The 113,174-nt window shown below is 56.3% G+C and overlaps 8 protein-coding genes, 1 long non-coding RNA gene and 1 pseudogene across 19 annotated transcripts; 6 read left to right on the forward strand and 4 right to left on the reverse strand.

The window, feature by feature from the left end:
* Window positions 1-769: 769 nt before the first annotated feature.
* On the forward strand, window positions 770-33,341 carry GMEB2 (glucocorticoid modulatory element binding protein 2). 4 transcript variants are annotated; one of them, XM_081289847.1, is made up of 10 exons: window positions 770-1,543; window positions 11,634-11,818; window positions 17,906-18,003; window positions 18,657-18,784; window positions 24,189-24,292; window positions 25,865-26,022; window positions 29,309-29,380; window positions 29,629-29,766; window positions 29,976-30,098; window positions 30,621-33,340. In XM_081289847.1, the coding sequence occupies exons 2-10, from the start codon at window positions 11,688-11,690 to the stop codon at window positions 31,259-31,261; spliced, it is 1,593 nt and encodes a 530-aa protein (XP_081145973.1). In that variant the 5' UTR covers window positions 770-1,543; window positions 11,634-11,687; the 3' UTR covers window positions 31,262-33,340. The 4 variants fall into 4 exon arrangements, with proteins under 4 accessions (XP_081145973.1, XP_081145972.1, XP_081145975.1 ...); XM_081289846.1 differs by lacking the exon at window positions 770-1,543 and adding an exon at window positions 4,217-4,359 and having other exon boundaries at window positions 30,621-33,341; XM_081289849.1 differs by lacking the exon at window positions 770-1,543 and adding an exon at window positions 4,670-5,048 and having other exon boundaries at window positions 30,621-33,341.
* On the reverse strand, window positions 21,833-23,109 carry LOC308646635 (large ribosomal subunit protein eL30-like). Its single transcript, XM_081289850.1, has one exon. It carries the CDS (start codon window positions 23,095-23,097, stop codon window positions 22,801-22,803), a length of 297 nt encoding a protein of 98 aa, XP_081145976.1. The 5' UTR covers window positions 23,098-23,109; the 3' UTR covers window positions 21,833-22,800.
* A 10,999-nt stretch (window positions 33,342-44,340) lies between the features above and the next one.
* Window positions 44,341-58,209, forward strand: HELZ2 (helicase with zinc finger 2). Of its 6 annotated transcripts, XM_081293170.1 has the most exons (18): window positions 44,341-44,378; window positions 45,360-46,426; window positions 46,777-46,960; window positions 47,033-47,140; window positions 47,617-48,134; window positions 48,249-48,890; window positions 49,738-50,521; window positions 50,665-50,740; window positions 50,889-54,543; window positions 54,658-54,947; window positions 55,042-55,203; window positions 55,286-55,433; window positions 55,526-55,642; window positions 55,710-55,902; window positions 56,041-56,394; window positions 56,661-56,817; window positions 56,904-57,071; window positions 57,157-58,209. In XM_081293170.1, exons 2-18 carry the CDS (start codon window positions 45,411-45,413, stop codon window positions 57,279-57,281), a joined length of 8,697 nt encoding a protein of 2,898 aa, XP_081149296.1. In that variant the 5' UTR covers window positions 44,341-44,378; window positions 45,360-45,410; the 3' UTR covers window positions 57,282-58,209. The 6 variants fall into 6 exon arrangements, 5 of the variants coding, with proteins under 5 accessions (XP_081149296.1, XP_081149298.1, XP_081149299.1 ...); XM_081293172.1 differs by lacking the exon at window positions 56,904-57,071; XM_081293171.1 differs by lacking the exon at window positions 44,341-44,378 and having other exon boundaries at window positions 45,326-46,426.
* A 2,703-nt stretch (window positions 58,210-60,912) lies between these two features.
* FNDC11 (fibronectin type III domain containing 11) lies at window positions 60,913-75,009 on the reverse strand. The gene is given in 3 exon segments (XM_081290746.1): window positions 60,913-61,023; window positions 61,026-61,977; window positions 74,927-75,009. Coding segments are annotated over 2 exon segments (993 nt in total). The 5' UTR covers window positions 61,969-61,977; window positions 74,927-75,009; the 3' UTR covers window positions 60,913-60,973.
* On the forward strand, window positions 65,898-73,270 carry SRMS (src-related kinase lacking C-terminal regulatory tyrosine and N-terminal myristylation sites). Its single transcript, XM_081292775.1, has 8 exons — window positions 65,898-66,577; window positions 69,767-69,888; window positions 70,276-70,442; window positions 71,140-71,281; window positions 71,362-71,520; window positions 72,146-72,327; window positions 72,415-72,571; window positions 72,804-73,270. Exons 1-8 carry the CDS (start codon window positions 66,096-66,098, stop codon window positions 72,995-72,997), a joined length of 1,605 nt encoding a protein of 534 aa, XP_081148901.1. The 5' UTR covers window positions 65,898-66,095; the 3' UTR covers window positions 72,998-73,270.
* A 1,438-nt stretch (window positions 75,010-76,447) lies between the features above and the next one.
* LOC308647402 (protein-tyrosine kinase 6-like) lies at window positions 76,448-79,246 on the forward strand (annotated as a pseudogene). The gene is made up of 2 exons: window positions 76,448-76,677; window positions 79,102-79,246. The product of its transcript is annotated as a protein-tyrosine kinase 6-like (transcript).
* Window positions 78,743-84,791, forward strand: LOC308647020 (protein-tyrosine kinase 6-like). 2 transcript variants are annotated; one of them, XM_081290743.1, is made up of 7 exons: window positions 78,743-78,876; window positions 79,102-79,262; window positions 79,620-79,773; window positions 80,266-80,427; window positions 81,561-81,742; window positions 82,063-82,216; window positions 82,545-84,791. In XM_081290743.1, exons 2-7 carry the CDS (start codon window positions 79,248-79,250, stop codon window positions 82,730-82,732), a joined length of 855 nt encoding a protein of 284 aa, XP_081146869.1. In that variant the 5' UTR covers window positions 78,743-78,876; window positions 79,102-79,247; the 3' UTR covers window positions 82,733-84,791. The 2 variants fall into 2 exon arrangements, with proteins under 2 accessions (XP_081146869.1, XP_081146870.1); XM_081290744.1 differs by having other exon boundaries at window positions 78,747-78,858.
* A 2,611-nt stretch (window positions 84,792-87,402) lies between these two features.
* Window positions 87,403-88,614, reverse strand: PPDPF (pancreatic progenitor cell differentiation and proliferation factor). Its single transcript, XM_081290747.1, has 5 exons — window positions 88,458-88,614; window positions 88,186-88,265; window positions 88,014-88,091; window positions 87,828-87,924; window positions 87,403-87,752 (listed from the first exon to the last, which is right to left on the reverse strand). The coding sequence occupies exons 2-5, from the start codon at window positions 88,238-88,240 to the stop codon at window positions 87,638-87,640; spliced, it is 345 nt and encodes a 114-aa protein (XP_081146873.1). The 5' UTR covers window positions 88,241-88,265; window positions 88,458-88,614; the 3' UTR covers window positions 87,403-87,637.
* An 8,080-nt stretch (window positions 88,615-96,694) lies between these two features.
* LOC308647313 lies at window positions 96,695-100,698 on the reverse strand. Its single transcript, XR_014021618.1, has 2 exons — window positions 97,199-100,698; window positions 96,695-97,071 (listed from the first exon to the last, which is right to left on the reverse strand). It is a non-coding gene; the product is annotated as an uncharacterized lncRNA (long non-coding RNA).
* Window positions 100,699-103,716: 3,018 nt separating this feature from the next.
* Window positions 103,717-111,198, forward strand: EEF1A2 (eukaryotic translation elongation factor 1 alpha 2). The gene is made up of 7 exons (XM_081291410.1): window positions 103,717-103,866; window positions 105,569-105,748; window positions 106,215-106,511; window positions 107,875-108,025; window positions 109,285-109,541; window positions 110,186-110,420; window positions 110,826-111,198. Exons 1-7 carry the CDS (start codon window positions 103,723-103,725, stop codon window positions 110,951-110,953), a joined length of 1,392 nt encoding a protein of 463 aa, XP_081147536.1. The 5' UTR covers window positions 103,717-103,722; the 3' UTR covers window positions 110,954-111,198.
* Window positions 111,199-113,174: the final 1,976 nt, after the last annotated feature.

The following is a 113,174-nucleotide window of genomic DNA, read 5'->3' on the forward strand; positions in this document are numbered from 1 at the left end:
GCAGAACCTAATTCACCCTTATCCTATAGTGGTCTGGTCTTATTTCCCTCTGATGCCTTCCTGGAAGCTGAGGTGGGCCGGAGTGATAAACAGGGGGACTGGGAGCCAATGCCCACTCTGGCCCAGCTCCCTAGCCTGTCCAGCAGCAGGTGCCAAAATTGCATGAAGTCAACAGCTGTAACATCATCTGTGTCTGTCCCCGCAGGCCTGATCTTGTCCTTAGGGCCATTTCCACCACTCCCCTTTAATCTCATTGGCATTTACTTCTACAACGACAAACACGGAATATTACCAGATAATAACCAAAATAACTGCACGGACAAAAGTTCAACAATTTAACATATACATATTTTCAACACATATATTTACAATATATACTTACAAATTCTAAACATATGTATACTTTCATATATACATTATGTATTCACGGCTTTACCTTATTTACTTATTTTTATGCGGTGCTGAGGGTCGTTAATTTTTGACGACTGTCCTTCGCTGGCTCGAGTAGGTAGACGAAGCACTACTCTCCTTGTTATGATGTCCTGCAATTAAGTCCGCTGGACGCGTCCCACCCCGGCAGCCCTTCTCCTGAAGGCGGCGCGGCCATCCCACGCAGGCGTCTGCTTCCTGTTCTCACTTCACCTCGGGGACCCTGCCGCCTCGCCCCACACCCAGACCCCAGAGAGCCCGGGGCACGGAGGCGCCACCGGCCTCATCCCCCGGGGCGAGCGTCATCTGCTCGCCAGGGCCGGCTGCGCCCGCGCCGGGGAAGGAGCCCAGCAGGCGCCGAGGGACGCCTCCCTCCCCAGCGCGGCACCGCGCCGCTCTTGCAGTCGCGGAGAAGGGAAGGAGCGGCGCCGGGGCGGGCTCACCGGCTCGCGGACACCTCCCGCTCCCCCGACCTTCCGGGCCCGTGAGCGCGCCTCTCGCGCCGCCCGACGCAGAAACCCAAAACCCGAAAATGTGCAGGTCCGACGCGGGCGGTGTGCGGGCGAGGCTCCCCTCCGCCCGGGCCGCCAGGCGGCGGGACCCAGTCCCCCCCGCCCCACGCTGCCTCGAAGGCGGGACCCCCGCGCGGGTCGCGGCCTCCATTGCGCACTCCTGGGGCTGGGTCGCAGATGCGAGGGAGCTGCCGCGTCCCCGTCATACACGGGCAGCCTTCCCGGCGCCGTCCCCCCGCGGACCGTCTTCCCCTGACGCGTCCGCCAAGCACACGGCGCCCTACGGTGCCCGCGGACGGGAAGCTAGCGACGCTAGGACCGACAGCCGGCCGCAAGCGCACGCGCGTCAGGGCCCTCCGGGCCTTTTCTCACAGCACCTCCCGCCTCCGCGGCGAGCGCCAAATAAGTCTCTGAGCCCGCCCGGGTAGTGCGTGCGCGGCCCCGTCGCCTGCGTCACTAGGAAGCGCGCGCCCGAACTGCCGCCGCCGCCGCCGCCGCCGAATCCCCAACAAGGAAAGAAGCCCCCGGCCGCCGCCGCCGCCGCAGTTCTCGCCGCCGCCGTCGCCGCGGCCGGGCGTCCGAGCAGGCCGGCGTGGCCCCAGGTAAGCGGCGCCGGCGCTTCCGCGCCCCCCCGCGGCGAGGCCTCTCGCGCCACTCACGCGCCGCCGTCCAGTCAGGGGTCCCTGCGGAGCGTCAGGACGTTACGGCGGGGGGAGGGGAGCGGGGGAGGGGCGGCGGGCGCGCGAGGGCGGCGGCGGCGGCGTCGGCGCGGCGGCGTCAGACGGGCGGGCGCGGGCGCGGGCGCCGGGCGGTCGGGCGCGTGAAGCGGCGGCGCTTCCGGCCTCCATCTTGCCGTCGCGGAAACGGGCGAGGGCGGCTGGGTGCGGGGCCGGGCGGGAGCGGGCTCCGTGGGCGCGGGGTCTGAGGGGCGCGTCTGGGCGCCGGAGCTACGAAGAAGAACCTCACCCACGAGAACGCCGAGACCCTCCGGGAGCCTTACTCAGGCCCGTGGTGGGGCGGGCTGACAGGAATGAGTCCATGGTGGGAGCCACGTGAGTGGCCCAGCGGAGGGACCGCGCTCGCCGGCCCAATCGGCCAGACCCACCGGCGGAGTCGAGTCCGTGGCAGTAGATGGGTCGCTAGGACCGCGTTGATGTGGACCCAGTGGGAACTGCACTGCCAGGAGCCCCACCAAAGGGACCCAGCGGTGGGACTCTGTGGTCAGGAACCCACCGTGGGGACCCAGCAGTGGGGACTCTGTGGTCAGGAACCCACCGTGGGGACCCAGCAGTGCGGACTGTGTGACCAGGAACCCACCGTGGGGACCCAGCAGTGGGGACTGTGTGACCAGGAACCCACCGTGGGGACCCAGCAGTGCGGACTGTGTGGTCAGGAACCCACCGTGGGGACCCAGCAGTGGGGACTGTGTGACCAGGAACCCACCGTGGGGACCCAGCAGTGCGGACTGTGTGGTCAGGAACCCACCGTGGGGACCCAGCAGTGGGGACTGTGTGACCAGGAACCCACCGTGGGGACCCAGCAGTGCGGACTGTGTGGTCAGGAACCCACCGTGGGGACCCAGCAGTGGGGACTGTGTGACCAGGAACCCACCGTGGGGACCCAGCAGTGCGGACTGTGTGGTCAGGAACCCACCGTGGAGACCCAGCAGTGGGGACCCAGCAGTGGGGACTGTGTGACCAGGAACCTACCGTGGGGACCCAGCAGTGGGGACTGTGTGGCCAGGAACCCACCGTGGGGACCCAGCAGTGGGGACTGTGTGACCAGGAACCCACCGTGGGGACCCAGCAGTGCGGACTGTGTGGCCAGGAACCCACCGTGGGGACCCAGCAGTGGGGACTGTGTGACCAGGAACCCACCGTGGGGACCCAGCAGTGCGGACTGTGTGGCCAGGAACCCACCGTGGGGACCCAGCAGTGCGGACTGTGTGACCAGGAACCCACCGTGGGGACCCAGCAGTGGGGACTGTGTGGCCAGGAACCCACCGTGGGGACCCAGCAGTGCGGACTGTGTGGTCAGGAACCCACCGTGGGGACCCAGCAGTGGGGACTGTGTGACCAGGAACCCACCGTGGGGACCCAGCAGTGGGGACTGTGTGACCAGGAACCCACCGTGGGGACCCAGCAGTGGGGACTGTGTGACCAGGAACCCACCGTGGGGACCCAGCAGTGCGGACTGTGTGACCAGGAACCCACCGTGGGGACCCAGCAGTGCGGACTGTGTGACCAGGAACCCACCGTGGGGACCCAGCAGTGGGGACTGTGTGGCCAGGAGCCCCACCAAAGGGACCCAGCGGTGGGACTCTGTGGTCAGGAACCCACCGTGGGGACCCAGCAGTGCGGACTCTGTGGTCAGGAACCCACCGTGGGGACCCAGCAGTGGGGACTGTGTGACCAGGAACCTACCGTGGGGACCCAGCAGTGCGGACTGTGTGACCAGGAACCCACCGTGGGGACCCAGCAGTGCGGACTGTGTGACCAGGAACCCGCAGTGGGGACTATGTGACCAGGAACCCACCCATAGGGACTGAGCAGTGCGGACTGTGTGGTCAGGAACCCACCGTGGGGACCCAGCAGTGGGGACTGTGTGGCCAGGAGCCCCACCAAAGGGACCCAGCGGTGGGACTCTGTGGTCAGGAACCCACCGTGGGGACCCAGCAGTGCGGACTGTGTGACCAGGAACCCACCGTGGGGACCCAGCAGTGGGGACTGTGTGGCCAGGAACCCACCGTGGGGACCCAGCAGTGGGGACTGTGTGACCAGGAACCCACCGTGGGGACCCAGCAGTGCGGACTGTGTGGCCAGGAACCCACCGTGGGGACCCAGCAGTGGGGACTGTGTGACCAGGAACCCACCGTGGGGACCCAGCAGTGCGGACTGTGTGGTCAGGAACCCACCGTGGGGACCCAGCAGTGGGGACTGTGTGGCCAGGAGCCCCACCAAAGGGACCCAGCGGTGGGACTCTGTGGTCAGGAACCCACCGTGGGGACCCAGCAGTGCGGACTGTGTGGTCAGGAACCCACCGTGGGGACCCAGCAGTGCGGACTGTGTGGTCAGGAACCCACCGTGGGGACCCAGCAGTGGGGACTGTGTGGCCAGGAACCCACCGTGGGGACCCAGCAGTGCGGACTGTGTGGCCAGGAACCCGCAGTGGGGACTATGTGACCAGGAACCCACCCATGGGGACTCAGCAGTGGGGACTGTGTGACCAGGAATCCACCGTGGGGACCCAGCAGTGCGGACTGTGTGGTCAGGAACCCACCATGGGGGCTCAGCAGTGTGGACCCAGCGGTGGGGACTGTGTGGCCAGGAACCTACCATGGGGACCCAGCAGTGGGGACTGTGTGGCCAGGAACCTTCCAGGACCGGGCAGTGGAAACCCCATTCATAGAGACCCAGTGGTGAGAACTGAATCAGTGTGGCTCATGGTTAGTAGCTGTTAGTTCATCTAGTCGACTTGGTTAATAGCTATTAATTCATCTAGTCAATGGTTGCTGACTCTTCAAACACTGTTTTGTCCTACTCAGTTAAAAGGAGCTGGGTTAAATAAAAACTACTTATAACAAGATCAGCAAACTCCCTGCGCAGAATTTGTTTCTAAAGGCTTTGGGAAGACATCCCTGAGGGATTTGTGTGCCTGCCTTGAGCACTTGCAAAACCAAATGCAGACCCAGCCTTGGAATAAAAATGGCGGCAGGTAGCACAGGACTGACTGACTGCCTTTGGGTGTGAGCAGCTGGCTGGTGCCTGTCTACCTGACACTGGATGCCTCCAGAGCTCACTGCTGATAGCTTTTGAAGAAGCTGGAAACTTCACATGTTTTGAACTAATTAAAATGTTTCAAAACACTGAGGATCAAAGGAATTATGCCTGTGGACCGGTGGTCATACCCTTTGCTCTCCACGGTGGCATTTCCTTTTTTTTTTTTTTTTTTTGAGTTTTTGTTTTGTTTTGGGTACCGGGGATTGAACCTAACCAATCTACATCCATCCCTTTTTATTTTTTATTTCGGGACAGGGTTTTGTTAAGTTGCCCACACTGGCCTCCAACTTGTGAGACTCCTGCCTCAACCTCCTAGTTGGAATCATAGGTGTGCACCATTATGCCTGGCTTGTTTTTTTGTGACGGGGTTTGCTGTGTTGCCTAGGATGGGCTCAAACTTGTCATCCTCTTGCCTCAGATTCCCAAGTAGCTGGGATTATAGGTGTGCAACTGTACCTCTGCTTCAAAGGAAAATAGTTTTGATTTGCCAGAAGAAAGTCAAGTCTTGGAATGGGATATATTGGCCAACCGCACACTAGCACTTTTATCTTGTTTTTGTACTTACACCCAAGCATCCCGTGTCTGTCCCCCACCCCCACCCCAGTAGCTGGGGATTGCACCCAGGGCCTTGTAGAGCTCTGGCTCTTTCATCCTTTTGTATCTGGCTCCTTTATTTGGTATAACGTTTTCAGAGTACCCATATACTAGTAGATATCAGAACTTCATTCGGTTTTGAGGCTGAGTAACTGCCGTCTTCTTCTTTTTTTTTTTTTTTTAGAGAGGAGAGAGAGAGAATTTTTAATATTTATTTATTTTTTTAGTTCTCGGCGGACACAACATCTTTGTTGGTATGTGGTGCTGAGGATCGAACCCAGGCTGCACGCATGCCAGGCGAGCACGCTACCGCTTGAGCCACATCCCCAGCCCAACTGCCGTCTTCTTTTTCTTCGTTCCTGTGTGTGTTTGGGTGTTTCTACTTTTGGCTGTTGTGAGGGCTATGTTACAAACACTGGTATATAAGTATCTGAACAAAGTCCCTGCTTTCAGTTGCATATCTCCTAGTTACTCTGTGTAACTTTGTTGGTGGGAGCAGAGATGAACCTAGGATCTGAGGCCTGCTGCGTGCCACATGTTAGGCAAGCACTCCAGCACTGAGTTGTACCCCACCCTGTTTTCTCTTTGGCTGTCTGAGCTTTTCATCCCCAAATCCAGTGTCATGAAGATGTTGCCCTGAGTTTCCCTCTAATTGTTTTTATGGTTTCACTCTTAGGTTTGATCATTTCGAGCTGATTTTTGAGTGTAATGTAAGGTGGTGTGAATTCAGCTTTTATTCTTTCGAATGTGGATGAACAGTCATCCACACCTCAGTTTGAAAGACTGTCCCCATTCCCTATTAAATGGTGTTGGCAGCCTTGCTGGAAATCAGTTGACCATATATGCAAGGGTGCAAGTGTCTTTTGCTAGTTTCAGTTTTAAGAAGATTTTATTATTTTTAAAAATATTTTTTAGTTTTAGGTGGACACAATATCTTTATGTTTTATGTGGTGCTGAGGATTGAATCCAGTGCCTCATGCATGCTAGGTGAGCACTCTACCACTGAGCCATAGCTATAGCCTCAGCCCTTAAGAAGATTTTAAAGTGGTAAATCAGCATCCTGGTTTTTGTGTACAGTTGCATGAATTGTTTCATGAGTAGATTCGTGAAGCTATTCTGTGATTAAAGTACAGAGAGACAGCACCCTGGAAGCCTCCCTGGACCTCCCGTTTGGTCATGTTTGCTGTGGGGTGCACCTGTCCCTGCATTTGTGTGGCCTTGCCTAATAGGAGTCTTGGGGTCCTCTCCTGTGGCACCTCCTATGGGGTTGTCTTTTCTACCCACCTGGTCCTTAGATATTTATCCAGGTTGTTGACGAATCCATAGTCTATTTCCTGCTGCTTGGTGTTCTCTTTTGTGATACTCTCACCTCCTGAAGGACCTTTAGGTTGTTTTCAGCTTTTGACAGGAGTAATGCTGTCATAAGAAATTGTGTACAGGTTTTCAAGTAGATGTAAGTTTTTTTTTGGGGGGGAGGGTACCAGGGATTGAACTTGGGGGTGCATTCAACCACTGAACCACATCCCCAGCCCTATGTTGTATTTTATTTAGAGACAGGGTCTCACAGAATTTCTTAGAACCTAGCCATTGCTGAGGCTGGCTTTGAACTCCTGATCCTCCTGACTCAGCCTCCCAAGCCACTGAAATTACAGGTGTGCGCCACCATACCCCAGTCCCATCCTTATTTTTTCTTTGGTGAAGTTTCTAGTCAAATCTTTTGCCACTTTTAAAAATGGATGCTGTGTGGGCTGGGGATGTGGCTCAAGCGGTAGCGCGCTCGCCTGGAATGCGTGCGGCCGGGGTTCGATCCTCAGCACCACATACCAACAAAGATGTTGTGCCCGCTGATAACTAAAAAAAAAATATATATATATATATATATATATTAAAATTCTCTCTCTACTTCTCTCTCTTTAAAATAAAATAAAATGAGCCTGGACCAAAAATTATTTTAAAAAAATGTATGCTGTGTAAAAAAACCAATAACAAAAAATGGGTGCTGAGTCAGGTGTGGTGGTGCACGTCTGTAATCCAGGAAACATTTGGAAAAATCCAGGAAGGCTGAGGCAGGAGGATCACAAGTTCCAGGTCATCCTGGGCAATTTAGCAAGACCCTGTCTCAAAATAAAAAGGACTGGGGATGTGTCTCAGTGGTAAAGCACCCCTGCGTTCAATCCCTGGTACAAATGAATAAATAAGAAAGTAAAAATAAAATAAAGTTGGTGCTGTATTAGTGTTATTTATTTATCTCAGATGCAGGTTCTTTATCAGACATATGATTTGCAAATAATTCCTTCCAGTCTGTAGCCTGACTTTTATTCCCCTTTATATTCTTTATTAATTCTATTGTAATATACCTACTTAACTCCACCCCCCCCAATACTGGGGATCAAACCAGGGGCACACTATCACTGAACTGCGTCTCTAGCCCATTTAAAAAAAAAATTAAGACAGAGTCTCACTAAGTTGTTCAGACTGACCTTCAACTTGGGATCCTGCTGCCTCAGTTTCCTGAGGAGCTGAAATCATAGGTATGTACCTTCTGGCTATATGCTTAATTTTTAAAAATTAGTAGCTAATCTCTTAGGGTTGTTGTAGGCTCCTAGTACAATTGAGCTGAAGGTATGGTAGGGTTCCCAAAGCCCTTCTTCTCTGCTCTGATTGACATCCCTAGAGTGGGCTACTGATGAAGCCCATGAGCCTGCTGGCCATGCTGTCCCCAAAAGCTCCCTCCCATGTGGACACCCTGTGGGTTTGATGGATGTGTAGTGACATCACTGTTGTAGCCAGAGAGCCCCCTGCCCCCAAGCCCTGTGTTCCCCTCTCTCCCCCAGGCCAGTGAAAGTGGATCTTTCTTTTTTGGGGGAAGGGGAGTTACTGAGGATAGAACTCAGGGGCCCTCAACCACTGAGCCACACCCCCAGCCCTATTTTGTATTTTATTAGAGACAGGGTCTCACTGAGTTGCTTATAGCGCTTTGCTAAATTGTTGAGGCTGGCTTTGAACTCATGACTCTCCTGCCTCCGCTTCCCAAGCTGCTGGGATTATGGGCATGTGCCACTGCGCCCAGCCTTGAACACAGGTCTTTCTAATGTCTCTGTGGTTCTGTCTTTTCCAGAGTGAGGCAGCATGGAATCCTGGTGGGGCCTCCTCTGCCCTCTCCCGATTCAGTAAATGCATGTACATTTCCACCGTGTCCTTTAGCACATTGGTAACTCATTCCTTTTTATCTCTGAGACCTGATCTGATATCTGGAACATGAACAAGTCGTCTCTTCTGTGGAGGGGAGAAGCAAGGGTCCACATATATTCTCCCTCCCTTTGGGTCCTGGCCATGGTGTGCCTCCTGTGTTGAAAATCCCATCAGGCAGTGTTACAATTGTTGCATCCAGGGTTGCAGGTGTTTAGAGAACTCAAGAGGCAAATGGTTTATTGTATTGCTTACTTGGGTTACTCTTCCCTCATTCCTGAGGTTCCAGGCCCCTCTTCGTTGGTCCTGATTTCTTTTCTGAACTTCCATTGCTCTCTCTTGGAGAGCAGATGATGGTGACCAGTTGTTTTAATTTTCCTTTACCTGGAAATACCTTTATTTTGTCTTCACTCCTGAAAGATCTCACTGGTATAAAATCCTGGATTGGCAGTCCCCCCCCCCCTTTCCTCATTACTCTTCTCTCTTTCCTCATCACTCCTCTCTCTCTCTCCTCTTTTCTCTCTCTATTCTGTGGCTTGATCCCAGGACCTTGCACATGCTAGACACTGAGCTACATCCCTAGCCCTTCTTACATTTTTTATTTTTATTTTTTAAAAATATTTTTTTGTTATAGTTGGGCACAATACCTGTTTTTTATTAATTTATTTTTATGTGGTGCTAAGGATGGAAACCAGGGCCTCACATGTGCTAGGTGAGCACTCTACCCCTAAGCCACAACCCTAGCCCCTATATTTTTTATTTTGAGACAGGGCCTTGCTAAGCTTCCCAGGCTGGTCTTCAACTTGCTGTCCTCCTGCCTCAGCCTCCTGGGATTAGAGGCATGCTCCACCACATCTGAAAACAGTTACTTTAATACATTAAAAATACTGTTCCCTGCGGGGCTGGGGTTGTGGCTCAGTAGTAGAGTGCTTGCCTAGCATGCATGAGGCCCTGGGTTGGATCCTCAGCACCACATAAATATAAAATAAAGATGTGTCCACCTAAAACTAAAAAAATAAATATTTTTTTAAAAAAATACTGTTCCCTGGGCTGGAGTTATAGCTCAGTGGTAGAGTACTTGCCTAGCGTATGTGAGGCACTGGGTTCGATTCTCAGCATCACATATAAATAAGTAAAATAAAGGTCCATCAACAACTAAAAAAATATTTAATCAACTACAACAAAACACCATTCGCTGCCTTCCAGCCCTTGTGATTTATGAGGACTGCTCCATGTTGTTTGAGTTGTCCTGTATGGTAATGCATACTTTTTTTAATCTGTTTCAAGATTTTTCAATGTTGTCTTTGGTTTCTGACTTGATTATAATGTGGGCGTGTCCATTGGAAGTGTACTGAGTGTTTCAAATGGGCATGTTTATATCTTTCTAAGTTTGGAAAGTGTTCAGTACTTTGTCCTCTCCCTGGAACTCCAGTGTCACAGTGCTCAGCCTCATGGCTGCTGCTTGACCCTGAGGCTCTGTTTCCTATGTGTTCTAGTATTCTCTGCTGCTCAGGTTTTTTTTTTTGTTTTGTTTTGTTTTGTTTTTTTGTACCAGGGATTGAACCCAGGGGCACTTAACCACTGAGCCATATCCCCAATCCTTCTTACATTTTATTTAGAGACAGGGTCGCTAAGTTGCAAGTTTCTTAAGGCCTCACTGAGTTGCTGCAGCTGGCTTCTAATTCACAGTCCTCCTGCCTTAGCTTCCCAGCTGCTGGGATCACAGGTGTGCACTGCCACACCTGACTGGATGTTTTCTTCTGTCTCATGTTCTCTTTCTCCATCCTCTCTTATCTACATGCTGCTATAGTACCCATCCAGTGATCTTTTATTTTACTTTGGCCACTGCTTATTTTTCAGTGCTGGGGATGGAACCCAAGGTCTTGCATGTGCTGTGCAGTTGCTCTGTACTGAACTGTATGCCCAGCCCTGGTTACTCTACTTGTTGATTCTCAGTTTGGTGGGTGAAAACTTGGGAGTGCTTGCTTACCCTTGGACGTGATGTGGCACCTGCCTGTCTCTTGTTGACTCTAACATAAACCTCAGAGTGAGCAGCTCTTGAGTGTTTTCCCATGAGAGGCGATAGGGCTTTCCTGGCCTCTCTGTGCTAAGCAGTTCTGGATCACACCCTGGACACTTGGGTGTTCTGCCATGAGGTCAAGGCTGTGACCCCTCCTCCCCGAAGGTACAGATGCTCTCACTGCAGCAGGAGCTCCACCTGAGCCTGGAGTGCATGTTTGCAGGCCGTCTGTGGCCATACTCGGGTCAGTCAGTCAGTTTTCAGAGTCTGCAGTGCCCCATCTGAGGCCTGGTCCAAGGCTGAGTGGTAGTCTGCCCTGAAGGGCAGACTGTCTTGGGATGACCCAGGCTTTCCCCCATGGCTGTGTGTAACCAGTCTCACCTCCCTCCTGTCTACTGTGCCACTCTGACTTCGGGACCCCTTCCTTGTCCTCTGCTAGAAACTTAGGACTGTCATGTGTGCCACCACATCTTGTTACTGAGTCTGTCCTGTGCCTGAGGGAGAGCGTACAGTGTGGGCACTCATGCTCTGGGGACTGTTGCCCCTAGTGGGACAGGGCTTCTCTTTCCTGGGAGTTTTGGTGCTTGCCAGGCCTCTGCCATCATTTTAGGGTTCAGGTGGGGGCTTGGGTTTTGCCTGAGGGTGAGACTGGTGAAGACAAAAGATAGTAATGGTAGAATAATAAAAAGCAGGTCATCCCTCTTTCTTTCTGTCCCATATGGGTTTCCCTTTTCACAGCCACAGAGAGGACTTATCAGGTGGCTTCTGTCTGTACCTGTGCTCAGTCTTATAGTTTGGGCTGCCCTTGAGATCAGCCAGAGATAGAAAGGAGAATAGCAGATGGATACCCTGCATTAGAGAATTCACACCTGGAATTCTGGTCTCCCTCCCTGTCCTTTGGGGGAGTGTGGCTCCTGTAGGGGAAAAAGAGTGGCTTTTGCCCCTGCCAACCTCAGACCCTGCAGAGTTCCTGCATTGCTACTGCTGCTTGTCAGAGTAGCAGCTAGGAGCTTGGAGGAGGATCTTTGGAGAAGCAGAGAGGCTGTTTGCTGGGTGTTCTTTTGAGCAGACCTGGAGACCACCCTGCCACCTGTGTTCTGCCTTGTCCAGGATTGGGAACCTGGAAGAGTGACGCTGCAGTCCGGGCGTCCTCTCCTCAGAGCCATGGCAACGCCAGATGTGAGTGTCCACATGGAAGAGGTGGTGGTTGTGACGACCCCAGACACTGCAGCCGACGGCAGTGGTGTGGAGGAGGTGAAGACCGTGCTGGTGACCACGAACCTGGCCCCTCACGGGTAAGGCCTAGCCCTGCGCCTGCTGAGGGTGGTGGGGGCTGGGCGGGGCTGCCTGGAGGTTTCTTTGAATGTGGTGGTTCTCAGCCTGGACTCAGCCTTTCTTTAAGTGCCAGCTATAGAATGAACAGCATTGAATGTGAGGATCAGTGAAAGCTTGGGTGGCACAGTAGCTCCTTGGTGTAGCCACCATGTTCCCAGAAATACCTGGCATTTCTCTTGATTAGTGGAACAGTGGGGACAGCTGGAGACTTTTTTAAAGAGGTGAAGGTGAAGCGCCAGTGTCTGCCTTGACATTCCTCATGAGACTGAGTACTTTCCCACTTCTTGGATCAGAGGTCTGCCTTGAGCATTGGCATCTGAGTGAGTGCTGGCTTCCGCTTGCCACCCACAGGCAGGGTTGTGAGGACGGGTAGATGGCTCCTGCCTGACTGGGGATGAGGCAAGCAGGGTAGTCAGCCTGGAGAGGGCTGCTGAGCCCCATGCTCTTCCCACCAGAGGGCCTAACTCCCAGGCTAAGGCTCACCTTGCCCAGCTCCCGTGTGTATCCTGCTTCCTGGGCCTCCCAGGGGGTGTGGACATGCTTTTGTCTCCTCACTCTTCTGTAGCTTGTTTTTGCAGTGCTGAGGAGTGAACACGGGGTCTTGTGTGTGCCAGATAAGCTCTTCACCACAGAACCTCTCAGAGGGAGGCTCTAGACCACTCCCTTTTGCTTCGTGCTGCTTGTGTGAGTGGCTTGCTGGCAGCTTTGTGGTGGGGCTGGCCTCAGTCTGCTTTCTTCTTCTGGACACTCCAGCATTGGGCACCGTGCATCCATCTCCCTCCTGGGGCAGAGTGGAGGCTGGTGCTGCAGTTGAGCAGGATTGGCCCCAGAACTTGTGAGTCCTGGATGCATGATCCTCCCTGTTCTGTGGGTGTGGCCAAGGCCCTAGCAGGCTTCTGGGAGGGCCTTCCTGCAGAGTGAGGTTCTCCTTTGATCTTTGTCAGCGCCTTGGCAGATAGCTTAGAGGTGTCCTGCACATGCTCTGCTGCTTCTTCTCCAGCCTGACCCAGAGCAGTGCCCATGTCTCCTCACCTAGATCGTGAATGGCTTGATAAGAGAGTGGCAGAAGTGGCACTGGGTCAGGGAAACCTGTGTGGCTTCCTTCTAGCACCTTGGGGCTGCTGTGGGGAGCCCATTGCCACACCTTCCAGCTTCAGCACTTCTCACCTAGGAACTTGGGGAAGGAGCCTCCAGGGAGGGCCAGCTCTACATGGGAAGTCTCCAGCTGCTGGGGATGATGCCATGTAGCCCGCGTCAGGGGCCTTCAATATTATTATCTGTAGGCCTTTCTTCTTGGGCTGTTATCTTCTTATACAGTTGTGAACTTAAAGACCTGTGTCCCCTGTGAATATCCTGCACTCTCTGTAAGTTCTGTGTGCAAGAGAATGGTCATCTGGCTGCTGGTGACAGTGACTGACCCCTGGGGCTCTCCTGAATGTGTACTTCAACTGGCACAGGCCCTCAGAATTAAGGTGTTGTGTTTGTTTCCTTTATTTCCTGTTCTCATTAGAGAAAGTGGCTGCTGTGGACCAGCTTTGCTCTGTCAACACCCAAGTTCAGGTCCTTTTCTATGTTGGTCACTTTTTGTTGTGTAAGGAACCACCTCAAACTTGGTGGCTTAGGACACAGATATGGATTCTTGCAGTTGGACAAGGGCTGCTGCTTTCTGTGGTCTAGCTGCCTGATTGCCCCATGGTGAGCTGGGGTGGTCCTGGAGCCTCAATCACTATCTGGTTGACAGGCTGGTGTCCTGGTGGCTGTCGTGATGGCTCACCTCTGCCTGCCAGCCTCTTGTCCTCCATCTGGTGGCCTGGACTTCTTTCCCAGGTGTCTTTCTTTCTCTTTCTCCTATATATCCCATTGCTGAAGCTTGTCACACAGCTGTGCCCAGGTTCAGGGTAGATTAAGGCTGCCTCTGGATGGGAGAGTTGCAGGATGCTGTGGCTGCTTCTGTAGTCTGCCACCATCCTCTGCACAGCCATTCCATTCCCCAGGATTCAACAGGGTCTTCTCCAGCTGTGGCACCTGGCTTCAGTTCCATAGCCTTGCAGGCCACCTCAGGTCTAGGTGCAGTTGAAACATCTCTTGATCCAGAGATTCTTGAACTGAAACTATAGTTGCTTCCCCTTCCCACACCTAGCATGCAGGGTCAGGCAGGCCAAGCACCAGGTAGACAGTCCTGCTCAAAAGCCACATGGTGAGATCTTTGAGAATGGCCTGTCTTTTGGGGCAGAGCCTTTCGCCACACATGGCCTTGAAAGTCCTTGAACCAAGGCCCTCAGCCCCACTGTGGTGGCATTTGCTCAGATGCCGTTTACTTGGATAGTTGTTGTCAAGTGAGAAATGGGAGATGTGAAATAGTTTGACCCCTGGACTCCCTGTAAATTCTGTGTGCAAGAGAATGGTCATCTGGCAGCACTGCAGCTTGGGAGCCCTTTCTGTACTGTCTGGAGGTGTTCTCCCTGAGAATCTCCCATTTTTAGGCACGTGTTCCACCTTCTGAGTTGCCTCGGTGCAGGGTTTTATTTCTGCACCACGTCACAGCAGCTACAGCTGCCTCTGCCCCTTCTTGCTTCTGCTGATGGTTCTGTGCCACTCACAAGACTTGAGCATCCACCCAGCACGTCCCTGCATTAGACACTTTTCCTGCATAGTAAATCACTACAAAACTTAGTGGCTTGGCCAGGCGTAGTGGCATACCTGTGATCCTAGTTGCTCAGGAGGCCAAGGTGGGAGGACCGCATCCTCAAGGCCAGCCTGGCAACTTAGTGAGACGCTGTCTCAAAAAGTAAAATGAGCTGTGGAGTGTGGCTCACTGTTTATCTAGCGCATCTGAGGTCCTGGGCCCAATTCCCAGTACTACTAAAGAAAAAAAAAACAACTTGATGGTTTAAAGTAACTAGTGTCTGTCATTTCTTATGGCTTGGTGAGTTGGGTCTAGGCCTGGCTACTGGATGTCTGAGTGGCCTCGCTGGGACACTTGCCTGAAGTGTTTTCATAGTATAGTAGCAGGAGTGGGGTCAAGTCGGGTGAGGAGCAGGAGCTGTTCATTCGATGCTGTTCATTCTCCATCATATCTCTTGATGGAGATGGAAGAGCCATGAGGATCAGAGGCCTTTCCCGGCTGTGGTCCTCTGGTGCCAGATTGCTCTGTTCTGCCTTGATCTTTTCTATAGATTAGGAGGGGTCCTCTGCATGCATCTCCTGGGGAGGTACCACATGGCCTCTGAGGCAGGTTGACCTACATGAAGCTCTTCTTTTTTAGTGGGACTTACCTATTTTCTATTAGATTTGCTTTTTTTTTTTTTTTGCTTTTGCAACTGGGGATTGAATGCAGGGGTGCTCTACCACTGAACTACCCCCTGCCCTTGTTATGTTTTATCTTGAGACAGGGTTTTACTGAGTTGCCCAGGCTAGTCTGGAACATGCACCCTCCTGCCTCAGCCTCCTGAGTCCTGGAGAAGACAGGTGTATGTGGATTTGCCCCTTTGTGTGTGCGCGCGCGCACGTGTGTGTGTAAGAAGATGGAGCAGAGCTAGTTGGCTGCATTGTGGACACTGCTCTCTTCCCTGGCGGGTGTTCAGGGAGAACTTAGGAGTGCTCCACCTCTAGATCCTGGCAGGCCTGTCCATCAACCTGCTATAAGCACCCTTGCTGCAGAGAATGGAGCGGCTCTGCATGGTAAGCCCAGAGTGGGCATGTGTACTGTAATGGACATTTTTCAAGTGAAGAGTGAACCAGAATGCCTGTTAATTAGCATCTTACCCAGGGGCCATGGAGGAGTCCTGAGGGCTGTCCTGTGGAAGACCTCATCCTGTCTGTAGGTGTACCTCTGCCTCTGTTGGCACTAAACCTGGTTTCCTCTGCCATCTCCATCTAATAATGCTTACTCTTTATTTGCTTGAGGCCCAGGGTATGTTTCGTAGTGACCCCCAGTAGCCTGATAGAAGCTTCCTGCCTTTCTTCCCTCTCCGACTGCCTCTGAGGAATGTGTTCCACCATCTGCCATGCAGGGCACATGTTCCTATTTGGCCATGTCCTACCCCTGGCTCAGGAACACTGCTTCCTTTTCTGAGTTCCTGCAGCCTCTTTGGAGTTCTGGTGTTTCCAGTAAATGTTATTCTTCATATTGGAGTCACTCTTATGTGAGTATGTCGTGCTGGGGTGGAACCAGGGCCTTGGACATGCTAGCTGGGCAAGTGCTCCACCACTGGGCTACATCTCCAGCTGGAGTCATTTTTTTTTTTTTAAAGATGTTGACGGACCTTTATTTTATTCACTTATGTGCGGTGCTGAGAATTGAACCCAGCGCCTCACACATGCTAAGCAAGCGCTCTACCCCTGAGCCACAACCACAACCCCTGGAGTCATTCTTAACTGCCCTGAAAGCAAGCTTCAAATTTGTATTTTAATCAACTCCCATTTCTGACCTGGTTTGTGGTGAAAATAAAACCCCTGAGCCCACTCAGGCTTCATCTAGCCTATCCACATTGCCTCCCCAAGGCTTCAGAAACCAGAGGATTTCCTGCCCCAGACCCTTCTGCAAGGACTGTTTGAGTCCCATTGTTGTGAGTGTGTGAACTGATTCCTGAGGTGGGGATGTTGGGTCCAGGGCATATGCTTTCTAGCTGTAGGCATAACCCCTCACAGGTTTTCCTTTGCAGTGCTGGGCCATTGCTGTGCCACATCCTTGCAGATCAGTGGTGCTGGTCTGCCTCCTCTCGACCTTCCCCATGTACCAATTGGCCATGCTTCCATGCCAGGACTGTCTGGGTGAAGGAAGCATCTCTTGTCCTTATTTGCACTTCTTAGGAGTAACAAGAGGTCTTTTTGCAGATTCTCCAAGGCTCTGGTTGAGGCCTCCAACCTCTGCCAGGCTGTGGGGCTGACTGTGGCTCCTCTGTGTGGTAGGGAACCAGCCATTTATCTTACCTATATTGTGGACATTTCTTTCAAGTTCTCTCTTTTATTTTTTTCATACCAGGGATTGAACCCAGGGATGCTCAACTGCTAAGCCACATCCCCATCCCTTTTTGTTTTTTATTTTGAGACAGAGTTTCCCTAAGTTGTATATGGTCTTGCTAAGTTGCTGGAGTTGGCTTTGAACTTGTGATTCTCCTGCCTCATCCTCCAGAGCTGCTGGGATTATAGTCATGTGCCAGTGCACCCAGTTTACCTTTACTTTTGATTTGTCCATAATTTATTTGGGGTATAAGATGAAAGTTGACTGTGGTAATTTTTTTTTCTCTTCCAAAAATTTTATATTTTGTGGGCTGTAGCCTCTTTGGAGTTCAGGTGAGAGTGGCTTGTTGGTAGAGGCCCTGGTTCAATTCCCAGCACTGCAGATTTAAAAAAAAAGAGAGAGAGAAAAGAAAAGAAATTATATTTTCTGATAATTTATATAACTGCATGGGATCATTATGATGAAAATAAAAACTTTAGTAAAGAAAGAAATGGAGGTTTAGAATTCTTGCTTTGAGCATTTACGCTTCCATAAATCCATTACGCTGGCCTTGCTTTCCAGCGCTGTTTGGGCATTAGACAGCGTAAGGAGAGCAGAACACTAGGTGTGTGTCCTTGTGGGGGCAGCAGGCAACACTTCTTAGCACATTGGCCCAGACCTGGCAGCAATGCATCTCTGGAGGAGGCCGAGCTGTTGGCACAAGTGTCCTGAGCACATGTGCTCCAGGTATGCTGGGGCTGTAGGTCATGATTGGTGCTCTCATGGTCCCTTTCCTTTTTAAAATATTTTTTTAGTTGTTGACAGACCTTTATTTTATTTATTTTTTAAAATATTTTTTAGTTGTAGTTGGACACAATACCTTTATTTTAATGTGGTGCTGAGGATCGAACACAGCGCCTTGCATGTGCTAGGCAAGTGCTGTACCGCTGAGCCATAACCCCAGCCCTATTTTATTTATTTTTTATGCAGTACTGAGAGTCGAACCCAGTGCCTCACAAGTCGGGCAAGTGCGCTTCCACTGAGCCCCAGCCCCAGCCCCTGACGGTCTCTTTTTTCTCTCTCCTACCCCCCCACTGCTCACCAGGGGTGACCTGGCAGAAGACAATGTGGACACAGAAAACGCAGCTGCTGCTGCCGCCGCAGCCTTCACAGCCTCCTCGCAGCTCAAGGAGGCCGTGTTAGGTAGGGAGCCATGTAAGGTGGGCAGCCACGACAGTGGGGAGCTGGCCTTCTGCCTCCTTTGCAGATGCAGGATGGAACAGCCGGCAACTGAAATGGGTAGTAGCCAGGGCTCGTGAAGCCCTTTTTGGGCTGGGTGGGGCCCCAGGTCCTCCTAGGTGTGGCCAGGCATATGTGATGAACCCTTTCCCTGCTTGTGGCTGGTGGGAGGGCAGGAGGGGTCACCTGTGTCTTGCAGCACTCTTCTTTGGGGATTCTCTGTGCCTGTTGCTGAGCCTGGCAGTGAGTGGCAGTAGATGGTCTTTTAGCACCCGTGGGACTCGGTGTTACCAGATAAAAAGCCCTCAGTTTCTAAGGTCTGGTTTCCCTAACATGGTTCCAACTAAAGCTTGATTCATCCCTGTAGGTGACTCTTGAGTCCAGTCACAGTTACTGGGGTTCCTGAACACTGCTGTAGTCTGATGTGCTCTGTGGATCCCTCTGGAGTGCTGATGGGCTGATGAGGACCCTGCCTTTTTGGCTCACTTGGGTCTTCCTAGATTTAGTGTGGGTTTCCAGGTTGACAACCAGTGCTTTCTGCATTATAAGAAGTACTTTGGAGAGGTCACAACTGATTTTGTGTTTCTGCCCTTCCCTGTCCATGTGCCTGTGAGAAGTGAAGATGGCTGAAGAGGGGGAAAGCTTGGAGGCTGAGATTGTGTATCCCATCACCTGCGGAGACAGCAGAGCCAACCTGATTTGGAGGAAGTTCGTTTGCCCTGGCATCAATGTGAAATGTGTTCAGGTGAGAGCCACCACAGACATTTGATGGACCCCTATTCCGGGATCCTGTGCCTGGGAGGAGGAGGAAGAAGCTAGGAGCCAGCCTCAAGGACAGGATTTCAGCTGTGGGCACAATGGGGAATGCCTCCAGCAGGAGTAGTTCTCATTTCTGGAGGGATGCAGGTGGAAGGCAGCACTGTGTGCAGTGTATGGTCCTGTGGTGGAGACCAGTTGAGAATGGCTTTGTTTGGCAGACTGAGGTGTGTGCTTTAAAGAGACTCATTCACTGGCAGGGGAAGATGATGAGAAAGGCATTCTCCTCTGGCATCCTGCTTGTCCCTTTCCCAGATGCACCTTATGTTGAAAACAGTTAAAATGTTCATTAAGATTTTCACAAAGCAGAGCCAGGTGTGGTGACACACAGCTGTAGTATCAGCTCCTTGGGAGGCTGATGCAGGAGGATTGCTTGAGCATAGGAGTTCAAGTCCAGTCTAGGTAACACAGACATTCTTTTAAAAAAAAAAAAGTCATCTGGGCATAGTGATACATACCTATGATCCCAGCAGCCCACGAGGCTGATACAGGAGGATCGTGAATTCAAAGCTAGCCTTAGCAATTCAGCAAGACCCTGTCTGTAAATAAAATATTAAAAAGTCTGGGGATGTGGCTCAATGGTTAAGTGCCCTTGCGTTCAATCCCTGGTACAAAAAAAAAAAAAAAAAAAAAAAAAAACAAAAACAAAAGAAAGTCAAAGATATATATGTATATGTATGTATATTGAACTCAGGGGCACTTGAACACTAAGCCATATCCCCAGACCTATTTTGTACTTTATTTAGAGACAGGGTCTCATTGAGTTGCTTAGTGCTTCGCCATTGCTGAGGCTGGCTTTGAACTTGCTATCCTCCTGTCTCAGCTTCCCAAGCAGCTGGGATTATAGGTATGTGCCATAGCACCCAGCCCCCAAAGATATTTTTAAAAAGCATCTTCCAGATGTGTCTTTACACTTGACTGAAAGGGAGAAGTTGTCAGGACCCAGGCCTGAGTTAGGGCAGAGTCCAGCTTTTGTTGGAGAGCCTTGCATGGGGTGGGTTTCTCAATCTTGCAGGCTGGGTGAGAAGACCAGACTGTCCTCCACTCCCAAGGGATGTGGGGGCTTGATCCCTCTAGAGCCATCTGCCAGAGAGTTCTGCTGAGTATGTCCTTCCAGCCTCACCTTGCCCATAGCAAGGAGGTACCGTCTCCAGGCTGGGCACCAGAGGCAAAGGGTGGCCTTCTGGCATTCACACATAGTCTGTGTGGCTCAGTGGCTTCTGGCTGACAGTCCTCAGGATTTGATAGAGGCAGATGAAAAGCCCTCTTTGCAGGAAAGCATCCTTATATCAGGCTTTAAGTAATCTCCACAACATGCTAAGAAAAGGAGCAGCTCACAGTGTAACAAGCCAAAACACTGGACACAAGAAGTGGTCACCCCGAGCAAGTGCCTTCAGAGAGGCTCCAGCAGGGGTTGGGACCCACAGAGGTTTCAGCTTGTTCTGTAATATTGGGTATCGAATCTAGGGCCTCACATGAGATATGTTAGACTGAGCTAACCTCTGGCCCTAAGTGTCGGAATTTTAAGACACAGAACATAAAATAATTATGTTTAATTTATTTCAAGAAATAAAGAGAAGCTTGAATATAGTAAAGAATAAACAGATTTGATGAAAGCACAACTAGAAATGAAGAATAGAATTAGAATTAAATACTTGGTTGATTGGCATCAGAGCAGATTAGACATAACTAAAGAGATGACTGGTGAACTGGAAGACACAACCAAAGAATTCAGCCAGAATATTCTCCACAGAAGAAAGAAGGTGGAAAATAGAAGCAGGAGAAAATTCACCATGTCTGTTTGCAAAGAGGGGATGAGTGCCTCATGGCTGTGGGAGGGTGTCAGTCTACAGTTCAAGGGACCTCACAAAGTCCACACTGGATTAAAAAAAAAAATTTCACTGCCTCCACCCGGGACAATTTAACCTACAGGTAAATAACAGTGAGCTGGAGTGCAGCTTAGTGGCAGAACACTTGCCTCTTATATACTGGGTTTAATCCCTAACTCAGCAAAAAAATTTAAAAATGGGGCCATGGGTTTTCACTGAAGTAGGAGCTGGGCATGATGACCACACCTGTAACCCAGCAACTTGGGAAGCGGAGCAGGAGGAATGCAAGTTCAAGGTCAACCTGGACAACTTAGCAAGACCCTGTCTCAAAAGGAAAAAGTGCTTGAGTTGCAGCTCAGTGGTAGAGCACTCCTGAGTTCAATCCCCAGTGCTACAAAAGAAAACCAAAAGCAAACAGCTCAAGTAGGACAGAAATCTGTGAGTCTCTATTTACTGCAATGTACTCCATGTCATTTTCTCGCACACAGTAAGTGCACAGGGTGGAGTGGAGTGCTCATGTTAGAATGCCAGACATGAAGGAGTGACAACTGGGAATGCCAACGCTCAGTCCATCCTCATGGACCACTTGCAAAAATGGAGGGCAGTAGCTGCAGTGGGAAAGCCTGCCAGACACCGCCACGTCCAGGTGAGGGATGTCTGCCTCACCCGCATCGGGATGTATGGGCAGGAGTTTTTGACTGCCCCCGAGAAGATCCAGACACAAATCGAGGCACCTGACCTATATGCTTGGCAATGAGAAGGCTCAGAAAGACCAAGAAAGGCTGGGGAGCTGCTCCATCGTGAGGAGCCTGCAGAGATGCTGTGGCCATATGCATCAGTCCTGGGTCAAGTGACCATCAGGGAAGCGCAGTCACTGGTCTGAACATGGATTGCAGACTAGGTGGTGGTACCCCTGAGAGCTGCCCTCTGGCTATGCTGAAGTACCTTATTTATAGGGAACACATGCAAATGGTCTGGGGTCCAGCATCAAAGGCCTAGAAGAGGGTGCACGTCCATGCACACGCCTGGATGAGGGGAGCATGGAGGGCCAGTCAGTTGCAGAAAGCCTGCTGCAAGGACAGCAGAGCTTCTTGGATTGTCCTTACAGTTAATAAACAGAAAAAATAAATAGGCTGTAACATAACATCACAGTCATGGTGAAATGAGAGAAGCACAGGGATGGAGAAGACCCTCAAGATGGCTGGCAGCAGACCTTTGCCCTGAAGGAAGAGTCCAAAAGCAGTGGGGCAGAAGCCAGAGGTGGTAGGCTGGGTGCTCCCTGTGTCAAGGGAGAACAGGTGCCTATGGCGAAGTCATCTCTGGAAATTCATTTTCAGGCATAACTGAGTTGCTACCAACAGATCCTCACTGAAGGATGTTCTGAATGTGTTTCAGGCAGAGGAAAGAGATCCCAGATGGAAGTGTCCACTGTTCAAGGGACCTTCATGTGAGAGACATGTCCTGGTATCCTGGGAGGGTTTAAAGATAAGCACTGGCCACACAGCAGTGCCCAGGAACCCCTGAGCTCTGATGGCCTAGGCATAGCATACAGGGCCACAGGAGAGGACAGAGCTGCAGAGAAGAACCTGGAACCAGAGAGAGCAGTCATCCCAAAGGAGGGCAAGAAGGGAAAGGGAACTCTAGAGCCCATGAGGCTGGTGGACCAAAGCCTAGAGCAAAATCAGGGAGGTGGGCACTGTCTAGCACAGCCTCAGGCAGGAGAAGGCTGGTGGCAGATCCAGGCTTGCAGAGGTCATGCCTGCCTCTGAGGATTTAAGGCAGCATAATGTGGCTGAGGGGTCTTTCCATCCTGATGGGCTGCATGGAGGTGGCCTTCTCAACTGCAGCCTCGGGTATCGAGAGAGGAGTGCAGAACTCATGGGGTGTGGAGCACCATCCCCACCAGCACTGCCTGCCCAGGCACTCTGCTTGGGTGGCAGGTACCAGGATAAGGCAGCCCCAGGACCCAGCAACTCCTCCATCCCCAGTTTGCTTGTTTTCTAAGGAAACAACTTTTTTTTTTTTTAAACACTCTCTGCCAAGTTTTATTAAAGAAAAATTTTACATGTTTCACTTTTCACCAGTCTGTTCTGGCTTGCTTCTAATGATATCAGAATCACTGGATCAATGATAGTGTGCACACACTGTAGTATTTTCCACATGCTGTGCCCAATTCAATATTATTGCCACTGTAGTGATGGACACCAGTTTTGGCCAACATGGCAAAGTATTCTATTTCAGATTTCCTCAAAGCTGGACAGTTGTTGGCGAGGATGACTAATTTCGTTTTGCCCTGTCTGATCATCTTCAGAGTTTGCTTGTACCTCAGTACATACTTTCCACTTTTCATAACAAGCTGGAGCTGAGAGTTCATCGACTCCAGAGACTTTTTCATCTTTTTTGCGGCCACCATCTTCCTGCCATAGAGCTAGAAAGAGGAAACAACATTTTTTTTTTTAAAGAGAGAGAGACAGAGAATTTTTTAATATTTATTTATTTATTTATTTATTTGTTAAAGAGAGAGGGAGAGAGAGAACTTTTTAAAAATATTTTATTTTTCAGTTATCGGCGGACACAACATCTTTGTATGTGGTGCTGAGGATCGAACCCGGGCCACACGCATACCAGGAGAGCGTGCTACTGCTTGAGCCACATCCCCAGCCCTTTAATATTTATTTTTTAGTTTTCGGCAGACACAACATCTTTGTTTGTATGTGGCGCTAAGGATCGAACCCAGGCTGCATGCATTCCAGGCGAGTGCGCTACTGCTTAAGCCACATCCCCAGCCCAGGAAACAACATTTTTTAAAAAATAATTATTTTTTTAGTTGTAGTTGGACACAATATCTTTATTTTATTTATTTTTATGTGGTGCTGAGGATCAAACCCAGGGCCTTACACGTGCTAGGTGAGCGCTCTACTGTTGAGCCACAACCCCAGCCCCAGGAAACAACATTCTATTTTCATCCTTTGGTTCTAATAATTGCTTACTTACTAGGATTGAATAGGATATTTTACCTTCTCAGCAGGGAGGACGGTCTCCTGACTTTGAAATGGTCATGTGTGAGCCTCATGCAGAATGGGGTGCTGTTTCTTGCTCTGTGGCCTGGCCTGGCAGCAGGGGTCATTCATAGTGCTTGTGATTTTTTATTAACGTTACATTTTTATGATGTAAGGTGTGTATATTATTTTTAAGGTTTGCTCAGACTGTCTGGAGGAAGAGTGTGCCACAGGCTTTTTTGCATTTGGTCAGCTCAGCCCTCCTCATTCCCAGACACATTGCACTTGTGGGCAGCAGCATGCCAAGTGTGAGTACAGGGCTGGGCCTACTCCACTGGAGCACTCTGTGGCAAGGCTGGGGCTTCAGAGCCTCAAAGAGGCTCTCCTCCCTACCATGAACCCTGGTGCAGGCTCTAGTAGCAGAGCAGAGCAGGGGAGGACAGGCTGTAGCTCTCTCAGACCAGAGTCCAGGCTGAGTTGACCCTGACCTTTTTGCTTTCTGCAGTATGACGAGCATGTGATCAGCCCCAAGGAGTTTGTGCACCTGGCGGGGAAGTCCACTCTGAAGGACTGGAAAAGAGCCATTCGGATGAATGGTATCATGCTCAGGTGGGTGCCTGTAGGTGCACATGGGGGTGGCTCACAGTCCTTGCTTTTCCCCTTTGGTTTTGGATTTTTGAAAAGCTGTGTGTTAGATGTGGTGGGTGCATATAGCTCTTTTCCGCTCTGCTCATGCCTTACAGAGTATGGGTCCACTCAGCAGGGACACTGTCAGACTTTTAGCATTGTTTTTGTTTGTTGCCAGATCTCATTTTATTTTTCACCCATTCTTCACTTGGGGACTCTGTTAAAAAGTTAAGGGCTATCCTGGTGTCAGGTAGGCACCCAGATCAAGCTCAGCATGGTCTTTATTTCTTTTTGTCCTCATTTAAAAAAAATTTTCTAGGGGCATTAAAATCATACACAGTGGTGAGATTCCTGATGCCATGTTCATGTGTGCACATAACAGGCTTGTTCCCCAGCAACTTCCTTTCCCTGCCCTCCTCCCTTCCTTCTCCCCTCCCTTTATATATGTGTGTGTGTGTGTGTGTGTGTGTGTGTGTGTGTGTGTATGTGTATATGTGTGTGTGTATATATATATATATACACATATATATGTATATGTGTATATGTATATTTACTTGTAGACGGACACAATACCTTTACTTTGTTTATTTTCTTTAATGTGGTGCCAGGGATCGAACCCAGTGCCTCATGCATGCTAGGCAAGTGCTCTACCACTAAGCCACAATCCCAGCCCCTCTCCCCTCTCTTTTTGTCTTACTTTTGCCGCAGTCTCATGCGGACTACACAGATAGCTGGTAAACCTTGCTGGCTTGCGTTCTTTGTGACCTGTGAGCCATAACTGGTCTGTGTACCTGGAGGTGTGGGTGTTGCAGAGAGGGGGCCCCCAGCTAGTATTCACCTTGCCTCCTGGGAAGGTGCCCTTCTCTGTGCAGAGTGAGAGTTTGGCTTCAGGGCCTGCCACCAGCCCCAAGACATTCCCCACACCTCTCAGCCAGTCCCACCCAGGAGCCTCTGTTTTTCTTGAACATGGTGGGTGAGCTAGGGAGGCGTGTTGTGAGCTGTACATGTGTCTAAGGCCAGGTCTGCCCAAAGGCTCAGCATGGTGGGAGCCCCTGACCTTGTTTACAGTCGTGGCAGGCTTGCTGAGAAATGCTAGACCAGGTTCCAGGACCTGGGAAGGCAGGTCCTCAGGATGTGCAGTGGTCATGAGCACTCTCCGGCAGTTGCTGGCCTCCTTTCCTGTCTGCCTTTTGAAGGCCCAGGCCTCTCCTGAGAGAGTGGCTCCCATGTCTCTGACTCAGAACTGGCCACAGGTGATGCAGTGGACTGAGCCATCTCCCCTGGGTCTTCAGTCACAGCGTGGACTGGGCACCTCCAGATGTCTGCCTGCCAGTGCATATGTCTCCTTCCTATGGACAGGGCCCTGAATGGGTGGGCAGAGCCCTGCATCTGCAGCACGTTCTCATTGGAACTTCATAACTTTATGTGCCCGGGAGAGTGCAGTTCCCCTCCCACCTCAAGAGACCCTGGCAGTTTAGCTGGATGGCCCAAGTCAGGGTGGGGAATGAATTGTATTGGGCTGGGTCTCACCTGGGTTCTTGGTCCTCTTCACAGGAAGATCATGGACTCAGGGGAGCTGGACTTCTACCAGCATGACAAGGTCTGCTCCAACACCTGCCGCAGCACAAAGATAGACCTCTCGGGGGCCCGTGTGTCCCTGAGCAGCCCCACGGCCACAGAGTACCTCCCACTCACACCTGCTGCAGCGGATGGTAGGTAGAAGAATAGGAGGAAGGTCTCATAGGCTGACCCCCTCTGGCTGCCTTGGTGCCTCCTGCCCCTCCCTGTCTCACAAAGGAAGTCTGGTGATTGCTAGGTTTATGGAACCGGAGATGGTCACCTTTGTCTTGACAGGAGTGTGTGGAATCCTGAAGGGACTGCCTGTGTTCCGGCCTCCTCCCTCTCCCAGCCCTTCCCACATTTGGAACAGTGCCCCTCAGTGCTTGTGGCTTTTAGAGCAGCTTGTAGCTCTCTCTTCTGGCAGCTTGGATGCTGGTGATGATCTGGATTATTCTTCCATGTGGAAGCTCAGGACCATAGAGATAAGGTGTTCCTGGGATTCCTTTCAGCTTCTTTTTTTGAAAAATATTTTTAGTTGTAGTTGGGCACAGTACCTTTATTTTATTTATTTATTTATTTGTTTGTTTGTTTATTTTTATGTGTTGCTGAGGACTGAACCCAGCGCCTCGCACATGCTAGGGGAGTGCTCTACTGCTGAGCCACAACCCCAGCCCTTTCTTCCAACTTCAACTTCTTCAACTTCTTCAACTTCTTCTTCTTCTTCTTCTTCAACTTCTTCTTCTTCTTCTTCTTCTTCTTCTTCTTCTTCTTCTTCTTCTTCTTCTTCTTCTTCTCTTCTTCTTCTTCTTCTTCTTCTTCTTCTTCTTCTTCTTCTTCTTCTTCTTCTTCTTCTTCTTCTTCTTCTTCTTCTTCTCTTCTTCTTTCTTCCTTCTTCTTCCTTCTTCCTCTTCCTTCTTCTTCTTCCTCTTCCTTCTTCTTCTTCCTCTTCCTTCTTCTTCTTCCTCTTCCTTCTTCTTCTTCCTCTTCCTTCTTCTTCTTCCTCTTCCTTCTTCTTCTTCCTCTTCCTTCTTCTTCTTCCTCTTCTTCCTTCTTCTTCCTCTTCTTCCTTCTTCTTCTTCCTTCCTTCTTCTTCTTCTTCCTTCTTCTTCTTCTTCCTCCTTCTTCCTCCTCCTTCTTCCTCCTCCTCCTTCCTCCTCCTCCTCCTCCTCCTCCTTCTTCTTCTCCCCCCTCCCCTCCCCCTCCCCCTCCCTCCTCCTCCCCCTCCCCCCTCCTTCTTCCTCCTCCTCCCTCCTCCCTCCTCCTCCCTCCTCCCTCCTCCTCCTCCTCCCTCCTCCCTCCTCCCTCCTCCTCCTCCCTCCTCCCTCCTCCTCCTCCCTCCTCCCTCCTCCTCCTCCCTCCCCCCTCCTCCTCCTCCCTCCCCCCTCCTCCCTCCTCCTCCCCCTCCTCCCTCCTCCTCCCCCTCCTCCTTCCTTCCTCCTCCTTCCTCCTCCTCCTTCCTCCTCCTTCTTTCTCCTCCTCCTCCTCCTCCTCTTCTTCCTCTCCCTCTCCTTCTTCTTCCTCTCCCTCTCCTTCTTCTTCCTCTCCCTCTTCTTCTTCTTCCTCTCCCTCCTCCTCCTCCTCCTCCTCCTCTTCTTCTTCCTCCTCCTCTTCTTCCTCCTCCTCCTCTTCCTCCTCTTCCTCCTCTTTCTCCTCCTCCTCTTCCTCCTCCTCCTCCTCCTCCTCCTCTTCTTCCACTTCTTCCTCTTCTTCTTCTTCACAATATCTTTATTTATTTTATTTATTTATATTTTATGTGGTGCTCAGGATGAAACCCAGTACCTCACAAATGTGAGGCAAGCACTCTGCCAATGAGCTGTAACCCCGGCCCCTTCTTCCAGCTTCTTGAAGGAGAAGTGTTCTTTTTTCTTTCTTTGATGGTAGTGCGGGGTGCTTGGGGATTGAACCAGGCCTCTCAGCTATATCCCCACCCCAAGCCCTTTTTATTTTATTCTGAGATTTTATTTTTCTTCATTCCTTTTTTTTTTTTTTTTTTTGGTTCTGGAGATTGAATACAGGGCATATCACTGAGCTGTCCTTTTTATTTTTAGACAGTGTCTTGTTAAGTTGCTGAGGCTGGCCTAAAACTTGTGATTCTCCTATCTCAGCCTCCCAAGTTGCTGGGATGACAGGCATAGCCACCGTGCCTGATTTGAGAAAGTCTTCTTAAACCAAGGCCGTATCAAGGTTGGGTCCTGAGTCCCCATCATGTTACCTAGCAATGTCTGGCAGTGCTTTCTTTCTAGCACTGTCTCTTGCTATGCCTAAGTTGTCACTCCATGGCATTGGGTGGAGTAAGCTCCTGTGTGATGGGGTGGTCCTGTCATTCATTCCAGATGGGCTGATGGTAGGGGCTTCAGTGGTCCCTGGTGGGAGGAGAATGGGGCCCATGGTGGCCTGAGGCCTTGTTGTTCCCCACATCCTTCTCTGTGTTCTGCCTGGTAGATGGGCTGAGTCCTGAGCAGCACAGAGACGCTGCTTGTGGTGGTCGGGAGCTGGCTATTGCCAGCCTTTCCTTGGTTAGTGGCTACAGTTTGCAACATTCTGAGGGTACCTTCTGCTTAGCCCTTTCCTGGACCACAGCTCCAGGCCAGATGTTTGAAGTCTGGCAAGCATGAGGAGGCATGCAGTCAGCATCCTAGGCAGCATACCCAGGGCTTGGCTCAGACTCTCTGCCCTGCCTTATTAAAGTGGGCTGTGGGTGATCAGCCAGGATAGGTAGGCACCCCTTTACTTATGTCTGTTCCACCCAAGAAAGGCACAGTCAGGGACAAGGTATATCTGGGCTGCTTTAGCCTGAACCTCTGAGAACCTTTGGCTTGTCTCTGGGTAGTCAGAGAAAGGTGGTACACCTGCCCAAGCCATGACAAGTGTTGGCTCATGCCTCACTTGATTCCAACACATCTTTGATGAGGGCAGAGCTGGCATAGGCTGGAAAGTTACCAAAACATCCGTCTGTTTCTGGGTCTGCTTCTTAGCCAGGCCTGGGCCTGAAGCCTGTTGGAAACTCCAGGATGCAAATACAAACTACAGACAGTTAGGGTTTGTAGCTACTGGAAATGTACTTGGGACAAGCCAGAATAGATGACTTGTCTTTCTTGATTTAGAAAAGTAGAAATATGATTGATTCATGTTAAGATCATGGTGGCATAATGAAAGATAGACAGTGGTAAAGAGAAAGCTAGGGTGACTGGTTCTTGTGGGGCCAGATAGGCAGGAATCTTCACCAGCCCCTGCATCGAATCACACAGTGATAGGTGGAGGGCTGTTTCCTGTTCTTTGTCCTGTGTGTGTGTTCAAAGAAGTCATTCAAGTAACCTGGACATAAGGCAGGGGGTCCTTTGGTTGCTCTAGTCAGGCACAGCCTTGGGAGGGAGGCAGGACCTCCAGGTGTGGGAGCTGCCCCACGTCACACTCACCATGGCTCCACTCTACTTGTAGTGAATGGCTCTCCTGCCACCATCACCATAGAGACATGTGAGGACCCCAGCGACTGGACCACAGCCATTGGAGGTATGTCCCTGTAGGCTTTCACAAGTGCACATAGTGGGGAAGCTGTCATCCGTACTCTGGCCATCATTGTCCTAGTGGGGGGGTGGAGGGGTGGTGGTTAAGACAGAGCTCAGCCACTGGCCCGTTAGACATGGGCTGTAACATGCCCTGACCTCCCTGGGCAGTGTCCTTATGGCTGTCCAGGGCAGCAGTACTCTTACTACTCACCCAACCTCTTCCTGCTCACTCGACCTCTTCTTCCCCAACAGATGACACATTTGCCTTCTGGCGGGGGCTAAAGGATGCTGGCCTGCTGGATGAGGTCATTCAAGAATTCCAGCAGGAACTGGAGGAAACTATGAAAGGCCTACAGCAGAGGGTGCAGGACCCTCCCCTGCAGCTCCGTGGTAAGGGAGATTGAGCTGCCCCCTTGCTGGCTCCCCCAGGCCCTGCTGTGTAGCTGGGACAGAGGCCCAGCCTGGACGCAGGACCTGCTGTGCTGAGGGGACTGGGGCGGGGGTTGCGCAGCCTGTGTTCTAGACATCTGTGGAGCTGGCCTCTGAATGGGCTGGATGGGGCCTGGGTGTTCACCAAGTGCCTGCATTGCTCCTTTCAGATGCTGTCCTCCTCAACAACATTGTACAGAACTTTGGCATGCTGGACCTAGTAAAGAAGGTGCTGGCCAGCCACAAGTGTCAAATGGACCGCTCTCGGGAGCAGTACGCCCGGGACCTGGCAGGTACACCAGCAACAGATGGGGGGATTGGGGTCTCCATGGCTACCTCTGGGCTTCTCTCTGTCATAGCTGTGCATGTGAGCTTTTCCTCTGGGGCCTGGCAAGTGAGGACATAGGCATCATACAGGAGTCAGTAAAACTCAACAGCCATGGTCCTTAGACCTCCAGGCTGGAGGCAGAGGTCACAGCGCCTACCGACCTCCTGCAAGGCCAAGTGGCTATTTAAGAGAAGTGGAGAGAAAAGGAAGGGCCACCCTGCCACTAGCAGATGCGTCTTGTATCCTCTGCATCTGCTTCCAGCTCCTGCTCTTGTGGTCCTTTGTGTGTACACTGCACATGAGTGTGAATAGGCTTACTTGGCCCCAAGGGCAGCTTTGCCTGCAGAGACTGCCTGGCACACGGCCTTTACCTGAGAGCAGTGGCCCTGGTTGTCCCCTCTGCTGGCCTCACCTTAGGCAGGGGGCCCTGGGTATCTGGTGCTGGTGGCTCCTGGGCTACCTTGTGGTGACATCTGTGTCCCTGCAGCCCTGGAGCAGCAGTGTGACGAGCATCGGCGCCGTGCACGGGAACTGAAGCACAAATCCCAGCACCTCAGCAATGTGCTCATGACACTCACACCTGTGCCCCTGCCACCCCCTGCCAAGCGGCCTCGGCTTGCACGCGCCACGTCTGGACCAGCTGCTGTGGCCTCGCAGGTGCTCACCCAGTCCGCGCAGATTGCCCTCGGCCCAGGCGTGCCTGTGCCCCAGCTGGCCAGTGTGCCACTTGGTAAAGTGGTATCCACGCTGCCCTCGGCTGTCCTGGGCAAGGGCTCTCCTCAGGCTCCACCAGCCAGCTCGCCAGCCTCTCCGCTGCTCGGTGGCTACACAGTCCTGGCCTCCTCGGGCTCCAGCTTCCCCAGCACAGTGGAGATCCACCCGGACGCATCCAGCCTCACAGTCCTAAGTACAGCAGCCATGCAGGACGGCAGCACTGTGCTGAAGGTGGTCAGTCCGCTGCAACTGCTCACGCTTCCCAGCCTGGGCCCCACCCTGCAGAATGTGGCTCAGGCGTCACCTGCAGGCAGCACAATAGTGACAGTGCCCACTGCCACGGCCCCCGGGCCTGAGGAACACACAACCACCATTGAGGTGGCTGCTGTGGCAGAGGACCATGAGCAGAAGTAGCCAGGAGCCTAGGCCTCTTGCAGGGTATGTCCTGGGAGGGTGAGGCCCCTCAGGGCGGGTGGAGCTGGCTGCCTCTCCTCAGGCCGCTGCAGGCAGAGGCCATGGGGCTGGCTCAGCACAGGCAGGTCTAGTGGGCTGAACCAAAGAGAGGCATCACTAGGCAAATGAGAAGACAGATGCCAGCAACCTGGAAGATGGGTCTTCAAGTCCAAACTTCCTCCCCTTTTCTCTTGGGAAATAGACTTTCCACCTGTTGCTTGTTGATACTGTTTACACATTGGGCCTTGAGCAGGAGCCAGGGGAACAGTGGCCAGGAGGAGTGCATCTGGGTGCAGCCAGGTGCAGGCAGCAGAGCCAGGGCTGCAGGTGCCTGAGACCCTGAAGGTGCTGGTAGTTCCAGAGCCCGCCAAGTCACTGAGGTCCTGGTGCCCACGCGTCGTCTCGGGGACATTACTAACACATGTCTTGGGAACTGTACCCAAGTGTGGAAACCCATGGATCCTATGGATTTGGTTTCTTCCCACAGTTTTCTGTAGGGTTAGTGTGGCCACGCCCCACTCCTCTGCCTGTGTGGGAATGTGCACCCTGGGGGCCAAGATGCAGGCCCCGGGCAGCACCTGCCCCCACCCCAGGTGCTTAGATGGGGCACCTAGGCATACCAGGCAGGGTCAGGAGCCATTGATCACGTGCTACAGGTGTTTTTAAGTGAATTGCTTAGTAGGCTTCCAGGAAGAATCAAATTTGTAGCATTTTCAACCAAAACAATGCTGAGTGCCTAGGCTTCCCAAGGCAGCTCTGGAATGGGCCTGGAGCACTTGTGTATGCACCTGGCCAGGTGCTGGAGTTCCTGGGCAGTGCCCCTCCCCAAGATGAGGCTCTTTGTGGGATTTGTACAGGGGTGTTCCTTCAGACTTGGGGGTGATGAGATGGCCTCTGTGTGTAGTCAGCTGTTGGAACCCCCAGAGCATAGAGCAGGCCAGTTGGGGGACGTGGGGCCCAAGATGTTCCATGAAGGGCTGTCTGTTGACAGTTTGCAGATCAGGGTTTGGGATCTCGAGGAAGACCAAGCAGGGGGCTGTCCTCCAGGCCAGAGCCTCTGGAGCTAGACATTTCAGGAAGTGGGATAATCCCTGGGGCCAGTTATCCACAGACCCTTCTAGTGTTTGTTGGCCAAGAACCCCACAGCAGGAGAAGGCTGCAGTCCCTCTTTGCTGCTTTGAAAGGAACTAGCTGTCCCTCTCTCTGTCCATCCATCCCACTAAGTGCCCAGACCCAACCTTTACACCTTTGTTTTGACCAGGGCCCCACGCCAAGCTACAGTTCTGTTTCTTATTTTCTTTCTGTTACATCCTTGTTTGCTGTTAGGAATCAGCTGATTTTGGCGTGATGTTTATCTATTTGTGTACATACTCCTTTTTTTAAACTCATTTTTATTTGAGTTTCAAGTTCTGTGACATGGGGCAGCATGACCTTGTGGGCCTCAGGAGGATGCAGGTGTGGGCATGGCCCAGCAGCTCAAGCAATGTGAGACATGGTCTCTGGTGGGGACCTATGGATCTTCCCTTGGCTGGCATCTGCCATGCTCTCTGCCTGCCTTTCTGGCTGTAGAGCATTTTCCCTCTGTAAGATTCAGGTGGGACTGTTTCAGCCCCTGCCTCTCCGTCCACGGAGGCACTGGAAGGTTCAGTTACCTTCAGAGCCATATACATAAGCCCCAGACCAACTTCCCTTTCTCATGGTGCCCCAGACTGCCCTCAGCCATCTGCCACCAGCCCCTCCCACAGGAACCCATCTCACTGTGGGTGGAGGACTTGCTCACCCCCCTGGCTCCTGCAGGGCCTGCTGGTTGCTGGGGGGGGGGGGTGTTTGGGCCTCCCACTGCTCCTCAAGGCTGGCCAGGGTGTATCCAGTGGCTGCCTTCAGTTTAGTTTTCTGAGGAAATGGGACTGGATTTGGTTTTTGCAGAGGGCGTGAGCTCAGTGCATGCCCAGAGGCACCTGGGGAAGGGCATTGCTTGAGTTTCACTTTCTATGTTTTGCAAGTATCTGCTTGGTACTTTGACATAAAATAAAAACCTTTTTCATTAATTCTGTGTCTGGCTCTGGGAATGGCAGGCTGTGGAGGGAATGAGTTTATGAAAATGCCCCCACCCCCATGGTGGACAGGGCCATCCTATCTTGGGCTCCTCACAGACACCTGCTAAGTCCTTTCCACATGTGGTCAGGGGTTCTTGAGTCAAGCATTTTCATAACAACACCAGGCGCCATTTGGTGTCACCCTTCCTGTGGAGTGGGGTGGGTTTTCTGCAGGTCTGACATGGACCAGGACAGTCTCTGTGCCAGTGTCTGCTGCTGCCTCAGAGGATAGCTTTTGAGCGGCAGGGCTGTGCTGAACACAGCAAGGGTCCTGCTGGAGAAGCCATGCCTCACCCAGGGCCTCCACCAGGGGCCCTTCAAGCTGGTCATCTCCTCCTTGCTCTTTCTCCAGTGCCCCCGCACCTCCCTGGCCCCGTGTCCCAGGGCTCCACAGGTTCACACCCCACCACCACCCATAAAACCCCTGTGTGGAGAGGCCAGTGCTGTGGGAGACAGAAGAGCATGTGCTTTGAAAGTGGGCAGTCCCTCAGGGTCCCAATCCAAAGACCTGTTCTCCAGACCTGGAGCTTCTCTGCATGCACATGTCTGCAGCAGCAAAGTGCTGGGCACAGTGGCACATGTCTGATCCCAGCTGCTGGGGGGGGTGGTGCTGCTGGGGCCAGGACCAGAACTCAGTGGTAGAACACATGCCCGGTCTGCATGAGGCTTTGGGTTCATTCCCAGCACCACAAAAAAGGTGTATACATAAAAAGTAAATAAAAAGGGCTGGGGATGCAGCCCAGTGGTAAAGCATCCCTTGGTTCAATCTCCAGTACCAAAAAAAGCTAATGAACATGCTATGGCCTTGGTGGCCTCCCTCCCCATGACATCTCTAGGCACCTTGGATTCAGTGGGTCTAAGACAGACGTGCTGCTTTATTTTCTACCCTGAATCTGCTCCTTCTTGTTGCTCGTCTCTGGGGAGGGCAGCACCACTTGCCCAGCTTCAGGCCCCCTCTCTGCCAGTGCCCTTGGAGATGCACCCTGCTCTGCCTCTTTCAGGCTAAGATGACCTCTCCCTGCTCCAGCCTCTAGCTCACACTCCCCACTGCCCATTCTCCATGTTGTGGCCTCTCTTTGTCATTCAAATGCTGACCCTGCCAGGACTCCCCTCTTCTCTGGAGAGGGCTGTACCCTTAGTAGTGCCCTGTGATATCTACTTCTGATACTCAGGGTTCACAGCTGCAGAATGTGAATGTATAAGCTCAGAAGAGTTGGCTCTGGGCTTGTTCCTACCAAGGGAACGTCCCTGGGGGTCACTTCAGCAATGGCCACTCAAGGTCAAGGACACAGGAGTGGAGGACTGAGCAGTAGCTGCCTGTCTCACCAGGGCTTCAGAGCCATAGAACACAGAGTCCCCATGGGGCTGGCACTGAGTGAGGGTCCACTGTCTGGGTGGGCCACAGTCTACTTGTCCATGCCCTCTCAAAGGACACCTAGGCCGTCACCAGGTTTTGGCTGCTGGGAATAAAGCTGCTGTAAACAACCATGTGCAGGTTTTTGTGTGGCTGTGGTATTCAACTCCTTGGAGTAAATGCCAAGGAATGTGACTGCTGGCTTGCAACCTACCTTCCAGAGTGACTGCACTATGGTGCACCCTCCCAGAGGCAGATGCCATGCAGTGGCGCTCCCAGGAGTGGGGGCCATGTGTCAGGTGTGGAGGGGGCTCCTGCTGCTGCTCTTCTCTGCATCCCCAGTGACCTTTGTGGAGGCCTCTGTGTGCTACTCTGCACACTTCTTTGTGGAGGCCTCTGTGTGCTTGCTGCTCTGCACACCTCTGGGAGGCGCCTGTTCAGGCGGGCCTTTTGCCCACCAGTTTCGTTTATATATATGTTATAGTCGGACACAATACATATTTATTAATTTATTTATTTATATGTGGTGCTAAGGATCGAACCCAGGGCCTTGCACGTGCTAGGTGAGTACTCTATCACTGAGCCCCAGCCCCAGTCCCCAGTTTCATTTTCTTATTGCTGACTTGTTTTGTTCTGGGTTGCAGGTTTTTGTTTTTAATCTTGAGATGGGGTCTCCCTGTACCTCCAGGCTGACCTCAGACTCCTGATCAAATGATCCTCCTGCTTTTATCGTTGAGTTTTTTTAAGTTTTAGGAGGTTGGTTGGTTTTAATTCATGTGTTTTGTATATTAGTACTTTATCAGCTATGTCTTTTGCAAGCATTTTCTTCCAGGCTGTGGCTTGTCCTCATTCTCTTATGAAAGATGTCCTCATCTTTCACAGGGAAAAATAAAATCCCATCCCTTTTTTGTGATACTGAGGATCAAACCCATGTCCTTGCATTTGCTAGGCAGGCTTTGCCACTGAGCTAACCCCAGCCCTCTTCTTGGAGCTTTCCAGTTTGGCGTCTCACACTTGGCTCCATGGCCCATCCTGAGTGATCTCGTGGAAGGCCAGGTTTGTGCCTATGTCCTCGCCATTGTGTTTTTTTTTTTTTTTTTTTAATATATTTTTTTTAGTTACAGGTGGACACAATATCTGTATTTTATTTCTATGTGGTGCTGAGGATCAAATCCAGTTCCTCATGGATGGTAGGCGAGCACTCTACCTCTGAGCCACAACCCCAGCCTGCCATTGTGGTTTTTGTATGTGGATGTCCACTTGTCCAGCACTCTTGGTAAAAAAGGAGTCTTTTTTTTTCTATTGCATTTCTTTTTTTTTTTTTTAAGAGAGAGTGAGAGAGGAGAGTGAGAGAGAGAGAATTTTTAATATTTATTTTTTAGTTCTCGGTGGACACAACATCTTTGTTGGTATGTGGTGCTGAGGATCGAACCCGGGACGCACGCATGCCAGGTGAGCGCGCTACCGCTTGAGCCACATCCCCAGCCCCTCTATTGCATTTCTTTTGCTCCTTTGTCAAAGATCAGTCAACTGTATTATGTGGGTCTGTTCCGGGAGTCTCTGTTCTACTTGACCATGTATTTATGGTCATGTATTTATCTATTCTTTTACCATACTGTTTTGATCACTAGAGCTTTATATTAAGTCTCAAAGTTGAGTAGCTTCTGTCCTCTGTCTTTTGTCTTTGTAAAGCCTATGATCACTTTGTTGGCATCCTCAAGACAATTTGCTGGGATTGCCTCAAATCTATAGATTAACATGAGTGCTTTATACATTTAATAGGATACTAGCCTTGTGCGGTGGTCATGCCTATAATCCCAGCAGCTCAGGAGGCCGAGGCAGGAGGATTGCAAGTTCAAAGCCAGCCTGGGCAACTTAGTGAGGCCCTAAGCAACTTAGCAAGACCCTGTCTCACAATTAAAAAAAAAAAAAAAGGCATGGGGGATGCTGGGGATGTGGCTCAATGGTTAAGTGCCCCTGGGTTCAATCCCTGGTACCAAAAGAAAAGTTAGGACACTAGCTATCAGTGATCAGTGCAACTTCTTGCTTAGGTTTACAAGTAAGGGTAAACACATTTAGTGGGTTGAGCAGTCAGTCAGGAGATGGTGGCTCATGGTTCTGTATACACGGGGAAGTAGAATGCAAGGTTCAGAGTTATTACATGCAGTAAAGATGGTATTTTGGGAATTTTTTTTTTTAATTCTGGAGGTTGAACACAGGCACATTTTACTACTGAGCTATATCCCCAGCCCTTTTTTTTTAGGAAAAAAAAATTATTTTAATTGTGAGACAGGATCTTGCTAAGTTGCCCAGGCTGGAGTAGACTTTATGACCCTCCTGCCTCAGTCTTCTGAGTTGCTGGGATCACAGGTGTGCAATACAGGTGTGCCTGGCTCAGGAAACTGATTGCAGATCCCAGTTCAATAAGTAAAAAACATTCTTTTTTGGTGGAGTTCCTCTCATTAAGCAGTGTCTCTTCTTTGATTTATCTTGTGTTATTTGGTTTTGCCCTAAATTCTAGTTTGATGTTAATATTGCTATGCTAGCATTTATTTATTCATTTTTGATTGATAGATGCCTTTCATATTTTTATTTCTTTTTTATTTGTTTTTTATTGTATCTATGGTAAGTCACAAGTACTGTATTCTCTTTATTTATTTGTTTTGTGGTACAGAGGAGCAACACCCAGCACTTCACCACTGAACTACATCTACAACCCTGTTAAATTTTTTTTTTTTTAATTTGAGTCAGGGTCTCAATAAATTGCCCAGGCTGGCCTCAAATTTGGGAATCCTCCTGCCTCAGCCTCCTGAGTAGCTGGGATTATAGGCATGGATCACTGTACCTGGCTTTTCTTTTTAAATCCATCTTGTGATCTTTAGTCTATTACTAGGATAATTTAATCCTTTTACATTTATTGCAGTTATTGGTTTATTTGGATGCATGTCTTTCATTAAGTTGTTCCATAGGCTGAAGTATTTCTGCAGAATTTTCTCTCTCATGTGCCTGTCTGTGCAGTGCTGGGGGTCAAACCCAGGGCCTCACACATGCTAGGCCAGTGCTCTACCGCTAGGCTACACCCCTAGACCAGGAATTTTCTTGACTTATGTTTTTTTCTGCGTTGGACTCTGCCTTTTCTTTCTTTTTTTTCTAAAGTGCTGATGACTCTTTACTTTCTTCTTTCATGTGATGGCTTTAAAAAATTTACCAGGTATGGTGGTGCCTCCCTGTTAATAAGTAAATAAATAAATAAAATGTTCATGAAGTCTATGGCACACCTCCCACAAAAGTTGGGGGTCTAATTCCCCACTCCTTGGTTTTGGACCAGCCTGGTGACTCTTTTTTTTTTTTTTTTTGGTACTGGAGATTAGACCCTAAGCCACACTGAGCCACATCCTGTGCCCCTTTTAATTATTTATTAGTACCAGGAATTGAACTCAGGGGCACTCAACCACTGAGCCATATCCCCAGCCCTATTTTGTATTTTATTTAGAGACAGGGTCTCACTGAATTGCTCAGTGCTTCACCATTGCTAAGGCTGTCTTTGAACTTGCTATCCTCCTGCCTCAGCCTCCAGAGCCTCTGGGATTACAGGCATGTGCCACTATGCCTGGCTTATTTTTAATTTTTGATACAGGGTCTCACTAAGTTGCTTAGGGTTTCACTAAATTGCTGAGACTGGCTTTGAACTTGTGATCCTCCTGCCTCAGCCTCTGTAGGTGCTGGCATTACAGGAGTGTGCCACCACACCTGACCTTGGGACTCACTTTTGAGGACTAGAATGTGGCAGCAATCAGGCTGGACTGGGAGAAGATGGTGGAGTTTCCATTCACCCTTTCTCCTCTGCCCACCATTGTGGACTTCAGCTGTTATGTTGGGTGATCTCGTAGAAGTGGAGGTAGGTGCTTAAGGAGCCTCAGGTGCCTCCTACTGCAGAATCCACCTCTCTGGCTGAGGATCTGGGTATCATAAGACCAGCTGACTTTTGAGTCTGTGCCTGTGTCTTTTGTGGCCATCATGGAGGGTTGTTTTATGTCTGGGTTTTGGGTCACTTGTCATAGTCATACTGACTGGAACTTGCTGTCTTAATCAACTTTCCTTCTGAGCCCAGGTCCTGCTCATTGTTTGGTACCTGAGGGGATGCTCCGTGGTGTGTGGTGCTGGACCCTCTCTGTGCAGAGGGGTTGGCATGGGGCAGTTCCACCTGGGCCGGTTGGTTCTGTGTGCAGCTCCTGCACCATGAGGGTAGAGTGGGTGTGTGCAAGTTCTGATTGCTGCCTCTGGCCTGGGTGGATGCCTTGCTTGGTGGGCAGGGTGGGCGGCCCAGGGCCCTGTCAGATCCATCTGGCTCCAGTTCCTGACTCCATGAGGATGGGGTAGGTGGCACCTTGGGCTCCCCAAGCAACCAGAGGCCAATATCGGCTTGAGGCCGGCCTGCTGCACTCCTGGTGCACTGTTCCTTCTTGATATCTGGGTGAGCAGGAAGTGCATAGCCACACATGCACACACACAAATTGTGCTGTGGTGAAACGTACGTTCAGTGAAACACAGCACTCCGGAGGACTGTGGCTGAGTCTCGGCGATGGACAGGGAACTGTGGCCCTGGCTGAGGTAGGGCATTCCCTCCTTCCCCTCCCAGCCACTCCCCACTCTGCCACCATGACCTGGTTCACAGCTGCTCCTTAGCGTCGTGTAATGCAACCATACATCGAAAATGTCTGTGTGTTGTTGGGCTCAGTGGCCAGGTCTGCCTCTCAGCTACCAAGGAGGCTGAGGCAGGAGGATTGTAAGTGTCAGGCAGGCTGGTAACTTAGCAAGATCCTGTCTCAAAATAAAAAAGTAAAAAGGGCTGGGGTGTAGCACAGTGGCAGAGCACCCCTGGGTTCAGCCCCCAGCACCATGAAGGAAAGAAAAGGAAAGAGAAAGTGCAGATGTGTGTCATCTCCTTGGGCAGGTGTGGTAGGCATGCAGTTGTTTAGTCATGAGGTCAATGTTCATTTGACTTTGCCCAGAAACTTCCAAACTGGTTTCTGAGCTGGCTGCACCATCTGGTGCCTCCTCCATGCCTGGGAGGGTCCAACTTCATCCAGGTACACGGCCTCACCTCAGGAGCTCTGGTTTGTGTCTCCAAAGGACTTCATGTGGAGTGTCTTTTTGTGCTTTTGGTCATTTTTATATTTTTTATGTGAGGTGTGTCTCAAATATTTTGTTCATTTTTAGAAACCAGCCTTTAATTTTTGAATTTTAAAAATTTGAAACAATCTCAGGCAAGGAGTTAGCTCAGAGGCAGAGCTTGTCCAGCATAGCAAGGCCCTGGGTTCCATCCCTAGCACCCAAAAAAAAAACAAAGCAAAACAAAAAAACAAAACCTGCTCTGGATTCCTTAGGTCTGTTTATTTTTAATATATCTCCTCTGTTGATAGTTTACCTTTTCATTTTTATCACTGATGTCCTTTAAAGTGCAGGAGTTCTGATATTTGTGGAAACAATTTATCAATTTTTCCATCAGTGCTTCCATGTCCTTTCAGAGAAAGGGCTGCCTCCCCAGGATGTGAGGAGCTCTGGTTCCCACCATCTCACTCCATGTTCAGTTGGCCCTGGGAGCCCTTGAGCTGGGGTGCAGGTCAGGCCTGGCTCCTCCCCCTTCCCCCCCCCCCCAGCTTCAGCTCAGTGGTCCCAGCACCATTGTTGAAGACACCCTTCTGCTTGGCCCTCGGGGAGATTCTAGCTGCACACCTGGGTCTGGGCTGGCTCCCCACACTGGCAACTGTGTTCCATCCAGCTTCTACAAGCTTGGGGTCACCCAGGCAGCCACACTGGCCACGAGTAGCTAGACAGTTCTTCCTGTCCTCTGCACACTGGCCAATCCCCAATCACAACCACAGGCCCTAGAGGTGCCTGGTATGCACAGGGAGTGGCAGTGGAGCAGACACCCTGGAAGGTAACAGGCAGGTGTCACAGTGAGGGCTGAGGCCAGAGGCCAGGAGTATGGACTTGACCCTCTGGGTTCCCAGAGCAAGCCACGTCTAGGTGTCAAGGGAGGAGCAGCACACAGGGAGGCTGTGGGGGAAGGGAGGGTGGACTGTGTCCCCTACCTGACTTCTTCCTCTGGCATGTCATCCCACAAAGCACGAGGGGAGCCAGGCTCTGCAGGACCAAGTGTCCAGGAATTTGGAATGGTCACCCCCCAGCCCCAACAGAAGGGATCCCCCATGGCCTTGTTGGGCCTGCAGCCGCAGGCTGATGTGGTGGGATACTCCTACCCACCCCTCTCCTTATACTGAGCGCATCCCCTCTCCCAGTCATTCTAGAGAGTTGGCCATGGAGTGGAGCACTCAGAATGACAAGGCAAGATGCCACCTGGGGGCATGGGCCCTTGGGGACACCCATGACATGCTCTTAGGAGGGTTTTGATCAGGCTATGAGTCTGATGGGGGTGGGGCAGCCCAGGCTGGCCACTGTGGGTGGGGACTAGCAAGGAAGTACAGCCCCCCCCTACTGGGGACTGATTTGAGGCATGCAGTTTGGGGAGGAGTGAGGTTGGGGTGGAGGCCCTGCAGAGATGCTGAGGGGGCAGGGCAAGGGGGCATCTGGGAGCACCCAGGGCCTAGGTACTTCCTTGGCAATGTCTGTCTGGTACAGATGCAGGAGCAGGGGATCTGTGTCTTTCCCTGGCTTAAGCCAGGACCCCTGGGTGATGACAGAATCTAGACATTGCCACACCACAGCCACCACACTTGGCCACCTGGTCACTCCTGGATGAGCTTCTGCCAGAGCAGAAGTTCCTGGGTGGGGGGAGGGGGACAGGTGTTGGGTGCTGCTTAAGTGTCACAGCCAGAGCTGCTTAGAGCAAAAGATGCCCCTCAGAAAAGCTGGGCCTTGCCCCCAGACCACAGGAGACCTGGGCTGAATTTCCTCCATGGCTCCTAGCACTGGCAGAGGGCAAAGCCAGGCTAGGCACCGTTGACTCTGGGAACAAATGGTTCAGGAGATGAAGCTGAGTGGGGGATGGGAACGCACTTTGTTTCTTTTTAATTTGATTTTTTTCCCATACTGGGAATTAAACCCAGGGCTTCACATGTGCTAGCCAGGAGATAGGCAGGTGCTACACCACTGAGCTATACTCCCAGCACCTCCTCTTTTTTTTCAGTACCAGAGATTGAACCCAGGAGTGTTAACCCCTGAGCCACATCTCTAGCCCTTTTTTATATTTTGTTTAGAGTCAGGGTTTTGTTAAGTTGCTGAGGGCTTGGCTAAATTGCTGAAACTGGCTTTGAACTCATAATCCTCCTGTCTCAGCTTCCCGAGCTGCTGGGATTACAGGCGTGCACCACAGTGGCCAATTTCTAGTTCCTTTGTGGTGCGTGCAGTATTGGATCACATGCTTTGCCTACTTTTCTCTTAGACTGGATATTTTTCTGAATTTTTAAGATCTTTAAAATACTAAATCTTTTTTTTTTTTAATATTTGTTTTTTTTTTAGTTCTCGGCAGACACAACATCTTTGTTTATATGTGGTGCTGAGGATCGAACCCGGGCCGCACACATGCCAAGCGAGCGCGCTACCACTTGAGCCACATCCCCAGCCCCAAAATACTAAATCTTTAGATCTTTAAAATACTAAAGAATTGAGAGTCTCACTGTGACATGAGCTAGGCTGGCTTTGCTCTTGTGTGGCTGGACCTGTCAGCAGCACACTGGTAGATGTTTAACAGCTGGCTCTATGAGAAGGAAAGAACTATTGAACACTGTCCCTCATAGTCTGCTCGGAGTACAGAGTCCCTGAGTCCTGAGTGGGAAGGAGTATGCCCAACATGCTGGCCGCAGGGATGGGCCCTCCTTCGGAAGGCCAGTCATATACAAGACTACTGACTGGCAGACACGTGCTGCCTAGGTTTCTTCCAGGGTCTCTGTGGTGGCTGCATTTCCTGTTTTAATCTTCTGCCTGTCACTATTTGCATCAAGGCCTTCCCCACTCTGCTGTTTTTGTTTCAGGATGTGACGATTGTTAAGCAGGCTTGAACAATCTGACTTCCCCTGTGGTCTGAAGCGCTGCCACTCTTCACAGGTGACATGTGCTTGGGTTGGCTTCAGGGCTCTCTGCTAAGCCCTGAAATCTGCTTGTGCTCATGCTCCTCCTTCAGGGGTTTGTAGTGGCACATGCTTGGAACACCCTTTCTAGTGATTGTCCTGCCTGTTCTTGTTTATGAGATGCTTTCCCCAAAGAGTCTTACAACCAGCAAGTCTACTATGCCCCATTTCCTTTGGCACTTCATTGTAATTTGCATTATTCAGACAGATTTAGGGTTAGGTCTTCCTGTGTGAGAACAGAGCCCTCTTGCTGTCTCAGCAGTGCCCCCATGATCCCCAGGAGTACCCGAAGGTCTTCTTGCATGTTTCTCAACTTCATTTCTTGTGCTGCTCCTGTTTGGGAATCTCTTTCTCGTCCTCTTTTCTGATATCTGTGTGTTCAGAGGCTCCTGGTTATTGGTGTGTGCCCAGCGGTAGAGCTTCTGCTTGTCACTTGCCTGGCGGGGGGGGGGGGGGGATTGGAGATAGATGTGCCTTATTGTTTGAGATACCACAGTGCTGCAGTAGCTATCAACTGCCGTGTAACAAGCCACCCAAACCTAGTGCTTAAAACCACAATAAACATTTATGATCTCGCTGCTGGAAGTGACAAGGTGTGGTTCCGGCTTGGCGTCTACTGAGGCTGCAGTCAGGCTGTCGGCCAAGGCTGGAGGTTGGCAGGAGCTTCAGTTCTCCCCCAGATGGCTCCCCTCTGGGAGGAGTGGTCCTGGGGTGTCCCCCAACATGTGTGGTCAGAGAGAGCAGGGAGGGAGGAAGTTGGCAGTCTTTTTTGATACCCAGCCATTTTTTTTTTCCCAGCCAGTTTTGTACCAGGCTCCCTGGTTGCTCAGGTTGGCCTCTGCAGTGGGTGAGATCAGGATCCTGTGCCCACAGTTTCCTGACTCAGCTGGGGATCAGCTGGCTGTGTAGCCTTTGGGGTGACTGCTGTGCTCAGCTGATGGTGGCCCTTCTCCACAAGGCCAGGAGGTTAGGCACAGCTCAAGAGAGGTTGTGTAATGCTCCTGGCTCTTCAAGTCATAGCTTGGACCTCTTCATTTGTTTTAGGGGGTTGGATGTAGTCACTAGAGCCTCAGAGGGATGTTTCCTTTTAGGAAAGGGCCCCTCCCCCTGCAGAACTCTCAGCCCATTCCCCCTCCCCAGTACTCCTTCCTAGCCAGAGTACACTTGTGCGGGCTCCGGGGTCTGCAAGAAAGTGCTCCTCACCTCCACTAGGAATACCTTTTAAACCCCAAATGGGCATGGCACCATTAGCCATCTGCCCAGGTTGAAACTCCCCCTCCGTACACCCAAGGCCACAGAAGAATGTGTGTGTGAGGCTGGGGCCAAGAAGGGCTGACCCCAGGGCACCCCAGGACTCTTCCTACTTTCATCCGCAGTCCAGGGAGCTCCACCAAGGCTGGGAGGGGAGGTGTCACGAGGGCGGGGCAGGGGCGGGGGCGGGGCAGGGGTCAGTGAGGTAATTTCCGTGATCAGGCTTCTGAGGTTTGAGCCGCCCCAAGGGCAGAATCGAAAGTGATCACTGCTGGAGGTTGGTGCTGGTGAGTGCAGGGTGGTGGTAGCTGGAGCCAAGACGGGAGGGCCTGCTGGGGAGGGGAGGGTTGCCAGTGCTCCATGAGTCCCGGGAGTGAGCCAGCTGCCTGGAAGGCCCCCCGACCCCACCCACAGCAGCACAGCCAGACTCCCTTGCATCTCCTGCTGGATCCAGCACCTGGTTGGGGTCTTGGCTCAGCTGGGCTCAGAAATTTCCACTTGGGTGCGGGGGTTTTTCAGACCCTGGGTGGCTGCCCTAGTCATTTTCCTTTCTTTATTTTTATTACTTATTTTTTAGTTGTAGTTGGACACAATATTTTATTTATTTATTTTTATGTGGTGCTGAGGATCGAACCCAGGGCCTTGCACGTGCTAGGCGAGCTCTCTACCACTGAGCCACAACCACAGTCCCAGTCATTTTTTTTTAAAAAACATTGTCTTTGTATTACCCCAAAGTTTCCTGACCAGCAGAGTATGCAAGGAGCTGTCACCTCCCTCGTCCCAGCTAGGGTGGCCCCAGCTAAAACTCTGGGTCCTGGGCAGCCCCCTCTCCTTAGGAACTCTGTTATCTGTCCTAGCTGGAAAGGGTTGGTCCTCTGCAGGGCTGTGTCCTCCCCACCCTGGGTCCCCACTGCCAAGACTAGGGGTGCAGTCACCCTAAGAGACACCGTGGACTCTCAGAAAAGAGGTATAGTGTCTGTAAAGGAGACGGAACCCTGGGAGTCCCAGGCCTCACTGGGCCCAGCTTCTGTAGCCTTCAGGGTTCTCCTGCGTCCCCAGCTGTCACTTCTGCTTCTCTTGAGCAAGCTGGAGACCCTTCAGGAGGAAGGGGTTTGGTGGGTCAGGCCAGTAGCCTTAGCTTCTCCATTAGTCAAGGCCACTGCCAATAGTTCTCTCTGTGGGTTGGGTTAGGCAGGATCTTCACCCTGGCCTGGGGGAATGTGTGGGTGACCCTCTGACCTCTGCCTGACTTGGGCCTCCTGTCCCAGTGGGCCAGGGAGTCTTGAATGCCGCCCTGAAGAGCCTGGTCAGCTTCAGACATGGCATCCCAGGGGCGTGGTCCATTGCCCACCAGCCCTCTGGCCACCAAGGGGCCATCTCTAGCCAGGCTCTACGCCCAAGTGGACCTCTATCTGGGTTGCCCTCGCTGTGCCCAGCGCCTCAACGAGACCACCTATGTGCTGCAGAAGGTGGAGCATGGCTGCCCCCGGGAGATTCTGCTGGCCCGCTGCAAGCGCACTGGCAAGAGTAAGGTCTGGCGCAGGGTGGGCCGCAGGCCCACCTTCCCAAGGCCTCTGTACTACAAAGTCTGTCGCTACTACAGCCCAGAGCTGGGCTGCCGGCGCCACAGGAACCAGTGCACCTTCGCCCACAGCCGTGAGGAGGCACTGGTCTGGACCTTCGAACGCAAGCACAACCTCTCCCGTCTGTGGCTGAAGGCTGCCTTGCAGGGCAAGAGGGCTCAGGGTGGGCCACCTGGGGCGGCTGACACCATCTGTGCAGAGTTCGGAGGCCACTTCCAACTTCTGTGTGCCCACTGCTTCAGGCGCTGCCCCCCACACCTTAGCCCTATGGACCCCCAGGGACGGTGCCCCGAGCATGGAACCTGCCACTCACTCCTCATCCATGTCACCACCGAGGGCCGCAAGCGGCAGTTTGTAGAGGTGCGGCCGCAGCCCCAGAATCGCCCCCTGCTGAACTACTGCATGTTCGTGGAGCGTGGGCAGCCGTGCCGCCATGGCGCTGCCCGCTGCCAGTATGCACACAGTGCTGTGGAGATGGCCGTGTGGAAGGCCGAGCGGCTGGATGGGCTCCAGCGGGAGGACCTGCTCACTCACCCTGCCCTTGGGGAGGCACAGTGTACAGCGCCCCAGGGCCAGCCCCCTGGGGTCCAGCTGTACTGTCACACCTGCCTGGTCACCTGCCACACTCAGGAAGCCTTTGAGAACCACTGCTCCTCCCTGGAGCATGCACAGATGGTGGCCTACGACCAGGCTGTGCCCTGGGAGTACCGCAGCCCACCCATGGGGTTGTCTACATTTGAGCTTTGCCCAAGGTAAGGACAGCTGGGTGGGAACCTAAGGTGGGAGACGAATCCCCACCAGCCAGCATCAGGAAATGCAAGACTCATGGTCCTGGGGCTCCCTGCACCTGCCTCATCCTCTCCCAGTGGGTCAGCACTACCTGGCCTCTGAGGACCTGGGTAAGGAAAGTCCCTTTCTTGGAGCTGCGTGACAGGCCTTGTCCTCGGGGCATGGGAGTAGACAGCAGGCAGGGTCCGTGCATGCCCCTGGCCTGGAATCCATCCTGCTTCCCATACAGGCTAGAATGGGCACGGGAGGCCTGCCTTTCAGCCCACCTTTAGGCTGCACTTCCATGTAGCCCTGATGACCTCCCTGCCCCTAGGCCTGACCTCTGTGAATATGGGGACATCTGCACCAAGGCACACTCAGCCCAGGAACTGCAAGAGTGGGTCCAGCGGGCACAGGCCCTGTGGCTGCGGGAACAAGAAGCCTGGAAGGACGGGTTGATGCCCTACCGGGCGCGGCTGCTGGCTGAGTACCAGCACAGCAGCAGCGAGGTCCTGGTGGTAAGTGGGGGCTGTGCCAAGGGTAGAGGGAAGGTTCAGGCTGCCCTGCTAAAGGCCAGGTCTTCCCTGCAGCTGGCTGAGACTGTCCCTGGAGTGTCTATTACTTGCCACCAGCCCCTAGTGCATCAGGCCCAGGAGAAGAAGACCCAGCACAGCTGGACATTCACTGTCCACTCTGAGGTGAGGGCTTAGCACAGATCCAAGGCCTCAGGCCTTGTGGGCCAGTCTATCCCTGGGTGAAGGATGCCCCAGGAGGTGAGTACCAGAGATGGGTAGATGTCAGAAGCCTGGGATCTGGACCTGGGCAGGTTCCTTAGTTCTCTGCCTCGGTTTCCTTACCTACAGACAGGGCATCTCAAGAGCCCCCATCCTGAGGGTCCCTCTGCAGCGTTCATGGGTTAGCAGTGTCTGGTGCCCCAAGAGGGAGGGTGGGGTGGGCCCAGGCTGCCCATCCTGCCTATGCTCACATCCACAGGGCCTAAGGCACGTCCCATGACCCCCACCATGCAGAGGAGACCAGGCAGGTTAAGCAAGCGTAGGTTCTACACCCAGAGAGTGGCTGGAACTGCCTCTTGGGAGGGAAGGATACTGGGATGATGCCCAGAGGGTTGGGTCAGGGCCTGGAGGTGCACCTCACATCCAGTCTCTTCTCCTAGGACCCCCTGCTCCACGTGGCCCTGCTCAAGCAGGAGCCTGGAGCAGACTTCTCGTTGGTGGCCCCCTCCCTCCCACGGGGCCAGCTGTATGCGCAGGGGCAACACTTCCGTGTGCCTGACACCTCAGCTGAATTCCAGGTGGAGGTGCATGTGCAGGCTGCCTCCTTTGGTACCTTCGAGCAGTGGGTGGTCTTTGACTTTGGCCGCCGGCCAGTTCTGCTTCAGAAGCTGGGGTTGCAGCTGGGCCAAGCACAGAGCCTAGGTTTCTGTGGAAGGCCAGCACCTACCTTCCTCGAGGAGCGGGGCCGCTGGCACACAGGCAACCGCCACGTGGTTCCTTGCGTGCCACGCACAGCTGAGCAAGCAGCCCTGGTGGCCAAGTACAAGGCGCCGGCCCTGGCCTTGGAGTTCAGTCACAGCAGCCTGGCCTCAGGCCCCATCTCTCTTAGCAACTATCGGCAGAAGATGCACAACTTCCTCTATGAGGAGGAGGCTGCTCAGCAGCGACTGGTGGCCAGGTGAGGCAGGCAGCAGGCGGGTGGGCAGCTGGGTAGCTGGGCAGCTGGGAATCTGAATGTGAAGCCAGGTCTACAGCTGTGGCCTGGGAGCTCACCACCAGGTGCTCCCACCAGGCTGACCATGCAGGTCCAGGTGTCCCTGAAGGCGGCTCTGCAGACACCAGCACTGGGCATGCTCTTCGCACCACAGGGAGCCCTCTACGCCGAAGTCCCTGTCCCCTCCTCTCTGATGCCAGATACAGACCAGGGCTTCCTGCTAAGTCGGGCAGTGAGCACGGCCCTCATAGCCCCTGTGCCCACACCTAATGACACAGTGTTCGAAGTGCAGCTGGAGACACGGGCCAGCTCAGAGCAAGCTCTGTGGCTACTGCTGCCAGCACACTGCTGTGTGGCCCTAGAGCTAAAGCCTGAGGACAACCCCCTCTTAGAAGTGCAGTTCCAGATTGACCCAATGCCGTTCCGCCTCTGGCACCAGGCAGTGGACGCACTGCCCAAGGAGCACCTGGTGATACCGGACCTGCCCAACTGCACTGTGCCCCATCCCAGGCGCATCCTACCCTCACTGTGTGGAAACCACAAGCAGAAGATGGCTATGGGGCTCATTGCAGGCAGCAGCCCAGGAGGCATGAAGCCTGTTCCCCCGCTACTCATCTATGGGCCCTTTGGCACTGGCAAAACCTACACACTAGCAATGGCCTCTCTGGAGGTGGTTCGGCAGTCCCACACCAAGGTACTCATCTGCACACACACCAACAGGTGAGCCCAGGCCTGCCCAGTATCCAGCCCTCTGTGGGGACTCTCCTGAGGGCCAGCTGCCCTGGGGTAATGGGTCTGTTGTTGGCTGAGGGACCGGAGAGCCACCAAGAGGTCATGTACCATAGAAGGGGAGGTGGGTGGCAGTGGTTGGCTTGCTCAGCTTTACATGGCAAGGCCCTTGATTGATTGTGTTTTCTATAGAAACACAGATTTCTCAATAGGGAAGTTCCCCTCTGGTTGATGTGGTTTTCTTGGTTCTCCAACAGCATACGCTGGCAGGTTTCTGGGGTCTTCCTCAGCCCGGCATCAGGAGGGAGGATGCACAGGACAGGGCCACATGTCCTGGGCCAATCTTCTGGGCTTAGGGTGGGGGTCACTGGGTCTTGGCAGTGTCTGGGGGTCTAGTGGGGCCAGGTATGGCTCACCTGGAAGGTGCCAACAGCCTTTCCTTTGCCTCTTGACCCTTGGACTCTGCCCCTGAGAGTTAGGGTACCAATTCTTGCTGCCCACTGCTGACAGAGCCCAGGAGCCATGCTCAGGTCAGGCCAGCCTCTGGTCACCCTGGGCTGCTGCAGGCCATGACCAGCTCCTTCACCTTCCTCCCTGCTTTGCCTTAAACTGCTCCCCCTCTGAGCCCTCCCTGACCCCGCAGGAGCTTCTGCTCCTCCCATTCCTTTCTGTCAGGCTCTGACCTTTCTGCATCTTTGCTGTGTGTCTGTTCCCTCTGGGGATGCCAGCATGCCTGGCAGGACTCTGTCCACCTCCTTCCAGGACCTCCAGGTGGGGCCAGGTACATGGGGCATTTTAGCAGACAGTGGGAACAGCTGCATGCCTTGTGCCCCCGCAGTGCTGCAGACATCTACATCCGGGAGTATTTCCACGCCTATGTCAGCAGAGACCACCCTGAGGCAGCTCCGCTCCGGGTGATGTACACAGACCGCCCGCCCAGCCAGACCGACCCGGCTACGCTGCAGTACTGCTGCCTGACAGAGGACGGCCGGGCCTTCCGCCCACCCACTAGGGCAGAGCTGGCACATCACCGCCTGGTGGTCACCACCACCTCCCAGGCCCAAAAGCTGCAGGTGCCAGTCGGCTTCTTCTCCCACATCCTCATTGATGAGGCTGCCCAGATGCTGGAGTGCGAGGCCCTCACCCCACTGGCCTATGCCTCACCCCACACCCGTGTGGTGCTGGCGGGGGACCACATGCAGGTCACGCCCAGGCTCTTCAGCGTGCCCAGGGCTAGGTCGGCCAGGCACACACTGCTCTACCGCCTCTTCCTGCACTACCAGCAGGAGGCCCACAGGGTTGCCCAGAAGAGCCGCCTCATCTTCCACGAGAACTACCGCTGCACTGCAGCCATCGTCAGCTTCGTCTCACGCCACTTCTACACGACCAAGGGCAACCCCATCCAGGCCAGCGGCAAGGTCCCACGCCACCCCCAGCACTACCCGCTCATGTTCTGCCATGTGGCGGGTACCCCTGAGCAGGACCTGTCCAGGACGTCCTGGATCAACGCAGCGGAGGTCGCTCAGGTGGTGGAGAAAGTGCAGGAAGTGTACAACACCTGGCCCCGCTGCTGGGGTGGCCGGGAGCAGAGACACATCTGTGCTGTCTCCCATGGTGCCCAGGTGAGCCCAGCCTCTGGCCTCCTTGGAAGTTTACCACCCGAAGTTCCAGAATGGGTGCTGCTTGGCGGCTGAGGGTGCCCAGGTCTCTGGGGCCCATCGCTGGCGGGGCACCGACCCCTCATGCTCTGACCTATTGTCTCCAGGTCGCTGCCCTGAGGCAGGAGCTGAGGAGAAGGAACCTGGGCGAGGTGTCTGTGGGCAGCTTTGAGATCCTTCCAGGTGGGTGGTCAGTGGCACGGGCAAGGGGCACCTGGCTGTGGGGCAGTTTCTGGCCTGTTCCTCAGTCTTGCTCCAGTGGGGGGTGCAGCTGAAGATGGAGGTCTGTCCACTGTCCTGACTAGCAGCTTGACCCATGTGTCCCCTGCAGGGCGGGAGTTCCGGGTGGTGGTACTGAGCACTGTGCACAACTGCCTCAGCCTGCTCGGTCCCAGGGCACCGGCCTCCGAGTTCTTCACCGAGGCCCGTGTGCTGAACACGATCATGACCCGAGCCCAGTCCCAACTGGTGGCCGTGGGGGATGCAGTGGCCCTCTGCTCCTTTGGAGCCTGCAGCAAGCTCTGGAGGAGCTTCATCCACGAGTGTGTGGAGCACCGCAGCATCTGTCCCGAGAGCCTGTCGCTAGAGCAGATCGAGCAGAGTGTGGCTCAGAGGCGGCATTGGGCCCCTGTGGCCCCCAGAGCAGAGGCAGCTGGGGCAGCAGTGGACAGGGACACTGTCACAGAAGAGACAGCTGGAGGCCCAGCCACAGAGCACGTGGCTGTGGCAAGGGTTCTGCCCGAGCCCGTGGCCAAGGGGCGTGAGGTTGCTGTGAAGGTGGAGGCAGGGGACGCAGCCCCTGGGGATGCAGCAGCAGGGCGGACCCTGGAGGGCAGGAGGCCTGCAGACCCCGAGGACTGGGAACCTGACTTCTGGCCTTCCCACGGGGAGCTCGGCGCCGAGGATGCCATCCTGCAGGAGCTCCTGGATGAGAGCCGGCAGGTGACAGTGACTGTTGGGGAGGATGGGTTGCTGGACACCGTAGCCAGACCCAAGTCTCCACAGCAGGCCCAGCAGTACACCAACCTGCCCCCAGCCATGCTGTGGGAGCTACTTCACTCAGAGCCCGAGCTGTACCGCCACTGCACGTTCCTGAAGGAGACCTTCCAGCGGGCGTCCGCCCTGCCGCTAAGCAATGCAGCCTCCAGCCCCATCCAGATCAGGGGCCGTCTGAACTGTGGGATGGCCTTTACGGGGGATGAGGTGCTGGTGCAGGTCCTGGACCGGGAGGCTGGTGATGGAGACATGACAGGATGGCTGCAGGGCCGTGTGGTGGGTGTGCTGAAGAGGAGGAGGCATGCGCTGGCCTTTGTGTGCCGGATGGACAAGTGGGATCCCCGGATCATGATCCCTGTGGACAGCTCTGTGACCAAGATCTTTGTGGCTGAGCTGAAGGATCCACTGCACATCCCCATTCACCGCCTGCACCAGGGCCGGGTGCAGCGTGTGGGGCACAAGACCCTCTCGGCTGAGGCTCGGCACACCCAGCTCTTCTGGGTCCACATCGTCCTGTGGCGTGAACGTTTCTACTACCCACTGGGCATAATCCTGGATGTGCTGCCCGAGGCCACCACCTGGGAGCAGGGCCTCCGCATCCTGGACCTGGAGCATGGCCTCAGGACCCCCATGCCTGACCCAGCTTCCATCACCAAGGTGCTGGAGAGATACCAAATGGAGCTGGACTCTGCTGCTGGTGACCGAGAAGACTGTCGCAGCCTCCTGACCTTCACTGTGGACCCCCAGGGTGCCTGTCACCTAGATGATGCCCTCAGTGTCCGGGACCTGGGCACCAGGTGTGAGGTAGCTGTGCACATCACTGATGTGGCCAGCTTTGTGCCCAGGGATGGGACCCTGGACGTGGAGGCCCGCCGGCAGGGCATTGCATTCTATGCTCCCGATAGAGAGCCAGTGCTCACACTGCCAGTCACAGTCTGCCAGGAAGTGCTCAGCCTCCTGCCAGGCCGGGACCGCCTGGCTGTCTCCCTCTTCCTCACCATGGAGAAGGGCAGTGGCCAGCTCCAGAGCCTGCGCTTTGCCCCCTCTGTGATATGCTCTGACCACCAGCTGTCCTATGAGGAGGCTGAGGTGATGATCAAGGGATACCCAGGCGCTGGCCTGCAGCTGCCAGCCCACCTGGGCTCAGTGGAGGCCTGTGTCGCAGCTGCCTGCTACTTCTCCCGGGTGCTGCGCCGACACCGCCTGCAGACTGCCTGTGACTACGAGCCCCCGCAGGAGGACAGTGAGCTGGGCTTCCGCGCAGCCCACATCATGGTCAAAGAGTACATGATCCAGTTTAACAGACTGGTGGCTCAGTTCCTGGTGCAGTGTGAGCACACAAGGACGGTCACGCCCCTGAGGTGGCAGCCCACACCTAGCAGTCTCCAGCTTAAAGCCATTCGTGAGCGGCATGGAGAGTTGGTGGCCTTGTCACCGCGCCTCCAGCACTATCTGCATGACCACAGCACCCCAGGCAAGCAGTTGCATGTCCTGGCCTCCCTCTGGAAGCATGTCCAGCTCGCTGCCCATGCCCAGGACTACGACCGGATGGTGGACCTCATTGCCACGGATGACATGCACCCTTCTCTGGCTCCTGCAGGCCTTGCCTTCCGCAAGGCCCTAGGTCGCTCGGTGTTTGGCTGCTCCAGCCAGGGTGAGCAGCAACTGGCCAGCCACTACTCACTGCAGGTGGACTGGTACACATGGGCCACATCGCCCATCCGCAGGTACCTGGACTTGGTGGTGCAAAGGCTGCTGCTGCTGGCGCTGGGCCATGGGGGGCCTGAGTACTCCACCACGGACATCGATGGACTCTGCCAGGACTTTGGCAGCCAGTATGCATGTTCCCGGAGCTATCAGCGGCGGGCCCGAAGCCTGCACCTGGCCACCCAGCTCAAGGCCCAACCCCAAAATAAGCTGGGCTTCGTGGTGGATGTGGAGATGGGCACCCACTGCTTCAAGCTCCTCTTCCCAGTCAACCAAGAGACGCTGCCTGATCCCTACCCTGTCCACTATAGCTACCTGCAGCTGGCTGACCACCCCCGCAGCCTGGAGAGCCGGCCAGGCCTGCGGCTGCTATGGCGACGCCGCATCTACTCGGTGCAGAGGTCCCGGCCATCCTCCCCACTGCCTGGCACCTTGCACGACCCATACACCCGGGTCGTGGGTGCAGCCCTATGGAAGCAGCTGTTGGTGCTGATGGAGGAGCAGCGCTGGCCGGAGGCAGCTGCCCTCATCCAGGAGCAGGGCCAGGAGGAGTCCCCAGGGCGGGAGCCTGTACACGTGCGCCAGAGCCCCTGTGGCCATTTCATAGAGGTTGTCCGGGAGCTGGGCAGCGGGGACACCCTGCAGGTACAGCTCAGCACCAGCCTGCAGCGTGGCTTTCTGGCACCAGCCCTGCAGCTGTGGACTGTGGTGCCCGGCCTCAGCCTCTGCCTGGAGCACGTGGAGCGGCCTGGTGACTGCTTCTCTGGGCGTGTGCTCCAGGCCTCGCAAGACTGGTACCGCGACGAGGATGAGTACTCCCGCGTGTGGGAGCCACTCTGCAGCCTAGAGTCGGCCACCAATGCAGTTGCAGAGAACAGCTCCATCACGCTGCAGCATGTGTGCATCAACTGGGACGCGGAGCGCACCCCCCAAGGGCAGCTGCGGGGCACCTTCCTCCTGGACGCTGCCTTCCTCTGGGAGAGCTGCATCCATGTCAATTTCAGCTGCTGCTACCTCTGCATCCGGCTCGAGGGGCTCCAGGCCCCTTCTGCCAGGCCCAGCAGCCTCAGGTCCATCCTGAGCATCGATCCCCCTGGGTATGCCTGGGTAGCGCACGGGCTGACTGAGGACTTGGACCAGGAGGGCCAGGAAGACCGGCAGGAGGCCTTTAGGCGGGTGCAGTTCTTCATCCACCAAATGGCCATGGAGAAGGTTCCAGAAGAGGTGCTGAGGCCCGGCACTCGATTCACTGTGGAGGTGATGCCCAAGCAGCTTCCCGACCTGTGAGTGGCTTCGACCAGGCTTGTCCTGTGAGGCCAGGGCAGGTGTGGAAGGTGAGCATGGTCTCTTCCTGGGTGGGGGCCCTCTTGACTTCCCTGTGTCCCTCTCACTCCCAGGCGCAAGGAGGAAGCCATTCGTGGGCTGAAGAAGGCATCCCCCCTGGTGGTCAGCATTGCTCTGGGCCGGTCCAGCCCCAAGCCCCACCCCAGCTCACCCTCCTGCCCCCTCCCTGTCCTGCATGGGTGCTTAGGGAGGCCTGGTCCCCAGCTCCCAGTGGCTGCCAGCAGGCTCCTGGAGCTAGAGGCCTATGACATCCCCGGAGGTCACCACAAGTTGAATTCTGGCCAGAACGAGGCCGTCAGGAAGGCTCTGGAGAAGCCCTTCACAGTCATCCAGGGCCCACCAGGTGGGCCCACATGCAAGGGGAGCAGGCTGGGCCATGGGCCACGGGGATCCTGGGAAATAGGGTGGGCTCTGCTTACCCTGTGCTCTGACTGAAGGTACAGGGAAGACCGTGGTGGGCCTCCACATCATGTTCTGGCTGCATCAATCACACCAGGAGCAGGAGTCCACCAGCAGTAGTCCTGGTGGGGCAGGGCAGCCGAGGGGCCCACACATCTTGTACTGTGGCCCCTCCAACAAGTCAGTGGATGTAATGGCAGGTGTGCTGGGTACAGTGCATGGGGTGGCCAGGGGCTGCCTGCACAGAGGAACAGCCTAAGCTCACACCCCACCCACCCCCAGGACTACTCCTGAGCAGGAGAGCAGAGCTGCGGCCCCTGCGAGTGTACAGTGAGAAGTCCGAGGCCACTGAGTTCCCAATTCCAGGTGTGGGCCGCAGAGGCCTGCTCAACAAGGCCCACCAGGAGGGGAGGCCAAACCAGACCCTCAGGTGCGGCCTGTCTGTCCTTCTGAGCATGGGTGGAGGCTGGGCCTGAGCTGGCCCTACAGTGGACTGCAGTTTACTGAGGCTCTACCCTGCAGGAGCATCACCCTGCACCACCGAATCCGACAGGCTTCCAACCCATTTGCATCAGAGATCAGGGCATTTGACGCCCGGCTGCAGAGAGAGGAAGTCTTCTCTAGGGAGGACCTTGCCTTGTAAGTGGTGGGCTGGGAGGTAAGCCTCCTGCTGGGGCGTCAGGATGACAGGCTGTGGCCCACACAGGTACAAGAGCATCCTGGGGAAGGCGCGGAAGTTTGAGCTAGACCAGCACTCCATCATTCTGTGCACATGCTCCTGTGCAGCCTCAGCCAGCCTCCAAAAGCTGGACATCCGGCAGATCCTCGTGGACGAAGCGGGCATGGCCACCGAACCGGAGACCCTCATCCCCTTGGTGCGCTTCTCCAAAGCTGAGAAGGTGAGGGACAGTCAGTGGAGAGCCTGTGCCCCGGGCTGGAGGCCGAGGTGTGAAGGACAGCACTGAGCAGGGTCTGGAATGGCCCACAGGGTGGGGTACCTCTGGGCCAGGTCAGGACCATGCCCCTTGTTCCTCCAGGTGGTCCTGCTCGGGGACCACAAGCAGCTACGGCCTGTGGTCAAGGACAAGCAACTGCAAAACCTGGGGATGGATCGGTCTCTCTTTGAGCGGTACCACAGGGACGCCTTCCTCCTGGACACACAGTACCGCATGCACCAGGCCATCTGCACCTTCCCCTCCATGGAGTTCTATGGGAGGAAACTGAGGGCCTGGCAGGGCCTGAGGCGACCAGCCAGCATTCTGGGCTATGCTGGCAAGGAGAGCTGCTCTATCATTTTTGGCTGTGTGCAGGGCCAGGAGCAGAGCCTGCTGGTGTCCACAGATGAAGGAAATGAGAACTCCAAGGCCAACCTGGAAGAGGTGGCAGAGGTGGTAAGCATGAGAGAGACCCTCCCTGGTGCCCCCATGGGTCAGGACTGGGGTGTCTTCCTGGAGGAGGAGGAGGAGGAGGAATGAGGGAAGACTTCCTGGAGGAGGAATTGGGGTTAAGAAGGGCTCACTGAATGAGGGGAAGGAGGAGGAAGTGTCAGAGAGGCCTTCTAGGAGGAAGAGGGGCCAAGGGAACTTGAGGGAAGCTCATGTGCCCTGGGCCCAGATGGCACCATGGTCCAGCTCCACCTGCCACTTTGTCCGCTCAGGTTCGGATCACCAAGCAGCTGACCCTGGACCGGACAGTAGACCCCCAGGATATTGCTATCCTCACACCTTACAATGCACAGGCTGTAGCCATCAGCAAGGGCCTGGAGAGGGAGGGTGTCACTGGAGTAACTGTGTCCTCCATCACCAAGAGCCAGGGTGAGGTTGGATTTTGGGGAACCCACACCTGGGGGTCAGAGTGCAGTGGGTGTGGGGAGCACCTGCAAGCTCACCTCTCACCCCAGGGAGTGAGTGGCGCTATGTGCTGGTGAGCACCGTCCGCACGTGCCCCAGGAGTGATGTGGACCAGCGACCGACCAAGAGCTGGCTCAAAAAGTTCCTGGGCTTCGTGGTGGACCCCAACCAAGTTAACGTGGCCATCACCCGGGCCCAGGAGGGGCTCTGCTTGATTGGTGAGGGTGTGGGGGCCCAGGAGAGGACTGGGGCTGCTCCCTGTGGGCACCCAGATGGGCTGGAGCTGCTTTCCTCTGCCCGCAGGAGACCACATCCTGCTGTCCTGCTGCCCTCTCTGGCGCCGTCTCCTGGACTTCTGTGCAGCCCAGAAGAGCCTCGTGCCTGCTAGCCAGGTGCAGGTCCGAAGGAGGCCAGCAATGTCTTCCTGAAGAGTCCCTCTCTGCCTAGCTCAGGATATGCTGGTGGAGAGCATGGCCCTCGCCCTACAGTGGACTGGAGCCCAGGGCAGGTGGCCGTGTCAACTTGCCACCGTGGCTGCTGGGAAGGCCCAGGCGGCTGGCAGCAGCTGGTGTTGACCTCTTCCTGGGGGTGATCTTCCTGTTTGTGCCTGAACTTGGAAGGAGAAGAGGGACTGGAGTGAGCCCCTCTCTCTCTCTCTGCTGTGCTGCTCTCCCGGGATGGGACGTTGGGTGATAGGACAGCCTCTCGGCAGCCGACCATTGAGGCCATATTGGCAGGAGACACCCCTGTCACCGGGAGGCCTCAGGTAGGAAGGAAACCTCTTTGAGGCTGCATTTTGACCTTCAGACCCTCTGGGATCACCCTGGCATGGCATCTGCCTTCTTTTCTAGTTTCAAATACACCAAAGCCAGCGTCTTCTACTGGGACCACAGGCAGGGCCAGGACCTCCCTTGGAGATGGGCCATTTCTCTGCCCTCACTGCCACTGTCCTGTAGAGACCCCTGCCTGTCGGGGGAGGCCAGTCAAGCCAGAAGGCATACAACACTCCTGCGGGTGGGTGGGCCAAGGGCCAGGAGCAAGGTGCCCCAGACACTCTGGGCTGCCTCCACCCCAGCCACACTTGTCCAGGCCCAGAGCCCTCAGGACAACTTGCCTGGGGCCCTTTCTCTGCAGGGTTGAGTGGGTGCAGTCTCCCTGCTTGAGCTTGCCCCCACCCACCCACCCACCTGGAAGCAGCTCTCCTTTGTTCACCCCCTCTCCTGAGTCTTGAGGTGCCGCCAGCAAGTCAGCCGTCCAAGGAGGTCCAAGAGGCCTCCCCTCGCCTCTGCAGAGCCTTCTGTGGGAGGAGTGCCTGTCCACTGAGGTTTTCTACAATTCCAATTTTCAACCTTTTCTCAGATTTCACCTCATGATTAAATTTTTTAAATATATTTTTTGTTGTTGATGGAACTCTATTTTACTCATTTCTATGTGGTGCTGAGAATTGAACCCAGGGCCTCACACGTGCCAGGCAAGTGCTTTGCCACTGAGCCCAGCCCAGCCCCTCATGATTAAATATGAATGGTGTTATAAAGACCCCTCTGAAAGCTGCTCTCACTTCTGGGTGCTTTGAGGTTGGGCAGGGGCAAAAAGTGTTGCCCTTCATCTTCCTTAGGAGGTGGCTGTGGAGGTCACCAGGGGTTCCCAGTGGACAGATGCTGGACCTAGGAGCAAGTGGAGAGGATGGCAGCACCAAGCTTTATGACCAAGGGCACCAGCTGTACTGCCCGAGGTCGTCTGTGCAGGGACAATGGAGGAGGGGGACCAAGTTGGCAAGGATTGGGAGCCTTGTCCAGAGCTGCATGACCAGCCTCATGCTCGGTCCCCAGACTGGGCTGACCCAGACTAGCCCATGAGGCCAGGGGCCAGGTCCCTGCAGCTGTGGTCTGCATAGCACCCTGCCTTGTCTGAAGTTGCTCCTCAGGCCGTGGGCACCCCCAAACAGACCTGGGCTGTGACAGCATCCTACTGGTTTGTGGATGGCTCTTCCTGGCCTCCCCTGCACCCTCTGTACTGCTCTCCCTTGCCAGCAGAGAGATCAGATGGGTGGGATGTGGCAGAGAGAAGCTGGAGGGAAAATAGGTCCCCTGGAGGGAGGTGCCGTAGGAGGTGCTGCTTAGAGAACACTTCTAGGGCAGCTGTAAAAGAATTGCAGAAGCCGGGCACAGTGCCTGGGCCTGTACTCCCAGCAACCGGGGAGGCTGAGGCAAGAGGATCACAAGTTTGAGGCTAGTCTCAGTAATTTAGTGAGGCTTTCAGCAACTTAGCAACTGTTTCAAAAATAAATAAATAAAATAAGAAAGGCTGGGAATGGGGCTCAGTGGTTAAGTGCCCCTGGGTTCAATCCCTAATAAGACAATAACAACAACAACAAAAAACTATTGCAGAGTTTTGGGGTATCTCCTGAGATTGGTAGGTGCCCCCAGGCAGAGGCAATTGGACCTCACCAGCCATATTGGGCTTCCGGGGGAAGGGGTCTTGAAGACCAGGGGGAAGCCAGGACTGGACCACTGCCAGCAACAGGGTTTAAGGAGACCATGTTGGAGTGAGAAAGGTGTTCGGCTCCTGCCAGATACAAAGGTGGGAAGCCCCATGGAGTGAGTCTGCGGGAGGGAGCAGCCCAGGCGGGTGTACCCAGGGGCAGGACCTACTCAGGGTGGCTCCGCTCTGAGCTGTTGCCTCTGGGCCTGCTGGAGGCATGAGGCTGGGCCAGAGTGGGGGCCCAGGGCAGAGGGGCCAGAGATGGCAGGACCCAGGCAGCCCTCCAGTGGGCATGCCAGAGTACTGGACCCAAAGACACTTCCCTTGGCCAGCCCCTACCCAGGCCTCCCCTCTCCAGTGGCATGCTGACCTCACTCCACAAGCAGCACAGGAGCAGTGGCATGCTGACCCTGGACATCTGGGATGGCCTATCCCGTAGGACGGCCAGAGGCAAGTCCCCAAAGCCACATGATGCCAGAGTGACAGGCATGGAGGGCTCACAGGAACCATGGGTGGGCCTGCAGCTGGAGAGCCCTGGGAAGGGAGCTGGGCTGCTGAGGCCTTTCTGACCCCATTGGGAGCTGCCCATCCTTTGCAGCAAACCATCCCTTTGCCAATGGAAAAAGGGGTCCCTGTCCTTTACCATTTTAGCCCCTGCCAGACCTGAGAGCACTGATGTGCGTGGTGGGTGGGAAACTGGATGTGTGTGTGCTGGTGTGGCTCTGGTCCCTGCGGTCCGCCCCCGCCTCGCCTGGGTGCAAGGTGCACCCTGTGGCCCTGGAGGTGACCAGGCCTGCATCCACGTCTCCTGAGTCAAGTGGGCTGTGTTTGAGACCATCTTCTGGCTGCACCAGGGTCACACGACCAGGCTGGAGAACATGGACTCTCGAGGCTCCTCGGGTAACATAGGGGTCTGGTCACCTGCATAGGGAGAGACCACCAGCAGCTGGCAAGGAGGGTTGGTGGGCAGAGGGATGGCCACCCCACAGGAGCTATGGTCCTGGCTAGCATCTTGGGGAGGCTCCTGGTCAGGCTCCCTTGCCAGGACCCTCACCCACTTCGTGATGGGGGTACCGACGAACTTCAGCTTTTCTTGGGGAGAATATAAGACGTTTATCTTTTATTTTAAAAATAAAATGTGGGCTGGGGATGTAGCTCTGTTGGCAGAGTGCTTTCCTCGAATGCACAAGGCCCTGGGTTCAATCCCCAGCACCACAGAAAATAAATAAATAAAATAAAATGTCCTCTTGGTCTCAGGCACCCTGGCTCCAAGGAAGCTGCAATACTAGCGTGGGGGCTATGACTGCCCCCGGGGTGTCCAGACAGGACCCCAGGGTGTCACCCTCTCACGCAGCCCCAGCCTGCCAGGCAGGTGAGAAAGCAGAGACTGGTGTGGTGGTGGGGATGGCAGCCAGGTGCCAGGGGCTGGCACTTCTTGCTCCAGTGGCCATCTGTCCTGGAGGTCCAGACTGGGGCTCCCCTGGAAAGACAGCAGGACTAAGGGGGTCCTGGGGCTTGTGGGGTGCTGGACCATCAGGAAAACACTCATGGCTGCTGCTGCCTTAAAACCTAAGCCGGCTTGTTTAATTCTCTGTGTATACTCCTCTTTATTAGTGGATAAATATTAGAAAATCATCTCTCAGAAGGTGCGGTCAGGGACGAGCTGGGCTTGCCCAGCCGACTGGGGGCAGGCCCTCCCGGGGGCCCTGGAGTGGTCTGCAGGGTAAGGCTGTCCCGCCATGGTTCATACACCAGTGTGTAGCTCTCTGCCCTCTTGACAGTGAACTTGTAGGTGCGGTTGGGCAGCAGGTTGTGGACATCAAAGGTGCAGGTGGCCACAGGGATGATGCCACACTGCGTGCATTCCTGCTGTGTCCGTGGCTCCAGCAGCTTGAAGCGCAGCTCAAACTGCTCTGGCACCGCTGGCTGGATGGTGACAAACCAGCGCAGGCTGACCCAGTCCTGGTGGGCCACTGACTCCTTTCGGTCGAACATGACTGGCATCTTGGTGCTCAGCATGAGCCGGATGTGTGGAATCTTTGTGGCCCCAATGTCGGATACCAGGCGGTGCTTGATGTGCAGGCGCCCTGGCACCATCGTGGCCAGGAAGTTGTCCATGACAGCCGACAAGTCTGCCAGCCGCTGCTCCACAAGCCCCCAGCCAGCCAGGAAGGGCCGCGGGTCTGGGGACTCGAGCAAGGCATCCAGCTCTGCACGGCCACGGTCCAGCTGCTCCAGTAGGTCTCCCAGCAGCAGCAACTGGATCTTGGTCTGTGCTGTGCCCACCTTCTTCATGCGCTGGAACTTCCAGGGGTCAATGAGCTGGAACATGGTGTTGGGAAGCACCAGTGGGTTCTGGTCACCCAGGGCCAGGTGCTTGGGGAGGACTTCAATGTAGTAGGAGCACTTCTTGAGCAACTGCATGCGGGCATGGTGGCGCTTGAGCAGATGGGGGCTCAGGTCTGAGGTCAGGAACTCACGAAGCACATTGCGGTGCTCCATATAGGTCCTCCATGCTTCTGGCTCCAGCAGCTGCTGATCCTCCCCCTCTTCCACCTCCTCCGTGTCCAGGAAGGACTGTGGACTGTCCAGCCTCATCTTGTCTAGGCCCAGGCCCGTGACCTTGAAGTTCATGGTCTGGAGCTGGGGGTAAGGGCTGGCATGAGCTGCAACAGTCAGGCTGGCTTAGCCGCCCACCCAGGCCCTCTGTCCTCTGCCCTCTGCCCTCTGCCCCACACTGGGCTTCTGCCCTTCCCAGGGGCACAGCTTTTTGAGAAAAGGCTATCTCAAGGGCCTGACAGGAAGTCTGTGTAGCTGGACAAAAGTGGACGTTGGGGGCAGAAAACCTCTTACCAAGGGGGCAGTTAGTTGTCCTTTGAAGTGAAGAGTCAAGTCAGGGCTGAGAGAGTAGGCTGGGGTCAGAATGCCCAGGTGAAACCCCTGCCACCGACCAGCTGTGGGTCTGGTATGAGCTCAGCTCCTCATCTGACACAGGGAGAGTGCCCTAGGGCTGTAGAGAGGACTCAGTGACCCTGAGCAGTCCATGACTCTCTCTAGGGGCATTTGTGGTGCATCCTCACCTACTGGTTCTCCCTGAGGTTGCAGAGCAGAGGAGCAGGTCTCAACGAGCAGAGTGCTCTGAGGAATCAGCACTGAATTAGTCCTAGTACTGAGTCTTCCCGTACGGAGGCTGGTGGCACAGAAAAAGACCCACAAAAGGATAGGTCCTGTCACCAGCTTTCACAGATGGGAAGCCTGAGGCTAGAAATCTTGGTAGTTTAGTCTCCTTCCAGGTCTTAAAAAATTTATTTATTTATTTTGAGATGGGGTCTCATTATGTTGCCCAGGTTGGCCTTGAACTCCTGGGCTTAAAGTATCCTCCTGCCTCAGCCTCCCCAGTAGCTGGAACTACGGGTACTGCTCCTGGCTGCTTCCATGATCTGAACCATCAGCCCCAGAGTCTGCCCTCTGCTCCTCCCAGCTCAGGTTCCAGCTCTGTGTTGGTGGGGCTGGTGTACCCCATGGCTGGGTGCTGCCACAGGCTGGCCCTGCTGCCAAAGCTCTCTGGAGAAGAGGCCAATATCCCTGGCTACCCTCAGCTCCCAGCAACCCCTGAGCTGGGCCAGTGGCTTCAGCTGGCATCCCTGATGTCATAGCCTTCTGGAGTGAATGGATTACCTAGGAGCCAACTGACCCAAGGCCATACAGGTCTGTGGTCAGAGTGTGACCCGAGACAGCCTCAGTCCTTAAAGGCCTACCTTGCTCTTCCTGGAGCAAAAGAGCCAGAACAGACCCCTGGAGACACAGGGAGGGTTTCTGGGGTGAGATGCAAGCTGAGATCAGGACCCCAGGAGTCCTGGCTAGAACCCTGCTCTTGCTGCAGGCCAGCACACCTCACCACCTCCGTGCACAGCAGCCTCCCAGCTGGAAGGCTGCATAGGGCTGCCCATGAACTCTAGGAAGGGGCATCCCCAGACCTATCCTTCCCTACCATCCTGACCCCATTACGCCCCTGGCCACAGGCCACTTCCCTTAAACAGACTACCGGCACTCCAGGCATCTCCACCCTTGCGCACTCCCCTCGCCTCCCGGCCCCCGTGCCCACCTCCCGAGTCCCTGCACCTACCCCTCGTTTCCCAGAGCCCTCAGCCCTCCTCTCCAAGTGCCGCTGCCTCCCCAGCCTGCGCCTGGCTTCCCGGCTGAGCGAAGCCCTGCTGCCGACTGTCAAAGCCCTCCGCGCCGCCTCGGCCCCGCCCGCCAGCGGGTTGCCATAGGGACTGCAGGTCATTGTGACACCCCGCGCGACGGGATGCCTGCGACGGGACGTGAGGGTTGAGCGTAGACGCCGCGGGCGAGGGTGTTCAGCGCCCAGCGGACGGACGGAGAGCAGCGGCCCTCAGCCCCGCCCCGTGCGCAACGAAAGCCAGGCTTGGCGCGGGGTGCCCAACGCAACGCGGAGCCTGAGGCCTACCGCCTTCAGCTCGTGTCACTGCTCACTGCCCTCGGGGGGATCAGCACTGGCACCTGCGGACCCTTTGTGGTACGGGGAAGGGCACCTGCAGGAGGTCCCAGCCCTAGCACCGCCCTGGGGGTCTCCGAGGAATTCGGTCGAGGTGACCAGGAATTGGTGACGGGGTCACTTTAGCCAGCCGTCAGCAGGGCCAGGGGTGACCACTTCTCCCACGCAGGCTGCCTCTCCACAGGGTTTGCCCAAGCTTAGGCCATGTCTGGTCTGGATAAATGGGGTCTCCATTTAGCTCTAGGGAAGGTCTCAGGTCCCCATCCCATCCATACACCCTACACCCCCCACCTCCCCCACCTCCCCCCTCTAGCCTTCAGACCTGTGGGATCACCACCCATCCCCCTATTGCTGGGAAGACAGCCTGGGGTTTTTCTGGCAATGGTCTCAGACACCCAAAGGTGCACTTCGCCACTTCCTGCCCCCACATAGGAGCAACCCCTTCCAGGATAAGACTTTGTCCCCGACTCCTCTTAGCCTGTTCTGTGGCCACAGCCCTTCAGCTCCAGCTGACGCTGTTTTCTGGGGGTAGCTTTTCTGTCCATTGGTTTGCTGTGCCCTCCCAGCCTAAGGATGGAAGCCCAGGAACTGACTGGACAGGGGTGGTGGGTGCTGATTCTGTCCTTGCCAGGACACTAAAGAAGTCGGAGCAGGGGTCATTGTTGATTTAGAGATTCAAGGGAGATCTAGATTATTTGAAGAAAAGGCACTGCCAGAGCGGGGTGACTGCCTCTGGGAAGGGGAAGTGGGTGAAAATCAGCAGGAGGAAGACCTTCTAACCCCAGGCCTGCAGCTCTCCCCTAGAGGAGGAATGTGGGGACAGAACCCCCTCCTCTTCAGGCATGTCCTGATTTCTGCCCTCTCCTTGTCCCCCCCTCTTTTAAAATATTTTTTAGCTTTAGGTGGACACAGTATTTTATTTTATTTTTATGTGGTGCTGAGGATGGAACCCAGTGCCTCACACAGGCTAGGCAAGTGCTCTACCACTGAGCTATAACCCCAGCTCTCCAAAAACGCTTTTTGCTATTCCTAATTTCCCATCTAAATTTTTCCCTAATTTCCCATCTACTTTTTAATCAGCTTTTCATTTGAGATATGTGGATTGAGATATGTGGTTAGTAGGGACTAACAAATCCCACATACATGTACCCAGTGTCCACAGAAGGAGACCTGTTGGAAAGCTGTAGCACAGGATCACACTGGGACACTGATATTGACCAACACAGGGAGATCCACCAAAGGAACTCCTTTGTGACTCACCCACCCTTCCTTAGCCCGTGCAACCACTAACTATGATTGTGTCATTTTAAGAATGCTGTATAGGGGCTGGGGTTGAAACTCAGTGGCAGAGTCTTGCCTAGCACACACACAAGGCCCTGGACTGAGTCACAGTGCCTGCAGCCTTTGGGGTTAGCCTCTGAGGTTCAGCGTAGTTCCTGACTGTTCCGACTATCCTGTGCACTAACAGTTGCTCTGTCTCATTGCTGAGTGGTGTTCCGTGGCCGGGATGGCCCAGTTTGCTTACAGTCTTGTCTGACCTTGGGTGGGCAGTGAGCTGATGCTGGTGGAAAGTTTCCCTGGGAGCAGTGAGGTTCCACTCCTGGGGAAGGGGGAGCACACCCCAACCATAAAGACCCTTGAAGCTGTGCCCTCTGGATATGGATGGAACTCTGAGCTGCTGCAGCCAGCCTCAGCCAGACACCCAGGATGCTGCCCCTCACACCAGCACACTGATGATGAGCAGCTTTTGCCCCCTCCAGGGACCTCCACCCTCGAGGGCAGCAGGGCAGGAGCTCCAGCCTTTCTCTTGTGGCACTTGCAGGGCGTGGCAGGGAAGTGCCGCTCCCTCCCGCTGGGCCTGCAGAGCACTTGACTAGGGCCGGCGCCTGCCGTGGCACAGCCCACTCAATCGCCTGGAGCTTGTCCTCTGCTGCAGCCCCGCCCAGCTGCTCTCAGCACAACTGGACATCACAGAGGTCCTCGGGAGGGGCTACGGGTGCTGCCCCACCAGTCATTTATCCAATCTAGGAAGCAGGCGGGGAGCTGTGTGCCTTGTTTAGGGACCCTCTGGAGTGACCCTGTCTGTCACCCTATACCAGGTGCCAGCTAGGGACCTGCGCAGGAAGTCCGCCCAGCGGTCCCACAGGCCCTTCCAGTTTCTCCTTCGCACTCTGATGGCTTGGCACTCGGCCTCCTCTGCTGGGAGGCCCTCGGCCGGGTGTGCTGACCCTAGGGCTGCCCCATGCACCTCCAGCGTCAGCCGAGCCCGACGCCCCCCAGGGGCGCGGAGCCCTTCCTCAGGAAGCGTCTGGCCTTCCTGTCGTTCTGGGACAAGATCTGGAGGCGGGTGAGCCAGAGGACAGCATCCCCGGGCCCCAGGGCCCTGACGCCGCCGTCGCCGGCCCAGAGCCGTAGCCCCCCGCCAGCCCAGCGACCGAGCCCCCGGCCAGCCCAGCGCCCTAGCCCGCCGCCGGCTCAGCGACCGAGTCCCCCACAGAGCCCTGAGTTGCGCTCTGCGCCCCCCGCGCAGCTCTTTCATGCGCTCTACGACTTCACCGCCCGGTGCGCGGAGGAGCTGAGCGTCACTCGCGGGGACAGGCTCTACGCCCTCAAGGAGGAGGGCGACTATATCTTCGCCCGCAGGCTCTCCAGCCCGCCCAGCACCGGGCTGGTGCCCATCAACTACGTTGCCAAAGCCACCCCTGAGATGCTCTCAGACCAACCGTGAGTACTTGGGCCTGAGCCCCAGAGTCTGTATAGGTCTGGGGAGTGGAGTAAGACAGGATTTTAAGTGGGAATGTATGCATGTTCTCTGACCCTCCATGAGGTGCCTGTTGCACCAGGATGAGCAGGCAGGTGAGCTGGCCACTGTGAAACAGATTAACCGCACTTCTTAGAGGGAAGCACAGGAGTAGCAGGTCCAGGTGATGGACAACAGGTCAGGTGCTGAGCATGGCAGCACTCCAAGACCCTGCCCTCATGCAGGGATCCACTTCACGAGTGTTTACTGAGTGGCCCCTGCTTAGAGGGAAGGGCTTGGGCTCTGATATGTGCCAGTTGATTCAGGCCTCACACTATTCCAGGAGCTCTTCGGAGGGCTTCAGGTTCCAGGTGTCCATGCAGGGACCCCTGGTACTGTAAGGGCACTATACCACCTGTTCACATTCTCCAAACCACCCAAGCGGGGTCCAGACATGCCCTGGCTTGTTTAGGAAGAAGGTGCAAGGGGGAATGGATGAATTCCTGGGGTCCCCAGGGCTGGTACAGACCACCAGTGGCAAGTGGCCAGTGTGGATACCTGGTTGTTTGCACAACACTCTGGGATTTGGAGGGCAGTTGCTCTCCTGGTTGGGTCCTCAGAGAAGCCCAGGCTGAGGGTTCACTGGGCTGCATGCAGAGACTAAGCACTCCTGTGTGCCAGCTCCAAACAGGGCCTATGTGATGGACACAGTGCTGTGGCGTCAAGTATTGGACCCAGGTCCTAGGGTGTGGTTCCTGTCTGCCTTTCCCCTAAATGCAGTTGGTCAGCCCAGATTTTGTGGCTATTGCAGTCGCCATTATCAAGATGTGGCAAGCTCTGGCCCAGTCTGGGGATCCTGGGAGGTTTAGATACTTCCTTCAGCACCAGCAGGTGGGGAGGGTCTTTCATCAGGCACATGCTGGGATGAACAGGTGGAGAACTGGTGGGAAGCAGGTCCTGCTGGGCCTTGGGCAGCTTCCCCTGCTCCTAGGCTCAGCTAGTCTGAGCCCTGGGCCTGGTCTCTGCAAACCAAGTTGTGTCAGCAACCTCCAGCCTTCTGGGGGGCCCTTAGTGTTCAGCCTCCTGGGAGATTTCATGTGACAGGTGAAGCTAGAGTCACAGGAAGGTGCCTGATGAGGGGCTCCAGCCCTCACCCATGCCAAGGAGGCAGGTCCCAGGTCTCCCTGTTCTGAAGGGAGAGGGTTCACAGTCAGTGGATATGGAAGACAGATCCTGTGAACAGCTCCTGGAGGCTGCTGGCACGGCAGGCAGGCAGGGAAGGGCGCCTGGTGGGCAGGGCTGCTCTTGGGGAGAGCTAATGATTGCCTGAGCCTGGAGATGAAAGGCCTGACCACACTTGTGGCATCATTACTCTAGCACCTGGCTCCGTGTCCCAGAGAGACCTTTACCTCTCAGGGTGCACAGGGGAGTCCCAACTGCATTTGCAAGGGTCCTGACGCAGGCTCCTGGAGAAGGCTGGGGACATGTTGGGGAGACCCCCTTTCTCCTGGCCCCCACATCCTTCTGTTCTGGAAAGGAATGCCAGAGGCCTTCACCCACAGAAGGTCTTGCTGGCCTGCTGGTGGACCTCCAAGGCAGGGGCTGTATTCAGGAAGCATTCAGTAGAGCCAGCCAGTCTTGTGGGCTGTACCTTTGGCTTCTCAAATGAGTTTGTGGTCTTCTCAGAGCCTGCTGCATGGCCAGTCTCAGGAGGGTCCAGCCCAAATTCCAGCCTTGTCCTTGATTCTGTGCCCTTCCCTCTGACTTCAGCCCAGCCCCTTGCCCTGGCCAAGCCAGTTCCCTCACCCATGGCTCCCCAGGGTAGGGGTGCAGGCTCCTCTGGTCCCATGTGGGCTGCTCTGAGTCGCACTACGGGTCCTCCAGGATCCCTTCTGACCCTACTCTCTGGGTGGTCTCAGAGCTGGCCCCCATGCCCCTGGCTCACTGTGCTTCCTGCATCTGGGTGAATGAGATCCCGTGCTCACAGGACTGTTCCCACGTGGCTGTGCCCCCACGGGGCAGGGCAGCATGCTTCTCTTGGCTGGGTCCCTGGAAGGTCCCAGAAGTAGGAGGTCGAGGTGGGAAGCTGAGCCAGGTGTGGATCCCCACCTGGACCCTGGACAGCAGAGACACCCAATGGGGAGGAGGGCTGGGAGCTACTTCTCCCTCCCAAGGATGTCACTGGCTCCCAGGAATGAGGGGACCACACGGCGTGACTTAAACGACTTAGGAGATGGCCCCTGACCTCTAAACTCAAGTTTGTGGACTCCTGTGTCTAGAAATCTGAGGAGTGGGCTGGGATTGTAGCTCAGTAGTAGAGCACTCACCTAGCATGTGTGAGGCACCACATATAAATTAAAGTCCACCAACAACCCAAATAAATGAATAAATAAATAAATCGAGGAGTGGGTGCCGGGGAGCCCCTGTCCCCTGGTGTTCACAGAGGCCCAAACACCTACCTGGCTCAGAGGGGAGCGTTCTACGGACAGAGGTCAGGTAGCTCTGGGCCACCTTCCCTGGGCAGGACCTCGAGAGTGCAAGATACTGTGAGCTTCTCCTAAATCCCTCACTGGTTGTCTCTCCCGACCTGCACAACCTAGCTCACGTCACCTGCTCTAGGAGCTCCCAGTCCCCATTAAGCCACCTCCCATGGCACCATGCCCCGTCAGATGGCACCCAGGGTCGTCTCCGGTCATACTGGCAGCTCAGAGGGTGCTACTGGGGCAGTTTGTTGGGGACCTGTTCCTGTGAACCCCCAGAGGGGATCATCAAAGTTTCAAGTTTGGTGTGTTCAGCCTGTGGCCAGGGCTGATGGTTAGCCTGTGGCAGGGACTAGTGGTCACTTGATGGGCAGGGAATTGGAGGTCATTTGTAGCAGAGTTAACTGAGAGCTAGTGGTCCAGGTGAGTGAACAGTCTCTCCTGTGGGAGTCAGTGTTCAGTTCACCTGTGGTGGCTGAGTCAGCCCCGTGCCAGCCTTAGTGGTCCCCTTTCCAGCTCTGAGGACTCTTGAGGTCAAGCAGGGGACAGGGGCTGGTGGAGACCCTGATTTGGGACCCCAGATTGGGCCCTGGTTGTACCTTGTCCCCAAGAGATGTCAGGACAACTGTGGCCTGAGGCCTGGCTGGGGTCACACAGTGTTGGACTTGCAGTGACCTTGCCTACTGCTTGCAGCTGGTACTTCTGCGAGATCAACAGGACCCAGGCCCAGCAACTGCTCTTGTCCCCTGCTAACGCTCCAGGGGCCTTCCTCATCCGGCCCAGCGAGAGCAGCCTTGGAGACTACTCACTGTCAGGTACAAAGGCCGTGCCTCATGGCTGTCCCACAGTGGGGTGCTGCTCAGCCCCATCAGCTAGCACCTTGGAGCTGGGGTGGCGGGTCCCCAGGCAGTACCAGCCTCTTTACCCATGCCTGGAGAATGTCTGTGTCCTCCCCTCCCTCTTTCCCTTCCTCCTCCCTCCCTTCACTTAATCATGGACTCCTTCATCCAATAAGAACCTATCAAGCACTTGCTCTGTGCCTCCAGAGCTCCACACTGCCTCTGCCCTGCAGCTGCCACACCCACCCCTGCACCCAGGGCTGGCCACCTCAGGAACCCCGGACTGGTGTGAGCCAGGCCACAGGAGAGGTTGAGGTGGGGACACCTGCAGCAGAGTCCCCAGTGTCCATCTCTGTCTCCCAGTCCGGGCCCAGGCCAAAGTCTGCCACTACCGCATCAGTACAGCCCCGGGAGGCAGCCTCTACCTGCAGGAGGGCCAGCTCTTCCCCAGCCTGCAGTCTCTGCTCGCCTACTACAAGGCCAACTGGAAGCTGATCCAGAACCCACTGCTGCAGCCCTGCGTGCCCCAGGTGGGCCTCACTGGAGCCTGTTCCTGGGAGCCACCAGGACTCAGTCTCAGAGTCGCTCAGCCAGTTCCTGGGCCTGCCCCACCTGGGGGCAGTGAGAGCCCAGTGGCTTCTGTGCCCTCCACTTGGGGTGGCACTCTGGCTGTTGGAGGAAAGATGTGGGGGATCACTGTGGGGGGTATGGGTGCACCCCATTCTGCAGGGCAGGAGGCAGTGGCAGTGACCAGTCGAGGAAGGCACCCACAGCTGTCCCAGGCCCTGAAGGCAGAAGTGTTGGGAGGACGTGCTAGCCCTCCCCTGGGGCTGCATCCTGGAACTGCACCAGAGCTGTGCTCCAGGGCAAGGGCAGAGCCCTCTGGTTTCTCTGGTCTCATAACGACAGCCCGGTCAGGAGCAGTAATGAATGTCTGTGGACGGATGTCCGGCCGGCTCAGGAGAAGGTGCCACTTAGGTCCCCACAGCAATTAGCTCCTGCATCTCAGGGCCAGTCTTACCAAAGGCCAGCGTGGGTTTCCCTGTGTTCTAGTCCAGGCCTGGGGCGAATGAGTCTAGGAGAAAAGAGATGCCCAAGACCTGATGTGGGGGCTCTGTGCAGGACAAACCAGGAGGCAGGGCCCTGCCAGAAGCCCACCCTGCCCAGCCCTCCTGTCCACCTTGCCAGGGGAGTGGCTGGCAGGGCACTGAGCTGCCTTCCCTGCAGAGGCCCCCAGCACAGGACAAGTGGGAGCGACCTCGCTCAGAATTCGTCCTTGGGAAGAAGCTGGGTGAAGGCTACTTCGGGCAAGTGTGGGAAGGCCTGTGGCGGGGCTCTGTGCCCGTGGCAGTCAAGACCATTAAGTCAGGTGAGGCCCCCGTCTGAAGCCAGCCTGGGGCGGCAGTGGGGGTGGCATGGGTGGTCCTGGTGCAGTGTCCTCTCCTGCAGCCAACGTGAAGATGGCTGACCTGGCCCAGGAGATCGAGGCGCTGAAGACCCTGAGGCACGAGCGGCTCATCCGGCTGTACGCGGTGTGCTCCGATGGAGAGCCTGTGTACATCGTCACGGAGCTCATGTGCAAGGGCAGTCTGCAGTCCTATCTGGGCAGTGAGTACTGCCCTGCCATGCTGGCCATATCCTTCTGGTTGAGTGTGGATGATGCCCTCCCCTCTGCATGGAGGCTGTCCCTGGGGCCCTGGGTGGCAGGCCATTGGTGGTGGGCCAGGCCTCTTTATTGAACATGTGTGGCCCAGGCTGCAGACACCAGTTCTGGTTGGGTCTCTGGCCAGCAGGGAGTCTGGAGCCAGGATCTGGGCTGGGGCTGGGCTTTGCTGAGGGACAATCAGAGACGTGTGTTTCTGAGGCTGGGCCTGGAGTCTACCGGGAGCAGGGGTCCCATATGGGTTACCAGCTCTGTATAAGGTCTATGGACCCAGCCCAGCCCCTGGGCACCCCATCCTCCTCTCTGAGTCTCCTCTACCCTGGAGTCTCAGGGTTTTGACTCAGTGGCCAAGAAACAGCTTGCATCGAGCAGTCACATGGAGGCACAGGACCTGCTCTTCCTGTCCTGCTCACTGCCCACTTTGGCATTACTGGGCTGTTCTCATGCCATCTTAGAGAACAGGAGACTGAGGCTCGGAAAGGTCAAGAGGCTTGAGCAGGCATCTGCCTGCCTGACTCTCATGGGGCCCGTTCTCTAGCCTTTGGTCCCTGAGCTGCTTTCCCTTTGCAGGCCCCGAGGGCCAGGCCCTGAGCCTGCCGCTCTTGCTGAGCTTCGCCTGCCAGGTGGCCGAGGGCATGGGCTACCTGGAGGAGCAGCGTGTGGTCCACCGGGACCTGGCTGCCAGGAACGTGCTCGTGGGCAATGACCTCACTTGCAAGGTGGCTGACTTTGGCCTGGCCCGGCTGCTCAAGGTCAGTGGGCATTCTGGACTCCTGAGCCGACGGGCAAGGAGGGCACTTCTGCGCCTGCCCCACCACTGGCCTCCTCTCACTCCCCAGGATGATGTCTACTCCCCAAGCAGTGGCTTCAAGATCCCTGTCAAATGGACGGCACCTGAGGCCGCCAACTACCGTGTCTTCACCCAGAAGTCAGACATCTGGTCCTTTGGCATCTTGCTCTACGAGATCTTCACCTACGGCCAGTGTCCCTATGAAGGTGTGCAGCCTACCCAAAGAGAGCCAAGGCCTCTTCTGGAAGAAGTTTGATCTGAGGGAGGAGGCTCATCCGGCCCTGGGAGGGCTGAGCCCTGGAGGGCACCTGGCTTCAGCCTGTGCTCTGAGGGCTGGAGGGGCTGGTGGAGGGCAGGCTGCTAGGCTGGGCAAGGTCTCCACAGCGAACCCAGACAGAATCAAGGTAGCTCCCACTCCATATCCACCCCCCTCCCCAGGAATGTCTAACCAGGAGACACTGCAGCGGATCAGCCGAGGATACCGGCTGCCGTGCCCAGCCGCCTGCCCAGCGGAGGTCTACACACTCATGTTGAGGTGCTGGAAGGACAGCCCTGAGGAGCGGCCCACTTTTGCCATGCTGTGGGAGAAGCTGGGCACCATGCACAGGCGCCTCCACCTGGCCCTCTTGTGACCAGGGTCTGGCCATGGGTGGTGGCCAGGGCCAATGCTCTCTGCAGGGTGACCCCAGGTCAAGGCTGCACAGCTGGGAACCACACCAGCCACTCCAGCTGTGGGCCTCCTGTGCTGACACGTAGGGACCTGGACACCTGCAGATGGAGCTCAGCCACCCACCCCCACCCAGATGGCGGAGTGTCCTTTGCCTGGTGTGGCCTGTGTGCTTGGTGTCTCCAGGACAGAGGAAGCACAGAGTAGAGCCTCAGAGACACTGGGTGGAGAGGCCGCAGCTGGCCTTGTGCGGGTCCTCCTTGACCCCCTCCCAGGGTGAAGGAGGGAAGATTCCCCCACGTCCCACTGTGAGTTTAAGTGGCCAGTGCTGGGGCCCCCAGGCAGACCCAATGGCACATGTGTGCACATAGGGCTGGCACTGTCTCCTGCCCCCTGTAGGCACTGGCAAACCTGGCACATGTGGCTACACCCAGTAAAGATGTTCTGATGGACTCAGACATGGGCATGGATGTGTTACACGCTGACCCCCAAGCCCAGAATCAGGCGCTGCAGCTGAAGGAGGTCCATCCTGCTAACAAAGGTGGAAGAGAGAGCAGAACCCCCAGGACACCCTGGTGCCCCAAGTGAGCAGCCACAGAGTGAACTCTGTGGATGTTGGCAGGAACTGACAGGCTGTAGGTGTCAGTCACAGCCCTGCTCTGGGCTGGAGCAGAGCCAGTGGGCTGGGCTTGAGGTGGGAAGTCTCAGGACCCAGGAGGACAGGCTGGGTTGCTGGTGGACAGCATGAGACTGTTTCTAGGGCAAGCGACCTGTTCCCAGGATGGGCCGTGGGTGGAGGCGGGGTGGGCGGGGTGGGGCAGGTGCTGTGTGTGTGCTAGCTGCCAGCTGCCAGCCCACTCCAGGGAAGACCAAATCCCAGATGGGCATACTCTTGTCGGGGGTGGGATTCTTTGGGAACGAGGAGCTGGGCAGGGCCGTGTGGCTGGCCCTTGGCTACCCCACACCACAGGATACCAGGGGTGGCACACAGAGGCTGGGGGTTTCATCCAGGGTCTCCTAAGATCACCCTCTGTCCCTGGGAGCCCAGGTTTGCAGCTGTGCCCCTAAGGCTGTAGGGACAGAAAGACAGCTTCAGCTCACCATCTCCTAGAGGGACGGAGCTCAGGCTCAGCTCTGAGGCTGGTTTGCTCATTATCACTGATCACAGGCCATGCCCATGTGCTGGCATAGGAGGGAGCTGGGAACAGGAACCCCTCTGTGCGAAGTGACCACCCCCTAGGCAAAGCAGTGGCTCCGCAGGGCTGGCACAGTTGGCCTCCTGGAGGGAGGCAGAGTGGTCCCAGGGGACCAAGGGCAGGGCAGCACGTGCAGAGGAGAGCCCTGGAGGCTTGTCATCCTGGGGACGCAGCTGAGCCTGGCTGTGCTGGGTGGAAAGGGGAGATCTAGGTGCCTCGGAGACCACACTGGGTTCCAGCCCTGTGGGTGGCAGCAACAGAGGGGTTTGGGCTGAGCCCTTTTGGGGCCCCCACTCCTGACCTCTGGGCCATACTTCTGCCTGGGCCTGCAGCTCCCACCCCCTCCACCCCAGGAGGGTGGGGCACTGGGCTAGAGAGGCCAGGCCCTGAGCCAAAGTCTCAGGCACCTCCCCAGCACATAGTCAGGGTGGCCTGGGCTCTGGGGTGGCTCAGCCTGTTTCTGGAGTTTGGGGATCTGGGCTGGCACTTGTTCTGGGATGGGAGGCCTCTGCAGGAGGCCATCCCACAGAGGCAGGTTTGTTTGTGGCCTGGGCACATTCCTGGGTGTCCTGTCAGCCATGGGTTGGGCAGGTTGACCCTTCTGGGTCCCCAGCAGGGACTGGGGATTCCTGCTTCCTGGTAAATCTTGGAATCACCCACACATTTGTCCAAGGACTCGCAGAGGCTTCCGGACACACCTCAGATCCCAGGCTTGAGGGCACTGGAGCAGGCAGGGGCAGAGGCCGGTGTGCAAAATCTGTGTTCCCCGGGCCAGCCGGACACCCAGCTGGCCTGACCCCTGGCCAGCCGGACACCCAGACACGCCTCCCCTTGACGTCCTTCCCATCCTCGTCTGACCTCTGACTTCAGTCCTCTGCAGCCCCTTCCTCACCTTGGAGAAAAGTGAGCTGGGCTGCCTGAGCTGTCCATGAACCTGCCAAATAATCCACATTCCTCCTGTTTGTCTCAGATGAAGTGGGGTGGAAGTGCCATTATTTCTCTTAAAAAAATCTATGTCTAAAGGCTGAAGTGTAGCTCAGAGCACTTGCCTGGCACAGGTGAGGTCCTGGCCTTGATGAAAAGTTCCCATCAGCTCAGCCCGTGATGCCCCGGTCACTCCTCACAGACTTGGTGACTTCCTCTCCCCACTCCCTCCTGCCCCCTTCACAGCGTCCTCCGAACCCCTTTTTGGGAGGTACTCCTGGAGGAGTCTGCAGGGTCCGCAGGTTAGGAAGACGGTCTGGGTCACCCTGGGGGGAGGGAGCAGGGGCAGAGTGTCAGCCTCACTGCGGGGCCGGGTGGGGGGCTGGGTGGTGGGAGGCTGAGGGGTCACAGGCAGGCTGCTAGGAAGGGGGGGGTGAGGCCAGGCAGGGTTGGGGGGGTGCAGAGAGGGAAGAGGGTTCCCTGGCAATGAGGTGCTTCCAGGCCGCAGCTCATGGTCTTTGGACGCCCCCATGTGTCCTTGTCGGGAAGGGCACAGTGCCTGCTTCCTCAGCGGAGGGTCTAGGGTTGCACCCTCCTGGTCCCTTGGCCCTTCAGGTCCCCATCCCCTGTTGGTCTCCCAGCTGCCTGAGCCCTGGCCCAGCCTTCCTCTCCAGGGTGGCTCTGCAGGACGGACTCTCTGTCCTCACAGGGCGGGCCAGAGCTGCCGGCACCCCCACTGACTGTATGGACACCCAGGCCTGCTGCTCTTGGCCCACAAGCCTCACCCCTGGGCCCCTCCCCGCCGGCGGCCTCTTCCTTGAGTCCACCTCAGTCCCCTCTTGCTTCCTCCCAAGGGTGACCCAGACTGTGGGGGCTGCCCACGGAGGTGCCCCCTGCAGCTCCCTGCGTTAGTCTGTGGTGAAGAGGCAGCTGGCCACCTCCAGCGATCTGCCCACCTCCAGCAATCTGCCCACAGCCCTCACTGATGCCTTCTCTGGCCCCCTCCTACTGCCCCTGGGACCCAGGACTCACCCCCAAAGGTCCCTGGCTCTGCTGACACCTGCATGAGATGTCCTGGTCCATGGGTGGCTCCGCCTCCCTCCCATGTGGCTGCTGGGCCAGCAGGTGGGCATGTGAGACGGGTGGGGCTCCAGGGTGGAGCCTGGGAGAGGCCAGCCCCAGTGGGTGCGGTGTGGCTGGCCTGTCTGGTGATGAGGAAGTGAGTGGGGTTGGCCTGTCAGGGACAGCTTTCTGCCCTTCCCAGCTCACAGCCCTGTCCTGCTACTGTGCCTGCTATGGTGTCCCGGGACCAGGTCCACCTAGGCCCCAAGTATGTGGGCCTCTGGGACTTTGAGGCCCGGACAGATGAGGAGCTGAGCTTCCGGCAGGGGGACGTCTTCCACGTGACCAGGAAGGAGGAGCAGTGGTGGTGGGCCACCCTGCTGGACTCTGCAGGTGCAGCCCTTGCTGAGGGCTATGTGCCCTGCAACTACCTGGCAGAGGAGGAGGCCGGGGAGTCTGAGCCGTGAGTGTCCCTGGGCTGTGAGGGCTCGTGGCAGGGCAGGCAGATGTGTGCAAGAGTGGGCAGGGCACTGGGGGCCTGGGGTAACTGGGAGTGTGAAAGACCCTGGCTCTGTCCTTCCTGCATCCTATGATGGGCCGTGCGTCCAGATGGGCCCTGTCTCTGGACCCTCCTGTCCTGGCACTTGGGAGAGCTGGGGGGGTGTGGCTCTGTGATATTTGGAGACCATGCTTCCCTAGGATACCCCACATCCACTCTCTGGTCATGGGAACTGCTCTGCTGGACCTGGAGAGGACAGAAGGGTCCAGGGTGGGCTTTTGGGGGACTGGTAACCAGTGGCAAAGTCTATGAGGGAGTCCAGGGCTCTGGGTGTGAAGTCTGCTCACTTTCCCGACAGCCGGAACCAGACATGCAGCCTAGTTATGGGAGCAGGAAAGCACCTCGGCACACCCATTGGCCTGCCAGGGCCAGGTATGGGAATGCGTCTGTGAGGTGTCCCCTCCCAGCAGCCACGCTGGCTGTCCCTGTTCCCACCACAGTTGGGTGCCCAGGAGGCTTTGATGGATTACAGGGCAGCTGAGGTGGGTACGTCCACAGTACCGTGGCTTCTGGGGTGCACTGGGGCCCCCTCCCTGAGCAGGGCCAGGCCAGAAGTCTCCATTGGCAGGGCTGATGGGGACATGTGGTCAAACAGAGACCCCAGCTGGATCCACTCACCTTGGGAAATCACCTTAAAGGCCACTTGGACCTGGTCTTTCCAGCGCCCTTCAAAGACCTCCCTAACAGGACAGGTCCCTGCTGCCTGTGTTTTTGAGAGCCCAACTCTCCTCGGCACCCACATTGAGCACCTACTGCATGCAGAAGATTGGGAGTATGCCTAGGGAGATGCAAAGCAGTGCATCGAGCTGCAAGTGGGTCATCTCAGAGGCAGAGGGTGTGAGACGTGAAGGGTTGTAGGGTCCAGGTGGCCAGCACACAGGTTCAGTAGCCCTTAGGCCCAGGACCCAGCACGCATGAGGTGTGCAGAAGAGGCAAGGTGGGCAGAGGGTAAGCACTGAGGAGATAAAGTTTCATAGCAAATGAGGGGTCGACCCCTCGGGGCTCTGGGCCAGGGGTGTCCTCAGGGTGGGCCATGGCTCTTGAGGGAGTCAGTGTCGCCCAGGGAAGGGCAGAGGTCACCTGGGAACTCTGAGGGCCCCACCCTGCAGTCCACAGTCCAGGGCTTGTCCATGCCCTCATGCTGAGAACCAGTATGTGCTGTGGGAGGGTACATGTGAGCAAAGCTACAGCCGTGTCAGTGTGTCTGCTTGTGTGTGCTTATGTGTGCATGAATGTGCAAGTGCATCTATGCACACGTGAGCTGAGCGCACACACGCTGTCGCATGTGTGTGCGCCCTGGTGCACTGTGAGCACACTGTGGTCACGTGTGCACGTGTGTGAGTGCAATGTAAATGTTGTGCACATGAGTGTGTGTGCTCAAGTGCTGTGTGTGCCTGGGAGCCCTGCTGCTCAGCTGAATTCCTAAGGCTGGGGCTGTGCCTCTGTGTGCTAGTCCTGCAGCAGAAGGACCACAAGCCTACTGGGCGTTCTGACCACAGACAGGGCCTTGGGGCAGGATGGGAAGTGCCTACCCTTCTCCTGCCTGGGTCATTGGTATCCAGAACCAGCTACTGGGGACTGTGTGGGTAGAGGCCTCTGCAGGGTCCGGGCAGCATGGGAGGGCAGCTTGTTCAGGGCTGGGATACGGGGTGGGTGGGGTTGGGTCAGCTGAGACACAGGCTGTCTCCTCCCCTGCAGGTGGTTCTTTGGCCAAATCTCCCGCTCAGAGGCCGTGCACCAGCTACAGGCGGAGGGCAACCCCACCGGTGCCTTCCTGATCCGGGTCAGCGGGAAGCTGGGAGCAGACTACGTTCTCTCTGGTACAGCCTTCCTAGCCCTCCACTCGCCTGTGCCTGCTTGCCAGGGCTCCTTGGCTCTAGGCCCTCCTGGCCATACACACCCAGCTGCCCTTCGACTTCGAGGTGTGGGACATCTGGTGCTCACCCAGGCAGCTCCGAGCCTCTCCACCTGCCTCCTTTGGGGCAGAAGCCAGAGTGACTCTCACGGATGGGAGAAAGCTCTCTTGAGGGCCTTTCCTGCTGGCCTTGCCTGTGGCCGTCCACTGTTGGGAGCATTGACCCACAGGTGTCCGGCTCTGCAGGGGTGTGTGGGGAGCAGATTAGCCTCCGCTGGCTCTGGAATCTTAGTGGGGCTGGGAGTGTGGGCAGCCATCATCCAGGCAGAGTTGGGAGGTCATCCTGGGGCAGGGCCCAAGGAGGGTGAGTGCTGTCCAGCAGCGACCGTTAGACCCTAGGCCCTTGGAGCAGGTGGGGTGGGGAGCACGCAGGGTGGGGACAGGCTGATGGCTTCCTCTGTCCTGCCACCCAGTGCGGGACGCTCAGGTCGTGCGGCACTACAGGATCTGGCGGCGCTCTGGCCGGCTACACTTGAACGAGGCAGTGTCCTTTCCCAGTCTGCCTGAGCTCCTGGACTACCACAAGGCCCAGAGCCTGTCCCATGGCCTGCGGCTGACCATGCCCTGCTGTAAGGTAGGCCCCTGTACTTCCATGGTGTGGTGGCTCAGGGCCAGGCAAGGTACAGTGCAGAGCACGGGTAGAGTGGGACCAGGAGATGCCCCCCTCTCCTGGTCACTTTTATAACCTGACCCACCAGAGGTCAGCTGAGCTCCTGCTGGGTCCTGGCTCTGGGAAGCCAGGGAAGAAGGGTCACCTTGGCCACTGGCCTCAGGAGAGTCACTGGTGGGGGCAAGAGAGAGACATGTGCATGGGCCACTCAGACTCCTGAGCTGCCCCAAGGTTAAGGATAGACCAAGGCTCTTCCTGAGTGCAAGCCAGTGGCAGGGCCAGTGTCCCCTCCCTTCCTGTGCCTCCTGCCTGTCCCTCCAGCACGAGTCGGAGCCCCTGCCCCACTGGGCCAACTGGGAGAGGCCAAGGGAGGAGTTCACGCTCTGCCGGAAGCTGGGCGCTGGCTATTTTGGGGAGGTCTTTGAAGGGCTCTGGAAAGACCAGGTCCGAGTGGCCATCAAGGTGATTTCCCGAGGTGAGTGGATCCAGCTGGGGGCTCTGTTTACCACATGTCCCCATCAGTCCTGCCAATGGAGACTTCTAGCCTCGCCCTGCTCAGGGAGGGGGCCCCAGTGTACCAGCTGGGGGTACCTGCAGCATGCCCGAGGGGTGCCACCTGTGTCCTCACCTGAACACACTGACCACAAAACAGAAGGCTGAATTCTCAAGGTAATGGAAAGCCACTCAAAGGCATGACTGGAAATCTGAAAAGGCCCACCTGAAATCTGCCACAGTCCGTTTGGACCCCACCCTGAGGAATCAGGGCCTGACCCAGGAGGACCTGGGAGTGTCCAGCTCTGAGGCTCTGGCTCAGGCAGGGAGGGACGGAAGCAGACGGGGCCCCCAAGGCCTGGGGTGCTCGGGGCCTGACTGTGGAAGTCGGTGTTTCCTGAGCGACCCTGCGGGGGCTGGGTCTCTTGCTGGGAACCTCTGTGAGGGATGTGCCACCAAGGCTGTGCGTCCCCAGACAACCTCCTGCACCAGAACACCTTCCAGCGGGAGATCCGGGCCCTGAAGCAGCTGCGGCACAGGCACATCCTGGCGCTGTACGCCGTGGCGTCCCTAGGGGACCCCGTCTACATCATCACGGAGCTCATGCCCAAGGGGAGCCTGCTGCAGCTGCTACGGGGTGAGTGGGCAGGATCCTGGGCCCTCTTTTCCCTGCATGAGAGTGACCCGGGCTTGCTGGAGGCCCTGGGCAGCAGGTGAGAAGTGACCCCAGCCAGACACCCAGGGAGCTCTAAGACACACATCATTGTTTTCTGGTTTAAGAAATGACCCAAGAGGGGCAGGGACTATGGCTCAGAGGTAGAGCACTTGCCTAGCCCGTGCGAGGCCCTGGGTTCGATCCTCAGCACCACATAGAAATAAATAAAGATATGTGTCCACCTATAAGTAAAAAATAAATATTAAAAAAAGAGAAATAACCCAAGACACAACAAATCTACCATGTGCTCCTGGTGAAAGTTTCACTAAGTACAGACAAGAAAAGCCGTGTCAACCGAGGCCATTTCACAGAACACCTGGCACAGCTGGCAGCCCTCACAGAGACCTGCTTCAGTCCCCAGCTCGTCTCTCCTCCTGGACTGTGGTCCCTCCTGCTGGTGTTTCAATGTGCACATGCACTAATGTGCCCCCCATGAACGCATGTGTGCACACCGACCCTGCATTCTTACACACATGCACATGTACATGCATGGACATGCCCACGCGCTTACACGCGTGCACACCCACAGCCAACCCATCATACACGTGTATGCAAGAGGACGTGCCCACACAGGGACACGCATCTTGCTTTCCCAGGTCATTGTCAAAAAGCTCCTGTTTCCTTCAACACAAAAGCCAAGCCAAATGCTGGCCACTAAGATGGCCTAACTGGACAATGAGGTGGGAGGAGACTCCCCAGGGTAGGGTGCCACCCAGCCATGTGCACCTGGGGTGGATATGTCTAAACGCCACAACTCTGAGACACCCAGGCCTGCAATCTCGTAGCCCACATTCTCAGGCAGGAAGTGACCACTGCAGGTGGTCTCCGTGGGATCCAGTGTTCTTCAGAAACAGTCTGGAGTGTGGGGAGCCCTGCTCCTCCGCCTGGAGGAGCTGAGGCAGAGCTGGGCTGCCATGGTCTCCGCCTCTGGAAAGGCTGCCCACAGCTACACTGTCAACCAGGCCAGCTGCCCTTGGCTCCAGCTGAGGAGCAGCAGCTGCAGAGCCTCACAGGTAGCAGGTGAGGACTGACCTTGGCCTCCTGTTGCCCCACAGACTCTGATAAGCAAGCCCTGCCCATCTCGGAGCTGGTGGACCTTGCATCGCAGGTGGCGGAGGGCATGTGCTACTTGGAGTCACAGAACTATGTTCATCGGGACCTGGCTGCCAGGAACATCCTCGTGGGGGAGAACAATATCTGCAAAGTGGGGGATTTTGGGCTGGCCAGGCTCATCAAGGTAGGGCCCTCAGTGGGCAAGGCCCAGGGTAGGGACCTCCTTTCCCATGGGAACCCAGAATGGGCAAGACGAGTTGGTTACCAATGCTGTGACCACAACTGGCAGGGGTTCTGTCCACGCAGCATGGCCTTAAATCAGAGCTTCTCACACTCGGGGTCTGAGCCCTCTGGTCTAGCAGCAGTGGCCACCAGTGGCTCAGACAGTGGTCAACACAGTGTGCTGTTGACTTGCCCACCCAGACCTCAGCTCCTACGCCTGTGTGCTGTGGGGAGATGGTGCAGGCAGTCCTCCACGGCCCACCCTACCCTGTCTGATTGCAGGAGGACATCTACCTCTCCCATGACCACAGCATCCCCTACAAGTGGACAGCCCCTGAGGCACTCTCCCTAGGTCATTATTCCATCAAATCTGATGTCTGGTCCTTCGGGGTCCTCCTCCATGAGATCTTCAGCAGGGGTCAGACACCTTACCCAGGTACTGGCCCCAGTGTTCCTGAATGGGCTGGTCCTGAGTGGCCAGCGGGGGTGGCGGGAGGTGCTTCCTTGATAGCCTCATCTGGAACACCACACCTGAGCATTCAGGAATGTCCATCCCTGTGCCTGGGGCCACTTCCTGGAGTCACTGTCCAGGGGGTGGTCGTTAGAGGCAGACTATGCTGGAAAACGTCCAGGACACAGTGGTGGTCATGCTTCAGAGAAGGCTTCTGGGGAGGGGCGGCAGGCCACGGGGTGTGGCTTCCAGGTGGGGGAGGGTGGGCACTGGCCTCCTGGTTATTCAGCTCCTTTTGTCCCACTGGCAACAGGCATGTCCAACCACGAAGCCTTCCTGAGGGTGGACGCTGGCTACCGCATGTCTTGCCCCCTGGAGTGCCCACCTCCCGTGTACGGGCTGATGTGCTCCTGCTGGAGCAGGGACCCAGAGCAGAGGCCTTGCTTCCAAGCCCTGTGGGAGAGACTCTCTGGCTTCACCAGGTACGAGAACCCACTCTGAGATGCCTTGGGGGCTGCCTGGCCAGGTCCTGGCTGTCCTGGACCTCAACTGAGAAGAAGTGTGGTCCTTTAGTTTACTGACATGATGGTGGGCACAGCAAACAGCACGTGGGGACCTGAGGAAGCAGCAGAGCAGCCACATGACTCTGACAAGCAGCAGGCTGCAGGCCTGGCCAAATGCCTTCACTGGCCGTGTCCCCAGCCCCAGCCTCCAACGTGGTCCTTTGGCCACAGATGAACATACCCAAGACCTCTCAAGAAGAGCATCCTTTTGCCTTTGAAAGTTTTCTATGCCATCTCCTCTAAAATCTTAGTTGTCGTCTTAAACAGACTTCAGGGAAGTAACCATGGACACAAGAAAACTGAGATGAAGCCTAAGAAGTCTTTTCCCCAGAAAAGCAGCACAGAGCTTTATCCAGTCTGGGCAATTGGAACCTCTCATTTTTGACAAAAACACAATTTGGCTAAAAATACGGGTGGAGAAAACCCACCATATTTGTCTCTGGGTCACTGATGGTCTGAAGGGAGAGCCTGGTGCGGCCTCCCAGATATGAGTGGCACTGCCCCTCTAAGGGCGTCCCCACGCTGGTCTATAAAACCCCTGGGGGGAGTTCTACCCAGATTGCTTGGAGAAAGTGAGTGTTCATATAAGTATCCCCAAACTCAGAAACACAGCAATGATTCTCTTTTTTGTACCAAGGATGGAACCCGGGGGTGCTTAACCACTGAACCACATCCCCTGCTTTTCTATTTCTTTCGTTAAGTTGCTTACGGCCTCACTAAGTTGCTGAGTGAGTCTGAGGCTGGCTTTGAAGTCGTGATCATCTTGTCTCCACTCAGTGGTCAAGTGTCCCTCGGTTCAATCCCCAGTACCCCCCAAAAACAAAGCAACAACAAAAACCCACCGGTCACCCTATACCCAACACCTGGGTGGCTCCCCTGCAGAACACCAGCACACCGGTGACAGGGAGACGCATGCGCTGGAGCTCCCACTTGGTGTTGGGGCCTCAAGAGATGTGGAGCACTTGAGTGCAAGGGGTCTGTCTGCAGGTGCAGCAGCTGTACTGAGGACGACGTAACGCGCTGGGAACTGGCGTCCCTCCAGTGGAGGCTGGTGGGTGTGGTTCAGTTACTTCCTGGTTTCCCTGAGAATCTAGGGTTTCTGAGTTTGAAATCATGGTTTATAGTAGTTGAAACCATTAGAAATAACAAGGAAACAAGACAAGTATGATGCTCTTTGATTGGCTGAGAGAGGTAGCGATCAGCCTGTCCTAAAGCAGAGGAACTGGTTGTCACAGGGGTATTTAAAACATACAGCATGCATGGAAACAGACCCTCCCCTCCTGTAACCAAAGCTCACTGTCAGCCTCAGGGGTGACCGCATAGAGGTGCACTGGAGCTGGCTCTGTGAAAGGCCCTTTGTTATGCCTTGGTGACTGGCCAGGAGACAGGACTTTGCTTAAACACAGCTTCTTGGGCTTCACTGTTTTTTACTAGGTCTTTGATTACTGAAAAGCATCTTCTCATGATCAAGAGGGCCAAGTATGTAAACTTCTAAGTTTGTCTTTAAAAAATCTTTTGTGAATTTGATTAAATCAATTACCAAACCTTTTGGCATGACTGACAACATCTAAAACCAAAGTTTAAATTAAGTCCCTTTGATCTTGAACTTTGACCTTGAGTTTCCAGAATGCCCACTGGACATAGCCAGAAGTGGAGGTGGTGTACACCAGCAACCCAGGAGGCTGAGACAGGAGGACTGCAAGTTCAGGGGTAGCCTCAGCAACACAGTGAGGCCCTCACTCTGAATAAAATATAAAAAAAGGGCTGGAGATGTTGCTCAGTGGTTAAGCGCCCCCCACCCTGGGTTCAATTCCTGGTACCAAAAAAATAAATAAATAAAAATAAAAAGGGCTGGGGATATGGCTCAGTGGTGGAATGCCCTGGGTTCAATCCCCAGTGTACAGAGGGGTGAGAAAGTCATCTCAGCTTACACAGGAGAAATCAGGTTCATCAGGCTCATTTGAGCCCTTCCCTGGGCTGTATTTACAGTAGTCTGTGCTGCAGTTGGTGCTGATGAGTGCTGCAGAAACCTGCTGTCATGTCAGCACGTTGTTGCCATAGAGATAACCACACTTCCTTGTCAACTGCATGACTGATGCAATCAACTCATCAGATCCCTGACCATGGCTTTCTTAAGTTCCTTCACATTCACTGATATCATAAGGAAAGCATTTGCAATCAGCTTCGGTCCAAATACTTCTCCTTCAAGGTCCCACGGAGACTGACAGGTGCTCTGGGACAAGCTTCTGGCAGTGTCAGGGGGACAAAGGACCCTGGAGAGAACAGAGGGCTCAAGGCTGCCCCAAGATGAACCCACAAGGATCACCAACCCAGAACAGAATCAACTGGTGACCATTTTTGTTTTTTACACGATTTTAACATTGCTGGTCCCTTACTATAGTTTTCCTGATTTGAGGACCCTGCCTGCAGCAACTTGGGAAACACTTGTGAACAAAGGCAAAATATTTGTGCTTTTTCCCCTGATCCTTCTAGAAGTCACAAACTATTAGCAAGCATCCCTGCTTTCAGGGCAACATAGCCATCTGTGTGCCAAGGCCCTGCTTTCCCCGGGACAGACACAAATGTGGATGCTGGCTGTTGCCAAACTTGGGCTGTGGTGTCCTGTTTCCAGCTGCAACTAGATTCATGGACCTCATGGTCCTTGGGAAGAACTGGCATGGGACCTTGGAGACATGACGGCCTCAGAGTGAAAAAGGATGTTGCTTCCTGCAGGCCTAGAAACTCAGAGATGCATTAGGGAGACTGGTAAGAGGACCCACCGACCCGACCCGACCCCCGCCACACCCAGGCCACAGGGGCAGGCCCAGGGCTTGGCTTCCTAAAGCAGCAGCATCATGTCCCTGTGTTCTTTTGGTCCCGTTATCTGACTGCATCCTGAATACTTGTCTCCGGTATATGGCTACCACTCTCCACACCAGCATTTCCAAATTCCAAGATTATAGCTTAGAATCACTAAACATTAAATCTGCCCCTTTCCTGAAGCTCTAGAAACTGTAGCTGGATGACTTGGTAGGGACTTAAATCATGACTCATGTGTGGAACACCTTGGTGACACCCCAGTAGCAGACCAGAAAGCCTGCCAGGTGCCACCTGAAGATGCTGCAGGCCCAAGGAGTAGAATCTCTGGGCTCGACAGGCCTTTGAGCTACTCTTACCACAGCCTCTTCCTTGATCCCTGACCCCATGGGGCATGCACAGAGCCCAGCTGTGGGGAAGCCAGCACCCCCGAGAGGGGACAGACTGTGTGCTCCCACTGGGTAATGCTCCCTGATCTAACCTGTTAGATCTTTGGCTCTTCCCAGGAAGTTCCCACATGGGACATATGCAGCCTGGAGAAAACTGAGAGGACAGTGGCAGCAGGAGGCCGCAGATCCAGGGGCATCACTCTCTGGCTTTCTCTCCCAAGGTTCTCACAGGGTGGGCGTCTCGTCCTACACTGAGTTGGAGCTCAGAGCTTCGGTCCTGAGCACCTGGGATTTCAGATCACAGACACTTGACCAGTGGTCTTGCAGATATCTCAATCCAAAAAAATGAGTTTGAAATCAAAAGCATTTCAGGTTAAGCTTTTCTGGATGATAACACCCAGATTACTGTTTTGGGGCTTCATTCTTAAGGATTCTGTATCACATAAAACTTGAACTGTACAACTCTGTATGCTTTTCTCTCGTTAACCTGTCCACTGTTATAGTGTCTCAAGAGATGAAACTTGGGGTGGGTTTCTACAGCTGCCTCTGAGGGCCTTGTCCAGATGCTGTGGCTAGAAAGACTTACTGGGGCCCAGGCTACTCCTTGGAATACTCCCTCTCCTGGGTCCATCTAGGGTGGGAAGGAGCCCCCACTTGCTCCAGCACTAGCCGCCTGGCCTGGGAGTCTGAATGAAGCTGCATCCACACTACAGGAGCCTGGACTCCTACAGGAAGGCAGGAGGGAGGCTCAGCTATCAGGGACCATAGGCCACTGAACTTCCATGGACTCTTGTAGTTATTTATAGCACAGGGGACAGGAGGGCCTGCTGAGTCCATCCATAGCTCTGTTCCCTACCTGTGGGGGCTCCCTTACCTCTGCTGGCCTTAAGTTACCCTGCCTAGCTCTTCTGTCCACCAACTACACTGAGGCTACCTGTGGAGCCTCTCCACCCCAACCCTCATGCCTGCAGCCCCCAGTCTCAGCCTGTCCTGAGCACTGTCAAGGTTGGGGACAACACCTCTGCAAAAAGCAATTGAGAAGGCCAGCCTCAGTCCTAACTACCCCACCACCCTCCCTGGCATTAAGGGATGGCCTTGTCAAACTCTTCCCAAAGGAGTTCTTCATGGGACATCGAGTTTCTCTAGCAGAGGGGTCCCAGACACATAGCCAGGACCCCAACCTCCCACAGTGGCCACAGAAACTGCCCTGAGTTGTCCTTGTCCAGCTCCAGAACTACCTGCCATTCTGAAGCAAGGCACCCCATCTGCTTGGGCCCACTTGTATGGAACATCTCATCAGACCTGAGATGGGGCCTCACTGTGAGGTCCCTGAGAAAGGCCCCCAGGAAGATATCTGGTAAACAGGACCAGCCACTAACAGAGGGACCAGGAGAGACTAAGAAACCTCTCAGACACACCACTGGGGCTGCCCGCTCTGGAGTTTATTTTCTGCTTGAGCAAGGCACAGTTATGTGGGTCAGAAAAGCCCACTGTGATTTGGAAAGAAGGGGTCTCTTGCCTGGCGCCTGCCATCTCCATGTGGAAGAACCCAGCTGGTCTCTGCTTGCTGTAGCCCATCTACCCTACCCGCTGGAGTGGGCAGGATTTGACCTAGCACCTTGGAAGCCCCAATCAGGTCAGGACTGAGACCCAGTGCTGGCCTGACTCGGCTGGTTGACTGGCTGCTGCTTCGTGGTTTCTGGAGCCAGGCCGCTGGTCACCATGCTGGTGGAGGCCTGGGTGGATTCCGAGCTGGGGGAGAGCAGATATTGTGTCAGAAGCTGACTTTGTTTTTGCTGCCCTCCCACCCCAGGAAGGGAGACTCACTGCTCTGGAGACTCCACCACTGTGGCCATGAACGGAAGAGTGGACTTCCCGAAGAAGAAGCTGGCCCACCAGTGACCTGGGTCGGCCTTGGGGAGACCTGAGAGAAGCAGAGTGGGTGATGAGCCTGCTCTGGACTGGACCCCTCCCCATGCTCCGCCTGGCTGTGCAGGCTGGACCTGCTCTCACCCGGGTGGTGGGGGATGGCCTCCCCAGGGTACTCGGCACTTCCGCAGGAGCTGTTGCTGGACGCGGAGCCCAGGCGGCCTGGGGAGGGGAGGACAGTCAGCAACAGGGGCTTCGCCGGCAGCACGGGGCAGTGCTGGGCTCCGGCGGCAGGGGTCGTCAAGGGGCTGCTTACGCCGGTAGTAGTCGTGGGTGGCCACGAGCGAGCCGCTGGAGGGGATGGCTGCCATGCTTCGCCTGTGGGCTGGTGGAGACCTGCATGGGGCGGGCCCTGGTCACGGCTCCCACGAGCGCTCGCTGGGAGGGCCGTCCTCCACCCGCGCCCAGCGGTGCTTCCGGGCGGCTCCAACCAGTCCCGGCCGGTGCGAGGCCGAACAAAGGCGCTTTGTGCGCCGCCCAGCTCGCCCGGGCCCAGCACCCGCCCGCCCTCCGCCCACGCGCCCGTACCTCGGAGGCGACCCCTCGCAGCCCCCGGTGCCCGGTCACCGGTGGCGGGGCCTGGGCGCTAGGCCGCGGAGCCCATCGGGAACCGAGGCCGTAGGACGCCGCTCCTCCGTCCAGTCCCGGGCGCGAGGTGCGCACGCGCGGAGCGCTACGGGCGGGGACTCGTTTGGGCCCCGCCTCCCAAGGCCCCGCCCTGTAATGTTAACCCCTTCCCGCCCGCTGCGAGGCCCGATCAGCCCCACCCCGTTAGGCTCCGCCCCGAGACCCCACCCAGCCTGTTTGGCTCCGCCCCGGCTCGCCTGCTTTAGCTGGACTCCAGTCTGCCTGCGGCCGTCGGGGGCGCTTCCCGGCCTGGCCTGGGACTGGAGTGGTTAAAGGATAGGCCCTGCCCCAGTACTAGGACTGGTCTCTGCCCCCACTGTCGCCAGGGAAAGAGAGGACATTTGCCCATGCATGTCCCTGATGCTGCATCTCTCTCCCCAGGTGTGCCCACTGCGTGGTGCCCAAAGGTGCTTCAAGTCCTCCAGCTCGACCCTTCTGGGGCCGCCTGTGTGCAGCTGGGGAGCCTGCTGTGTCCCTCACTGCTTTAGAGCCTGCAGCCCAACCCGTTCCCCAGACCCCGTCTGCATCCAGCCGCCCATGGGGCCCGGTGGCAGTAGGGCAGTGGGGCAGTGGGGCGGCAGGGTAGGAAGTGGAGGGCACGGCGGGGAGGTCATTCCTGTGCCTGAGGCCTTCGTGCTTGGGGAGGACCAAGAGCTAGTCGGAGCCCCTGGGGACTCGAGAGGCCTGTCTTGAGAGGTCTGTCTTGAGAGGCCTGTCGGGGACTTGACAACACAAGCCCTCAGAGAAATCCTTATTTTGTTGGCATACAGTAGGTGCTCAAACACAAATGCCTAATGCTAATGTCCATATTATCTATGCCCAGCCTGCTCCTTAACAGCACAGGCTCCTGGAGATGGAAGGAGAAACAGCATGTCTCCATACCAAGCTAGAGACAGGTGTGTCCCCCAAGCCTCAGAGGTGGCCCCTTGGCAGCCTGGGCTCTTTTCTGTGATGAGAGGTAGGGCTCCAGCAAAGGTGAGCTGGAAGACTCTTCCTTGCCCATCTTCTCCCCAACATCCTCTAGCTGTGAGGGCCCGAGCCCACACAGGAGGCCAGAGGAAGGACATTCTCAATGCTACTGAGGAGCAGATGGGGAACCCCAGGGCAGGCCAGGCCAGGCCTGAACCGCACATGGGAAGTCACTGAGGGTGTAGCCTTTGCACCCCCTAGCTCTGTACCCAACAGAAGGACCTGGCTCCAACCATCCCATGCCCACAGCCCAATGTTCCTTCTGCCACAGGGCCTTGCACCTTCTGGTCTTGCCACCTGGAGCACCCCTGCCCTCCAGGTTCTGAGTGCCCAGAGCAGGAACTGTGCTCACCCATTTAGTGAACTTTGACTAGAGTGGGTCCTGCGCACATTGATCTTGCAATTCTGGCTGCCCAGACCCTTCCTCAGCCACTTCAGCCTATGTGACACTGGCCCTCTCTGGATGCAGATGTGTGCCAGGTGTGGATGCTGGGAAGAACTCCTGAACCCATCCTCTGGGTGGGGGTCAAGGCCAGCTGTGCCCTGGGGTTGGCCTGTAGCAGGCCAGGTCTGGGACTCTGTAGACGTGCCGAGGCCACCTCCTGTCAAGGTCTCTTCCTGTGGAGTATTCTATTCGGGCCAGAGACTGAGATGGAGTTTGGGGTGCAAAGGGATGCTGGTCATAGCTTTTACCTGATGGCCAGATGTGCCCACTCATGGGGAAGTTGTTGAGTGGAGGAGAAGACCATGAGCCACTGCTGACCATGCCCAGCATCTGCAATGAAGACTGAGTGGAGGGTTTCTTCTTCCCTCCCTGCTTTCCCCCCTCCTGCCCCCTGTTTGCCTCACTGGGTTGCCCAATCTGGCTTCCAGCCCCCTCCTGCTCAAGGAGCCCCCGGTGCTAGGACTACAGGCACTCACCTGGGTTCAGGACACTCTTCAAAATGGAGAAGTACACGCCACCCAGAAGACTCTGAGACCCTGTCCAGAACAAGCCAGAGATGCTGGATGGTGACCCTGGTGCTTAGGGTAGAGAGGGTAGAGAAGGGTCCTGGGGCCTCTGTCCCCATCCAGCCCACCCCAGCCCCCACGGAGACTACATGGCAGGAGGGCAGGGTGGCACTCACCCCTTTCTCATTGCTTCCGAGGAGCCCAGAGGAGGCTGTTCCAGCTCACTGTTCTGCTAAGGGGCTGCCAGCCTGTCCCAGGGAGGGGCTCACACTGGGAGAGCCGAGGTGCCCACAGGCCCCAGGCTGGACCTGTTCTGCCTGTTGGGCAGTGTGACTTTGCCAGCAGCTGGCGCTCTGAGCTTAGCTTCTCCAGTGACTGTTTTCATGGTCAGAGGGGACCCACACCAGGTGGGAAGGATGAGCTTCGGAAAGGTCAGTGTGTCTCCACTGCTGGGCATGTGGGGTGTTGTCGGGTATTCAAGGTCTGCAGGGCTAGCACTGGGTGGGCTAGTGCTGGGTCAGACGCAGGAGCAAGGAATGGACATGTGCCTGAGCCTCCACTACGGGGAAATGGGGACAGAACTGCACGGGACAGAGACGGTCAAGCACATGCTGCTGGTGGCTGACGCCCAGGTTGCTGTCTGGATGCAGTCATGAGTGGGTGGCAGCTGTGGAGATGTCTCTCCTGGAGAAAAAGTGGCATAGCCGGCCCAACACAGTGCTGCCTGTGACTTGGGAGCCTCAGGCCTCTCAGACAGGGCCAGGGAGGCACCAGCCTCCACAGGGCATTCCTCAGTAACCAGGAACTGTTGCTGCCACCTGCATTTCATCCCAGATATGTGGGGAGTGAGGCAGGAGGTTTGCAAAGCCTGCAGCCAGGGCAGGAGCCCTCAGAGCCTGAAAGTGTGTTTGCTGCTATGATCTCAGTGGCTGAGTCTCTGCTCATTGTCCTGGTGTTGGGAGGCTGTGCCCTTGGTGACTCTCTGGCAGGCGCTGGTGGCTCCCGTTTTCAGGAGAAGGTGAGATGCCTAAGTAGCAAGGCACTTCATGAGTGCATAAGGCAGGAGGCACTTGTATGGCCACGTGAGGTCCTGGGCAGCAGCCTCTGTGCCCTTCAGTTCCTTGTCTGTAAAGTGGGGACTACAGAGTCACAAGGCTATTTTGAGGTGAGGACACACCCCACAAATGCTCAGATAAGTACCTGGCACACAGTAGGTGCTCAGTTAAAGTTAGATATTATAATGGCTTGTATACTGTCACTACTGGAAATAGCCTAGTGTGTTCACTTGCTGGTTAAGCAAGATCTGCGGGGCAGAGACTGCATCTCCATCATCTGGGGCCTAGTGGCTAAGAGAGAATCAGCCAGGCTTTGGATGAACATGCTTGCTTGATCAAGAGTGAATCATGTAATAGAAGATGGGTGACAACCAGAGTGCATGGTAAACTTGGAGGAACAATGATTTCAGTACTCTGATTTAGAAAGCCAGAGAGGGCTTATTCATCAAATTTACTAAACTCCAGGATAGAAGCCAAAATTACTCAGCATACAAGAACTAGGGAGACCTCCATTCACACAGGAAGTGGCAGCCAATGGACGCTAACACTAGATAACTCAGGCGTCAGGCTCATCTCTCAGAGACTGTAACAGCAGCTATTATAAATAACAATTAATAAGCAATTGCAAACCCTCTTCTATCAGGTAGTGGAGAGTTAGCATTGGATAAAATCCAACATCCATCATGACAAACACTCTCCAGGCGCAGGAGGAACTTTACAGCCAGCAGGAGGAGGATGGGGGTCCACGCTCACTTCTGTCATCAACAACAAAGTAATGCAAGGAAAACACAAGGCACAGAGCCTGGAAATGGAGAGCTGACAGGCCCTTTCACGACGACGACAGAGAAACCACGGAGCCTGGGAAGAGCCACCTGGATGAACACAAGGTCAGCAGGACCCAAGGGTCCCCCGGCAATCCATAAGCAATTGCATGTCTGTAAACCACTTCTGGTTCAAGGCAGAAGAATTTCAAATGACATAAGAAATTGAAGGAGATGGTGAGTGCTTAGGCAGACAGTGTCTGTGGGCTGCAGATGGTGGGGCAGGCTCGGGGGAGCACGGCAGTCCTCAGCAAGTTCACCTCTGGATTTAACAGGAACACCGAAAATCTCAGTGTTTGAAAGATATAGACAAGTAGGTCCGGAATTTACGTGGAAAGATGAATAAACTAGAGCACCATAACAATTTTTAAAAATAAGAATATGGGGAACTGGTGCTTTTCCAGTTTTGGTGGGGGGTACTAGAGATTGGACCCAGGAGGGCTCTGTCACTGAGCCACATCCACAGCCCTGTTTTGAGATAGGATCTCGCTTAGTTGCTGCAGCTGGCCTTGAACTTGTGATCCTCCCACCTCAGCCTCCACGGTTGCCATGACACCCGATTTTTTATTTTAAAACTCAAAGTAAAATTCACTTATCATACAATCCACCATGTTAAAGTGAGCAGTCCAGCCTCGCCATCCTGCCTTCCCTCTCCGTGCTCGGCCGTCATCACCTCTGTCTAGTTTCAAAGCATTTTATCGCCCCCAAAGCAGCCCATGCATGAGTTGGCCCTCCCACCGGCCCTGCCCAGCCTGGGCAGCCCCTCGCCTCTGTCTCTGGAGTTACCACTGCACAGTTCATGTTGATGGAATCACACCATCTGGCTGCTTTTTTTTTTTTTTTTTAAAGAGAGAGTGAGAGAGGAGAGAGAGAGAGAGAGAGAATTTTTTTTAAATATTTATTTTTTTTTTTTTAGTTCTCGGCGGACACAACATCTTTGTTGGTATGTGGTGCTGAGGATTGAACCCGGGCCGCACGCATGCCAGGCGAGCACGCTACCGCTGGAGCCACATTCCCAGCCCCCCATCTGGCTGCTTTGACCAGGTTCACCTGCGTCCTGCCAGGTGTGGGAGGTCCCTTCTCTCTCGAGCTGGCCAAGCCCCCATCTGCAGTGCAGCGGTCTCTGCTCAGCCCTGGGCTGCCCAGCACTTTCACCTCTGGTTGCTGGGACATCCCACATTCCAGCTGTCATCAGGACGCCGGTTTTCAGCCCTTCTGGGTCTCCTCCCAGGAGAGGAAATGCTGGGCTTTGTGGTGATTCGAGGTCTGCCTCTTCGAGGAACTGCCCAGTGTGGTCCGCGGGCTGCACCATCCTGCGGAAGGCTTTGCTCTCCACACCTCTGCCAGCTCTTGCTGTTTCCACGAGCCTGATGTGGCCATCTTGGTGGGGAGGCTGCTTCTCACTGGGTTTCAGTTCGCGTTTCCCCAGGGACTGATGATGTCCAGCATGTCCTCAGGCCCTTTATGGGTCCCTTGCACATCTTCTTGGGAGCAGCCTTTCTTCAGAGCCTTTGCTCTTTAGTTGGATTGCCTCTAACAGTTCTGTGAGAGCTTTGGTGCTAGGCTGGCTTTTTTTTTTTTTTTTTTTTTGGTACCAGGGATTAACTCAGGGGCACTCCACCACTGAGCCACACCCAGCCCTATTTTGTGTTATATTCAGAGACAGGGTCTCACTGAGCTGCTCAGCACCTTTTTTCTTGCTGAGGCTGGCTTTGACCTCGAGAGCCTCCTGCCTCTGCCTCCGGAGCGGCTGGATCCCAGGTGTGGGCCAGTCACTTGGCCGATGGCCGAAGTGGTTGGTGGTAAGGGTCCCACTTAGACCTTTTCCAAGCACCACTTGTTGAAGAAGTGCTCTTTCCTGATGGTGGGAATTGCAACAGTGCAGACATGTGGTGCTGCAGAGGGGAATACCACAGGTCAGCATGGGCCAGTGGAGCCCACAGAGGGACCACACTGTGCTGTGTTGTCACAACGGTGACCGCGTGGGAAAGGACATCTTTCCAACAAGTGCTTAGGGAGAGCAGATGTCCGCAGGGGAAGAGAGTCTGACTAGCCTACCCTCAAACCGCCCACAGATGGAGGCCTGCCACCACATAGGACAGCCAGCGATGGCCATGCAGGCAAACTGTGACACTGCTAGAAGTAGGCTCTGGAGATGACCTTTGGGACTTGGTGTTAAAGGTCAAAAACAGGATTCATTACAAAATATGAATATATTTGACTTCATCAAAATTAAAAGCTTTAGTGTTTTTATTTCTAAATTGTCATCACTTTATTCTTAAGAGGCAGGGTTTCACATGCTGCCCAGGCTGGGCCCAGTCTCCCTGGTCCCGGGGATCCCCCTGCCTCAGCCTCCTGAGACTTCTGCACTGGGAGTGCTGCTCTGTCCTTGAAACCACAAAGACCTCCCAAGGGCTGCGGGCACACTCTTGCTGGTGAAACTAACGGAGTGAGCGACCTCTTTACAGTCTTCTCCAAGGAGGCTCAGCATGGCCGGTCCTCAGGGAGCTGCAAACCCAACCCAGAGGGCCCCTCAGACCTGCCGCAGGCCCTGATCACAAGCACCTGCTCCATGTCTGCTGGGAGTTCAAAGCCACCACCTGGGAACAGCCGTGCTCGCTAACCCCTGATTAATCACGGAGGGAAAAGGCACAACCATACTGTGAGAAACCCGCAGGCACAGCCCAGCGAACCACAGGATATGGCGTCAGCGCTGCTAGGTGGGCAGCTCTGGTGCACAGGGAGGGACATGCCTGCCAGAAAGGACCCCTGACCCCGTTAGTGCAGAGGTGTCAGAACACGGTCTGGGAGGTCCTGAGAGAACCCCCAGCCCCTGCACACTGAGGGTGGACGGTGCTGCTGGAGCCCAGAGAGGAGGTGTCCCGAGGCTGAGTGAGACGGGCGCGAGAGGGCTCAGGGGGACAGGGCTGAGCCCAGACCTCATCAGCGCATGAGGCCCCTGACAGGGACCAGGACTGTGGCTGGAGGAGCGGAGTCACTGGGGGCGGGCTTCGGGTGCAGCGCCTCTCCCTCCCAGCGGCGTGTCCTGAGCTGCTTTCCTCCTGCACACCCTCCCGCCACCATGTTCTGCGCCATTTTGGCCCAGAGCAGTGCAGCTGGCGACAGTGGGCTGAAGCCCTGAAACTGGCCAGTGTCCACGTCTAAGTGGCTCTTGTCCAAGACAGGAGCCTGCTTGAGCTGCTTGGGCTTGGTCTGTCCCCCAGGGATCATGTGGGGGGACTGGTCCCCAGTGTGGCGGGACCTTGAGAGGTGGGGCAAGGGAAAGTGACGCGCTCACTGGGGGCCGGTGCTGCTCTTGCATGGCTGTTCTCACGGGCCTGTCAGGGCAGCAGTGCATGACGTGACCCTGGTCACTCAGGAGGCTGAGGATCACAAGTCCCAGGCTGTCTGAGCAACTCTCTCTCTGGCTTCCTGTCTTGTCTTGTGGTCTTGCCCTACACATGCATTCCCAATACGATGTGGTTGACACAGCCAAGGTCTGTGTCACCAGAAACTGACCTGAGTGGGCTGCCTGACTTTGGACTTTTTCAGCATCCAAAACTGTGACCTGAATGAACCTCTTTTATTTATGAAGTACTCAGCCTCAGGTACTTTGTGATAGCAACAAAAACACCAAGACAGTAAGACCAATATGGGATCCAGAATTGGGAGAAAATAGAGCTATGCAGGGTCACTGAGGCAATTGGGGTGTAACTCGAAGAGGGAGTAGAGTGTTGAGGACCAAGGCAATGACATTTGCAGGTGCTTCTCACATGCTTCAAGAAAGAGAATCCACAGGTAAAGATGAGGTAAGGCAGGAGCAGCCGCCCGTGCCCCTGGGTGAAGGGTGGGGTCTTGGTATTGTTCTTGAACTTTGTCCTCAAGTTTGAAATTATTTCAAAATAAAACATCATTTCCCTTTTGGTGTGGAACCAACCTCTGCTGGTGACTCCACAGGAGCTGCAGGTGCCGTCACCCCCTGCACAAAGAACCGTGGCAGTGGACACAGCCCCAGCCCCGAGGACCCACGCTCGCCCAGCCCCCTCTGGAGCACAGCTTCTAACTCTGCAGTCCACCTCAGCTGAGCACGGTGTCCCGTGGGCTGAGAGGCAGGGGCCAGAGCAGGGGTGGCTGGGGGCTGGGGGCTGAGCTGTGCCTGCTGCAGGCTAATCGTCATCTGTCGCTGCCTAGCAAATGACACTTAGTGGCTTTAAAAAATATCCCAGCTTGGGGCTGGGGTTGTGGCTCAGCGGTAAAGCACTCACCTAGCACAGTGAGGCCCTGGGTTCCAGCCTCAGCACCACATAAAAAATAAATAAAGATACTGTGTCCAACTAAAAAATAAATATCTGAATATATGTCTATATATCCACACACACCAGCTGGATGTGGCGGCAAACGCCTGTCATCCCAGCAACTTGGGAGACAGGCAAGAGGACCACAAGTTCAAGGCCAGCCTGAACAATTTAGCAAGACCCGACCTCAAAGTAACAATAAAAAAGGACAGGAGATATAGTCAGTGGTAAAGAGCCCCAGGGTTCAATTCCCAGGATCACAAAAACAAAACAAAACACAAAAGCACATCCTCTCCTTCTAATCAGCTCCCGTGGGGTCAGGGTCCAGGCTGGTTCGACTGAAGTGCTCGGTGTCTCAAGGGTGCCACTGAGGGTGCCATCGAGGCCTCCTTCTGCAGCCCGGTCCTCATCACAGGTCACAGGGCTGCTGGCGGAGCACTGTTCCTCTTGTTGGCAGAACTGCGGGCCCTGAAGTCTTGCCGACCGACAGCCCGCACCCTCCCGGCTCAGAAGCCCAGCTCCCGGCCACTGGCCCCCAGAGGCCTTCTGACCTGGCAGGGCCTTCACGGCCCACTCTGCAGCACAGTCCCGAGAAGTGGAGTGGTGGTCCACCACTGCTCCCGCGGTCCCTGGGCAGACTGGCCACAGCCTCCCTCTGCACCCAGGCAAGGAGACCACTCTAGGTGGTCCACAGGTCCACCTCAGGTTGTGTCCAGTGGGGTGGAGGAGATCCGAATCCTAAGACAGGAAGTTCTGGGAGGACAGTCATCGAGGGAAGGACATCGGCTCTCAGCTGTCCACGGAGCCCCTCAGAGGCTGCAGGAGAGACCAGGGCAGAGCTTCTGCAGAACGAGGCCCACCATGCGGGAGAGTAGGTCTGCGCAGGCCCCGGAGAGGATGAGGAACAGGAGCCCCGGCGTCCACAGCGGTCTCTACTCTCAAGTCTGCGAAGGGGGAGGAAACGCCACCTGCGGTGGCAGAGTAAGGCCTGCCCGGGCTGCAGGCCGAAGCGGAAGGCAGCGAGCGTGAGAGCCGAGAGGCGATGAGATACTGTGCGTGGCCCCCGACTCTACCCCGGGGATAAGCCCGACGCCCCTGCACGGTGACACACATGAGGGCTGGTGGCAGGTCTGCTGTGGTGACTCGGACCTGGAAGCACAGTCACGAGAGCAAGCCACTGCTGCTCCATGGGACACAGGGTCGCCACCCGCAGAAGCCACCGGCAGACGCCACGGAACGTTGGGCTTAGACCTCCACAGGCCACGTGTTCCAGGGTGGCAGGACTGGGAGGCGGGACCCCAGCCCCTTTGCTGTCCGCTTCCTGGCCACAAGGCGGACACCATGTCTTTGTGTCCTCCGTGATGTCACGCCCTGGACCCTGGGCCTTCCCAATGAGCCAGAGCACCTTTTCTTCTCACCTTCGTGCTCCGTGTGTTGGATACAAAGCCACTAGGGCGCCTGTGGGAGGAGCCAGAGGTCGCATGCTGCTGCTCCACTCCTAGGACAGCTGACGGTGGCTGGACACCACGGTGGGTTGCAACCAGGGCTGAGGGCATGCTCACAGGGCTGAGGGCATGCTCCCATCCTAGTAACTCAGCAAGTGCAGCTGCCCAGGTACCCTCTGGTGTGCTCACCCAGGATGCCAAAGGGCAAAAGCCCCCTCGCGTTTCTGGTCCTCTCCCTGCCACGGCTCAGTCTCCCACTCTGGGTACCGTGGGGAAGGCTTCCAGGGCGGGAAAGCTCTGGGTCTTCCCACAGATGAGGGGGATGCACCCAGGCAGCTGCCTCAGTAGCTCATCCTGGCTGCTGGAGGCCAGTTACCCCTGCTGCATCCCAGCTGACTGTGGAGGGCAGCTCTTAGAAAGGAGTGAAGAGGGCCTGCAGTGGCCAAGCTACTTCTGGGTCATGTCCTACCTCAAGAGACCTCACCTCTCCTGGAAACTGTTCCAGGCCTACAGTCAGAGACTGACCTCTCCCCCTAGGTCACTGGGAGGAAGCCCTAGGGGACCCACCTGGACTTCTCTGTCCTATGCTGCTCCACGAGGAAACACAGCTGTTGCCCTCTCCCCTCCCTTCTGTGCAGGGTCCAGAGGAGACTGAAGGGCAGTGGGCCTGCAGATGCTCCTGGAACTCCTGTCTCTGGACACTGGAGGGTACAGCAGCCCTGCTCCACCCTGAGGCTGCCCCTCCACAGGCCCAAGAGGGCCCACCCTCCCCAGTCAGCGGGTGCCTTGGTTTGGCTTCCCAGGCCATGATGGGCTGAGTGGGGCCCCTGCCGAAGCCCAGTGGAGACTCCTCCCCCTGCTGGGGAGGACATCCAGTGCCCTGAGGGGGAGCTCCTCCCCAGGGCTGGCCTGCGCTCCTTTGGCCACGGCCCCTGTAGCACTGGTCTTCCCCACACCGAGCCTTGGGATGGCGTGTTTGGGGGGCCCTGGCTGGTCTGGCTGCTCTGGGAGTGGCCCCTCCTGCCCAGCTCTTCTGATTTGGGAAGACGGGACCTTGCTTTGAGGAGGGAACCCCAGAGCCAGAAGCTCTTCTCTCCCATGGAGACAGTTTAATCTGCTGCCTCAAAGGTCTGTTCAGTCCCCTGGGTGCCCCACCCTGAAGCTGGCCACAGGGAGGGCCTTGTCCCAGGGGCTGTCCCGGATCCTACTGCCCAGCTTGGCTGGTGGATGACAGGCTCCGTGCCCAGGGACTAGAGGTATGCAGACAGGCTGAAGCCAGGGGGCGCCCCAGCCTGACCCACCTTGCCCCCCAGCCCACCCGGGCTGTCTTCTGGGCTCAGCCGTCCGGCTTGCAGCCTCCACCTGCCGGGCAGTGACTCCCATGAGCAGCACAGGCCAGGTGGTTTGCGATGCACTCTGGGCTATTCTTATCCTGACAGTGATGTCACCAGCAGCCAATGGGAGGCAGGTTTATTTCCAGGGCCGACAGATTGATAATGGTTAATTTTAGCTGGGTCTTCATTGCACCAGGCTGGTGAAACCTCCGCCAGCGAGGAGGGGGCAGCCTGTGCCTCTCTGACAGCCGGAGGATGGGCTCCAGGCTCCCAGAGGGGCTGAGTGGGGCAGGGCCTGTCCCTTTTCCTTCCATTTTGCTCCCCAGCAGCAGCCCTGGTAGCCCTGGCTCTCCTGGCCTGCCCCTCCCCCACCCTTGGCTGCTCCCCATGGCCACTGTGACCAGTGACTCAGATACAGAAGGAGGGCTACTGAGGGGCCTGGGGCTGGCTTGGGGCAGGGCCAGGGGAAGCACAGTCCATGCCATACGGCTTCTGTCTGGTAGTCACAGGGGTCTGACTCAGGCCTTCTGAGCACCTACTTGCAGTGTGACCTGGAGTAGGATCTTAGCCTCTCTGTGCCCAGATACCTCATGGGTTCACAGTGTCCTGAGGCCTGCCTTGCAGCCCTTACCCCACAGGCGAGAGCCCTCAGGACTTGGAGGTGGCTGTTCCATTGGCTTGTGATGGAGCTACTCAGCACTGCTCAGTTCCTGGTGGGCCAAGTGCTGCTGACCATTCAGAAGTTAGGGTATGTCTTTGTCTTAATCTGGTGCTATAACAGAGTTCCTGAGACCAGGTGATTTATAAAAGACAGAGATTTGCTCCTCAGCCTCTGAGGCTGGGGAGTCTGAGATCAAGGTGTCAACATCTGGTCAGGCCTTCTTGCTGTGTCATCTCATGGAAGGAGAAGGAAGAGCAGAGGAAGACCCCCTCCTTCAAGCCCTTCTCACAGTGGACCCCTCCCAAAGGCCACCTCCCAGCTGGGCTGCTCTGGTCAAGTTTCCAGCCCTAAACCTGGCACCCAGAGGCAGGAGCGGCTATGGGAGTTGTCCGGTGCTACTCTGAGGCCAGCAGCTGCTCAGCGCTGCCAGTGTGGGTAGGCACTCAGCACCGTGAGCCTGACGCTGCAGTTACCTTGTGTGGACCCCCTTTCTGTGCATTCTGAACATCTCCAGTGCCAGCGGGGGCTCGTACGCCCTGCAGGACTGTACAGCTGCATGTCCTGGAGACCTTGGGGGACCCCTGGCCCACTCCCCTAGGGTCAGTGCTCAGGTATTTTGGGGAGGGTGCCATGTCCTGCCACTATGGCCATGGCCCTGGGCCATTCCAGGCCTACTCAGGGCCTTGCTGTCCAGCTGCTCCCCAGAAATGGACAGTAAGAGCAGCGGCTCAGACCCTAGCCGGACCCTCTGAGGCTGAGGGCAGCCCAGGAGCCTGCACGCTGGCAGCATCCCAGGGCCTTCGACCCCTTTGTGTGGCCGGCCAGCCTGCAGAGCCCTAAGCCCGCCTAGTCTTCAGGCAGGAAGGGGGCATGGGATAGAGAGACTGGCAGGGCTGGCGGGCAGGAGGTCTCGCTGTCTGCCAGGCGTTTATTTTTAATTCCTGGCTCCCAACAGACAATATCAGCAGCACTCGGAAGTGTCATCTGAGAGAGCAACCGTGACTCAGGCCAGTGTGAGCCCTCCCCTGCTGGAGGACCCTCCCCACCAGCTGGGGAGCCAGCCTTCACCTTTGCTTCTTCCTCACACTGCCTGCTCCAGCGCCTCACCAGACCTCACCCAGCCGGTGGCACTGGGCCCTGGTCTGGACCTGCCTGGTCTAGACCTCGTGGACATTCACTGGGACAGAGGGGACAGGCATAGAGTGCTGTCACTCACTCCTCTCCCAAGACCCCCTTGCTGTGAGCCTGTCTTCCCAGCCCCTGCAGTGACAAAGACCCCAGTCAGATGGGGATGGGGTGGCAGCCTGGGGGTGAGGGTGGGAAAGAAAATGCAAATGCCTGGGTGAGATGACCAGATGGACGTCTTCACATGAAGAGGCGGTCACTTCCTCTCCTTAAAGCCCAAGTGGATACCCCTACCTGGCCATGACCTCCAGGACTCAGTCTTACAGGGCCAGGAAGGAGGGGCAGGCCGGCTGTGGGGGGCCTAAGGCTGTCTGGGCTTGCTGCCCACTGCCTGGTGCTGTCTGCCTCCCTTGCCCTCGGAGGGCTTTCAAGGGAAGCACATCCGGGGAACAGGGACCAGGTGGAAAAAGGCTCTTCCCTGGGTCTCAGAGGGAGGAGGTTCTGGGCTGGGCCTGCTGATGGAGCCTCCTGCTGAGGGGGCCATGCCAAGCCCATGTGGTCAGGCTCCCGGGACAGAGGTCCCCCCAGTGGGCCAGCACACCCAGGACCACCACATCAAAGGTGCCCCTCAGAACGGGACTCCGTCAGTTCCTTGGGCCTCAATCATGAGCAGGGCTGCGGGGCTGGAGACATACAGACCCGGACCTGACGTGTGGCCTCAGCATCCCGCCTCCCCTCCGCACCTGCGGCCCACGTCCCCGTGTTCCTCCTCCTCCGCCCGGACGTGTTTAAACCCTGGAAGAGCCTTTCTCCGCTCTCCAGCCGCGGGTCTCCGGTCACCCGCGCCCCCGCCCGCGCCCCTGGCGGTTCCTCCCGGCCCCTCTCCTTGCCTGCCCCTCCCTTTCTGGCTCCCGCTCCCAGCCCCCAGCTCTCCGCGCGCCGCGCTCCCGGTTTCTCCCTCCCCGCCCGCGCTCGCTCGGGTGCGTCTTTGCCGCTGGCTCCTCGCTGCACCCTGAGTCCGCGCCGCGCCCGCCCGCGCGTGCGTGGGTGCGCGGCCCCTGCATCCCGCTTCCCTCGCGCCCGCCCGGCCCCGCCCTCCCCCCGCCGGTACCGCATTGCCGTACTGCAGGGGCGCAGTGCATTGCGCCCGCACCGTCAATAGGTGGACCCCCTCCTGGAGAGATAAAACCGCCGGCGCCGCCGCCGCCAGTCCCTCTGGCTGAGACCTCGGCTCCGGGTAAGGACGCTCGGGTCTGGGTGCCCGGCTTCGCCCCAGCTTTCCGCAGAGGGACCCCTCCCTGGGGACCGGTCCTGGGGCCGAGAGGGGCTGGCACGGCGTCCGGCGAGCTGCGCAGCTAGACTAGGGGATACCCGCCCGCCGCAGCGGGATCCACACGGGTGGACCCCGAGGGCGGCCGGGCGGTGGGTCCCCGCGGCACTTGTTTACGCGGCAGCGGCCACCGTCTCCTGGGCCGCGCGCCGTGACCTTGGGGCCCTGAGCGGCCGAGACTAAGGTTCTTGGGGCTAGGGACTCTGCCGGCGCCGTGCGATGCGCCCAAACAGGGCGCGGGGGTGGCAAGACCTGGGATCTCACGGCCCCACCCGGCGGAGTGCCAACCCTAGGCACCCGTGTTCCTGCCCTTTCCCCCTCTTGCCTCCGGTCCCCTTCCTGGGCTACCTGGGCTTCCCGGGTGAACTCGGGGACCTGTCTGGGGCTGAGACCCAGCGCAGGGACCAGAAGGAAGTGGGGGAGGGTGGGGGGCCCTGGTGCCCCTGTTGGGCTGAGGGCATCCCTGCAGCATTTGCTGAGCTTGGGGGGTGTCCTTTCTTTTCTCATCAGAGCAGCACCCCCCTCCTGCTGTGCCCCCTGCCCAGGTCTGGGGGAGGCCTGGGCTATTCTGGGCCCTACCTGGGCACCACATCTGTCTCCCAGTGCCAGCCTGCAGGCAGGGACAGAGAAAGATGGCGCCCTCCCTCCGAGGAGGGGAGTGTGGGTGCTGACCATCTCTCCCCCGTGGCAGCAGGTGGGGGTGGGGTGCAGTGTCCCTGGCTGGGGCTGGGGCGGGCAGCATCTAGGAGGACGGGAGGACAGGGCACTGGAGAGCCAGGCAGGGTGACTCATCACCAGCTCTGGGCTGCTCGTGGGGCGCCTCCAACCCGCTGTTTCTTGCTGTCAGATGGGGTTAACCCCTCGGTAATGCGCACTGACACCCAGACATGTACAGCAAATTGGACCATTTTGGCTAATGTGTGAGGTGGGGGGAGCACATGGTCTGTGATCAACTGGGTCAGGCTGCGCTTGGGAGGCGGGGGTCTTGGCCTGGGCTTCAGGGCAAGGATTGAGGGTGGGGTGTGCTCACAACCTGTGCCAGTACACTGTTTCTGCTGGCTCCCTCTGCACCTCCCCATCACCTGCCCCCCGCCCACTGACCCCACAGAATCCCTGCTCAACACCCAATCGCCCTGAGCCAGAGCCCCAATCGTGCCAGCCCCTCTCCCACTAGGGCAAAATGGGCAAGGAGAAGACGCACATCAACATCGTGGTCATTGGCCATGTGGACTCAGGCAAGTCCACCACAACAGGCCACCTCATCTACAAATGCGGGGGCATTGACAAGAGGACCATTGAGAAGTTTGAGAAGGAGGCGGCTGAGGTGAGCTCTAGGTCCCCCCCCCCCGCCCCCCGCCACCCCATGGCTCCTGCGTGGCAGTTGAGCTTGGTTCCCTGACTCCTGGGTGTCTGGGTCAGTTTTCCTCCTTCAGAGCAATGGGCACACGTGTCTCTGGGGGCCATATGGGATTTGACAGCAGTGTGGGGGTGAACTGTGCTCGGTGGGGGTGGTATTGAGCTGCCAGGTCTGCCGCATGGCAGATGAGAAGTGTCATTTCTGCCCTGCAGGGTCCAGGACAGGGCTCTGTACAATGCCACAGTGGGCCAGGGCTAGAGGGCCCCTGAGCCTTGTCCCCTCGTCCCCCAGGGGCAAGGCTGGGGCTGGAGGTGGTGCTGCCCCCGGTTGTCCCAGGATTGGGCAGGACTCAGGGCTGCTATTAATAGCTGATTGACGGGCAGTGTGCCTGCCAGCTCCATTTTATTGTGCTGGGCTGTGCAGTCTGCTTGTCCAGGGTGTTGCCCTGGGGTGGGGGTCCTGGTGGCCTGTAGAGGATGGAAAGGGCCAATTGGTTGCCTTCTTTCTTTGTGGCTGAGACCTGTGGGTGCGAAGTGGCCATAAATGGGGGCCTGTTCTCTGCCACCATTCCTTCCCCCTGAGCTCTGGGAGAGACCCACTCGGGAGGGCCTGGGGGAGGATGCTCACCTGGCACCCGGATGAGGGGGCCTTGGGAGGGCCTGGGGAGCCTGTGAGGACCCTGGGAGGTCCTGGGGGCCCTGGAGAACTTGGGAGGGTGCTCAGCTGCACCTGGATGAGGGGCTGTGGCAGGGCTGGGGCAGGGGCAGCCAGTGTCCTGGGCTGAACCCCGCCTTAGTGGTGGTGGGGTACCCTGCGTACTGTCACCCCAATATACATCACTCTACTTGGGATGGTGAGGGGAAGGGACCAAGGGGCTGAAGGACCCCTGGGTCAGGTCCCAGATGGGGCCTAGTCCTGTCTAGGGGAGCCCCTCCAGGCTAGACAGCCTCCCTGGAGGGCAGAGGCCTGTCCCTGTGAGGACTGGGCAGGGAGCCGGGCCCAGCTGGGTGACAACTGCACCTTGGCCCAGGTTGTGGGGTCCCCTAGCCCCCAGTACCCAGGTATTTGCAGAGAGCGGCCAGCCTTGCTCCTGGGGGAAGGCCCTGCTTCCTTTGCTCAGGGGGGAGGGAGGCACCTCAGAGCCCTCTGGGAGATTTCATTTGCCATAGAAAGAGCTGGAAAGACAAGCCTTCCTGGCAACCTCCTCTGATTTCTGTTTTCCGTTAAACACACACACACACACACACACACACACAGGGGTTTTCACACTGAGGTTTTCAAACCCAGTGGTGTTATTGGCCTCTGACTTTGAAGGGGTGGGTCCCCCAGCTTCAGATGCAGGGGTGCTCTTTACTGAGGAGGGGGTTCATTGCTGCTGGCAGGTTCCAGGCCCTTGCGCCACCTGCTGGTGGACACTGGCGATTGTGGCCATTTGGGAAGCGGTGAGAGGAGGTCCCTGGGAGGCATTGTGTGGACACTTGGCAGGGCAAGGTAGGGTGTGGGTGTCACCAGAGAGAAGGGGCCAGAGTCCCAGGGCCCAATGGGGAGCAAGGGGCAAGAGCCCCACTCCTGCTTCTCAATGCTGCTCCCAGGACCCAGGGCAGCCCTGGCCAGGGACGGTGACCACTGAGTCTTGGGCCCTGTCCTGAGCTGTGTGCCTGCCCTCCAGATGGGCAAGGGTTCCTTCAAGTATGCCTGGGTGCTGGACAAGTTGAAGGCAGAACGGGAGCGCGGCATCACCATCGACATCTCGCTCTGGAAGTTTGAGACCACTAAATACTACATCACCATCATTGACGCCCCAGGCCATCGCGACTTCATCAAAAACATGATCACTGGCACTTCCCAGGTTGGTGGGGTGAGGGAAACTGGGGACATGGGGGCATGGAGTGGACCCTTGTCACCACTTGCCCCACCTGGCACGGAGTCCCCAAGAACTGAGTCAGTACTCTGTACTTAGCTAGGTGGGTGCCTGCAAGGATACCAGCCAGAGGGGACAGCTGGTGTGCCCTTCATAGACATGCAGATGTAGAGGCCAGGATGGGGACAGCTAGAGGTGGGCAGCACTGCACATGATTAGACTGGACAACCGGACATTCCTGGTGTATTCACACAGACAGGTGGGGGAACAGGACCGGAGGCTGAGTGACTTGTCAGGGGACACACAGCCTGCTGGTGGTGGAGCCGGTGCCCAAACCTGTGTCTGCTTGACTTGGCCTGATGTGAGACCCCCCCAGGTTCCTCCCCCAGGACCTGCTCAGGCCCATCCCAGTTAGGGCAGGGCCAGAGACTCACTATCCCCACATGCTGGGCAGGCGGACTGCGCGGTGCTGATCGTGGCTGCAGGTGTGGGCGAATTTGAGGCGGGCATCTCCAAGAACGGGCAGACCCGAGAGCACGCGCTGCTGGCCTACACCCTGGGGGTGAAGCAGCTCATTGTGGGCGTCAACAAGATGGACTCCACGGAGCCCGCCTATAGCGAGAAGCGCTACGACGAGATTGTTAAGGAGGTCAGCGCCTACATCAAGAAGATCGGCTACAACCCAGCCACGGTGCCCTTCGTACCCATCTCTGGCTGGCATGGAGACAACATGCTGGAGCCTTCACCCAACGTGAGTGCCATCTGGCTGTCCTGCCCAGAGCCCAGAGCCACAGGATGCTGGGCCAGGTAGATGAGGGCGGAGCAGGGACATCAGAGGGCCGGTCCCCAGCTTCCCTCAGCCCAGCTTGCTTTCCCTGAGCACTGGAATGGTGGACACCAGCCTCCTGGGGAGGTCATGGCCTGTTCTCAGGGTCCGGGGTTGTTCTGCCTCTCCTGTTCAACCTCCCCATGAGTCCATCAGAGGCAGCTGAGGTTCCTTCTCTGGCTAGGGAAGGACCCCCAAGCCAACCCTGCAGGGGCAGTGGCTCATGTGTCTGGTGTCCAGGATCCCATCACAGGGGGATTAATTTCCATGTCCCCCTGGAACACTTTCCTGGCCCTGCACAACTTGCAGGGTCAGCAGGGATGCAGAACCTCCCTGGGGTCTGGAGTGAGGTTGGGCTTTTGGCAGTGTGCTTATTCCTGGGCTGGTGGGGAAGGCCGAATGCTGGCTCTTGACTGGTCATCTGGGAGCTGAGGCCCAGGCCTGAGCCTTGTCAGAGACAGTTTTGGAACCTGGGATTGTACTCCTAGGACTCTGTCCAGCCAGAGGAGATCCCTGTCCTAAAAGGGCAGCCACTTGGTTCTGGCCAGCTCTGTAGCCACCTCAATTGAGAGGGTTAGTGTAGAGCTAGACCTGGGGGGACAGCGAGGTTGTCTTGGACCAGCTGTGTGGAGCGCAGAGCCCAGGGTCCAGGAAGGCAGCTGGGCAGCGAGGGGCTGCTCCCCACCTCTCTCTCCAGGCTGAGCACCACACCCATGGGTGGGTTCCCTGGTGGCATTGATGATGGGTGAGTGACCTGTCCAAGGACTCTGTCCTGCACTGCCCACAGGCCTGAGGTGTCATGGGATCTAAGGAGGCCAGAAGAGGCTCTGTGGTAGGGAGGGCTTTCGGCCTACCTCTGGAGAGGCCCCTGAGCTTGGAGATAACAGGGTGACCAGCAGAGCTTCTGGGGCTGGGGCCAAGTCTGGACTCTGTCCCTGGCCTGGCCAACATGGGAGGTCAGGATGGGGTCTGTTCAGTGTCAGGAGCATTGCCACCGAGTCTGGGCCATTAAGGGGGCTTTTCTCAGTGCTCCTCCCTCTTTCCTAAGAGAAGTTTTTCCAGGGTCTCTGTGGGTTGGGAATGTGGGCTGGGGGTTGGGGGAGATGAGGACAAGGAGGTCAGCACCTGGAGGGGCACAGAGCAGTTTAGTGGCAAGAGTCAGGTACCAGCTGCCTGGGGGAGGGCCACTCCCCAGGCAGAAGCCACTTCTAGTTCTGGGGCCCTGGGGGCCAAGGGCCTGTGGTCTGCAAGTGATTGGAGTGAATGGAGCCTCCCTGCCCCCGCCCAGATGCCGTGGTTCAAGGGCTGGAAAGTGGAGCGCAAGGAGGGGAATGCAAGCGGCGTGTCCCTGCTCGAGGCCCTGGACACCATCCTGCCCCCCACACGCCCCACGGACAAGCCCCTGCGCCTGCCTCTGCAGGACGTGTACAAGATTGGTGGTGAGTGAGGCTGCTGTGCTGCCCCACAGCTCCCCTGCAGGCCTCGTCCCTCCTGCCCGCCAGACCAGGGCCCCAGCTGTCCCACTCCTCTCCCACAGTGCATTCTGGGGGACTGTCCATCCCCTCCGTCTGCCCTCTGTCTACTCACTGTCCTGTCTACTTGTCGATGCATCCTCTCCTCCCACACACCCCACCCAGACACCCATCTGCCTAGCGCTTGCCAGGGTCTCCCTCCCTCCAGGGAAGTGCTCAGGACTGTGCCAGGAGCTGGTAGCATAAGTAGGAACACAGAGGTGACCCCCTCTTCACCCAGGATGACTGTCTCATGGGACACAGTCCTCCTCTAGGATTGAGAAACACAGGCCATGGAGTGTAATGGAAAACATGGTGCACACCTGCAGTCCTGCCTCTCGGGAGGTCGAGGCAAGAGGATCGCGGGCTCCAGGCCAGCCTGGGCAACTTAGCCTAACCTTGAGACCCTGTCTCAAAACTAAAATCAAAAAGCCTAGGATGTGGCTCTTGCCCAGCATCCATGAGGCTCTGGGTTCCATCCCAGCCCTGCAAGAGCAAACCAGCAAACAAAAAGACGAGAGCCCCAGAAGGGAGAATGGCGGGTCCTCCTGGCTAGGGCCTGTGGCCAAGGTGGTGTGGGTGCCACCTCTTCACACAGAGGGAAGCCACCAGCCTCAGGCCCCACCATATGGAGGCCACAGAGCCTCTGTCCATCACAGCCCAGGGAGGGTGGAGAGTCCCCAGCCCTGGAGAAGACAAGAAAGTCTCAGCAGCCATGCAGGTGTTAGCGGCCTGTGAGGAATGCTGGGGTACAGATGCCCCTGAGTGACAGAGACCAGCAGCAGCACAGTGGAGCCGACGCAGGGCTATGGGTCGATGGTTAGAGCAGTCCCAGAGCTGGTCCATGCCTCGTTCTGGTGCTGTGATCTGGGGCCACAAGGAGGGGTCCTCAGAAAGAGGAGGCTCCTGTGTTGCCGCTGAAGGAACCCCTTCCTCTCCTCCTCTTTGCCCCTCCCTGTGTTTGAGTCCTTGGGACCTTTTTCGCCAGTCTCGCGTTTCCCTAATGGGGTCAGGCAGCCGCTGCTGCTGCTGAACCTCAGTGTTAGCCTTGCCTTGGGTCTGCTCCCCAGATCTCTCCACATGGCCCGAGCACGCAGCCCAAGCTGTGTCTCCAGGGTCTCTGCCCACAAGTCTCACCTTCCCAACTCCTCCCTGCTGCCCCTCACAGCCCCCTCCTCTTGGCCCAGGCATTGGCACTGTGCCCGTGGGCCGAGTGGAGACGGGCATCCTTCGGCCGGGCATGGTGGTGACCTTCGCACCCGTGAACATCACCACGGAGGTGAAGTCGGTGGAGATGCACCATGAGGCGCTCAGCGAGGCCCTGCCTGGTGACAATGTCGGCTTCAACGTGAAGAATGTGTCCGTCAAGGACATCCGCCGTGGCAATGTGTGCGGGGACAGCAAGTCTGACCCCCCTCAGGAGGCTGCACAGTTCACCTCTCAGGTCAGTAGCTTTGCTGGGGTCTGGGGCCTTTCCTGCCCAGGACAGCAGCAGGGCTGACCTGGGGGAGGTGGCTGGCAGCACTCAACCTGAGGCCTGGGAGAAGACAGCCCCTCCTTCAGCTGCAGGCCACCCAGGCCGGACTCTTGTCACTCAATGCAGTCCTCATCTGCTGGCCACAGCAGCTGAGAGGTCCAGCCAGTGAGGCCTGCTTTTGTCCTGAGAGACACTTTTATCAACTCACTGCCTCAGATGTCCCCATAATGCTCCGTTCTCCACAGTGTCCTGGCATTCTTTGACTGCCTCTTCATGTGGGCCACCTCTTTACTAGGAGTCGTGGAAACACAGTAGTCAGGTCCAATGTTGCCACAACGTCCAGGCTGTGGCCCCAGCATTGGTGTTGGCTGGCCCTCCAAACATCTAGTCATCAGTTCACTGCAGGGTTCGCCCCTGTTCCGTGAGGACGCTGGTGTCCAGGTCTGGAAGTGGGAGTCCTGTGGCGTGGGCTTCCTTCATGGTTAGCAACCCTGGCCTAGAACCTGGGAGATGGGCTCTGTGATGGAGCCCCCACCCAGCGCTGCCCTCCCCAGTGGTCCCTGGGAGCCAGGCTCCAGACATGCTTCATGCTGGTTGCAACTTTGCCTCAGGTCATCATCCTGAACCATCCAGGGCAGATCAGCGCCGGCTACTCGCCGGTCATTGACTGCCACACAGCGCATATCGCCTGCAAGTTTGCCGAGCTGAAGGAAAAGATTGACCGTCGTTCTGGCAAAAAGCTGGAGGACAATCCCAAGTCCCTCAAGTCCGGCGATGCAGCCATTGTGGAGATGGTGCCTGGGAAGCCCATGTGTGTGGAGAGCTTCTCGCAGTACCCACCTCTAGGTGAGAAGGATGTTTGAGGAAGGTGCAGCCATCAGGTGACCCTATCCCCACCGAGGGCAGAGGACGGCTGGGGTGGGGTACCGTGGGCCTACTTCTTTATCAGAGTCCTTTGCTGAGGTTAAGTGCAGAGGCTCCTAGGAGACCGGGGTCTGTGTGTCACCAGGCAGGTGGTAACTCTGATGAAGGCAGCTTGCCCGAGGCCCACAGTCTGACTTAGCGACCGCCCCACAGTATGACCTGGCCCGTCCCCAGGGCCAGCGGCCCTAGGCAGGGATGCCAGGCTGAGGCCGCTTGTTTACTAAGAGGCTGCGGTCCTCGCTCAGACCGGGCCTCGCGCGCCCAGTGCGCCTGCGCGCTGCGTCCCAGCCTGGGGCGGAGCCGCCGCTCACGCGCTCCTTTCCGCAGGCCGCTTCGCGGTGCGCGACATGCGGCAGACGGTGGCCGTGGGCGTCATCAAGAACGTGGAGAAGAAGAGCGGCGGCGCCGGCAAGGTCACCAAGTCGGCGCAGAAGGCGCAGAAGGCGGGCAAGTGAAGCGCGGGCGCCCGCGGCGCGGCCCTCCCCGGCGGCGCCGCGCCCCGGCCCCGGCCCCGGCGCGGGCCCGCCGCCCCGCCCCCCCGCCAGGCGCACGTCTGCACCTCCGCTTGTCAGAGGCTCTGCGTCAGCGACTGGATGCTCGCCATCAAGGTCCAGTGGAAGTTCTTCAAGAGGAAAGGCCCCCGGCTTCCTCCAGCGTCGCCGCGCTCAGTGCCCGTTCCCCAATAAACGGAGCGACCCGAGCCGTGTGCGCCTGCTGCTGGGGCCCTGCGCTCGCCGGTCGCGCCCGGTCGTCCTGCCGGCCCCTCCCCCGCCGCCAGGCGACCTGGCCAGCTGTCCTGAGCTATGCAGGGCGGCTGGTGGGGCCTGGCCGCGGCGGGCAGCTGGCCTGGGTAGTCCAGGGGTTGGAGGTTGCTCACCATACAGGGCCTGAGTGCTTGGGGTCTGAGGATGGATGAGAGCGAGACTCCTTCCCCACGTGTGCTATATCCGTCACTCTAGTCCAGGGCTCCCCTTCCTCCTGGCACCCACGGCTGGAGCCAGCACCATGTCCATGCTGTCTCTGGTACTGGGAGTGCAGGAACTGCCCTGGCAGCCAGGAAGACAGTGACCTGTCAGTGGGATTAGGGGCTTTGAGTCCTCACCAGTGTCCCTGGTCCATCTGAGCAAAATGTGCCCTGACTTTGGTCAGCAAGGACAGGGAAGTGGCAGGACAGCTTTGTCCATCCATCCCTGATCCAGGACCTGTTTTGACAGTGTGGATGGACACCAGATGGGGAGTGAGCAGATTCCTTTAGCTGGGCTCATAGTGCCCAGGGCTGGAAGTCTCCCCAGGGTCCCAGGCTGTCCTGCCCACAGTTGTACTGAACTGTGCAGGTTTCCTGAGGGTGAGTGGGCAGGCCACCCCTAAGGACCCAGAGTTTTAGTCTCCCAGGGCCACTGTGCAAATGACTGGTCACATGGTGTGCCTTCTGGAGGTCAGCCAGAGGCAGCACTGGGGAGCAGAGGTGTGGCCCGTGGCTGTGCCCCTTGCCCCTCGCCTCTCCCAGCTTCCTTGGCTGCAGTCACACCTGGTTGTGGCTGAGTCACTGTCTCTGGGGTCATGTGAATTCCTCTGTTGGTGTCAAGTCTCCTCATAAGGGACCTATGACTGCACTTGGGGCACCCCTGGACAACCCAGGCTGACCTCCCATCCCCAGACCCTCACCTGAATCACATTTGCAAAGTTCTTTCTTGCACACACAGTTGTGATCACCAGGTCCCAGAGTCAGGCCCATGGTACCTTGGGCAGGGGTGGAAACGGCTCAAGAGAGGAACAGCCCAGTGGGCGGTGAGGAGCCCAGTCCAGGGCACCCTCCATGGGTGAGCCCCTCAACTCCTGATGGAGGAAGAGCAAGAGGATGACCCAGAAGCTAGGCAGCAGTGTGATTGGGGAGTCAGGTCCCCAGAACTGTGCTGGCCACCTCCGAGGGAGAGGGCCAGGCTAGTGGGTACAGGATGCTCAGTCAAAGCTGAACTGCAGATGAGCCCCAAATCATTTTTTAGTAGAGTATTTGGGACCTATTTAAACTAAAAGGTCTTTGTTGTGTTTCAGAAATTCTTATTTGGCCGAGTATCCTGTATTTTTTCTGGGGACCCTACTCAAGGACACCAGGGGTTTTCCAAGGGACCCCAACCTATCTTGGGGCTTTCCTGGACCACCACTGTTGGTGGGTGGGACTTAGTGTGACCCCGCAGAGCCTGTTGGCCCCAGAAGTTGTCCTTACACACTTTACACACTTGGCCCTGTTAGAACTGGGGTCCACCTGGGGAAACTGGTCAGCCTGATGACAGCCAGGATGAGTGTGAGAAAGAGCCTCTGCCCGGAGGTGAAGGAAGCCCCTAGGTAGAGACCCTGAGGGGCTGTGAGGTCCCCTCATCCTCCTATTCCTGGTTGTTGTTGCAAATTCATGTCCTCTGGGAACCCTTCTCACTCAGATGCTATAGGTCAGCCAGGGTTATGTCCTCCGCCCCGTTATGTCCATTCTGCTGGCCAGCAGGCTGGGCTGGGGCTGCATTGTCCCCCACCAGGAATGCTGGGCATACTCCTTGGGTGGGGAAGGGCATACCCCGAGGGTCCAGAAGGCCTGAGGACAGAGGTGGGGACACATCTCATTATTCCCATCAGAGTTCTTGGGAGGGATCATCTTGGCTGGGGTGGGGTCTCTGGGGGGGGGTC

This window comes from Spermophilus citellus, assembly GCF_964194105.1.
Source record: "Spermophilus citellus genome assembly, chromosome: 4".
Lineage (NCBI taxonomy): Eukaryota > Metazoa > Chordata > Mammalia > Rodentia > Sciuridae > Spermophilus > Spermophilus citellus.

Excerpts from the sequence above, each read along its gene's own strand:
- GMEB2 (XM_081289846.1), top strand. The coding sequence starts at position 4,222 with ATGGGGGCTCAGCAGTGTGGACCCAGCGGTGGGGACTGTGTGGCCAGG. Across the intron at positions 18,785-24,188 it reads TCAATGTGAAATGTGTTCAG|TATGACGAGCATGTGATCAG; the intron begins GTGAGAGCCACC and ends TGCTTTCTGCAG. Across the intron at positions 24,293-25,864 it reads ATGAATGGTATCATGCTCAG|GAAGATCATGGACTCAGGGG; the intron begins GTGGGTGCCTGT and ends TCCTCTTCACAG.
- LOC308646635 (XM_081289850.1), bottom strand. The coding sequence starts at position 23,097 with ATGGTGGCCGCAAAAAAGATGAAAAAGTCTCTGGAGTCGATGAACTCT.
- HELZ2 (XM_081293170.1), top strand. The coding sequence starts at position 45,411 with ATGGCATCCCAGGGGCGTGGTCCATTGCCCACCAGCCCTCTGGCCACC. Across the intron at positions 47,141-47,616 it reads CATTCACTGTCCACTCTGAG|GACCCCCTGCTCCACGTGGC; the intron begins GTGAGGGCTTAG and ends CTCTTCTCCTAG. Across the intron at positions 55,204-55,285 it reads GTCAGTGGATGTAATGGCAG|GACTACTCCTGAGCAGGAGA; the intron begins GTGTGCTGGGTA and ends ACCCACCCCCAG.
- SRMS (XM_081292775.1), top strand. The coding sequence starts at position 66,096 with ATGCACCTCCAGCGTCAGCCGAGCCCGACGCCCCCCAGGGGCGCGGAG. Across the intron at positions 69,889-70,275 it reads TGGAGACTACTCACTGTCAG|TCCGGGCCCAGGCCAAAGTC; the intron begins GTACAAAGGCCG and ends TCTGTCTCCCAG. Across the intron at positions 72,572-72,803 it reads CGGCCAGTGTCCCTATGAAG|GAATGTCTAACCAGGAGACA; the intron begins GTGTGCAGCCTA and ends CCCCCTCCCCAG.
- LOC308647020 (XM_081290743.1), top strand. Across the intron at positions 79,774-80,265 it reads CATCAAGGTGATTTCCCGAG|ACAACCTCCTGCACCAGAAC; the intron begins GTGAGTGGATCC and ends GTGCGTCCCCAG. Across the intron at positions 82,217-82,544 it reads GGGTCAGACACCTTACCCAG|GCATGTCCAACCACGAAGCC; the intron begins GTACTGGCCCCA and ends CACTGGCAACAG.
- PPDPF (XM_081290747.1), bottom strand. The coding sequence starts at position 88,240 with ATGGCAGCCATCCCCTCCAGCGGCTCGCTCGTGGCCACCCACGACTAC. Across the intron at positions 88,092-88,185 it reads CACCCACGACTACTACCGGC|GCCGCCTGGGCTCCGCGTCC; the intron begins GTAAGCAGCCCC and ends TCCCCTCCCCAG. Across the intron at positions 87,925-88,013 it reads GGCCATCCCCCACCACCCGG|GTCTCCCCAAGGCCGACCCA; the intron begins GTGAGAGCAGGT and ends TGCTTCTCTCAG.
- EEF1A2 (XM_081291410.1), top strand. The coding sequence starts at position 103,723 with ATGGGCAAGGAGAAGACGCACATCAACATCGTGGTCATTGGCCATGTG. Across the intron at positions 105,749-106,214 it reads TGATCACTGGCACTTCCCAG|GCGGACTGCGCGGTGCTGAT; the intron begins GTTGGTGGGGTG and ends CATGCTGGGCAG. Across the intron at positions 108,026-109,284 it reads GGACGTGTACAAGATTGGTG|GCATTGGCACTGTGCCCGTG; the intron begins GTGAGTGAGGCT and ends CTCTTGGCCCAG.